Raw genomic sequence first — 144,179 nt, forward strand, 5'->3', positions numbered from 1 at the left:
GGGAACAGAGCTTCCCTAAAGCTACATTATTTATGATTCTCACGTGAAATCTCTTTCAAGAAGAAATACACTACAGAACAATAAACTACTTCAGCCTCTGTTTTGTTGACTACGACTTATTTTTACAACTGCTATCAGGTAAATTTCGTCGTAGTTAGGCTATTTACATATTAAGTAAAATTACTAATATTGTCACAAACATTTATTAAAAATAGACAGGTATTTTACAAAATATATATGACTGTATTCAAATTTTACACCTACTGTGAATTATAAAATTCTAACGTTATGATGTGCTTATGATGTTTTGTCAAATTGTATTTAAAATAGTTAGATGGATTAATATAAATAAGATTAAAAATGTTTAAAATAATGCTCTTATGAGGTGGGGTTTAAAAGGTATAGAAATAAAATATGCCCTCACAGGTTTTGTTTCTTGGTTGTCTAAGAAGGAATCATTTTTATTGATTTCCACACATCGTAATATTTTACTATTATGACAAAATCCCTAGATCAATTGAACATTTTGTTGCTCTATTTTCATAGTCCGCTTCCGTTAAATTTATTGTAAATACTTTGAAAAGTAATCCTGAACTGTGATTTGATAGGCACTAGTTATTTAAGTATTACAACTCTTTGAAGAAAAATGTTGAGATCAAGATGTTCACTTACGAATTAATAATCTCAACAAAAAATTAGTTAGAATTATATTAAAAAATTAGTTTAAAGTGTTAGAATATTATTGTGATGGCACAAACTGAACATCAAAGACAAAGTTCACTCGACAAAAAAATTGTAACTCCTTAAATTGTTCTTTTAAGTGAAACACCTGATAAAAATGTTACATTATAAGAACATGTTATGTTATTTAAAACTAAATTTTGTTAAATTTCATCGCTTTAAAGAACCGTCTAGTATACAGTGTCCAAAAAAAAGATTTCAGGACTTTGAAATATAATTTTTCATACAAAAATAATGCATCGTATATTGAACTCATGTATTAAATTGCAATTTATCCAAAAATCAGCCATATAATTGTTTTCAATAACATTTTAATCTTTTAATCTTAGTAACAAATTTGTATAAAACTTTATATGTATATTTTATAGGATAGACTTATGGTAGAAAAAATCAATTAAGTTGGTCCAATTTGATATTTTAAAATGGCGCACATTTTAGTCACTAAAACTTAAATTAATGTAAAATGTCGCACACACATTTATTTAGCATTTTCAATATTTAATTTACGTCTATTATGAAAGTGTGGAAGGAAGATATAGTAGAAATTTCATTTATTTTCTCAATCATAAAAAAAATGGAACCTCGAGGATTTTTTATTAATAAAAAGAGCCAAACCCGGCTGCAAGCAATTATTTCTTATTAAATTACTCTCTAGTTTGGATTGTGCATATCATTTTTTGTATTTAGCTACATCATTAATTATAAAGCCATTACGCAGAGAGATATAACTACTAATTACCCAGATTTAGAAATGTATGGTCAAAGCAACCTTTGTGATTGAGTATAGAAAGGTTCCGACGAAGTCAAATATTTATTCTTGCAATCCCTTCTGCTTGTGGCCTTCTTTGGGGGTTTTGTGTGTCAATTTTAAGAAACTCTTTCGTTTCAGCATTTAAGGGAAAAAATTATATATCAAACGAAATCAATAACGATTGGTTAATAGTCTTTGTATTATGCCAAAATTTCAATAACAACTGTGTTTGATTTTTGTACTCTTGTGGTATTTCTTAGTGTAGTGTATTGTTCGTGCAAAATCAGTTTATGATGCAGTAAAGAAAATACTATAGTACTACAGTAAGGTCTGTTAAGTAAATAAAGCAGTGTGCTAGGTATTAAGTTAATCAGCCAGTCTTAGATATGAGGGCTTACGTCAATGTTATTCCCACAGGAGCCATCTAACTCTGAAACTTGTTGGCTCCAAGATGTCATTAATTTTCATATTGAAGACCTGATATCTTGAGACTCCTATAACGTATTATCACCTAATTTTAATGGTTAATGCTAACATATTAGAGGTGCGTTGTATTGTATTGAATCTTTTCCATTCAGATAATCTTAAATATACAACCTTAAAATTTGTAACCGTTGTGTTTATATACTATAGTCACTTATAGTTATTGGTACCTATATAATATTCAACCAACAATCCTATACATACGTTGATTTCGGATGTAATTATTTTGGAGTTCCTTATATAAATTTTGAAAGTTAAAAAACGAAAACTTCATAATACACATACAAAATCAATTATCTGTTTAGAATTTAATCATTTTAAATTATTTAGACAAGTAAATTTAACAACCAACATTTTTTATGTTAACACCCCATTTATTTTCATATTTGTGATCCAATGTATATTTCAATAAATGCAAACACTTTAATTTTATTGTTTTCGGGTTACTTCAAAGCTTTAAAATGTCTAGGTATGACATATAAGAATGATTGTTTTAATTTAATATTAATGAAGGAAGGAACATTACACTTTTTTATTAATTAGTGGCTCTTATTTACATGGGAAAGCTGATGTTTTTGTCAAGGTCTTATAAAATAAGTAAATATTGATCAAAATGTCTTCATTCTTAAACTAATCCACCCATCTTAATTTTTTTTATGAGTCTAAGCTGAAGACAAGTTTGTATACTTATAACAGATGCAACCTGATCATCTAATTAGAAGTCTGTGAGAAGACTTTCTAGGTAAGTCTTGGAATAATGAAGCTGAAGCTTTCAAAGTTAAATGAGGTGTTGGGTGTTCTTGGCTTCTATGAAAAAACACTATACTAGAACCATAATAAAACCATTACCAGTTAAACATAAGTTAATGTTATTTTACCAACTACAAAACTACCAAAATCACTTTCAGGTGTCAGTGAACTAAACTAGAGGAGTGTGACGGGGTTGGTAGCGTACCTGTACAGTCCACTTTTCACAGATCTTACAATTGACTACAGCAATATGTACAATATTAGATCTTAGCAGTTGTTATACCCAAAGGATTACGTTTTATGACAAATGCTAAGACGTATCACGTCAGTCATTTAAACCAAATTAGATCAGTTTCAACGTTTCCGAGACAATTTATTTGCTAAGGATATTGTAATGCTTTCATCCATCTAAATCACATTGCGTTTACGGAGTTTCATTTGTCTACGTTGGGTAAAACCCCGCTAAATACGTCTTGATATCGCACGGTTGTTATCTTGTAGTGAAACTAATTATGTATCTGTTTGCAGTTTTTCATAAATGGAAATATTGCAGTTATATTCAATTTACAATATTTTAGTACGTTTTGCGTAGTTCCTGTTCCATGAAAAGTATAAAAAAAATTACCTTAAACTGTTTTGTACAATAATGACTAAGTGTTCACCATAAAACAAAATAATCTTACTAATATTATAAATCTGAAAGTTTGTGAGTTTGTGTGTGTGTTTGTGTGTGTGTGTGTTAATCAATCACGCATAAACTACTGGACGGATTGGGCTAAAATTTGGCATGATGATAGCTCACATTCCCGATTAACATTAAAGCATATTCTTATCTCAAAAATTCTTTCGGGCTCCGCCCCAGTGGCTCTGTAGTTCCCCATGTTAACCTTAAGATTTTTCATATTTAAAAGGAATTAATGAATCTTAAAAGCTGTTTCAATTAAACAAGTTGGTTCTGTTCTATGATGTTCAATAGCATAAAAGTTACAAGGATCACCAACATGGTACAGCACTATTATTTTTTTTTAATTTATGACAACAGCTAATTTCCAACCAAAAGGTGAGTGAGCGTAGCGAACGAACTTCAACCTGGAGGCGAGTTAGCGTAGCGAACGAGCTAACCTGAAGGCAAGTGAGCGCAGCGAACGAGCTCCAACCTAAAGGTGAGTGAGCGTAGCGAACGAACTTCAACCAGGACGTGAATGAGCCATGCGAATACTTATGAAGTTAAACGGGGCAAAGCCCGCGGGTACAGCTAGTCAATACATAAAGTCAAAGCGTAAGATAACAAGGTTATAGGAACAAAATTCTCTTCATCTGCTAAACACATTTAACCATTAAAATCACTATAATGCGATAGATTAATATCTCAGGTCGCTGACAATGCTGAATAAACAAATCATAAAATATACAACAGGGTTTTTTTTACAGAAATTTTATATTTTAATTGTATATTATTCTACGAACAGTCTTTCGTTTTTAAATACCTTTCCGGAAACAGCTGAGATCATTTTAGTTCGAATTAAACATGATTTTAAGATCTTATAACAATTTACAATTTTCATTTTATAATTCCATGCTTTAATAATAACAGAGGATGGTAGGCCTACTTTTTTTCTTCCTCATTTATAATTCAAAGCCCAACCCCAGATAAGCTGATAAGCTTCTTTGTAAAAAAAAAATCGTCGTAGTCAATTAATTAAAATATATAATAAAAAGTTGTCAAGATGCATCAAGCATGTTGAATTAAAAATCATTGTAATTTTGTTGTGTAATTCAATAACGTTGAAAAGACAGCCGAATATATGACGTATTTAATAAACTGCTTTAACCGACTTGTTTCTTTTATGTGCATCAACTATCTGGTTTGTATATTACCATATTATTTCATAAACATGTTGCCTATCTTATGAATGCTTAATATATAGGCTATAATAACAATAAGAATTCTAAGAATACAGACTTGCAGGTTTTCATAAGAGTTTATAATATATTTTAATATCATATTTAAAATAAAAGTTAAAGTTGTTTGTTCTATATTTAAATGATAATGGTTTTAATATAAACATTTTGAGGACATGGAATTATCTAAGTGCAATTTATGACTGGTAGGCGTTTTAAAATTACTGGTAGATAAACAAGGTTCATAATTATTCCGAAATTAAAGTAAATTAATGATATTGATATATTTAATATTGCTTATATTAATATCCTGATTTAGCCATGCTCCATTAGTGCGCTGGACTGTTTAGCTATTGGAATAGTTCCTCTCATCACAGCATACTATAGAGTTAATACATTCTCGTTTTGGGATACAACATAACACAGGTCTTATAGACAAACAAAACATTAAAATTAAGATATTACAGACCACGAATAATAAAACAGGAACGTAATGGACAATTACATAAATAACTTCTTGATCGGCATTGTACGTGTTATTAAATTTACGGAAAGTAAATAAAGATACGTCTTATAACACTTAAAACATATATTTACGCTTATACTGTTACTCACAAGACGGTAAATATACAAAAGATGGTAAGTGGTGATCGATTTCGATTGGACACTCCAATCATCATCAGACCCAATAGGCGAATGACCAATAGGAGTCTGATGATGATTGGAGTGCCCAATCGAAATCGATCACCACTTACCATCTTTTGTATATTTACAGTCTTGTGGGTAACAGTATAAGCGTAAATATATGTTTTAAGTGTTATAAGACTATCTTTATTAACTTTCCGTAATAACATAAACAAATGACGTCGCTGTCCGGAATAGCTGTAATAGTAGGTTTGGACGTTCATAACAGGTGTATTTAAATATTATGAATACAAAATATCGTAGCTCGAGAAAAATATCTATTACTGGAAGTTGTGACTGAAGTTAAATTTTTCAATATGTGAGAAAGAATCCCACTTGTAGAATTAAAGAGCTTAAACAGATGTTTGGCTTCTCGATTCATTTAATTTAATTTACCTCACAATTACAATTCATTGGTCGTAATGAAGGATTATCCAGGTAGCTAAGAGCCTTATATGATATATTGACAAATTTAAGCCGTTAATTTAAAAAGTTAATTTTCATAACACCAAATCCAATTGGAAACATTAGTGTTAAAATTCTTCTTCTTCTTGTTTTAAATTATATTTTATAGCTGGCAACTTCTCGGTTATAGAAATAGACAAACTATATTTATCCTAAATGATTTACGATGTTTTAAAGTTAACCAATAAATTTCTTATACAATCCAATGGGTATGAAGATTATGATCAATATGGTTTGAAACCAAAAATTGCTCTTTGTTCCAAAGTTATTGATAAAGACCTAAAATTCAGTAGTATACATGAATAATAGTTTTTCCTGAAACTGGATTCTTAGTGATATAAAAAGTATGTACTGTTATAAAATAACGGGCATTTCTATGTGGTAAATAAATTCCATATATTTATAATACAAATTCCTTGAAGATAAATTATTAAACACCTTTAACATATGAGTAATATTCAAGAATTACTGGAATGTTAATCAAAGTTATTTCATTCACCTGCCACTTAAGCTTTTATAATACGACGAAATACCAACCTATGATGTTATTTAAGGTTATGAAATTTGTAAAAAAAATTAAGATGTGACAAGATCAATCATTCTAAAACAGTGTTCGTTTTTACGGTAATACTTACAAAATTTTCATTCTATTTGTGTATTTACATTATTTTATTATTTTTCTTTGTTATCTTTCTTGTGGTTTTTTGAAGATAACGACACAGGTTTAACTCTGCATGCTCACTCATGGTAGATTATTATTTTAGTTAAATTTGAGTAGTTGATAGTAAATTTGTAAAATGATTTTAAATTTCACATAGAAGTTGTATTGAGCTTCACTGTCAAATGTAAAACTGAAACGTTATTTGTTTATACATATAGCTGAACTTAAAGTACAAAAAATATTTCCGACCACACTTATAACATATATATAGGCTACACTTATAATGTTGACTCAAAAGACGGTGAATACATATAAAAGATGGTAATTGGACTCGCCTATTGGGTTTGGAGTCTTCAATCGAAATCGATCACCACTCATTATTGTATACATCCTTACCCTCTTGTGTAAAAATTTTAAGTGTAAATATATATTATTAAAGACGTATTTTATGACTTAAAATAAATTTAATAACACATATAATGCTTTTAAGATGCTATTAATATCTCTATAAATATCTTGAAAAAGGTGGACATGTATTACATTATGTTAGTCATTCCTATTTTAACAAAGCTGTCCGTGAGTAGGCATTGCATTTGAGATTCCCCAAGTAATGTTCTGTGGATATCGATGTGGATTGGCGTTTGAGTAAACATCGTTGGTAAATTGACTCTATAACGTTTGTGTCCTTTGAAGTCTTGCAAGAGCAACTCAAACCTCATTTTGAAGTTAGATGGGTGCAAAGTTTGATTTTGAGAGCCTACTAAACTGCATTTCGTTAAGTAAATATATTTTTTTCCAGAAAAATACATTTTTAAACACCTTCTGACTAATTTTGAATAATTTGTTATACTAATGAACGATGCAAATAATGTAATCATATACAAAAATGAGTAAATTTTACACTAGCTCAAATTATTATACGCTCATTTGTATGCAATGTATCTTTATTAAATTAAGTTTTTAATTCAAACGTTACTCTCAAAAACAATTATTGTATAATATCTAAAGTGCCTGTGCTATACACGTGTATACGTAACATATAGGTAAAAAAAATTGACAAACAATACAATATATGAACAACCTTAATGAGATTTCAGAAAGTTGTATTTTAATTTATAAACATTTGTTCTAAAGTTAATTTGACGATATAAGCTTAGCCAAAATAATTACAGTATATTTAAACATATACAACTCAATGTTGTGTCTCAGTAAACGTTTGACTGAAAAGTCTCTAAGCTAATTTATTAAAGCCATAAAGTCGAAATACAGTATGATAAAATGTACAGTTTTTCTTTACGAATAGGCTTGGTGACATTTGGTTGAATAAATGTGTTTCTGTTTCAATTAAATACAGAGTTTTTTTTATGGAAACTGTTTATTAGGAGCTCTATTTATTTTGGAAGTCGATCTATATTTTTATATTCTAAAACAAAAATGACTGTTTACTGTAGAGAAGTAGAGACTATACGTAGCTCGAATGGTGAATATTGCTGAGTGAAGTACCACCGGGGGGGGGGGGGGGGGGTTGGGCGATGAATATTTCAATATTGAAATTCTATTTTTCTTTTGGCTTTGGAAGAATAGAAAAAATTGAAATGTTATTTAATGTCCATCATATTTATTTCACACAATCTTCAGTGATATAAATCTATTTAAGTAAATATCATAGAGAATCTTCTAACACAAATAAAACAATGTTATCACAAAATACAAGTAAGATGGCTGCAATATTTGAACACGTCATGTATCTAAGTTCTATCAATACATACATGTTGTTTTCGTAAGAGTAAATAAACATGTAGATAATAAACGGCTGTTTAGTAAATTCCATATTGCAGGCAACCCTCTAACAAATTAATTTTATGTGTTGTATAGCTTGGCTGCTATAAAATCATTTTATGTTACGTACATTTTATTCATGTCGCATTTTGTTAAGTACTAAAGGCTTATGCGCAAATACATTTTAATGTGATTCAAAACATGTCTCAGACGTATAACTAATAAAGCAGCCCTTTTATCGCTGGGAAAGTTTTATCGTTGAAAAATACATTTAAGAAAAAATTATCACACTAAAAATTAAAATAATATGAATCTACTTTTACATACGAATGCTTGCAACTGAAGGTAATAAAACTCAGTTTCGTTATGATTTACGTTTAAACCCGTTATCTGCGATGGGTTATAAGATTTAAAATTACACTGCAATCGTTAACGAAGGCATGCTGTATGGGCAAGGCCCATATAGCATATAAAAGTATCAATAATTAGGTGCATTATGGGCGTTAACGGTGGAGTAAATCTCTGCGAAATCCCCGTTGGGGTTTGCGTGTTTGATGCAACAACTTATTTTTCGTGAGAATGTAAGAGTTGCTAAAATGCCTAAGTTGCCTAATGTTAGTTCGTATTCGCAACAAATAATAAAAAAAAAATACAAAGCCGTTTTATAAAATAAATATTTTGACTATTTATTTGCGAACCACACCACGTAATGTGGAAGATAATGAATTGCCTTTGACAAACATAGGTGTGTATCCAGTATGTGTACGTCACTACTAATATTACCCAATTAAACTGGCCTTTGAACTCCTTTATTGTGCAATCTTAACTGGGTTTTTTGTTATTGTATTCAATGATTATAATTGCTTTTGTATTCTTGATATAATTACGAGGTAGTTTTGGTGACTGATATTTATTATTCGGGACTAGCGTTTGTCCAACGGAATTTAATAATAACTAGAGATTTCTTTTTTATATTGTAAATTAGGAACACGAACCTTGAAATAAATAGCAAGCTCACATGTAGAGATGTAGAGAGTTCTATTGCCGTGCTCAAATCAATGGTCATAAAGAGAAATGTCTAGGATAAAAATATATAATAAATAAAAAAATAAAAAAATAAAAATTTTTCTATGAACCCTCTCCTAAAGACATGCAATTTAATCAAATGATTATATTAAAAAAACATAATATTGAATAGTAAATAAATGCGTCAGTTGTTACATGTTATTTACTAACAATTAATTGTTGTGTAACCTATTGGAAAAACGCAGCAATGCATTTTTTTGTTTATAATTTTGTTTGGTTATTTATTTATTACATAATTTGATTCCCACTTATTATTAACCATAAATACCTGAAAGCCGTAAAACTGTATACATGAGAAAACTTATAACAGTGTTGCATGTTTCATTTCTACGCATTTCCTCGAGGATAGCGTGTGTGACGCAATACAATTCCTCCACGCGAAGGGCTGTGTAAAAGTCACTTTAATTTACAGCAGTAAGGTGTCCTTGGAGTATAACACACGTCATAACCTCCAATACAAGGCCGCGGTGAGACGAAGTGGCAACATCGCAGACGCGGCCTTACGAAACAGCTGTTGCACTAATTTATAATGGAGTGTCTTCACAATGTTTACTTTTACACGTTTGTTACTGGTGTTTTTGCCATAGCTATAGGCCATGGGGAGTGAGCTGGTTTAGTGATGGAGCACAGGGATTCGGTACCTGAGTTCCCGGGTTCAAATCCCACCAATCACCAATGGATTTTATCCACTTGATAATGCTGCAACCCTCTAGGATTAGCCTGAAGTAATGTGTAAAACAATTTCTGCCTAGAACTTAGCGTCCTAGGATATGAAGGTGGGACATATAAAAAGAGGCAATAGGCCAGTCCGTGCGATGTTGCCACATACCAAATAAACTGCTACCACGTTTCCAGAAGGCTATGCGTATGTACACATTTAACTTAAAAAGCTTTATAATATCGTAGATCGAAGAAATATTATAACTATTATAAAAATAAAACAAACTATGAAATACTTAGATACATATTATATGCCACCCAATTTTGTTATTGCAATCAGGTCTCTAGCTTTAAGTCGTAATTATTGGTGTAAGAATTTTTGATTTTTACAAAAAATATTTTTAATTACCAGTCTAAATTATATATGCTAATAATGATGATACACAATTTTCTCTTTTTTGTAAGAAAATAATTTAAAACTTTGGTCTTGTGCCATTCAACGTCAATCATTTGTAAGATTGCATATAATCTATCTATAAAAGGATTTCTTGACAAATCTATGAAAGTAAAAACTAACTATGATTAATTTAAACAAATTATCCGCACTTGAAATTTCCGACGTCATCGCACTTCAAATATGTATACGAAGACAACAATTGAAAAGATGCAGTAAAACAATTGCAGTAAAAACATTTTGGGACCATAATTAAAACCACAATTTTATCAAATAGGATTTATAAACACATCAATAATAGTAACGACAATTCATTTATCATACCAAAACCATGAGCCAAATTTAAGTTATCAGCACTTAATCAATTAAGTACTGCAATCAATTAATAAGTTAGCAAATACTTAATCAATAAAACGTTTCGATAAAAAATACAATTAATTGTGAGTTCTGTTTATTTTTATAGTATTCCGTGTTTCCTAAGAGCTAATTATTATCACTCAGTGCAAGTTTGTGAATTTCATATACGTTTTTAACAGTACAAATGCATTAATGATAAGTTTAACCTTTTCAAAATCTATTCACACAGTGTACTGTTTCTAATTGCAACCAATTTACTTTGACAGGCTCCAATGTAAAGACACATTGTGTGTAAGGTACACCTAATTTAGGGCAATCACACTTACCTTTGAACAACATCCAATTAATTATTATCAATTATCTTTACCGAAGAGTAGGTGGCGTCAATATACTATTAAATTGATTTTACCTTTGTAATAAGTCATCGATAAAGGTTAATGTCTATACAAATTCTTATTAATTATAATTTCTTATAATAAGATTACAAATGTGAATAACAAATTTTGTTTATTTATTAGTTGTTGCTACGCAGGAAGATTGTTTTGAATTAGTTAAGTCTTGTGGTATAAATATTAAGAAATCTTAGGAACTTAATAACTAAGAAGAAACTCAACAACCAAAACGCTTTTTAGAGGCGAAGAAATACTTACAAGAAGTCACTGGAAAGTTTTCTATCACTTCAAACACTTCAGTGATTTTTGCCTCTCAGCTAAGCATATTCTTATCTTGGCCTTAAAAGTATTAAAAGAAATTTTCTTATGCTAAGAAGTTCGTTTTGGGAAACAATATTATAAAATTAATATTTTTTACCTCATTGCTACATGACAATATTTATTATAGTTGAATTTAAGGTACTGGAAAGATATTACCAGTAGATAGATAGTATCAGTAGTTTTTCAACGATAAATGTACATAATATTTTTGATATATAAACAAAATATGCCCACGAAACAGTATTGTATTGTATTGGAAAACACCATTCATATCTTATATATTTTTCTGAATATCACTTGGAGAATTGAAGAAATAACAATTTTTGAAAGATTTGCTGGGACTGGGGTGTCTATCATCATTGTGATACAGACATATGGAATATTTTTGTCATTATTAATAATACCAATTAATTATATACGCCGATAGCTTATTATACAAATATAATAAATTATAACACCATTTCAGCAATTTAACAAAATTTTTACCTTTGTTATAAATAAAAAAACAAACTGTCTTCCAAATAATTGTCTAGAATTTATGTTTTGTATGCAAAGAATGCATTGAACCCCCAGAATTGTTTTATATACTTATCAATGATGACATTCAAATGGTTAACAAAACTCTATTTATATTTGTTTTTATTTTCTTACATTTAAATAAAATATAATTTTCATATTTATTGTAACTACCAGCAGATTTGGTAATTATATGTCATTCATGAGAAAGCCAAAGGAAAATCAAGTGAAATGGAGGCTTTTGGAGCAAGCAGTCTTTTCATTATTCATCAATTAGTTATTCCAAAGAATTTCTTCCTGAATGGAAGAACTCATCTAGCTTACAGCTTGAGATATAAATGAATTTCCGGCAAAGGTAGGTAGATTCGTCTCTTTAAACCGAAATAATTACACAGCAGTGCTTCGTCAAACTGACTGATCAATGATTTTAATTTATTAAAATTAAGATGAATTTTCAAATTAAAAATTTACTAAGCTAATAATTGTTCTTCTTATGTCTAATAGTTCTAATAATTACTTAAATTAATTTGGACTAAATAATTCACCCAAACTAGCTTCTATGGTCGTATTAAAATAGATTTTATTACTTTTCTATAGTCGAAGACATGGTCTAAGAACAAAATCACATCGAATAAAATGTTTATGAAGCCTTGCGAAAAACATAAGAAATTTTAAATACACAACTACTGGAAAAACTGGCATATTAGACGAACATAGGGTAGCGTAATTTTTGATTGAGATTTTATATTTTTTTTTACTTATAAAATATAAACTCTTAATTGTTTCACTGAATTTTTTTCTTGTAAAATTTTGGTAGCTGACCATTTAATTTAAATTTACTACGAATAGCTAAATTATTGAAGTGTTAGCTTTATAAGAGATCATGAAACTAATATTTAACTTTAAAAGCTATACGATTTATTTTGCTTTATTTTATTTGGATAAACTTCTATGATGTACAGGAGAGCAAATGAAAGATATTAAAAAGGGAAAAATAATTATACGACTAAATTTATTTATATTTAAACGTGGTATTATCTTCAAACTGCTTTATTCCTTGTCATAGAAATAAATGAAAATAATGTTAATATTATAGAATTTAACAATGTAAAAAGAATTTTCATATACAACCCATTTAGATTAACTTACCTGACGCATAAAAAGTAAGCATTTACTCCACATCCATCTATACATTGGTTATTATTCCTTAACCGATTAATTACAGTGTATTAAAAATACATTTATTGCTGAAAAATAATCAAACAATATATTTCAAGTCTCATTCAGCATTTTATCTCATTAAAAAAATTAAAGCAGCCTCGAAATCAAACAAATACTTGATAAATTATACACATTTTTCAACTAGGAAAGGGTCAAGATGTTCATTCCAAAAATCGTCTTTTTTTGATTAATCAGCGAGATTCGATATAAAAAAAACTATTCAGCACAATAACAAAAACATTTTTGCGTAGTGATTATGTGTTTTCAATTTGAATAACGGGGTAAAATTAAACGTATAAGAGAATGAAATGTTTTATGGCCGCAGGAACACTTATGAAATTGCTCTTTGGTACACAAGATCCTTGGACGTAATGTAGGGGTATTTGTTGGGGTACTTGTCTTCAATTACTTTCACCATTTTACCCAACTGGTAATGAGTATACTGCTCAAAGATGTCCACCAGAAACGGCTCTCTCATACGAGTGTAGTGAGTAACCATCCTGAAAAAATAAAAGTCTAATCATAAAACAATCAGTTGGTTTATAGAATCAGTCTAATCAGTGAATAATTTTGCTCATATAGTGTATGGGTTTTCATAAGTGTTTGAAATCCATGGTTTAAAACATGACCTCTTCTAACACAAGGCAACGGCACGACAAAAGTGGCAACGTCGCAGATCCGGCCTACCGACACAGCTGATGCACCAGTTCATATTGGAGTGTCTGCTTAAGTTTAGGATATTAGTGACAATAGGAAGGACGGCGCGACGTTGCCAAATTGCGCTGCGGCCGTGTATTAGGGATGTTGTTTCAAACATAAAATGATTGACTTGAAAGAACATACATCTATGACTTAGTGTACCACTGTGATTTAGATTTAGTTTAATATGCATGTGGTTACTGAAACAATGAGGATTGTTTCATTAAATGTTATAGTTAAAGGTGGTAAAGGTTCATGGCGATGTCTTTAGGAAAGCGAACCAGACTAAACATCAACCCAGACAATTGGCTTATAACTTTCCTTAAAAACAACTAATACATTTTAGTGAACTCAGCCTAATGTTACCGAAACAATTTAGAATTGTGGAGCTAAAAAGTCGTTTGTGTTGGCGATAAATAATCTAAAATTTTAATTTTTCAGAACTATTATGACCTTCAACTTTATGTATAAATGTGAAAAATATAAAAATGTATGCTTTAATAGGACTTATGTTTATAAAACTTCTAAATTGACTACGATCTATGTAAGCCAAGAATGACAAATGTTGCACAAGTGAACTTCTGATAAAGTACAAAATTGGCAATATAAATGTACAATATTTTGGTTATAGGTCACGTACTCAGATACTCAATCCTTTAAAATAAAGATTACTCAGATACTCAGATTACCAAGTTAACTTATTAACCTTTTTGGAACACAATAATCTCATACTCGCAGAGTGTTAGGGTGATAAAAGATTGATAGAGCAAACTCAATCAATTACAAGTGTCAAAAAGCTTAAACATGATGACGAAGCGACCTAAGCTCATCAATTATATTTTCTGTGTGACGTTTCATATCAAAATTTTAAATCGATAAAAATATATTACAGAAATTTGCTACAAATATAGAACTTAATCTTCAAGCTAAAAATATATTATCAGCCAACCATAACTTTGCCTCCTTTACTGGATTTGTTTACTTTGCCATCCTGCTGCTATAGATACATATTTTAATATTGGATTCAAACTATTAACAAAGCTATTAAAAGAATAATCCATGCAAATACAAGGTTTTTTTAAACTTGCATCTTTATTTATGTAAAAACCGCAATAGATAGAAATATGCAGCTGGCGGGAATCATCTATTGACATAGGGGGCACATTTTTTTTAATTCACCGTTACATTCACATCCCCCCCCTTTCACCCCTGCCACCACCTTAATTTTTTTTAAAAGCAAGGTACCCCTTGTGACATATCAAATCAAAGAGCATGAAAAAAGAAAATGTTTAATGAAAAAAAATTTAAAATCGGTTCATAAATTTGTGAGATATTACCCCCTCCCCCCCAGAACTTATTTTTTTAAAAGCAAGGTACCCCTTGTGACATATCAAATGAAAGAGCATGAAAAAAAGAAAATTTTTGGTAAAAAAAATTTTAAATCGGCTCATGAATTTGTGAGGTAATCCCCCCCCCTTTTCCCTTGCTCATAACTTGTTTTTTAATAGCAATGTACCCGCCCTTGTGACATATCAAATGAAAAATAAATTTCACCAAATATTTTCTTTTTTCATGCTCTTTCATTTGATATGTCACAAGGGGTACCTTTCTATTAAAAAAAAAGTTTCGGGAAGGGGGGGAATATCTCGCAAATTTATGAACCGATTTTAAATTTTTATTCGTCAAACATTTTCCTTTTTAATGCTCTTTCATTTGATATGTCACAAGGGGTACCTTGCTATTTCAAAAAATTAAGTTGGGGGCAGGGAGGGAAAGGGGGGGAATGTGAATGTAACGTAGAATTCAAACAATTGGGCCCTCTACGTCAATAGATGATTCCCGTAAATGACATATTTCTATCTATTGCGGTTTTTACATAAATAAACATGCAAGTTTAAAAAAAAAAAACAAGATAAGATTTCAACTATATTTAGGTTAAAAGTATAAGATTTCACAAAGAATTTGAACAAAGTATTTTAGAAATATATTGGGTAGTAGAGTACATCAATCAACATAAAAAACTAAAGTCGTTTATTTAAGAACTTAATGTACAAACAAGTAGAAATATCAATTTAAAATGCAGGGAGTTTGAAGTAAAAAAATTCAAAAAAAGGAGAGCAGTCATAAAAATTAGACTAATAAACTATGATTTGATCATAATTGATTACTATTGAACATACGTTTTTGTTAATGTTTTCCACCAATAGAAGCATAATAGCTTGGGAATGTTTTGCTTATTATCATTGTAATTTTAGAGACTTCTTCGAAAATGTGATGTTCTAGGACTCTTATACTGTCGCTAAATCTCATATACTGGTTGCCCATCCTAGAACAGAAAAATATTGTCAAAATTGTGCAAATGGAGTATTTTAAATCATCAAATTTTTTTTGTTTTTTTGTTTTTTTTTTTGTTTTAAAGGATTTTGTTCACTTGCCAGGCATTTTTTAGAACCATAACCACGTGTTTAATTTTTCATATTTATTGGAATAATATATTTCAATATATATTTCCACAAGTATTAATAATAGAATGATTGTCGTATGAACTAATATGACTTGAAATTTGATTGATGTACTCTATTTTTCTTTTGTTGAGAAAATTCCTTACCTTAACATTATTTGCAGATTTTAAATGTCAAACTCGTATTGATATTTGAGTAATCCAATTTTGGAAAAAATATAATACATTTGGATTTTTATAGTACTGTACGTAAATAAACTGTTCCTTTAATCATGGACTATTTATTTTGTGGTATCGGTTATTTTTTACATTTAATTACAGGCTAAATTTGTTACTCCATGACCAAGAATAGAAAAAACTCTCTGTAAGAGACCTTTTTTAACCTAGTGACATACTTAGCCATACTGTGTCCAGAGGGTTGTTCATTGTTTTATTTGGAGCTATTCATAGCAATGAGTGTATATTTTTCTGAGTTAGTGGTTGGTGTTAAAACCGGTAGAAAGAGTGTGTTGTAATGACTATATATATAATGACCTATTGGATTGGTATAACATGAACCCCTTTTGCGTTAATTTAACCTACTTCCATTGAGTGTAGTTTTATTTTTTACAGCTAATACCAAAATTTTAAAACAGTGACATAAATTATTCTAATGTTGCCTGTTGCTACATCAAGAACAGTGATGGGCGTCTAACCTTGACATCAAGCTTCTTTTCATCAAGTACTTCAAGACTAGCCTTGACATCAAGCTACTTTACAAAAAGAACTTCAAGACTAGCATTGCCTTTAAGCTACTTTACATCAATTACTTTAAGACTAGGTTTTACATCAACCAACGTTACATGAAATACTTCAAGAACAGCCTTGCCATACTTTACATCAAAGATTCTTTTCATAAAGTACCTCTAGCTAGCCTTGACATCATGCTACTTTAGATCATGTACTCAACACTAGCATTGACATCAAGCTACTTTACATCAAGTAATTCAAGACTTGCCTTGACAACAAGCTACTTTTCATCAAATACTTCAAGAAGTGTCTTGACATCAAGGTACAAACGAACATTGTAAGATATTTCCTTTAAAAACTTCCATCATAACGTACCTGTCCCTGAATCTCCTGGAGATACTTCTCTGGATATTCGGCTTCTTCGGCCCCCGGAGGTTCTTCCCGTGGGAGTACTGCAAGTAGAATGCCAAGTCTGGCTTCAGCAGATCGTCTGGCCACTTGTATAAGACCGAGTCTGGAGGAAGATGCATGTTTTCGCTCAGTTCAGCAACAGCCAGGCCGAAGGCTGCTTGGCTGTGCCAGTACCTGTGGATACATCGTTTTTTGTTTCGTTATCATTATCATCAAATTACAACCTAAGTCTCACGCATCAATCGCATCATCCTCTTGCAGCTAAACACACAATTTATTCACTTAAACATGCAAAATGTGGTAAGGACATGTTTTATAACACCAATGGAATGACTATATTGTCTATTGACACACAACAATATGATAAATGTTAACTCAACGTTTATATGTCATGGTTGTATTTGGTAGAGTCGTAAAACTCTTCGTACACCAGAACATGTCGAAAGAATGAGTTCCATTAACTCGAAGTCCAATCGTAAAGTCGAATGAGTCAAGGTCATCTCCTAAGGTACCTGTGGAGTCTAGAACCTTTATCGGTAGCACATTAATGGACCTTTTTGGGAATTAAACTTTTGGGACCTTTTCCGCCGCGCCGGTCTTTTCTACCTCACCGACTATCATAGATGGTTCACAACCATGTATCTCTGATGGACCAACCTTCTTGACTAGTTGGATGAAACTGGATCATAATACGGTCAGAAAACCAATTTGAGGTTAGATGTTGGCCATTGATCAGGTGAGATCAACTGTTGAGCACAACAGTTGATGGTTGAGCACAACAAATTTTAGAACTCCTGCAGCAGCAGGAGTTCTAAAATTTGCACCTATTTGTGACAAACTATTACACCGTGGCAAAATCGTAAACCAAACACGCAACCAACTAATGTTGCTGGTATATACAGAGAAACGTACGTGCCGTGTGCAAATGGCCGGACAGAGATCAATGTGGTTTTCCATGTTCGTAGTGTACATACTTAGTTGCTAAATAGGAGTGCAAAATAACTTTATCAATTTTTCGTTAGGTCAAGTACTTTACCTGTTTGCGACGACGGACCTCGTCCTCAGCCTTTTCATGGCCTGGTTGGCGAGGGCGTACATGGACAGTGAGTAGTACAGACTACGGAGAGTGCAGTTGTACGCATCAAAGGCAGGTCTGAGGTGAAACAGACAATCTGGAGGAGTTGTCAGGAAGTCTGCCTGAAGGATCTCAGTCACCCGTCGACTAACTGTCAGCTTACCTGCAATAGAGGGTTGGGTACAGACAAGAATCAAGTATATGTGGACAATTTCAAGTATGACTGAGGACTTGCCTGAAGAATCTCAGTCACCCGTCAATTGACTGTCAGCTTATCTGCAATAGAGGGTTTGGTACAGTCAAGGATCAAGTATATGTGGACAATTTCAAGTATGACTGAGGACTTGCCTGAAGAATCTCAGTCACCCGTCAATTGACTGTCAGCTTATCTGCAATAGAGGGTTTGGTACAGTCAAGGATCAAGTATATGTGGACAATTTCAAGTATGACTGAGGACTTGCCTGAAGAATCTCAGTCACCCGTCAATTGACTGTCAGCTTATCTGCAATAGAGGGTTTGGTACAGTCAAGGATCAAGTATATGTGGACAATTTCAAGTATGACTGAGGACTTGCCTGAAGAATCTCAGTCACCCGTCAATTGACTGTCAGCTTATCTGCAATAGAGGGTTTGGTACAGTCAAGGATCAAGTATATGTGGACAATTTCAAGTATGACTGAGGACTTGCCTGAAGAATCTCAGTCACCCGTCAATTGACTGTCAGCTTATCTGCAGCAAAGTTTGGTACAGAAAAGAATCAAGTATTCGTGGAAGATTTCAAGTATGAACGAGGTTAATTTTATAAAGGTTTCGTATGTGAAAAATGTATAACTTTTATTAAATTTAGTGGGGGTTCGCCGTTAGTGTGACACCATTCATAACATATATGCAATGTTTGAACTATCGTAATAAAACAAATTTAATATTAGTAAGAAAATGTTTTTTGTTAGTAACAATAAAATAAAGGTTTTCTTATCCAACAAAATTCAATTGAAACACTATTGAGTAAGAATGTTACCTGAAGTTTGTACTCCTTCTATGACGATGAAAGGCCACAGACCAGTTTTGTTGTATACTGGAGGAACCTCAATCTTGCCGTCAGAACAGTCGTTTTGATACGAGTTTATGAGTTGCCGTACTTCTATCTTGTCCCTGTACTGAAAAATAAGTGTCAATGTGGCTGTGATGAAAAATGCATTTGTTGACAAGGTTTTGAGTGGGATTCGTAAAGTGAACACTCCTAAAGACCCTCGTTGCGGAATGAACATTTTATTTGGACATTCGCTGTAGCGAAACACCTGTAACGCGTTATAAATCCACGTTAAAGGCATCTGCTTTATTACCAAAATAATAAGCGGTATTAGCAATCTGGTACATAATTTCTCCATTAGCTTTTCAACAAACTTTATCCTGGGTAAGCGGTGGCAGTAACTATGATATTGGGATTTTTTGCCACATTTCTTCAAGTCAAACCATCTCGTGACCTAGGCCCTAGGGCTCACACCATTTCTGGCAATCAGTTATTTTAAACCTACAACGCTTTGCTGTATTATGATGAACAGAAATATTTTAAAGTAAGAATATAGGTGTGATATACTTGAATAAGATGGGCCTTTAGATCATGTCATAATAAATGTTCACTCAGCATATTGATAAATTGATTAATTATTGCTTTGGTTTAGCTTCTTTGGGGAAGTGTTACATGCAAAGTATGAATTCAATTTAGAATAGAAGATTGAGATGTAGCTAATCGTATTACCTCTTCCTTGTCCAAAGCTTCCAGGATGGACTGTAGAGAATGGTAGATACCGTGGTCCTGGATACGTCTCAGAAACTGCTCTCGCTCAGGGGTCTTTGGGGCTTCTAAAAATTGAATTAAATATTTTTATCCTTAGCTAAAATTAAAACTATATAAAAATGCGTTATTCAGAATGCTAAACCAGGTGAGTTGCTGGTAAAAATGTAGGTTTATCTACAACAGACAGAGCTGTAGGTAGTAAATCATTGGATTAACTGTTGTAATCTCTGGTTTTGGTGTACAAAGTGATTGATTTGATAAAACATGATATAGAATGGACTAAAATGTACCAGGTAAAGTATTAAATAATGCTCGTTATATCTATTGTCTAGTAATTCTATAGAATACCCATTGGCATAACAGCTACACTATAAAATAAGCTGTTGTGGGAATTTCTTCAAACTTTTGTTTGTTTTGTTTTGTTTGGCCTAAACTAATCTTATCAAAAACAAACTAACCTAAACTAACTTAACCTAATCATATACAAAATATTTCATTATTTTAAAGTAAAGTGTTTACCTCATTGTTTATAATACAATATCTATAATTTATACTTTGCCTGACACACCTATAAGATTTGTATAGAACGTTTAGGCATTACACTTATAGTAAATGGCTTGTCAAAGAGTATAGAATCCTATTGCTAAGATTCTATTTTATACTTTTCCTATCTTCTGGCAATGTATAGAATGCCTAGTCATACTTATTTACCAGTAACATAGGCTATATATTTCCCTCCTTAGGTTTGGATTTATGTAGGCAAGATGCATTTTTTTCGTCCTTTTTTATTTTTAGGAATGTCTAGTAGAGCGATTCAAATTGTATTTACAGAATTAAATACATAAGTAAATTAGCTATCTTTGGCAACTTAAAAGTTTTGAATAAACCAATTAGAATTTACTCACCAGTATTGTCATCCTCATGGTACAGAATCGGTTCATCATCATCTTCGTCGGATTTTTCATTACTGTCTGGATCCTCGTCGTCAGGGTCGTCGTCGTATTCTTCAGACGTCGTCAAACCCGAGCACAAAACTAGTCCGTAGCTCACTGCCACCAAAAATACCAAATGGGATCTTTTCATTTTTTAAATATTGTCCTATGTTACACTAAACTACCGGGCCATGTCGGAAACTGATGTAATTGTGATATCTCATAATTGATCTAGATGTGTTAATCTACTACAATTACTCTATCTCTCTCACCCATCAATGTAGAACATTATAAGCTCCACATTTGGTTGGCGATAAGCTCAGTTTGGGTCCAAATTGGATCTGTCCGTTTGAGATAAAGCGTGGTCAACCATCGTGCAATATACGACCAACATGCAGTGGATATTGTTGATGATGGTCATGTATTGTACTGTATACCCGTCAATATTACGATTAGTTTTCACTACAAAGTGTGAATTGGAAATTGTACAGTGAATAAAAAATAGTTGGTCTTTTAACTTTATTAATATACATTGTACCATCGAGTACTAAGTCTTGGGTATTCTGCGATTTTGTTATATAAGAACTTCATGGAATATGTACAGTTCTAAATTGGGTGCGATGACTTCTTTTTGAGTAGGAAAACTAAGGCTGTACTCTTTAGTAATATTTGTGACACATTTCTACATATTTAGCTCGAGAATAATTACTCCAGCTGGATATCTGAGTGAATATACATATTGCTTTTACCACCAGGTTCGATCCTGAGAAAAGCCAAAATCTTTTAGAGTTTTTAAAACTGGAAAAGCTCTTGACCATTGGGGTTTTATTAAAGTAGTATGGCTAAAATAATCTTATCTTCGTCAAAGAAAGCTGTCGCATAAAAAACTCACACTGATTGTTGGTGTCGTCAACTTATTTATAGTTTATAAAACTATTAATTTTTATTTCTAAGGCAAGAATTTTTTATTTGAACTATTGTTATGCTTCTTTCTTAAACGGAAAACGTCCCTCATTAAATAAATTACGACTAACACATTAAAACAATGTATTTATTGCAAAAGGCTCATGCCTTCTTTTATATATTAAAACTCATTGAAATATTTCATTGTGCTATAAAAAACCCATATTTAGTGTTGGAATAAATCTAGTTGTTGTATACACCTGATACTGCTCAAGCCTATCTTAGATTGTCCAATAGATTGGCTACAATGAAATGTTTGGTGAAATGTGCTGGAAGTGTTGTTATATCTCATAACCAACAAGTCGACTATGTGACTAAATACTTCTTTTACGTGTTAGTGAACACTAAAGTTTGTTATGATAAATCAGCTGTTGTTTGTTTTCATAACAAGCTATGTGACAGGTATGTTGCTAATTAATGATCAAATACAATAAATCATGTGTTTAAGTTAATTATCAAAATATGTTGATTAAATTAGGCTATTGATATATATATTTTTTATTAATAGTTTTTTTTCTAAAGGGATAAGCAAGTCAAAATATGGTTGTAATGGAAGATTTCGTCTTCAGACTTCTTATTGTAAATGATTTACCTTTGATTACTCTTAGTTGTTTGTAGATTTCCTAGTTTTCTCAGTATGTATGATGCTAATTCATTGAATATAACTTCGTGAAAGGGAAAAAACTTTTAAAATGTTTATAATAAAGACTATTAACATAATTAGTAGTTCAGCTTCTGGACAAGTTACCTATGATTTAAATAAATTTGGTAACTGGCCATACGATTTAAATAAAACATAAATATAAAATAAAATAAAAATTTTAAAACCAAATATTTTGAAGTATATAACCGTTACTTTTCTTCCTATACATTCTGACTATATTTAATATTAAGTTCGTGACACTATAACACGATTTCATTGGGAGAACAATACGGATAATTATTAGAATTGTGTCCAAGCACAGAATATATATTTTTGTTAGTCCAAAATATATATTTAGAAAAGAACCAGAAAACAGCCAGTCCTTATATATATTAATAAATTAAACATATCGACCATACAAATTACAAATCTAGACTTAGCTCACTTGAAAATATCTTTTGTGCTAGGTGAAAATTATCACTATTAATGGCTAAAAGATATTATTAAATTCATTCTAAAATAATATAATATATAAATAATGTTATGTTACAGAATCGGTTTTAGGAATCAGAATGGAAAATGCCTCAGAGCCAATTGACTACAAAAGTGGCGTTTTCCACTCTCTCGACGAGGTTTTCAACGTCTTTAACATGCCACAGGTAAAGCTTATGAGCAAACATTGCATTTAATCTTGAAATAGTTATTCCTGCTAGTAAATGATAGTCAGTTTTTAGAGTACTATGGTCAGTTTAAGTATATAAAACCATGAAATATAAGGAGAGAAAAGAAAAAAATTGTGCATTCTATTCAATTGATTTTGTCTGCGTTTCATAATTTATAATACACCTTTAGCGACAAAACCATAAAGAATGTTATATTACTATTAGCTGTTGAACAAAATATAAAGATTATTTTAACTAACAATAAAGTAAAGGATTTCAAACTAACAGGGTTCGTAACTTGCATATTTACTTACCATTATTTAATCAACGCTGATAATTTTGCCTCTAATTTAAACATACAGTTTGGTATGAGTTCTAATTAAAATGCATTATAAATTTAGGAAATTCCTAGAATTACCTGCAATTTTTGCGGAAAATAGTGCCTTCTGGGGTTTACTAGAAGAATGTAGTATACATATTAGGTTTAATTTGAAAAAAAGTTACGTCGCGAATATATTCTTAGTATCAAATTTCGGTGCTATTCTTATTTATTAGACCATTGCTTGAATACTTGGCCCTACTTCTCTGCACATACATAAAAAGCCTCTGTTTTAGTATCTAGACACTTAATAGTGATTGATTATGTTCAGTACAGGAACATCTCCGAAGTCAAGAGTCTTCTGGACATGTTTGACAAACAATGTCAGTTCCAGTCTGGGAAGAAGTACATGAGGAATAGGCACAGAAATGTGTTCGTAGTCATCGAAGGAACCCCAGGCTCTGGTAGGTTATAATCAATGTTATATGTACGTGGATGCAGTATAAACTTTTGTCACTTTAAACATGTTAAAAATAATATCTAATACACTCCGTTCAAATATAAGAACAAAATCTCCCTGTCCATTTTCAGATGGAATGGCTAAATGGCTGTAAAGTATTTTAAAAGGGTTTTGAATCATGGGTCGTGAAGAATACTTTAATTGCTATATCCCAGCAAATATTTGCTGAACAGTTTTCTTTTTCAATTATGCATGCGTAAACAAACACTCCAAACTGCAAAGTCTTAACTATTCACCACGCAAAAATTAAGTTTTTTTGGTGATCAAAACCATTATATAGTTTATTACAACTAGCTGTTACCCACGGGCTTTTTTCCGTTCGACTTCATAAGCTAAAACTATTTATTGGTTAAGTTAAGCTGAAATAAAAAAAAACAAAATACATTAATTCAAACAAATAATCACACCTGATTTTCAAAAGGTAATAAGTTGAAAGAATGACATACGAATAAGTACATCTGAGGTATTTAAAACATTAGGTATATGGAAATTTCCCTTTTGGAAAGCAATTACGACCTTAAAGGGCAATTTATGAAATAATGGATAGTTTTGCGCAAGGTTTCTCGTCATGACGAACATTTGAAGTATATGGTTTATGAGAGTGTGACTTGTATTTTTCTCAAAAGTTCATGGGTACTTTTGGCTTTATATATAGATATTTATGTTAAGGTTATGATTCACATAATTTATCAATAAGTACATAAGATATTTTGTAAGGTTCAAATGAAGCACTTTCCATTTTATAGGGTCCAGATATTTCAGCATGAAACTGATGAAGAGTTTAGGAGGAACCTACATTATGTCACCTCCCAACTGTTTTGCGGTGTTTCGCCTGTTTTTCGACACACAAGACTTTTTGCTTCGTTCTGCCTTCTACGCCTTGGGAAACTACATTGTGGCTGAACTTGTCAAAAGGAACTACTTCTTTAAGCCCGTCGTAGTTAACAGGTACTTTGTGGATTTCTTTATTTGTTTAACAAATTTGTAATGGTTTAGACGGTAAAGTATTGTTTTGTAAGATTTGCCTACTTGAATGAGCCAAAAAACTGAAATGGCTATACATTTGACACTGACTGTTGTATTATTTAGAATTCTTGCAATGTTACAATTGAGTGACCAACTTAATGAATAAACAACTTAATAAGTCATCTTACAACATAAATAGACGTAGTCGCTATTGAGCAACTAGATTCTAATTGTTTACAACTCTTTGAAAGAATTATATGACCAAGGTGGTTCGAAGGATGTTGTTTACTACGAATTTCAGATGTAAGTGGATGGGAGGGCCAAGTTAGGTGCAGCAGATTGCTAATAGAACTAAAAATTTTAACTACTAAGAAAATAAAAAGTTTTGTAAATAAATACAGGGTAAGAAATCATCTTCCTCCTCACTTTGATGTATATGCTAACAAGTTAAACTCCAAGCTACTACAGTGAAATTCCTGAACACTGGTAACCGAAGACATGCATGACAGAATCACAACTCCTTAGAGTTGTCAAAACTCAGAACCAATGAAGATGATATAAATATCTTTGAGCATAAAAAACAAAAACCATGTCTTCAGGTATTGGCAAAGCCACGCTTCCATGTCCCTGACCAAGGAGGCCATGCAAGGAAGGCCTCTTCCTCCACGGGACTCTCCGCTGTACCGTTGGCCCCGGGATCTCCTGGTTCCAGACATCATCTTCTTCCTGACCAAGGCCCAGATTGTACACAACCCCATCGTGGCCGGGTCCAGAGGGGCGATGAACAAACATTTTGTTGATTTGTAAGTATGGAACGATAAAGAATAAGCTGTATGTTAACAGATGTTCATGTGGAAGAAGTATTAATGAAGACATTTTCTAATCGTGTAAGATTTTTTTGAGTGAATACTCAAAAGCCGTAGTTTACCAAAATTCAAGAGAAATGTTTCAAATGGGGTACCTGATTAAATATATAATTATACTGTGTAAAAATAACTTTGAACCTACTAGAACCCTTTTCAGATGATTACAACGGAAATTGCAAGGGATTACGTTATTAAAATCTAAGGAAACAAACACAAGTGCCTTAGCAGTTTAGGTTATTTATAAACCTAATTTTCACCAACAGTTCACTAAAAATGAGTATATTTTAAGCAACGTAAATTTTATCTCCTGTAACTTGAACAATACAGCATAGGGGTTTTTAACACCCATATTAAACTTGTACGTCTTCATGACTAGCCCGTTTATAAAATTTAGAGGGTTTAAGGGGAAGGTTTTTTAGTTCCCCATTACTGTTTTTTTGTGCTTAATTTATATGTCAGCTTTTGTCGGCGTATGTGTTGTATCTGTCGGCTGTTGTTTTATAGATAGTGTGAATCTCGAAAACTTAAACAGAACTTCAAGTATTCGTGTAGTTAAAAAAAGGGATGGAATATTTTCCTTATTTTATAACAGAGTCTAAAAAAGTAAATGGACAAATTACTTTTGCACTTGGTTTATGTAAATCTACAACCTTTATTAATAGTTTGAGGAAATTATATGATGCTACAGCCCTATATTTGTGTTTGTAGGATGGTGGAGAGCTACATCCGTATGAGGGATCCTCCAGTCATTGACGTTGACGGTGGAGCTTTCAAGACGAAAACCTACACGACCTTAGTGACACTGACCAATCTGACGCAACAACATTTGAGAGACACATATGACGCAATGGGGTACTACAGACCAGCTGATAAGGTGGTGGCCGCAGCTGCGGCATGAAGTGGCCATAGTGTCTACCGTGTCTTTAACTCCTAACGTCAAGAATTGCGGAAAAACTATGAAAATACATTTCCAGATTTGATAATTGAAGAATAGATCATAAAAAGATTTCATACAGTAAAATATTTGAATTACTATTAAAATAGCAATCTTACTACATGCCTATACGTTGCAGTTTTATTTAAGTACCTGGGGACCAAGCTTTGCTCGGGGAAAATCATTACTACACTCTATACCCTGAGAGCAATCTTTGCTCAATGTCATTCTTCCAAGTATAATGATCAACATTATTTTATTTCATACCACTATTTATGGAAATACATGAAGGTCCGTTGGTTGATACTGCATATGCTTTACTTGTCTTGAATACTAAACCATAATGTAAAATTAAAGTGCTTTATTGAAGAATTAAATTTGTCAGAAAGCCTGATTCAAAATTCAACCATATGAGATACAGTTTACAGCCAAGAGACATTTTTATCATTATCTTACGGCGAAGTTGGGTTCTCAGTTCACCTAACCTTTTTTCTTGAGCTTTACAAAGAAACTCCCATAAATATGCTTTTCAACCAACTAAGGCGCATTCCAGATTGCAAATTTTTTTAAAAGATGGTTATAGAAGTCCAACGGTAGGCAAGGTTTTGTTGTGAAACATCTGCTACTATGGTAAAGAATAGAAGATTCCACCTACCAGTCTTTGTTTTCTACCGCAATTATTTTCTTAATCAGATACCCATTACACTTGGTAAGCTAGAATATCATTATGAAGGATCCTAGATCAATTAATTCATACCAGGGTTTAAAACTAACCTAGCTGTCCAAGAAACAAATTAAATCGATTAAAATGAAATATATTTTAAATTCCTATCAGAAACCTTACACTGTGATACACATAGTACACCATCATGTGAATAGCTGGGTAACTGAGACATTATAATGCTCGTCTAATAATTAATATGTCGCCGGTTCTATCCTGAGAAAAGTCAGTAGCTTTTTGATGGTTCAAAACTGGACCTAGTTGTCCTTGATCATTGGGCTTTTTAATGATCTTGGGTAAATCAGCTGACCTAAAAGCTAGCCAAGGCGTCTAACTTCATTCTAAACTCATTCCTTAATTCAAATTAGGATTAAAACACGAAAGTAGGTTTTTTATCTTAGGCCTATACAATTTGTAGAGATAGCTTGGTTTATGCCTATGTGATTTTCAAAATGTATTCGTGTAAAGGCATACCTTGCCCATTGCCACGGTTATAGACCCTATGTCGTCCACTAACCTTCAAAATGGTTTCACTTATGACCCAAGTTATGAGTAAATTACATCACTAAAATATATTTATACACATCAAATCAACATTTTTGTCAGAAATAGAACTAACATCGCAGAATCAGTTGATAAGATCTCTAACTGCGTTTCAGACCGAACGATAGGCATCTCGACAAATGTAAGTATATATAGCTCTAGTTTAAACGTTTAGTTAGTCAGAAGCTAGGCGAGTTTTAGTCAACATGAAGCAGCTCATTGGAGACAGAGATGAGAAGAAGAAGGTCCTTATTTGGCACGTAAGACAGAACTGAGGTGTGCTATGTCTTGAGAGGTTATATTTCCTACAATTGGGTACGTAAAATATTAGTAAGCTTATTGAAGTCAACAGTATTCAAGTGCACGCATACACACTCACACACACACACATTAGGATAACGTACTGTTGATCAAAATATTTTAATTGGTATTGTTAACTCCTACGTAAATAAATGTATTTAAAAAAAAACATATAAGATACGGTCAAATTCTTTTTCTACTTGTCCTGTATTTCTAAATCCTGTATTTCTAAATATATTCATTTTAAAATAATATTTTAGGTAATTTTACTTTTTTTTTACAAAACTTCTTTTTAAATTAAAATTGTACATTAAAATATATTTTATGATTAGTGGTTATTTGGATTCTTTTAAAATCTTATGTACACGTACTAAGTAATAATGATATAATACCCCCACCACAGCGAACATGCAAACTGAACGACTTTATATTTACTCGGCTGGATTTATATTAAAATATTTCCTGGAAATAATATTTATTTCCTGATAAAAATAATAAAAAATAACATTAATTTTAATGCTGCTACAGGTAAGGTAATGAGGTGTGCTTTTAAAAATTTTTATGTCGATAGATGTTTTTTTTAGTATATAATAAACTTGTAAACTACTAAATTTACAAATCTTTGAACTACCTCCGTAACTGTTAGGCACACAACAACGCTTCAATATGCTAAACATTTTTTTTCTTCAGGTCTACAAAATTGTTTTGAAAGATGTGGTAAAGTTTTATGTTTTTTTGTAAAAAAAATGGGAAACCCAATAATATTTTTCTTTAGTAAGACACATATATTTGGGTAATGGACTTACCCAAAACTCTCTCCGTAACTCCCCCCCTAAACTTTCTTTAAACCCCCGTTACCATGCTGCTACCGTACGACCATGCTCATTATGTGTTATAATATTATGTAGTGCTAATAACCTCCCTTTATCAGGAAACCTAGGTACTCGCTAAAACTATTGCTTTTTAAATAGATTTAACAGAATCAGGCAAATGGAAATTCGCTTAGTCTGCAGGTCTTGCTTCGGGGGTTTTAAATAATAATTGGCTTAAGCTGGTCTATAGATATTAGATGTCCACTTCAGTATAAAAAGTCCATAGCACTCCCCAAATTGTGTCCTACTAAGGAAAAATATTATTTAATGTGCTCGTTGCTTGGAATAATTGAATCCAGCTTTTATTCTTAGTAATAGGTCACTCATATTTTGTGAAATTTTTCTCAATAATTCAGCAAAAAAACTAAGAACAAACACTATTTTTTAAATTGAAGGAAATACAAAAAAACCGTCTAGTCAAGTAGTATATAGGTACTTTGTTTACTGTTTAATGATAACTGTTGAACTCAAGTAGTACTTATTTTACTTTTTTTTTTTTAATAGTAACACTGTAGCAACTCACCAAGCACGGTTTCAATGCATTACTTTTGCATCTCATTTTAACGCAAATAATAGTTTTACATAATATAAGAATGTTATTTACATCCTTCTTTAACTTTTCATTGGTTACAGCAAAATGAAGAACTGCATAACGGTTTGTGAGCGGTTCAAGAAGAACAATCCCGATGGTAAAAAGGTTTCCAACAACAACAAATCAAACTATCACAAAAGCAAGAATATAACATTCAAAGTTAACTGAACATTGAGTAAACATGAGGAAATACTTGTAGTGTGTTTTAGTAGATATTTATAAAAATAAATAAATGCATTGTTAAATTAAATTGTTGTCTTTGACATTTATTTTCTATGTAAAAATAAATAAACTTATTAATTAATTGTGGTGTTATATTGTTATGAAACAGGTAAAAAATTCTTCATATTTCCATATTGAAAATCCATGTACATTAGGTCGAAAGGGTTAGATCATTTTAAAGTTCATAATAACCTCATTTTGTAAATGTTCTTTTATGATAAGTATTTTTGTGGCAAGAATTTCGTTACCCTAAATAAGAACTCTCTCTCAACATTGGGGAAAAAATAAAAATAGTATACAATCTTGCTAAAAGAATTCTATTTAGTTAGAGCAATATTTTGTTCTTTGCCAATCTGCTTTAACGACAGGCCAGTACTTGGTTTTGTCATCGTGAGAGTAGTTCTATAACTTGCCGCAAGGTAGCAGCACACAGTGCCGTTGTATGTGGTGCAGTCTGGGGTGGATTGGTGAAACTATCATGAATAGGAAATTATTCAACCAACAGAGTTTAAAATTTAAACTAAGGCAATATTTATGAAAAAGTGGGAGGTATTTTTTCATTATTTACGGAAGAAATTTACTTAAAGGTAGGCCTACTACTTTCTACAAAATTAAATTAATCACGGAAATGATTTAAATGAACATATTTCTACATCTTTATACAACAATATTTCCAAGAGTACTTCCTGTGTTGGCTTTTGGATCTGCAAGGATTTTTTAAGGATTACCATATAAAAACGAAGGTTATCATCAATTAACAATTATTTAACATGGGGAATTATTTAATATGTACTATGTGCATATTTTAACCCAAATATGAGTGAAGGATGAGTGTAGGATGAGTGGCGTGATCTTATTATAGTCTTGTTAGTGACTTAGACCGTCATATTCCTTAGACACAGCTGTTTTTAGGTGTTTTCTGGATTACGTTATAACCACCTGGATTTGTTTAATCGTAACACAACCTGCAATTGGAAAAATTACTAATACAAATACTAATGGAGTATGGTTAATAACAAAGTAAAAATGGAAACCTATGCCTATTTCTGATGTCGACTTCAAACCTTTTCATAATTATGAGATTTTTATGATACATTATTTAAGATAATTAAGTTTTCCTTACACCAATTCTTGATTCAATTTAATATGCTATATTTATTTTTATGTTCAAATAATTTAATAAAATACTACATTATGTATGGTCTGGTATAAAGGAAAAGAAATCCTAAAAAGAATGGTTTATTCTTTGCGCCATTATTGCATTTATTTATTAATTTTACCAACGATCAGCACAATTTAATTTAATGATTACATAATATATATTGAAGGGGTAATATAGGTTAGCCTATAACTATGATAGCACTCATAATTAACTACAATATAACTACAAGCAAAAATAAAATTAAAACATATGCTAAACTAATAACATTATTTGTATATCGATAAAACAACAAATTGACAAAACAAAATAAAATGTGAATATATGCAGCAAATATATTCACGATAAACATACTAATAAAATTATTTATAATGAATTTCTTTTATTATAATTTTATTACAAAGTAATAAATTATAATTTATAAAATTATGCATTAACAAACTAAATCATACTCAATCACATTTTCAGTAGTTTTAAAATTAATAAAAACTAGCAAACAGTTCTTTCTAAGTATTCAAACTTATGGTAAAAAATAGATTTATAGTAGCACTGTTTCCTAAATGATGTAGCTTTGGCATCGAGCTGTCGTAGGCATATCAGCATATTGTAGTTAACAAAAATCACTAATCAATTTTAAATACAACAGTACATTAAATCGTTTTTTCAAACAGTATTTATCATAAGTTAAGAAAAGCTTTTATATGAGGACTTTGTTTCATTTATTACATGCAGGCCTGCATGTAAACATCTTTATAAGAAACAAATACAAAAGTATCTATATTGGCAATTTAATAAGTGTGTCAGTCATTGAATTGGAAATTTAACTTCAAAACTTCTGCGTGGAAAACTCGTTAAGATAATGCTTAATTGGCTGAAACAAAAGCGTGCTTGACGTCTTTAATTAAGATAAAATCGCTTAGTCATACATGGAACCTTATCTTGCAACTCATCTAATCTTCAAAGAGTGCATTATTAGCTCAACAACCCCAACGAAATGGTTATATTTCCTTAAGAAACAACAGTTCGTAACAATTTAAATACTGTTTATTACTTTTGATTATTGGACTAACTATGTTAAACTCACAAATTATCTTATGTTTATTTGTGACACTTTTAGTTTTCATTTCGACAGTGGATTCGTTGTGTGACATAGCAATACAAAATCTGGCCAAAGGTAAATAGTTGTTAAAATAAAAGATCCAGGAAATAATAAACGCTTTTTATTAGTTACAAACTGTAGATTTCCAATTAAAATATATTTTTTGAAATATAATTTTGAAGCCAAGCTTAAATATCTTGTACCTGGATATCTTGAATACTTGTATTGTATCGAAACCATTTTTGTTTCAGCTAAAGGCAACCATTCGTACTGTGTTTACCATAGCATTGAAGAAGTACTCAACATTTTAGTTCCAGCTTTGGTAAGGATTATAAATACCAATTTATTGGTTTTAGTTTATACTATAAGATAACTATAGTTATATTGACAATGTTATTGCCTAAAACTACTTAATGATTCAGCTATAACTCAAATAAAAATTTTATTTTGTGATTGCTGTATGTATTCCCTATGTTAATTACTTAATTAAATAAAAAAGAATACTCAATTATTTTATAATAGGTATTGCTTATATTTTGTGTATCTTTGTTCTTGACAAACAGATATATAGTGTAGTAAAGTAAACGTGTTAAAAAAATTGGAATTTTAAATCTGAGTAACCAAATGGTTAAGGTTCTTGACTTCAGATGATAAAATTGCTGATCCAATGTAAGGCTCGATTCTTAGAATGTTCCATATGCCAAAGAGGTTGTAATAGTTTATACGTTCTGTACTTACGTGTTCACCTACGATGGACTCAAGACCTGGGTTTGGACCGTTTAACGTAAACAAAAAATACATATAATACACCAAAAACTCAGCTTTAAACTATCCTGTTTATGTTAATTAAACATATGTTTTAGAAACAACAACCTCCTCTACCAGAGGTGATGCAGGTTTACCACAAAGATCCGATGGTGATGAAAGCAGTGTTGCCATTACACAACCGAAAACCATTCATAGTCTTGGAAGGAGTGCAAGGCTCTAGTAAGTGTTCTATCATTATATACTTTACTAAATTAACTTATGATAAAGTATTAGTGATTAACTTTAGTTAAGACTGTTAATGGACAAAAAATTTGCAAAAAAGTCTTTAGAAGTGAATATCAGGAAAACTACAAATTTCTTCCTCATGTTCCATTGCGCTTCCATTTAAAGTTTGCACATAAGTTTAAATCGAAATCATACATTATTGTTTTAAAAGTATTTGTTAGTTTCAATCATTAGGTATCGCCTAAACTCAAAGAATGGTTTAATTGTTGACTTACATCAAACTCAGAGATTTAAGTTCAACCCAGGAGTGACTTGGGGCTGCACTTTACTTTAGGTCCTACACTCATTCGAATGAAAATATCGATCGACATATCGATTATTCGATTATTTCATTCGATTTATCGTTTGGCAAGTTAGGTAAGGTTAACCTAACCTAACTAACCAAACGATATATCGAATGAAACAATCGATTAATCGATATTTTCATTCGAATGAGTGTAGGACCTAAAGTAAAGTGCAGCCTGACTTGGTTTCTAAAGTGATTCCAGGCTCTGTTGACAGATATTATCAGGTTATTTTTGAAGTTAAGTATCGTTTTAACAGAAGGTATAAAATCATCATCATACTAAACTATGTTTTTTTATCATAAATAATTTCGGAAATACATTTGGGTTGGATTCACAAACAATTATATTTAATTTTAAATATTAATTAATTTTAATTACCTAATTCAATATTTTTCATGAACTAAGTAATCACACAGAGGAGTAAGGTACAGAAAGAACATTTCAAGTGGTGTCTACCAATAGTGCTGGTGTCTAAGGCAAAGTCCACCACCACCCCCTAATATGTACTACAACGCTCGCGGTGGAGGAAAACCCTGTGTCCTGCGTTATAGGAATTTCACACAGTACTTGCCTGCCACTCGGGCTTTTCCTTCCCCCAGCCACAAGTATATTTCTCGCACAACATACAGTACTATAGCTAAAAGCACTGTTGGTCATCACATAAACATCTCTGTACCTTACTTCTCTGTGGTTATTACTATAAATGTCACTGCCTCGTTAAATACTTTGCGGAAGTCCTCTGTATCAACAATCAACATAATAACGCTCTGCCTGCTTAAGTTCTCTAATTATGTGCATAATCAGGGAAGAACCTGCTGGCCAAGCGGCTTGCAGAGGCCATCAACGGTACTTACCTGAAGAACCCGCCTAGGGTGATGGAGAGGCTGTATGCCTACCTGGACGATCACTGCCCCCAGGTCAGCAGTGCCTTCATGGCCATAGGCAACTACATTGTGGCGGAACAGGCGAAGAAACTGCTGCCTTACATGCCTGTCGTGCTGGACAAGTAAGTGGACGATAAAAGTTAGTTGGCACTTGAGGTAACTGGAAGTTTCTATCTTTCTGTACTACCTAATGCCTCGTTATTTTTTTTTCAGTGAATTTATTTTGGCTTTCGTGTGGTTACTTTACTCTATTGCGTGTCTAGGTATATAAAACTGTTAAAATAGAGGAGGACTAGAATCCCATTCATTAATAGGAGTTAGAGAATGGTTGTTTTCCATACACTTACAGGAGTGCACACATGCACTTAATTTCCTGGGCTACTTGAGAAGTTGGGTTGTCAAACATGTTTTCCCTCTATATAAAATTAAAGAGTACTGTAGATGAATTTAGTATTGGTTAAACTTTATTTTTGCTTAAGATATTGAAAACACACATCTTAGCTTTGTCACTCCTTCTGGGGACAAAATTTTCTCAGCCAACAATAACATTTCCAACAACCAACATTTTACGTTAATGATTTTGAATATTCAAAGTCCTAGAATGCAAACACATTCAAAAAGAGGTTATAGAAAAGTAAGCTCTATGAGCTATATGAGTTTTAAAATAAAATCCAAGTAAATGATCTTAAATCTCTACGGCTAGGAACAAATTTAGTTTCGTATGTATATTCTCAAGGTACTGGCACGGAGTGACCGCCTTCAACCTGGCCAAGGCAGCTCAAGACAAGGGGTTGGATCTTCCCCCAGCTTCCTCCCTGGTTTACTATTGGCCCGAGGACCTGCTTATGCCTGACATGGCCTTCTACATCATAGTCAGTGAGGATATCTTGAGATTCAGATTCCACCAGGCCCCCAAGAGAGTGTACCCGAAAGACTTTAGAGACAGGTGGGTAAAACTAATAATTAGTGGAGAGAAAAAACCTATTTTGTTGTTAAGTGTTGAAAAATAGTATGTAGCTACAGTAGTTAATTTATTTCACAGCTTATTAAAATATTTCAATAAGTTGCTTTTGAAAATAATTTAACTGAGGATAGGGTCTTTAAATTCAATTTATTCCCTTAAATTTTAATTAGAATAACAAATAATATGTTTTAATTCATTTTGAAATAATTAATAAAAACTGGACTAGGCAAACCCTTGTAAATGTCAAATGTTTTTAATATTAAATTTAGTTGGGGAGCGAGCTGGTCTAGTGGTTAGAGCGCGGGACTCCGGTTCCTGGGATCCCGGGTTCAAACCCCGCCAAATCACCAATGGATTTTATCCAAGTGATATTGCCAGGACCCCTAGGTCTAGCCTGAAGTAATGTAAAAAACGATTCCAGGCTCGTCCCTAGCGTCCTAGGACAAAAAAAATATTAACTTTTGTTAGGTACACTTATATTGATCTTTAAAGTATCACGTTTCTAATTCAGATATTTTCTATCCAGTGACATAATTTTACAGATCTCCTAACTAGCCGAATTTTACTTGTTTGGGCATTGATCCTTCTCAGGTTGACTATCTTCGATTCGATCCACAAGTGGTCAAAAATTTCAAAAATGTTTGAGTGGTCAAAGACAATCATTGGTCCTTCTTGAGAATTTAAATTATTATTTGGATTGGTGTTTGAGAGTAAAAAGATTATGAGTTAACCTAAAATTATTTACCAACTTACAACAATCGGACCTTAAAACCTTTCCTGACCCCTTTGACGGTGAGAATTTTGAGCTTTGAACAGTAGTACCCTAAAAGATCTCCATATAAGCTTCATGTAATATCTTCATGTTTTTATTTAAGCAAATCAAGGTCACTTTTTCTCAAACTAATTATACATTTTCAGCATCCACAAGGCGCTGATGAGAATGAGGTACCCAAAGCTGTGGCGAGTCAACGGCAATGTGAACGTTATGAACGTTGAGAACCAGATAGCTTTGAGAGTTTACAAGGAGTTCGCTTCACCTATCTACGGGGATGAGAAACTGGCACTGACTGCTTGAGAGAGCAAAGACTGCTTCATTTGTACTTTTTTACTTTTATACAGAAATAAAAGTTATTTCACAACTTTGACTTATGCCTACTAGTTTTAAGTTACTAAACTTTGTCCAAACTATTTTTTCAACGCTTTAAAATATTTTGCAAAACAAAAACATTACTATGGAATACTTACCTCCTAGTCCGTTCATCTATGAATATTTACACACCCTATAAAGGTACACATCATATCTCTATTAGTGAGTGCTAGGTGTAAACGTTAACACATCCACATTTTTATGATTAGATAGCAAGATTAAATGCTCGGATAGCACTGATATATAAGTCTACATACCTCCCATCGCATACTGTAAGTAGACTTCTTTCAACTGTTTAGTCAAATTAGGGTCGTAAGGAATATAATAATTTTAGTAAAAATTATACTAACAATGTTTGGGACTCTTGTTAGTGCAATCTTACTGAGCTGCTTCCAATGTTGTTACGATTATTTTTCTGTACATCTATCAGGATATAAAACTATGACAGTGATAATAATCTGCATGCTTGGCCATGTTAACAAAATAAAAAAGTATCTCTATTATGATGAGTTAATGTAAACTTACAATTTATTCTTCTATATGGTGTACAACAGGATTGGAAAATCATATGCAGTTATAAAGGACGAGTTAAATGTGTTTGCAACATTCTTTAGACAGTTTTATTTATATATAAACAAACTTATTTTGGATTATTGAAATGTGCAAATATCCAAATTGATTTTGAAATAGATTTGGTTATAAATTTAGTTAACCATTTACAATAATAAATACTCTGCCAGTTGAATCTTCATTTAAATCTTGTAAGTAAAATAATCTCATTATATTACAATACATGTTTATAATATCGACCAGTTGTGTAGCTGAGTGGTTGTGCTCGCCTAACAATCAGAATGTCGCCGGTTTAAACCTGAAATAAGTCAGTAGCTTTTTGATGGTTCGAGCTGGACCCAGCTGTCCCTGATTGTTGGACTTAAAATAAATTATCCTGACGAATGAAACAGCTGATCTTAGTCAGCAACAATGATACACAGATCATCTCACACCATTCTACACTCATCCTTCACCCATATTTGGGTTAAAATACGCACCTAGGTGGCGTCCCCACATCTATTGATAATGATATTACAAGAGGTTTTATATTATTATTTGTGTTCTTAAATAAATACTTCGTAACAAATATTGTTTAAAATTTTATTGCATTTCCAGAAAATGGCAAGATTCTATGAAGCTGTCCTATCTATTATTGTTTTTGTATCTATGAGGCCGATTGCTGCTTACGTTCCAGGATATTCTAAACAAGGTTTGGAATCATTTTTATACATATATGTTTGCTATTCAAACAAATATTGTTTGGGTAATTAAAAATTGTATTGACCATATATGAGGATAATCAGTATAAATTGGAAGATATTATTTGGATATGCAAACTGTGTGCTTTATTAATGTTCAGCATCATAGCTTCATCCATTCACTTTTAAATTGTTCATATTAGTGCAAAAAAATAACATTGTGAAAAAAGTACTGTTAAATCATACTGAAAAATAGTTCGTCTGGCAAAAACTGTTATTAAGCATAAGTGTATGTAGAAAAACATTGACTTTCAAACATCACACAACCACATAGGCATTTCTGTAAAAAAAAAAAAAAACTGTGCCTGCTGCTGGATAATCCATTTTTTTAGGACTAGATATAATAACTGTGCACCATATCTTCGTACGTCGATAAGTTTTTTTATTTTATTTATAAAATAAATAATAGATACTTCATGCATGAAGAAACTAGCCTTTGTGCTAATTTCTATAAAAGATTGATTCTGTAAAATACCTATTTTTTATTGTGACAATTGCATTTCAGACCAAACATACCACTCTATTCCTCCGTCGTCGTTCGGGATATTTCACAATTTATGGGATATACACCATGTCGTCAAAGACATCGTAAGTAAAAACATGACATTCTAATCCTAAATAGTTACGAAGTCATCTACTAGATTAAACAAAAATATAGAATACATTAATGCTGTTTTAATTTATTGATAAATAAATAAACATGCATGTTAATCACAATATTATTGGATTTACCAGTACTAAACCGATTCGAAAAATTCTGTTGAAACAGCCTAAAATGGCTCTAAAAATAACACCACGTACACATGTTTTCTGTTTAAAGCTATCAACTTCTACATTACTATGGTACTATTGGTGTTTCTTTCTTTGTAGGCATTCAAAATAAGCACACTTCATATTTTAAATATTTTCCTAAATCCAGAATTCTTCTCTTGCAAGACAAATTTAATGGATGTATATAATTATTCATTTATTTGCATACTATTAAAAAAAATAACAATCCTTTTGATCAGAGACATTGCCACATTTTTTTTCAGCCAGAAATCATGAACGTTCCACAAGTTTTTGAACTTTTTGAGAAAATGAGACAAAACCAAATAGTCCAGTTACCCCGGGGACCGAGAAAACCTTTCATTGTCATTGAAGGAGTTAAAGGATCAGGTAATATGTAAACACCATAAAGATAAATAATTTACCTTAATTATTTTATTACTATTTTTAATATTTATCATAACTATAATGGTGTTTTAGCCGAAAGCATTTAAATGTTATTGTTATTAGAAACTAGGACAGTCTTTGTGAAGTAAAAACCTCTTTGTATATTTATCACTTTTGTTAAAATATTTTTTTTTATTAATTGATGCTACATAGCTTATCAACGAGAACAACAAGAAAAAGATAATATGTGTGTAAAATATTTAATGAATATTTTGGCAAACAATTTTAATAAAACCCTAAACACTTAAGATGATAATGTTCCTTTTTGGGATTTCTGATTAAATAAAATGATGGGCTATTATCCACCTTAAACACGATCTGTGGCCATGAAGCATGGTTACCTGTATTTATTTCAACCCTTTGAAAGTGTATGCTAATGTTAAAATGAATAACTTTGTAATAATTAGCCTCCTGCCAATTTCTTAATAGAACTTAAAAATATTCTACCACTGAGTATCGATCCGTTCTACTTGTGCCTAGGCTTTTTAAATGATAATTCATTGTGAGAATAATTAAAATTAGACTATTACTGATGTCTAAATTTAATAATTTTATTTCTATGTTTCAATTTAATTTAGTTAGCTCATTTTCTTTGGTATTTGTATTGTTATTTATTAAGATAAATATTTTAATATTGTGTTGTTGCCTGCAAGATGAAATTTGACTCCCGAACAGAGAGCACAGATTAAAAACAAAGAAGAAGTAATGTGAATTTATGTTATGCTGAAGTGTAATTGGACGTCTTCATTATAACATTTAACTAAAAAATTTTTATATAATGCTATAGTATAAATTAATATACCATACATAAATAATGCCAGAATGAGTAACCTTTTTAAAACCTAAGTGTCTCAACAGGAAAATCATCACTGGCACTGAAGTTTGCTCAAAGTTTCAACGGAACCTACCTGAGGGCACCACCAGAGTATTTCGCTCCGTTCAAAGGATGGGTGCAGACGAGGAACAAACTAGAAAGGAACGCTTTCCACGCCCTCTCCAACTATCTGATGGCCGAAGAAGCTAAGAGACTCATGCAGACGAGGATGGTCGTCATGGACCTGTAGGTGATAAGTAAAGTCCGAAGAAGAAGGGCAGATAAGTAAGATCAGTCCTTAGTCTATGGTAAGATACAGAGGAAACATGCTTCTAGAATGACCTTGTGCTTTTAGCTCCAGTATGTGTGGTAAATTTACTTGCGAGGAAGAGCCCAAACTGTGAGCACCGTACGGAATTTCCTATTGCACAGGGCACAGGGTCTTCCTTATCTAAGAGCGCTGTAGAACATTTTGGAAGGAGGGTGGTGTTGGACTTTGCCCTAGGTATCAACTACTATTACTTGACACCAATTAATTTTACCATTTAATGTTTCCTGTGTACTTTACTTCTCTGTGTATGAAGTTAGGAATTTAAGCAATGAACTAGCTAAAAATTTGTCACATTTAAATAATTAAAATTTTATAGATATAACCTCAAATACAGAAATATAATTTTATAATAACAAGTTCAAAACTTACCTAGCAACTAATCACACAGATGTGTTAAGAAATAATGGACTAATCTTTGGCTCCCTAACTGTTTACTTTCGTGACCATGTAGGATTTTGGACAAATTTGGGATACATTATTGTTATTTTATGAAAAACGATATTTTAAGCAAAACCCACTTTCAAGACATTGTCTACCTTACTTTTGTTAAAGATTCGTACAAATTGTATGAACTTTCAAATAGCGTTTAAGCTTTTACTTATAGGAAGCCTCTGAGAACGTTCAAAAATGTTTATGAAATCAAATTTGGATCGATTCAAGACTTTATATTATGCCTTTTTAAACTTTTATCTACGTCAATGAATCTTAGAGAGCTAATGCACAAAAAGCTCACAAACCATCAATAATGTTTTGGCATTGACCGACGTGCATTGCTCCAAATTATGTATGTATTCTTAACCAGCTCCACAATTTTTCCTCCATTTATTATTTTGCCAAAACCTCTCATTAAAATTTTTTCCAAGGTCTTATAGTCTGAAAATGTTTCCCCACATTACTTAAGGATATACCTAGAGGGTTGCGGCATTGCTATACATTAGGGTTGGTATTATCAATTGGTGGTTTGCGGGATTTGAACACAGTACCTCAGGGACGAAGCCTTGCACTCCATCCACTAGACCAGCTTGCTCCTCTCATCACCACAAAGCACTCATACTATTGTTATTGTCTCAGCTATTGGCATGGGCTGGTGGCCTACGAGCTAAGTCGTCTCTCCGGAGCCACTGGTATTCTCCCTGTCACATCTTCCCCTGTGTACAAGTTCCCAGAGGATCTCCTGGTACCAGACATCTCCTTCTACCTGCTGGTCCTTGAGGACAAGAGGTATTATCGGGAGAAGGAGACTGGCAAACCGGCTGTCAGTAAGAAGATAAGAGAAATGTAAGTATTGTATATATAACCGACTCACTTACACTATCACTTTCAAAAATAGTTGTACTGTTTTTATTTTATGTATGATCTTATTTTATAGTTTTCATTATATACATAAAAAAAAAACATGAAAACAATATTCGTTAGAAATCGTTGTTAAAATCCTACTCCTAGTACTACTATTTGCGGAGTTGTATTTAATAATCTATAAAGATAAATGTAATTACGTTTATTTACCAAATTATATTATAAACCTACACAAAATGACAAGGTGGTAAAAGGTGTGTTGAAAAGTGCAACTATGATATTTTATAATTAATTGGAAGTCACTCTGAAAATTTACCTTCTTTTTCCTTAGTACCACTAACGTTGCATAGGGGTTAAATAAAAAGAGATCGTATGCAAACAATTGCACCGATTTCTTTTTGTAAAAACTGTAACAATATTTTATGTTTTAAAAAACAAATAGTTAGTTACAATCGAATATTAACCTTTTTATATAATTATTTTGTGCTAATTAGTTAATAATAAATTATATTCCTTGAAACCTAGGGAAATGTGGTCATAAATGAATAGCTAAGAAAAGAAAAAAAAAACTTTACTAATGGATTAGTTGTTGTTCCACAGCATGTTCCGAGCATACAGCAAGTTTTTCAAGCCCAGGATGGTTCCAATATTTGCAGACCGAGAACAGGAAGAAGTAGGGGACGAAATGAAGAACATGACTTGCAGAATATTACAGGGTTTGATTTAAAACATTGTTTTTATTCCCTTTTCCACTAAAGTTCAGATATTTTAAGACCTAGTAGTAATATATAGAAAATGAATAATGCAGCGAAATCAGAGGTCATAACCAGGAATATTACAGCTGAGGAAGGATAAGGCCAAGTTTTATTTATATTTTATGAATTCATATCCAGTATTTTATTTAAAACAAATAGTAATATGGGCCATTGTAGTATAAATTAAATAAAAAATATACAGGTATTTCAACGGCTCTAGCAAAAAAATGTTATCAAGAGGACTTAGATGTAAACGAACTTCTTTTCTCCACTTTTATGATATTTAGGTTGCTTTTTGTTTTTGTATTTCATTCAAACCATTAATAAAACACGTTACTTTTAAGTTTAGTTCACAATCCTCATTTTGATATCAATGAATTCAGTAATATAAAACGAATCCAAAAACTAACCAGAACCCAAAATTAGCCATCAAAAAGTTTTTTATTTGGATTTTATATCCTGGTTTGTGGAATACCCTCCCCCCCCATATATTACAATCATTTTAATGAACGTCTTTATAAAGGCATGCATGACTTAAACCCTTTTTATCATGCTTTATTTATTTGTCTAACGTGACCAGAGATAATTAAGCATAAACGGTAAGTAATATACTCTTTTATGAAAAGGGGTAACGTTATCAAGGTGCAATTTTAAAAGAGAGTAAGGAAATAAACATATATTCAGGAAGGTTTTGTAAACGGTTGAAACAATAGTGTAGTCTAATAGCTAGAAATTTTGGAAATAAACTGTATCAGCAATGTGACAATTACTTTATCCCATTAGCTTGTCAAAAACTTGTATCATGGGTAAGTGGTGAGAGTAGGCATACCTAAGCAATTTTATTTGTAATTTTCAAACGAGAATTTTTACAGAATTGGGAGTTTTATTACTTTGTTTTGAGTTAACCACAGCACTCTAAATTTTAATCAAAATCATTCAAAGCCGTTTAAAAGAAAATTAGAACATTAACTTAATGTACCATGTACCATGATTTACCATTCACACACAGAATCACTTCGGAAACCACTTCTGCGTTCAGGGGGTCCCGAAAAGGGTATTTCCATCCAAACACTACAGTTTTGACAAAACAGTACTTTCTCAATATATTATACTATGTAGAAAGGGAGAAAGTAAAAGTTCTTTACATGTCAAACTAACATGTACTCAAAGTTTAACGTGATAAACAAATTATATTTTGTTAATACATGTTCTGTTCACCCGAAACCCTAATGGGGCTTATCACAACTTATTTAATAGCTGAATATAGTCGCACTTCTTACAAGTTTTACCCCCATTAAACCATTGGTTTGCTTGTAATTGTTCATATTTAATGTGGGCGTATAGCAGTTATGTAATTCAGTAATGTGTCGACTGATAAGAGAGATAGTAGATTATTTAAGTCCCATTGTGCGTCAGAAGTCACAGTAAGTAGCCATATTTACAATAGCAATGTTACCAGATATGTAAAAAACGTTTATTATACTGCACACACATAATGCATAATGTGAATAAAAGTTAAACTTTAGGAAAACTCTTTGTTTTGTAGCTTTTACTACTAACTTGGATAAGGTCCATGTAAAGTAAAATGCATAAAAATAAATGTATGGTTTTACAATAGATTTATAGATGACTTTAGAGATGATCAGGGTTGTAAACCTGAAATATATTTGCGTTTGTGCTTAAGGCAAAATAATGTTCATTAATTGTTTTCAGATGATTTCAAAGACAATTGATTTTAGATTGAAGATGTCAACCATATTTAAACCAAGTAATAATATAGATAATATATTACTAATTTACGTTAGTGATTTAATAAGATTTGTCTACAGGGGAAGATAGTTAAACTAGTTAAATCTAGTTTTGATCCTGTATCTAAAAAGGAACATGATCACACACTGCCAATAAATTTATTTACAAAATCTTTTGTAATTCAACTTCCGTAAAAGATGCTGACTATAACGTTTCGGAAATACATATAATTGTTAGGTCGTGTAAATGAATATGGAAAGTATGCAGGCAACTTACTGCAGATGACAATATTATAAGGGTTAAAGCGTGGACACGCGTAGTACAATCAGAAATGTTTTCCTGATCAGACAATAGAACGGGAAACAAAAACCTTTCAAAAATTTGTTATTCGCAGACTTCTAGTTCTAATCAAGTAAATAAAAGTTGTGTTCAAATCATGACTAAATTAGTTTCTAATCAATTATAATTTTATGATTATCATTATTAAACTTTTTTTGTTAAGGTATACAAAATATAAAACACCAACTAAATAAAGGTTATTATACATGTGACATTCCTATGGACCTATTAAAACTTATTTACTTATAATATATTTTTACATACTTTAAATTTATTGATTATCACTATTTTTATCATTTTCACCCATAAAACACAGAAATTATAAGTTTTCATTACAGCCATCGTGCTGAGCTTAAAAAACAAACAGTTTTGTCCAATGAAGCATCGTTTTACGATAAAACGTTACGGAGAAAGTAAAAAAATAAACAATACATTTAAGATTCTTGTTGGAGCTATAGTAAACTATTGTAGTTTGCTTGCATGTGGATATATTTAGATAAAATTCGACAAATTTTATTATTATTTCATCCTATACAGCACTAGTAAAATTTGATCTTATAAATACCTTTCCTTTACCCTGTAGCAGCAAACCTGAGTATTCAAATCAATTTAAATGTATTTAAAGAAGGAATAAATACTAATAGTTTATGAAAATCTTGGATTGGCACAGAGGGGGTATTATTTATCTATGTTTAAGTTAAAAAATTTTGACATTTTTATTAATTGTAGTTAATTTATTTGACATGTTTTCATTAATTTACTTCTGTATCATTTTTACTGTTAGTTATGACTCTGCTGGGACTGGTGCGGTTTGCATGTCTGCTAGTATTGGTAGCCTCCCAGGATCTGGATGATGGTTCAACCAATGAAACCTTCCAGTCACAACCAGAACCGTCCTACGACCAGGCGCACTATTCCGAGGGCCCTGGAGGATATTCACCTCCAGAGGGACAAAAAGGTGTAGGTAAGGTGATCAACCAAGTACTTTAATAAAAAAGTTATACTATGAACAAGATAAAAACATTTTTTCAAATGTTTTAGATTTTTTCTTGTTTTATTTAAAAGTATATTTCCAAACATTAACTAACTTACTTTTAAGACAATTTTACTTTTGTTTCCCAAGGATCGAAGGATATATTACAGTAGTGATTAATGCAACAGCACAGTTTTGGAAAATACCACTGTACATCCACTGGTAAACAGAAACAATAATGCTCTTGGTGCTGGTAATAATTATGAGCAATGTGACAAATTTAATGGAATCATAAACCACAACCCATAATGGTGTGAAAATACTTAGCAAATTCCACCAGACAAAGAATAAAACTTTCAAAGGCTTAATGGCGAACTACAAATGAGAATCGATCATGAACTTTTTTGCGATTGACTTAGTTATTATTATTATTACCTCCTTTTAGAGTAGGCTTGTTTCATGAACTGAAGTGCAAATTTCACACTTGAAAACATTATTTAACTAAATTAATGTACTTATATACTAACACTTATATTATAAAATCTACCATAATTAGCAATAGAATCACTTAGCTAATTCATGCCATTTTTTACAGGAGTGCAGCATTTTGACCCTTCACAAGTTTCTACTTTTGGGATCTTCCACAATCTTCCAGAAATATTCAATGTTCTGAAGGACATCGTAAGTGAATCATTGTGTGATAGCTAGTATACATATAACTGACATTTCTAATTGTAATTCTTTTATAGTAAAACGTAGGACAGAAGACAAGAGAGTACAGTAGAATGGTAATTGCAAATATTAGTGATGAGTTTACAATTGACTTGCCACTAACAACTTAAGTCTTAATGTGTCCTGTTACACAAACATTTCATGTAACACCAAACAAATAAAGCAATGCTATTTAGTGTATAGCAAATTTGGTACTGAGCTGTATGAATGTTTATTAATAATTATGCTTGTTTTATTAAAGAGAAAGCTATTTAAGTACCAATAACTACCAAAACAGATAATGAGCATGGAAATTATTAAGTCGTTTCTAAAATCCTATAATATTAATCCAAAGTAGACAATCCTGTCCGTGTATACCCTGAATATCACGTTATTATGGAAGTCTAAATTTTTATGAAACGTCAATGGGATGTACTAAACCAGCGGTTAGATATATTTAAGCAACATTGTAATTACATTTTTAAATTTGGATGCCTACTGGAGAGAATATTATACGTTAAATTTGGTTTTCCTTTCACCTTCACCTAGTAGACCAAATTACATATATAACAATAAGTTTTACTTACAATTTTACTGTACTTAACTAGATGGATACAAATGATAGTTCAACATTGATACAAGAAGCAAACTACATCACTAATATGATAGGGAGGGAGATGGTTTAGTATTTGTGCACTGGAGGTCACGGGTTCAAATCCTGGACGGCCAATAATTAATGGATTTCCTGACTAAAAATGCCACAACAACTAGGCCTAGCCTGAAATAGTTTTTAAGAAAAAATACCAAGCTATAGTTCTAGAACAAGAAAAACGTCATATGGTCAATGATTGAAGCTCATTCATTTTTATGAGGTTGCCAGTATAATTTCGACCTAAGAAATGTTCCTTGCTAAATGTACCTTACTAGATAATTGGTATTGTTACAGAGAGAGCTGATGTCCATCCCGCAGGTGCAAGACCTGTACCAGAAGATGCTCAACAACCAGCTGTCCCAGTGGCCAAGGGAGAAGCCCGATGGCACTCCTGACCGTAGACCATTCATAGTCATAGAGGGTATCAAAGGATCAGGTCAGTAAAACCGTAAGAAACAGATGTTTTCAGTCTTAATAGATTGTCTTCTACGGCCATACACTGTAGATTAGACTTCTTCAGGCAAAGACGGTGTCAAATAGACAAAACACGTATACAGAGGGTTCTTTTACTCCAATATACAGAGAATCACTGTTTAGGGACAAAGCAAGCCCACAAGTTGGCAACCCTGCTTCCTATAGTACATTAGAAATCAGCGATATGTATTCCTACATTGTCTGTAAAGTTTAGGGCTTAAAAATGTATTGTAAATAAATCAATATTGTGTTTGCGAAGCAGAAATATTATGTATTGCAGAAGATAACATTACAAGTAAATCACTAGTTTTGTGTCAGGGAATGGTTGTACCTAACTTACCAGTTGAGATTCCAGTAACTATTAAAACGACTACAGGTAATAAACATTGTAAAGATTAATAAAGAACATTCATTTTTCTATTATTGTGCGTTACTCAATCCTTAATACGGGTTGTGTTTTAGAGAAGACCAAGTTGAGATTTTTTCATAACACATCTATTTTCACTAAACGATGTTGAAACAATGAAAATAATTCATATCAGCTGATCGATGTTGAAATGAATCAAGCAGGTTTACCAACTTATGGTCTTGATTTGTCCATAAACGGTGGTTCTTACGCATGGTAGGCAACGGGGGAAAATTCTAAAAAATATACAAATTGATCTAGGTATTTATATTTATCTACACTAGGGGCCACAAGAGTCTGCAGTTGCCGGCAGCCAATAGCAAGACGTTGCAACATACATTATGCCGTAAAAAATTCTTAAGGATGCGAAATTAGCAGCGTTGCAACATTACCCGTGCACTAATTTTCAACACTAGCTAAAATGTACTAAACAATATTTTCAAATCAGCTGGTAATATTATTAGGATTGGCAACAATGCGCCTCATCGGCTACTTTGAAGTCACGTGGTACAAATAGGCTCCTCCCTCAACTGCAGACTCTTGTGGACCGTACTTAGTATTAAACCAATGTTGATAAAACATCTTTCTCCAGGCAAATCCGCCACGGCACGCCTGTACACCCAGCGCCTCAACGGCACCTATCTCCGCAGTCCTCCAGACTACCTAGCCAACATCCGCGGCATGATGTCCATGAAGCCTAGACTGGTTCGCAGCGCCTACCACGCCCTCAACAACTACCTCATGGCAGAACTGGTCAAATCCATCCTCAAAACGAGACTAGTCGTCATGGATCAGTAGGTTTGACACTACTATGTTTTAGTACTCAATATACTTAGATTAATTGAAAAAAAAAACATGTTTCAGTTCTTAGATTAGTTTGGGAACAAGGCCAAAATCAAACAACAAATCAATCAATTTAGATAAATGTTTTAACCACAAAAGATAGTATTGCACCCGTATGAATATAGCATGAAATGTTGACCTAAACACATGCGAAGTATATATAATGGAAATGATAGTATTTTTCAAAGGAGTTGAGTTTTATTTTATTATGTAAAAAATGTACAACTTATTATCAATGCCTTATCCAAAAGCTACGTATCTGCAGATTTTACGTCTCTTTCCAATTTGAGCTAGAAGGGGGTGAGATTTGAAAGTGTTACAATAACAATTTCCAAACGCCTATGCCTACACTATCATCCTAGTTTTATATTTAATTATTCCGTTCAAATAAACTGGGCTAGGAAAATTGGTTATTTTAATGCCAATACTGATTCTTTTAATTTTTTTTATTCTAGACCAGTCTGCCACATCATATACGTCCCCGAACATTTTACTTTGTAATTAATTGACCAAAAGTATGTGTACGTTTTGATGTATGATTGTATTTAGTGTTGTGTTACAAAAAACTTACGTGTTTTATACCGTTAAAAATTGACACCTTTTGACCTGATGAAGACTCCCTTTGAGAGTCCAAAACAATTATAGACAGACTACAAGAATAACTTCGGCAGTAAAGGCGTTTAAACAAAGATTATTTTAACTACAAAGTAATTCTGAGGCTAACACTATGAACCCTACTCATTTCCCTTTCGATACAATTTTTTAGCTTCTACATCTTTTTTGCTTTTACTCAGCACATGTTCTCCAGGTACTGGCACGGGTTGACGGCCTTTGCCCTAGCCAAGCTGGCCGGCATAAGACAGAACCTACCGGTGCCAGGGTCTCCCATCTACAATTTCCCCCAAGACCTGCTCATCCCTGACATCAGCTTCTTCATCGCCGCCAATGATGAGAGAAGACTCTTCAAGCTGCCGGACACTGGCAAACCAGCAACCTCCAAAGTCTTCAGAGAATCGTTAGTATCAATTGTAAATTGGGAATAATAGTGCAGTAGATACCTAAGAGTTTCTCTATATTTATAGCAATAAGTTTTGTATCATAACATTTGAGTTAAAATGGAATTTGGTGATGGAATATTTAAGTAGGTAGAGGTTTTACCAAAAAACGAGATTCTATCACTTTCTACTTGTTGTTGCAGAACATACGAGGCCTACAGCTTGATGGATCTGCCCAGGATGGTTCCCATCAACGGGGACAGACTCAGGGAGGAAGTTGAGGCCGAGATGGTGAAGATAACGTACGAACAGCTACAGGGATTTGTATAAATGTTCATATATGTGCTAGACTTTTATTCGCCCCTTCCCCAAATTACCAATCAATTATGAATTGATCACCAATCGTGATCGACACTAAAATAAATAGTTTTTTTTAATTATAATCGTATATGTTATGTTATCATGATGACATGTTTATGTTGACCTTAAATGTTACACATACGGTTAAATATTCCATGATTATCCTAATCAATGAACAGACGTTAACTCATGGTTTGTATTCTTGTTTTAAGTCATGAAAAAAATGTAAATATTATGTTTTATAGCGTTAATACCCTTAAACTATAAATCACGGGTTAAAATTTGAATTTATGAACCAAGAGATGATTGGAGCATTGTATCTAATTTCATAAAATTCTGACTATTAATATAATCTCAATCTGTATACAATCATCCATTTTCTCACATAGCCCAACACAAATACACCCTCAAATACACAATTCTAAAACGAACGAAAATACGTGTTTCCTGGTAGATCAGGCAAAAAATGTTACATGACAATTATAAAACGTCCCGGAAATACACATATAGCATATATTTTTTAAATATAATGTAAATGTCATCTGTATTGGTCAGTGTCAACTGATTCTCAACTTGTTGAAAACCCCGAGGATTAAGCACTATTATAAAAGTTTATAAAGATCAAGTAAGTTGATGTTAGTTTAAAGTTTAATTTCATCTATCAAAATTGTATAAAACTGTAATTTCATACACGGGTAAACTAGATGTAATCATTGGTGTATTATTGTTGTCCGTACTACTGTAGTTCAATTGCTTTGCATTTGTAATACTAATAAAAAAGTCATGTACTAATGTTAATGATATCAGTTATCAAATTAAAATTACTTTCATCCGAGAAAGGTAAGTGTATCTGGCGAGTCTCCTGAAAGTAAAATCTATGTTCTCATAGCCAGGGCAGGGGAGCGAGCTGGTCTAATGGTAGAAAGTGGGATTTTAGTGGCCGAGGTCCTGGGTTCAAATCACCATGAGTTTTATCCAAATGACAATCCCTGGGGTTGTATGGAAAACGTCTCCGGGCTAGAAACTAAACTTAAAAAAAATATTTAAATAGATAAGCTGTTAGTTAAATGGTTTATCATAATTTGTCATACTTTAACTAAATAAGATCAATATTATTTGCCGATTTCAATGAGCGAGAATCAATTTTACCTAAATACTAATTCTTTGAAAAACTTAATCATTGTCATAATGCAAAACAGCATAAGATCACATATTTGATCCTCCGGTACACAGTAGACTAACCTGTGCACGGTAGCGGTGTACCGACATGAGGCAGGTCTCGGTGGGAGGACGCGCTTGGCGGTGGCGGTGGCGGTGGCGGTACCGCACCGATCACAGACTTTAATTGGACCAATCTCCCGCTAAACTGGTGACACACAGGACGTGGTCCGCATTACTACATACTCACAACCAAATAACCTAAACCGCCTCTAACAAGCGCGGTGCTTTCTACCCGCGCCATTTAAGGCGGATTTGGAAATGTGGCGGCTTTTGTGTACGCCCGCGCACTGCGCTAGTTTTGAATTAATTTTGCTTGTGAATGTATGAGGCAGTTCAATGATAATATTGGATACGCAATATACTCGGTTCTGATTCCAGCCTTCTTTAGTGATAGTTCGGGAAATTGATCTAAACCTAGTGGAAATCTTTATAATATTAATAGTTCGCACTAGTTTTACTTATCACCCAAATACGTTTGGGTTTGAGAGTCGTATATGTAAGAAGTTTCCCAAACAACAAATACTTGGAAGAGAAACGATATTATATTGAAATTACATCAAAACTATACGGATGCCACATTGAAAGTCACGTTAGTGAACCATTTGAAGATTGGAGCTGCGGAGAGCTTCACTAAAAAGTATGACAGTTCAGCTGCTGTTGTGGTTAATCCGTTAAAAACAAAGCAATTTACCTCTTCTTGATATTACGCCTAACACCTTTCTTCTTTCTTTTCTTTCTTTTTTACTTTTCTTTCTTTTCTTTCTTTTCCTCCTTTTCTTTAATTTCTTTCTTTTCTTTCTTTTCTTTTTTTATCTTATCTTCTTTCTTCACTAACATATATGAACGCTGACAGCTACGGGATTAAAGGTTTTTCACTAAATAAATAATATTTTCTAAACTATTATATTTATATTTCTTTGAGCTGATATGTTTTATCGTAGTTTTGTTCATAGATTCACGGATCACGGATTCAATATCACATGTCATTCTAACTTTGTAAGGATCTGGTTATGGAGGAGAAACGACTAGCTTTTCATTAAGTAAAGCCATCCATATGCTCTATATGCTATCTATATGCTCTTGTGATTTTCATATTTACCGTAGATGAATGACTCTTGACCCTTTATTTTCAACAGAACATTCAAACGTAATATCAGATCATTTTTGTCTAGTCAATGATTTTAGGCTTATGTTTTAAAGTTATTTATTTTTTATTTATAAGTTGTTGAAAAATAAACAGTAACTTTACTCCTTATCTAACATCAACTTATTAATAAACAATACTGATACAAGACACGGAAGACTCGTTTAATGGGATGGGCTAACACTATTACCCACAGTTCACAGTAAAAAATCATAGAAGTAAAGCAATTTGATAAAAAAAAACCTTGCAGCTTGTATCCTCACTTGCATTATATTTCTTTTTAATCCAAAGTAATAATTTTTAGATTCCAAAAGTAATAAAAAATAATTAAATAAACAAAAAAGCACAGTCAAGAAGGTTGAAGTACAATAATATATATATATTTAAAACAGCTGAGTTTCATATTATTAGTCCACAAGATTATCATGACTTTAAAAAACACTGAGGCGAAGCCCTTAGAATACATTGATTTCATTTTAAGGGAAACACAATTACAGAGTGATCCCTTTAGAATGACTTAAAAAACATCCAAATCGGTTCAAAACTATAGGAGAGGTGTCATTACCCCTTCCAAGTTAATCAGGTATAGATGTTCAATAAAAAATATCCATTGCCTTTAAACAACCTCAAAATGTAATTCAATCAACTCTACAACACCCCCCTGCAATAGTCTGCAATACTAGTTCTGGTTTTGCGTACATTACACTCAAATGCAATCCGATTTCACAGTGTAAATTTCAAGGATCGTTCGTATGAATACGAACCAGATCAGTATTGCTTAATAAACAGTCCGTACAATGGCCTCTCATATGCGCCGGATTAGTTATTCGCCCATACAATCACGTGAGTCGGCAGGGGGCCGCGTACTCTTGTGTGAATGGCACTGCGCAGGACTTGGAGCACTGCGCCGGCCGAGAACAATGCACCGCGCATGCGTACTGTCAGGCGGCTAATAACCATAAATTGGCGCGAACACGGTCCCCGGGAATTCCGAGATCATCCCCATATTGTAATTGGGAGAATCCAGCGCCTTATTTGCGTGCTAATTTGTCCCGCACGCTTTGTACCTTTGTGGGATTTAAATAGAAAGGATAATTAAACGGAGTCGACGATCTCTTTTGTTTAGGGTAACCACTATAAGGTTTTATTGTTTTGCGTACAAGACAGAGGGATCACGAGGAAGCTTCCCGTTTTGTAGATTTTTGTAAACATATTGAGTTTAACAATATAACATAGAGACTGATATTTGACCGTGAAAAGTAAAAAACCATCATTATATTTACTACTTAAAATTTTAAATCGACCAAGAACAATATAAATTATATATTAATACATTGTTGTATTAAAATGTTTATTTTAAATTATTATTCCAAGCATAAAAATATGAAAAATATTAAAAAGCGATGGCAAGCTTACAGTTCGTCAACATTATTCATAATGTTACATTAAGTTTTAAATTATACCTGGTAGAGTATTCACTTACTGACTCCTTTGCATGGATACATACATGGATAATTTTTATTACAGTTCATTAAAGCAGGTCTGTTGTTAAACTGTTTTGTCGCACACTTAGTTTCAATAAAAAGGTATAAAAAAACAAAGTAAACAAAATTGTAAAAACCACTATAAATCCAAACAGCAAATTTAAGTAAACATTTCGACCGAGAGTAAACTACACATTAGTATGATTCTAGGGTCGAAATAAAAACCGACAGCAAAGTCACGAATGCAATTGACCTTCTGTTTGTCCAAATCAACTCGGAATTACTCAAAACGAGAATACCACTCTGGGAGATCTACAGCAATCAAAATAAGGATACCGCACACATTTGGGACGGGAGACGGCGCCGGCCGAATTCGCTCGACAATTCACTGCCAAAACCACAGCTAAGATGACGGAAGGAAATAGCCCTAAGCACTAGTATGTTTTTCCTGCTACAGTGTAGTCCTATAGTCCGTCTAATGTGGAGGCAATCTTGTGCATTACTAGAATTTGTACCATTTTGCATTTGCGGCATTTGTGGTCTCTCACCTGAACCTGAGGGAATTTGTCAAATTGTCCAGTTATTCTGTCACACTGTTCCGACTCTATAGAGAGACTTGGCTAAGGTAATTCGTATTTAAAGTACATGAAAATTCATACACTAAACACATAAGATCCAGAATATCTCACACATATTAAACGTATCAAGGAAAATTGGAAAGTCCTTAAACCTTTTATAAACTAATGTCATTAATTTATCTTGAAGTAGGTTGTGTTGCTAGCCTAGTGGTTAGCGTCTCGGACTTCGGTGCGGGAGGGACGGGTTCAATCCCCGGCACATCCACTAAACTTTGATCTGTCGTAACTTCTCGTGTGAAATGCCACTGGCGTAGAAAAAAAAAAGTAAAGTTTTCTGTTGGACAATCAAAATCAATCAAATAACTGTAACCCCCACAACCAACAACAGTAGCACCAACAAGGTACACTCATGCAATAAACCCTGCTCACATTTCTCACAACCGGTTATTTCGAAATTACTAAATTCCTAGCTAAAGACAAGAGCGGGTCCAATCGTAAATTATCCGCAGCATTGTCCGTATTGCTTCTAATTGTCACTAATAGCTGAAAATAACCTCCGACTGGGGTAAACGGGCCATGGGAACCCGGCCGAGCCCCGTGGCCGGGATTTGCATATAGATGAAAGATACACACGTCCGATCACACCTGTATCGGGAAGTGTCGCCGAGTTATGCTGTGTTGCTCGCCCAATGAATCACTAATGACCGCTTATAAGATGGCCGTGGGGTAATTAGCCGGTTAGCCAATGACATCGGGGGGAGGGAAAGTCCCGGTGGGGGGAGTGGGAGGGAGACGGAAGGTGCTGCCACCTCGCGGAGCGTCGCGGAACTCGCGAAGATGAGCCGCAACACTTATCCATCGACATCGTCTCCAACCGCGGACACGTGCGGACAGCCACTTCCGCATCACGTGACTAGGGGTGGGAAAACCGCGGGAAAATTCGTCCTCAGTAAATACAGTGCAGTGGGTGTCGACAACGTGTAACCCTTACGAAAACGTTGTGAGACCATATTCAAGTCTATTTAATTACGTTGCTAAAAAAATAATAAATTATATCGAGTGATAAGATTTGCGGCTGTGTGGGGTAGCGCGAGTTGTACTGGAGACTTGAGCGCGCGGTTTGACCGGTGGCGGACGCGGGTGATACCAGTGATAAGAGTGATATGGAGCACAGGTGATGGCGTCACCCCCTCAGACAGCCCAGGGCAGGTGGTGGGGACCATCCAGCGTGGCCGCGCCCTCACCTTCGTCAGACGTGGTCAGTCTACCCTAGTTACTATAACCTTTGATTTAGTATGCATCCAATTCTTACGTTGGCCCTACTGATGGTTAAAATAAAAATCATTGTAGTCATTTTGAGCCACTGATAAAATAATATATCCTTAGAATACGTGAATGTTTTAACCAAACAAAACTGAAAAGACGATAACTTTTTGTGTAAGCCATAGCATTGAGATTTTCTACTACTAAAGGATAAATTGGAATGTAAACCGCAGCAACCTTTCGTGTGGCTCATTGGACTGTGTTCTATTTCAATACAAATTGACTACATTAGTCTATTTAAGTGCAATGTCTAATTTAGTATTCAAAAACTATTGCAATAACTAATTCACTGCATGAATAATATCCAATAAGAAAAAATACACAAATTTTTACAATAACAAATGCACGGAGAAAAACATCTGATAAATTAAACATAATGCATGTATTAGCTTTAACAACGATCAAGTATAAGAATTAGGTGTAAAAGGTCTTACATTTTTTTTATTCAATGCCATTTTCATCAACAAATTTAAAAAAATTTATAGTATTTCATGAGCAAATACAGTTTACAATCAGCTCGTCAACTCTAGGTATTGGATAAAATCTAATAAGACGTAGATTGTGAAATAAAAATTAATTAATTGGGTTTGTTTTGAAGAATTTTTAACATATATTATCATAAGTTAATGTAACAGGCCTAAGTGTAATTCAACTGCCTTAATTGAAGTACAGTATCATGGTTTTTCTGGGATACAATAAAAGTAAATATTGAATGATAAAAAATATATTAACCATAACGTGTGTGTGCTGAATCCAAAAGATTAGTTGGAACAATCAAGTTATTTATTGAACAAAAATGGATAAATGCATGTTTACAACAGGTGCAAAACCATACAAAGTTTATCTGCACCAAATGGACACTAAATGCGCATTTATGATATGAACAAAAGAATCTTTTAACCCTTACATGCAGAGGCTAATTAAGCTTACAATATAGAGCAGAAATTGTAAATTAAATCGTCGCGTTGACAATGTATGACTTTAAATCAATCCTGTTCAATATGAAAATCATTCTAATAGTTTGCCTTGTTAGAAATTGGTGGTATGACTTGGTATTTAGTTTTACAGTATTTTTTGAGAAGCTCTCATCGTAAGATTCACAGTGGAATTTACTTTCATCTTTTTACCAATTTATATATAAAGTTACAAATCCGTTTCAGGTTAAATTAAAAGTAACTTATTTCTTTTTAGTTTACTTGTATATATTCAAGTTTGTATAAGCTTGAAAATTAAAGTACTATAATTATTAACAATTGAGGTGAGAAATTGAAAAATGAATTAGATGTAGTTGTGTCAATTATCAATACCAGCTTTTTTCAGGTAGGACCTAATCCATATCGAAGATACACGAAATTTTAACACACACACGTTTAAAAACTGTTAGTGTAAAGTATAATTTGTCAAAACCAACATTTTATCGTCTGTAATTATCTTCTTTTCGTCACTGTAGTTAAGTCTTAGTATGTTTGGTTATTATACCAAAAATAATAACTGCCTACTCAAACGGTGTTGCATGGCTTCTTACCCATAAAGTGAGTGTTTTCAAAATATGCAAGCCCAAAATTGACTTTTACAATTAATCTATGATAAGTATTCAGTATAACATGTTAAAAGCAATAGTAGATGGAAAATACAATGCTCTGTTTATTAATTAAATGGAGAACTTGTTGTCAAAAATTTAATTTGAAAAATACATTTTCAGGTTGATTTAAAAATCATATTACACTACTATATTTTTCTTTGAAATTCTTTGTTTTGGCAATACTTCTTATTTTTACTATATTCAAAAGGAGCATTTAGTTCCTACTGTTCCTGTAAAATGGCTTATTTGATTCCTTTTCAACTTAACACTTTTATTAGTTAGTTAAGTTAATATATTTTATGATTTGTAAAACCGTCATTGATGCGCTAGATATTTAAGTCTTAATAAGCTATAACACGTTTCTTTTATTTACTTTCCGTAAATTTAATAACACGTACAATACTGTTTAAGAAGTTATTTAGATAAATAACCAATGTTTTAGGCTATGTCCAATGCCACTTGCCTTATCATATTGGCTGTCATAGGATATAATAATTGCATCTGCTAATATATGTGTCAATAATACTTAAAATAATTACAGTAGTAAAGTGTGGGATAATATATAGAAATGCTCGGTTTGAAAAGTCCTCCTTGATCTGTCATCCAATGATAGTGGGTGATAGGTTAATGTCCTATTTTATTCCAAAAGAGAAACTTTCTAAATTTTTATGTTCAAGTTGAAAACATTATTAATATGCAGTATAATGTATTCTTTAGTGCTTGGCAGAATTATGCAAAGGTCGCAAGGATTTTTGAGGTAGAAGAAAATGCGGTTCTTAAAAGACTTACTTTTCAACGAGGAGTTCCCAACTACATGGTTTTATCACTACCTTTTATGATGGACTTTACTTTATACTTAGTTTGAAATTGGGTTGACTCATTTACCACTCAAGCACGAAAGCATTTGTAAATAGGTTAAAAATACATTTCCAGAATGTAATACAAAATATAAAACATAACTCCTCTTGAGAATTGAGAAGTTGTTGTTAACTCTTCCTATTGTGACTTTTACAGTTTTTATTTATTGTAAAGCTGTATCGTATGATTGCTTGACACTTTTGTTATGTGTATATTGTCAAGTTTCCATTGGGAAACAAGTAAATCATAAGATAAATAAACGAGAAGGAATATTCAATTTAAATCATCTAAGTTAAATTTCCTACCTAAATATTTTTAGTTAGAGGAAAATTTGTTAAAAATTATATAAATATCGCTTTGAACACAGTTGTATTTAAGAAGTGATACTTTTAGTGACTCTGATAAGAGTCGATTCGGTATTAAAATATACTTAAACTACCGTAATATTTACTACAAGTGATTCGGAATTTAACATGGGATTTTTATTCCAAATTTCTTTTCTATAACGACTACTGTATCTACAGTAATTAAATCCGCTATTTATAATTGGTTTACAGTGACATGGTACATTAAATCTTATTTACAACATAATACAGTATGTCAAATATAACTGGAGTTAAAAAAGTTTTTTTATTTCAGTGGAGAAAACTTTTCGACTAAGCAAATGGTTATTTATAAATATAACAGATTAAGTGTGAAAAATAGGTGGTAAAATAGTACCAATTACTAGTTTCATTGAATGATTAAAAAAAACCTTAGCTTTTTCTAAAATTTGGATTTTATATTACCTATCAAAGAAACTTGGCGAAAATACAAGAAATATGTGTATGGGTATACAAATAAATATAGCCCTTAGAGGTATATTGGTGATCATAGAATTTAATTAAAGATAATACTTAATTAAAAACTCTAGTTTTTAACTACAAAACTAAATTAATTCCATTGAATAAAAATGGGATGCTAAATAATAAAAACATACAATTTAATTTGGGTAAATCAATAATGATGAAATAAAAAGGTTTCATAGAAAATTCAATGTTAAGAAAATTGAATTAAAGAATAGTCAACAGTAACTAACCAATATATTCAGAATATTCAATATTAGAAGTTAGAGATGTAACATATGAACTAAATAGGTTGACAACCATTTACCAACTTATAACTTAAAATACAAAGATTCATTTGCATTACATATATATATATATATATATATATATATATATATATATAATACGTATTTAATTATACAAAACATGACATTTAACAAACCAGAACAGCTACACAAACTTGGTCTAGATCTATTTAAACATACAAGTCCTAACAATCAAGAATGTTCTACATTAAGATATAAAAAATACTAATACAAGACTTTTCAATTACAAAATTCAATTACTTTAATAAATTTTTCAACCATAGAACTACCCGAATCTTCCATACAAACATTATGTCAATTAAATATTTGTTTATATGCAGCTCTTATAATAAACTATGAGATGATAAATTACGCTAAGTAAAATAAAATACTTGTTTGTATAAAATGACCATTCCTAATTTGTTTCTCACCTTTTTCCATAACACATACTCTCACTTTTTCCTCTATTACCAGTATTATTCTTTCAGTATATCCTTCTCTAACATTAGTAATTTTTCAACCCAACTGTCTCTATCCATTATAAAATTATATTTTAAATTTTTCAAAAAAATTAATCATTTTACATATAAACACATTTTAAAAAATACCCTTAACATTTCTGATTTTTAGTCACATTTAATTTCTCTTTCTCTAGAGTTATTTTCACGTATAAAAACAGGTATACATTAACAATTCAGCTATCGATAAGACCATAAACCTTTAAATTTTATTAATACTTAAATCTTTATTCAAATACGTTAGTGGGAATTTAGTACTAGGCTTTAAAATATCGAAGAGTACAAAGCATTATGAATATTATCTAACCCAGGAAAATGCACATGTAATAGTTTGTATGCATCCGCATCAAAAAAGCGCCGTGGAAACCAGCTATAGATTTCTTAGCAACTCTGAAAATCTCTGGAAGCTAGTTAGAGACACTCTATTACCTGGCAAAGAAGATGGCAAAGTTGCTTTAAAAGATCGAATCAAAGGCCCATCAGAGGCAAGGTCACAATCCCATTAACATTTACCAAAGCACGTCTCCTTGCAGTAACCTATCCGAAGCTTACACAGTCCAAGGGATTGTCAAGGTCAGATAACACTTATCCATGGATACCAAGAGAAGAAGGTGATGTTGACGAAATACACTTTGATATATTTTTATATTATATCGTGCATGGGGCTCTTCCCACCCCTGGCTTAAGTCTGGGACTTATTTGTCATATCGCTTTCCGAGAAAATCTTTTTCTTCTCAGGCTTTTATTTTACATTATAAATAGGTTAACATACTTTACGTTACCAATCCCAAAATTAGTCTATGGCGACTAGTTTTGAAACATCAACAGTTTCATTGTCGAGCATGTTGCCTCTTAAAATTATTGGGACATATCATCGTCATCAATAAACAATAGTACATTCAACATACACAAACACTGTGATGAACTTTATTTGACCTTTTAGTTTAAAACTATTGTAGGTGTATGATTTCATTTCTAAAATACAAAAAAGACGGGTATATTTGACGAGAAAAACTCGTTTTACCTAAAGATTCTTGCCCACTAGGTTTTACGTGGATGAAAGAAATAAGAAAAGACAACAAACTGAAACATCCGAAATATTGACAAATGAAACAGGCACTTTTTTAACGGTCTACAAACTCAAAACTTTTTCCAACACTATTTAGCTATCTCTTAATTACATTTACTAGACTTTTAGTGATATTTTACCTTCTTGGTTAACCTATTTCTCTTAAATGTTTCAAGTAAATTACACCCAGTAAAACTACACAATTTTATAAATTGCCTCCTATATTTCAATTCCCGATCCAATACTAACCTACACTAGCTAGTAACGTATCGACAGTTTTGACGTACCCCCCCTTGAACCCCATAAAACTATCACCGGTCCGATCAGAAAGCTACCGTACGACCTAGGAAGTCCGTAACTCTATGTGATAGTGCTCTGCCCATCTGATACACCGAGGTTTAGCGTGAGCTATTGTATACTCTGTGGTAAGATAAGTGGTACAACCTCACAGTGTATTATATGTACTCGCGTGTATATAAACCCGACTAATATCTGAGATTGGCAGTGTAACTCAGAGCTGTTCAAGATGGAATCTGACATGGCCAAATGTTTATTGTTGGAGAGGACTTAAAGGTTTCCTGTTGTTTATACAAAGGTAGATGGTTAGGTAGAGCTTTGGACAATCCAAATGTATTTACAAGTGAAAATTGCATCAACATATTTCATCGGCTTGTAAAATATAATTTATTATTTAGTGATATCTTTCTTCGCAATTAATTAGAGCATTTCATAGAATATCCAGAGTTTCTAGAAGTAGGCCTATAGTTAGAGCAAAGAAAACCAATATAATTTAAAATATTTAAAACAAAGAATAATGCAATTTCTTATACAAATTTATTCCTAGTTGGTTCATAGTGTTTATAATATGAGCTTTTTTAAAAAAAATCTTAGTATTTGGATGTAACTGATGATATTATTGGGGGAAAAACTAAACTAAGAATTTAATGTTTTAGAAAAAACTTTTATGTAGCGCTTTTGTAAAAAAATGTACAAGCTGTAAAAAACTGCTCTATTCAACGTTAAAATGCCTGTACAGCTGATGTTTTCCAAAATTTTGATTAGGTTTATGTTAACCAGATGCCACATTATTTGTAGCACAGTTTATAGTTCTAAGTAAAAAAACAAACCTCTAAACCTTAGTAAAAATAGTTTCTAAGGCCATTTTTTTTTAAGAAACCAAAATTATTTTGATGTAGCTTGGCAGTAGACTCAATTTCATGCACGAAAAATACAGCACCTTTGTTACTTTTTCTGGCAGTACTTTTATATTTGAAAGAAACGATACTGGTTTTAACTTAATTTTAATAAATCTTCAACCAAAAGAGGTGGCGACAATTCATACGTTCATAATATAACCAACCAGTTTTCGCATATACATTAAGAAAAGACTAAAATTGTAACATCCGTATTACAGACACTATACAGAACAATCTGCAAGTCCATTAGATACCCTTTTATGTAGAGTGTGTATAATTACTAGATCGTGTTTGAATGTCGTTTGCGCTCGGAGAAGTACTTATAAACATTGAAAACCACAAGTCATGGTTGGTGTTTGGTACTCAGGTCCCCACGAAAGATTCAAAGACAAAAGGCATCCGGTAGAAAAATTGGAGCAATTACAGTACAATCTAGTTCTACTCTTTGAGAGCATTGTTTTGTAGACTAGATCAGAAATAAACGCTTATTATCTTCGAGTTTTCGAGTGCAGTAGCAATTTGACTGTTGCATACTTATCCATAAGCCAAAGTATTTGGAATATTAAGTTTACTACAAACATTTTTAAAAATTGTAATGAAAAAATAGCAAACATTAATTTGATTAGGTAGACTTAATAATCCTTTTTCGTTGAACAGCTATTACAATTTATTCTTTTACGTTGCATTAGGCTCGTAAAGTTTAAATAATGAACTCTCAAATTATTAATTTACTGATCATGACACTTTAATCAGCTGATTTTGTTACAGTTAACACAGTTTCAGCAACAATTGAAATACCATCTGATCACAGTTATAACTTTCCTATTGAACACATGGAACAGTTACACACCAATGAGAATTATGTCGAGCAAAAACAATAACCCAGAAAACTTTGCACAGTTGTGCAAAGAACGAGTGACTAACTGGATTATTTTTTGTCTATTGTTACTTATCGAAGTTTACAACTCGTTCATTTCTTCAGCTGTTCATGATACTTAGCAGGTTAGTCATATATCTTAGGAATAATTTTGAAATTGTTAATGTTACGAGTAACTATAACTTAGGTAATTTGAAACAACTTTTTTAAATTTCAAATTTTCACGACTTCATGTTATGATGCATTTATATTTATATTTCCTATGGAAAGGTAATAGTTCACATATGGACAGCTATATCGAGATGAGTTAGTTTTAAAGTGTATTAAATGTCAAAAATATAACAGTAAACAAAATAAACTTTTTTATTTTAAAGACAGAGTAACCTCCACTTGTCTTTAGCTGATCCATAAGGACAATACATTTATTTATACAGGAGTATCTTTAGGGATTATGATAAAATTAAATGCTTAATTTAACTCAAAGAAAGACTTATTTTAGTACAAAAGAAACAAACCACACTCCTTGCTTACATAAAGTCGCGTTTTGATAGGAAACTTTCTGAATTAATAGCTTGGGAATAAAAAAAAAATTATTTACAGCGTTATTAACACATTCCAAATTAATTATTTATATAGGGATATTTTAATTGGAACAAAAATATTATTCCGAAACCTAATGAAAGAGCAGAAGGTCAATAATGTCTTTAGAAGTAGTACTACAAGATCTAAAAATCTTTGTCCTCAAATATAGCGACATAACATGAAAACTTTGGTTGTCAAGGTACATTTTGAGACCCATTTTGAAACTTAGATGATTTTGTTTATTTTATATTTTTCCATGAGCTGTAGAATAATTGCGTTTAGCTAATGAAAAATTAGGAGAGAAAATGAATCCAGTAATTGTGAAGAACCAGAAAGGAATAATGTTTATTTTTACAATATTATGAATGTATTAACAATGATCAGCTTTTGTTATCAATTTTAAACAGGCTAAATAAAACTGTAGCTAAAACTAAGAGAATTGAAGCTTAAAACATGAACAACCATATTCAATGACTAGTGGAGAGAAAAATGCTGCACATGAAGCACTTTAAAGTTACAGTAGTCGAAATATTTTTATCTCAATTTCTTATTTTAACGGATCTACGTTGCAGAGTTATTTTTTCCAGCGATTGAATGTTTATGATTTATAATAAAAAACATGTTTCGCATATTGTAAAACGAGACTATTTCATAATGTTTTCCTCAGCACATTCACTCCATAGTGAGCATTGTTCGGTCCGTGGTACGATAGTACTAAAAGTTTAAACAAATCGTAGCAAAACCAAGACGACATTTTGCTAAAAGAAGCCTCGTAAATCAATGCCAGTTAGGGAAAGATGTTTTCTCTTGTCTACAAGCATCCCCGTCGCGAAACGCATCACTACAAGTCTACAAGCAACGTCCCGTGGCTGGCCAGCTTACAAGTCTACAAGCTTACAAGCTTACAAGCTTACAAGTCTACAAGCTACAAGGACATGTTGGTTTAGGAAACAGATTATAGGACTTGTAAAAGAACGAGGCCAAGGCCTGACAAACATTGTCTTTAACTCATTGTGGTCCATAAGGTCGCAAGATTACCGGAGATTTAGTCTAAAGGGTTTTTTTCAGTTTGTATACGATATGCATTCTTTCTAATCCCAAAATTACCTGATATTAAATTGAATCTTCAGCGTCTGGAACTCGTAGGGGTGAAATTATTATTAGTAGAGAGTGCTCTTAATCTACGTATTATTATTACAATAAATTCTTATTTTGTTACTAGGTGTGCGCCTTCATTTATGATGTTCCAAACGAAATTTGACATTTTATTAGTAAGAACCTCTTAACAGATAGGGTCATGGATCTCATCACCGGCATACTAGTAAAAATTTGTAAATTTTTAATCAATTTGCTTTTAATATAACAAGCTGTAAAATATACTATTGGATAATTGCCAAAAATAATTTTGTATCAAATTTTTAATCAATAATATGCACTCATCGTAGGTTTGGGATATGTAAATTCAATCTGCTTTATACAAAGTGCTAATTGACTATAGGCCAGAATCAAAAGTGGGTTTTGACTATTGAATGGACGTATATCTTCTTTCATTAAGTATAGGTTAACACTAACAACCATTTAGGCCTTTTTGTGTTTTTTTCATTAGACACTATGCTCTAGTCGGGGGTTGATTTTTACGTTACTTCAGATTAGGCCCATGGGTTGTGGCATTATCAATTAGACAAAATCCATTGGTGATTGGCAGGATTTGAACCAGGGTACAATATAAGAGATTGAAGTCCCAAGCACTACCACTAAACCAGTTCGCTCCCAACATTTTAGGAGGTGGTGATAGGGAGTTGTAATTTAAAGGTTTTAACCACTGGTTTTTCTTTCGTTTAGCTCAAGGGTTTTACACATTTTATTACGTGTATAACAAACACTGACTGTATAACGTAGATAACATAGAACTTATCTTAAATTTCGTTTACATCAATGGATATCCGATGAATATATTCGCTGTAGACCAATAGCGTAGCGCCATCTCCAGCACTTACTACGCTATGCAGTTACATTTACTGCGGACGTGCGTTGCTGGATGACGTAACCTTCAAACAGAGCCAAGTAGAGATTCCTTAAGACCACTTCTACAAAACAATATGCATTTCTACTCAATAATATTGAAGTATGTTGTTTTGTGTACTATGTCTACGTATGTGTAAAAGAGTCATGAAAAACATTTCTTCTGATGATAACCTCGTTTTTCCCTACGACCATTTGTAAAAATGAATTGTAATCGTCACTTGAACTAGCTATGTTTTTGGGGAACATTTATTGACAAAGATTACAAACATTTCAGATGATTACCCCGTTTTTCCTACAACCTTTTGTAAAATAGGGCTTTTGACCGTCACTTAAACCAAGTTTGGGAAGGTGTACCGTCAAAAGAAAATTTAACATAGATTACAACCACTAAGCGATTCCATATGTTACAGATGATTATTTTATCTAAAGCGTATGTAAATACCCAAACAACCTTACACTGGGGACCTTTAGGAATATTAACTGTAAAAATTATCTAAAAATGTATTATTTCATTTACAGCTTCTGTGCATGTAAACAAACATGATGGTTAAGTTGGTACCACTATGTCAAAGTGCTCAGTGTAATTCTGAAGAGTTTATTTAAAAGAATATTCTCTTGGCCAGTAAAAAATTGAATCCGGGATGGTTCAAGCAAAAAAAATTAAGAAAGGGTTAAACAGTTTGCTCACTAAAATAATTACGAAAATGTCTTCATCGTTGTTAAACACGTAGAGATATTTTATAAATTCAACCTAGCGTGTACAATTCTCATGAAAGGATGGCGATTTCCCATCAGCCCCAGAGGCAACTACAGCAGACTAGCACCCACAACACCCAGGCACACCCACACCCAGTCTGCAGTCCTGTCCCAGACAGTAGCACGTTTGGTATCAGGTTACCCGACGGGATATATGCTCACTGTTCACGACCTTTTTATTGCCATTGAAATGCTCAGGCCTTTGTTTTACACTATCAATAAACAAAGTGATAAGTATCTCCTTCATTGAAAGTAGGGAAGTGTGGGCGGAAAAGTAAGCTGGAGCCAAAGAAAATTTGGTTTAAGTAGTGGAGTTTCAGTGTGGGAACTATTCGTAAGATTTGTGAATATGTTCTCAATGACCTTGGTATTCACTTTATTTAATTGCTCTGATGATGATTATATGTGGTTATTGGTTGATAAGTAAAGTGTTAACTGTATTGTTCCCCTATATAAATTATAGTTTGGTATTTTTTCAGCACCATTAGAATTTTAACTTCTTTACTGTCTCCACAATACACAGGATATGAATAAATGTTGTTTTCATCAAACTTTTGAGTTTGAATATAGGGTATCCAAATTGGGTCCCAATTACTGTAAATATTACGGTTCAAAAGTTATTACAACTTTTGTGATTTTCCACATAAAATGGTATAGCTAATTCCACCGCTTACCTATGAAAGGGTATGTTGAACGGCTATTGGAAGAAGTATGTGTCAGATTGCTGATACAGTTTATTTTGTACAAGAATAGTTTAAACCCTTTTAGATAGTGCCATTAATTTATATACATTTTATCACAAAATTTTATTTGGGTCCATAATGATTTCCGATCAATATCCATCCAGTGACCTTTCAATTTGAATGCATTCTTTGTAAACACTGGGATATCTGAGCTATAGTGTGTGAAAGAACATTTCGTAAGAGAAAAAAACAAATATAATGACATCGGCAGGCACTTCATGATACTGCATACGTAAATCAAACAGTATTTCATATATCTAAAGTAAAAAAAAAAAAATATTTAGCATTGGATTTTCAATTGTTGAAAGAGACAATATTATGCAATAAGAAAGAACATATGCGTTATGAGTAGGGACAGTTCTTCCCCATAGGACTCTAGGCACGAGCCCGGAATTGTTTTTCACATTACTTCAGGCTAGAGACCTAGGGGTTACGTCAATATCACTTAGATAAAATCCATTGGTGATTTGGCGGGGTTTGAACCCAGGACCCCAGGAACCGGAGACCCGTGCTCTATCCACTAGACCAGCTCGTTTCCCATGAGTAGGGACAGTTACCCCCACTATATTTAAAAAAATATTTTCGCAGCATCAACTATGTGAACAAAATTAACCCTCTTCGTTAATCAATACCTTGCAAAATATCATCGAGAATTTTCTCATTAAACATTGTCACACTAGACAAGACAGCTATGCAAGAAACAGTGCATCGTGTGGTGCGGGTGGATAGGTGGGAGGACAGTAGACGACACTAGTGTGTGTAGGAGTACGTAGGCCGGCTGCAGCAGGGGGAGCATCCTCGCAGCCCAGTAGGTCACGCTTCCAGCCTACGTAGCAGACCAGGTCGTGATGAAAAGGATCGCGTGCTAAATGGAATAATTACCGTCAATCAGTCTTGGAGTTTATGTGGAGAGAGGTTTTATGGAAAAATCTATGAGTTTATTCAGTACAAGATTACAAGTACAGTGCAGTTAGATCAGTACAAGTATTTTTAGTACGAGATTTTTAAGATTGAGGTGTCATTTTAAAGCTGATGTAGCAGAGTAATGAATTGTAACTAAAAAGTCAACTCGACCTAAACGTTTCACTGCTTGCGTTTTAAATTGGTATTTGTATTCACCAGATAATTGTCTACGTACAATTGATCAAAAACTTCCCAAACATTCTAAATTGATCTATTTAAAAAGTGGAAATAACCTTAAACATTAGTTTTAATGTAAAAACCATTATATTCATGTTTGTTATAACTAGGGGTAAGCCTTGCAAATATACACAGAATTTGGAAAGAACTGAAACTGCGGAAATTAAACTATTTTAAGTTTTATTATGTTTATATAGTTGACATATATCGTAGACAGATATCTAAAATTGGCTTTTAGACGTCTGTCAAATTATTTTCTGATCCAAGTTAATTAATATATATTGATATATATCATCTTTCTGATAAGTTCTAGTGCTAAAAGTTAGGTAATTAGACTTGGAGCCAATCATTTGATGAAGAATGTATTTCATTGTTGTGCTTAATTTATAATTTAAATTGACAATTAATCAATAAAAAAATAAGATCAAAAGCAAATGCACCATAGCTGTACTACACCATGTATTAAAACCTTTTGAATGCTAATGTGATGTTATGATTCATGGTAAGATAGAGCTACAAAGAAGTATACCTTACTCATCTGTGGTATAGCTTTAAAATATAAACTCAACTCTTATTTTAAACACACTAGACAAATGCGTATGACACAGTTAAGAATTATATCTAAAATATTAATCGTAAATAAAAAAGTGTTCTACTTTACAAAGATTTTTAACGTATTTCTTTGCTCGGTACACTTAGTGCAACCGAATTCAAAATTTTAAGTTTTATGTGGTGTAATGTCAGAAACATATCTTTAATTAGTGTTTCTATGTTATTAAGTCAATTTAAGGAAACCATTAACAAAGTAAAAGTTACATATTAAATTCCAAGCTTATCTGTATATCGTCCAGAAAGAAAATGTTATTTGGTGAGTAATACATGGAAAGTAAATACAAAAATACGTCTAATAACACTTGAAACATATATTTATACTAATACCAAAAAAGACGGAAAATATAAACGACTAATAGTAATTATGAACGATTTCAATTGGGTACTCCAATTAGGAGTAATTTAGGAGCTTTCAGAATACTATTGGGTCAGATGATAATTGGAGTGCCCACTCGAAATCGTTGTTTTAAAGACAGTTAGTAAAAATACATTTTTCAAGTTTTATTATATACATTTTTATTTACATACCATACAACGAATAACACGTAATCAGCTGATTAAGAAGCTACTGCGCCATTACATTTCCTACCAAGCCAATTTGGTTGAATTTCCCTCCAAAACCCAACAAACCCATCTCCATGACCATATCCAAGCCAACCAAACTCACTTAACCTTGGCTCCATACCTAGAACCTGCTTGTTATTCTCTAAATGTAGAACGGCCCACACTTTGTATTCTACCGATGCATGTCTTTCTGAACTTGAATTTTGATACCGGAGTTTAGATCGAATCTATACGCGGCATCGACTCCGCGTCCCATATAGTCCTAATCAGGCTGTATTTATGTGCCAATTTGTTTCAATTTATGCAAATGTAGCCAGCCACTGTCTCATGGCTACTGTGTGCCTTTGTTATGTGCCAATATGCGTATGCAGCCAATATCAGAGTACGAATCTGCGGATGGGAAAATGGCTCTGTATGCGTGCGAAGGGAGTAGTCCCATCGGTTTCATAGTAAATCGCATCTCAGTTTATTGTTTCTGGGTGATATCAGTTTGGAGTATTGGACTACTTGTTTACCATAAACTAACCAACACAAGACTATTCATCCTATTGTGTAATGTTAAGCTAGTTTTTTGTCACTAGTTCTTGTTGGCAACACTGGATGCTAGTGTCGACGAAGTTTTGTTTCTATTTTAGGGCTAGTGTCATGATGTGTGCTTTACTTTTTGGTTATATGACTCGGGGACGAGTTATTGTTTATGATTAAATCGTTTTATTTGGTTAAGCAAGGTTAAAATGTTTTGTAAACAAAAACACGATCCTAGCGACACCGGACGGAATTATCAATCAAATTGGCTTCAGCTGATCCATAGGGATGACAAATCTACTGAGGGAGTACGCTATGTTATCTATTCAGGGATGACTTGTAACTACGATAACTATGCAAAATAAGATGGAAGTGGGTAGTGGGTAGTTTGACACAATACGTCTAGAGACTTTTATCTTTTTTGAGCTATGCCTGTCCTTAAAAAAATATGTATCAACCCAAATAAATCATTTAAAGCCTAATTTATTCGCAACAGTATACATTTACATATTTTAAGTATACGTGTTACTGTGCTTAGTAAGGATTAGGATTCCATTACATGTAATTGGTTTTGGAAAATAATTTAATTGCCATCAATTCAAAATATGTAGCAGTCATGGATATAATTTGTAATGAGATATTTTACCAATAAATCTTACCAATGAACATTCTTTCTATTTCGTACATTTTTGTGGAATAGCAGTAATATACAGTAAACTGGTGGAGTTTTAAAGATCTTTAGTGAGTAGCAAACTTGTCATGAAGCCAATGAATTTGCATCATTTAGCATAAAAACTAAGATACGAGAAAATTAAACACATTCAAAATGTAACGTATGCTAAATAAATGTTAATTATACAGGGGAAGAGCTGTTGGAAATCAATTGTTGAGACAGTAATTCTACATCCAAATCCTACTAATCACTATGACTAAGTTCAAACCCAAAACTGTTACACAACTACAAAAATCTCTTTCATCCACACAGCCAAATGAGTCATGCGAACTGAATGACGCCGTTCTTCTTGCAAAAACCGTCAACATTGACAAACCAGACGCTAACACCTACTCTAAAAGCCGAGCAAACAAGCAGAAGAGGTTGACCCGTAGGTGCACCCATTCTGGCGGGAGAAACTATTAGCATACGTGAACGATGGCTTCACAGCACATGACTTACTTAGCGTTGTTTACGGTTAGCAAACGGGTCGATGAAAAGGGAAAATCTGCGACGATCGCCGTTACATTAGAATACAAAGTCTTATAAACAAGTGTAAATCAGGGGCGACTAGAGAGGCTTTATGGGACATAAAGAAGAGCATTTGTGGCAAGTAGTCAAGCCTCCTACTAGATGTAGGTCTGAAGTTGGCCTTGTACATGTCTTGAGAAAGAGGTTTGTTTTGAAACAGTAATATAGTGGCTTTGGTGTATTTTTATGTGTAAGATAGGTCAAGATGTTTGTAGCTGTTAACTGGAAGAGTAGAGGTAAAGTTTTACATGAAATGACGTTATGATTAAGATTTATGCTAATGAGGCCTAATGATGTTAATCCTTCACATAGGCAGAACTTATTATTACTAAGTTGTGCAACTAACGAAATTGCAGTTTTTACTTTCTTTCTACCCTGACCTATATATTATTTATACCACTAGAAAATTTAGTCAGGCATGCAAGAACTATTGGATGAGAGTGATTAAGTCATAGATGGTTAATATGTGTTATAATGACCAGCATAGCTTGAATGAAGTACACAACAAGTAAAAATCCTTCGTCTGAACCTATCCAAAACCTTATCACAACACTTACACTATCTCATCATAAGCATATACTATACAAGATTTTACCTCTTAAACCGCAAACATTGTAACGAGCAGCCCAGGATTCCTCGGTAGCTCCCGAGTTCCACCCTACAAAGGAGAATTCCCCGTTGACTGTGATATACAACTCCGTCACCCGGACGCATATCCTGCCCCAGAACAGATTCCAGCGGTTGAGCACGACACACTATATCCTGGCGACAGGACACAGCCATACAAATCAATCGCTCTAAGTGGCTGCGGCAATACGGATATTTAAAACTTAATTAATCATTATACGGAATGCGGCCAATTGTTTCCATGCAAATGGGAGAGCATCTGCCGGCAAGAATGCCGCCTCATTAGGCTCTGTAAACGCGAGATTAGTGTCTTAATCAATAATCAGGAAGGATGAATGGTGATTGGCCGCGGTCGCTGACCAGCACGACTGGGCTACCGCAAGGTGCCGTTGTGGGACCGATCTTGTTTAAGTTACATCACATTGGTTGGGAGTCAGATGATCTGTGTGGATTTGTAGTAAAGATCGCTTCTTACAAGTCCAATGAACAAAGACAGTTGCGTACAGTCGAGTATACTAAATTTTTACTCACGCACTCAGAATTGAACCTGTGACCTGATGGTGTAAGGCGATCATTATAACCTCTAACCTAATCAGCTCCGTTTAGGCTTTCCAGCACTGACAAAGTTGTACTTTCGACGTCTCAGTATTTCGGAAGGGGCTTTTAGGACAGTAAGATATCCTTTTGTTGAAATTATTAAGATAACTTTAAAATTCCCCAGAAGATATAAAGTGAGAAGAAATCACAACGAGTGTTCTAATTTATTTCAAGAGGAAATATTGTTATTTTACTTAAATGTTTGTATTATAATATTCTTTTTCCAGTACAAGGGAACTTAAAATATTTTAACATAAAACACGTGTGTTAAACAATATCTTTAATGTAAAGAACATTTGTTTCTTTTTTGTTTCGTCTCATCATAGTAAAATATGCAGACTTGATTAATATGAGAATCATGTCGTCTTTCTTACGGAACACAAGTTACAGCCAAGCTGTTTATACAGCACATTTCCATCACCATGTTGTTTAAATAAATAAAATGTATTATATATCTTGCTAAAGACTTAATTAACAATTACTGTGTGCTTGAAATACCCGTAGAATAGACACACGTCTGAAATAATATTATTTATTATTTTTATTTATATCGTGTTTGGTACCTGCAATGATTTCGTAGTGAAAGTATACGACCTTTGTGAATAAATTTCGCATACAGATGAGTAAGAAAATATGTTAAATATAAGGCTGCAAGGATTAGGGTGAGTATTTTCTTGCTATAATATTCGTTTGTGCAGATTTTACTGACAATATTATGTGCAAACATGAATAGAGTGTGATCATTTAGGCCTATTGTTAACCTTGGCACATGCTTTTCAACAATATCCATAAAAAACACACTTGCGGATTTGATAGTTAAAAAAGAATTTTTAAATGATCAATAACCTCCGACATCAGACGTTTCATAACTGTAACAGAACTTATTTGCTAGCACATCAAATTCAACAAAGGCTTTCAAGGTTGTTTTTGAATACACTAAACTGCTGGAGAGTGATCATCCGTTGCTTTTCCTCATCACGAAAATTGTTTGAATTACAGCTAGACTATAGTCTGTATAATAGAACCTATCCCCTGAAACCTGGGCCATAAACCATCGGTCAGTCCACAGGTATACCTTCATCAGACAGGTTCCATCATACAGAGTATAAATCTCCTAAAGTACTTTTCAACGTACGACCCTAATGACGCCAAGCAACGATTTGGAGATCCGAATCTCCTTACATGCGCTATGACATCCTCCCAGTACCGCGCCTATGTGACTAATGCGCCTGTAAGCCTGCGCAGTGTTGGTGTAATGATAGCCTGCACTCTGCCGATAGAGCGCATAACAATAATCGTTGCGCAGATATATTGGTCGGTGTGATGCGCATGTCCGAGCATCGCGCACCAGCGTGATAGTGTCAACAGCTAGGCACTCGCCCTCCCACATTACCAGATTAGATCTGAATGTGACTGGTGAGGCTGGTGGCTGGTCAGGGTCACGCTTCTCATAGTTGCTGCGAGTTGCTTTGGTTTCAACGCCAGTGGCATTTTGTCATAAAGAATTTTGAACTATTTCGAAGGAAAGTGGTCTGAACCCAATTAGTTTTTGTGAGTCTACCAGGGATTGAACTCGTGTACCTCTCGCACTGAAGTCTAAGATTCTTACCATCAAGATAGCAAGAAAATTTCTTTTAGTTTTATGATAAAAGACCAGGAAGAATGTTGTAACCAATCAAGTCCCACAAAACCAATAGATTAATCCTCCAAAACTGTTAAACACCAACTACAATTCCAGATTTTAGACAGTTGGCTCTCTTGAGTCAACAAGGGTCCATATATCTTGGGAAATATATCTTAGCCTCTGCTTGCTCCCAAAGCAATAACACTCTCAAATCTGAAGTAGAAAAATGTAATCTAGTTTACGCCAGATATTAACCTGCAGTGAAGACCTTAGAGGTTTTACGCAGTTGAATAGTTTTTTTTATCAAGAACAATTATGCTGAACAATGAAAAAAAAACACACACAAAAACATTTTCCTACAGTTACCTAATAATGTACTTGTTCTCTCACTGATTTGAGAAAGCAAAGTGGCCAATTCGCTCATCAGTGAGACAATGTTAACATTGTCTCACTCTAATTACTTTGTCTCACTCCAGATTTGCAACGTGAAGGCACGAAACAGTGAGCGCGTAACATGCAGGCAACGTCGTATGCGCGCGAAATACGTTGGCAGCACTGGCTGTAAATCAGCTGGTCAGCTGTTGTACTGTTGTATTTGTCACTTCACGTTAAATTTTATATTACAAGTTCAATTCTGTGTAAAAATAGGTTATGTTTAATCACCAATTTATTTGTTTTATGGTAACTGTAGGAAAAGAATAATGTGCAACTCGAGTTCAAAGTGCAATTGCCTCACTCGAGAAACCATTCCTCACTCGCCTACGGCTCGTGGGTAAGGATTTCTCTCGAGTGAGTCAATTGCTCACTTTTCTCACTAGTTGCACAAATAACTATATCCCTCACTAATAATTTCCCGTGATTTTCTTTGATATTGTAACACAAAAAAGTGTTGCAATTCTTTTAAGAACGATATTTAACACAAACAAAGACTAAACAGCTGGCCAAACAAAGTAGCTTGAAACACCTAAAACCAGCTGATACGCACAAATCAGCTGATAGAAGATTATTTGTTGCAGATGAACCAGCTGTGCCGAGTGTGCGGCGAGCCGGCGGCGGGCTTCCACTTCGGGGCGTTCACTTGCGAGGGATGTAAGGTGAGTGTGGGGTAATTAGACAATCACTCTGCAATGCAGCTATGCAGCCTGAAGACTTGTACCATTGTATCCCAGAGAATACCAGACCGTTCTCGGATACCGTGAGATTCAAATGAGGCTAAAGAACGTAAGGGAGATCGAGGATTTGTGGGATCAGAGTACAATTTGATAGAGCAGTACGGTTAATTTAGCTTGCAAATTAAGTCTTTGGTTTGTGTTAAAATTGAAACTGTAATTTCTATGAGTATTTTGGTTTTGCATCGATAAAGAAGTTATGAGTAGCATATGATTGAATTTAAATAGTGCATTCTCTTAAAATATAAAAAAAATTAAATTTTGTTGGTAATCAGAATGTTTGTTAGATAAGAAATTCAAGAATAAACTGTTTTCTTTCCAATTTTCCTGTTGTACAAACATTGCATTGAATTGTATAGTAAACGTTAGAAAAAGTTTAAACTTACTATCACATGCTTATCATTTTAAATTCTTTACTCTGTAACACCTTACGTTTTGGGTGTATTCAATGCTGTAACAAGATGTAAGTTAAATTTTAAAGACAACAAACTACAAAAGTCACAAAGCAGCTTGTTTAAAGTAGTTTATATATAAACTTTCCTCCTTAAAAAAGTATCAATTCTATTTTTATCGGTGTCTACTACGGTGGCATTTTACCAGAAGAGATGTTGGAAAGAGTGTAGACAAACGCTTTTTGGAAAAGCGATCTAAACCCATATGTTTTCAATTTAATTTGTAAACTGAAAATGACATTCTAGCCTATTAAAATTTTGTTTCAAGTATTGTATATTATAAACCCATAAACAATGTATTATCTCTTCTGTTACAGTCTTTCTTCGGGAGGACCTACAATAACCTGGGATCCATCTCCGAGTGCAAGAACAACGGGAAATGCGTCATCACCAAGAAGAACCGAACGTCGTGCAAGGCGTGTCGACTGAGGAAATGTCTAGTGGTGGGAATGTCCAAGAGCGGCTCACGCTACGGACGGAGATCCAACTGGTTCAAGATCCACTGTCTTCTTCAAGAGCAACAGCAGAGTCAGATGCCGATGCTTCCACCCAAGGAGAAGATGTGGGATGGACTTCCGTTCCAGGGGAAGCAGGTGGACGCTGACAACAACAATTTGACGAAGGACAAGCAGGAGAGACCTTTGTCACCAATGATGCTTCCTCCTGGTTACGGGTCACCTGAGGCTGCTGCCGCGTTCTGGGCTGCAAGGAGTTCACTGCTTCCGGTGCACCCTCATCACTCTGGTCTTCCTTTCTTCCCACCGTCATTTCTTCAGCCACCCTACCATCAACCTCCTCCACCCAATTTCTCTTTATTACCTTTCTTGCCTCTGAGGCATTCTCTTCCGAACGCCCCCACCGTTCTTTCCGAGTCTTCAAATTCCTCTTCTCCATCACCGTCACCCTCGTTGACTGACGAACAGTCTAAACCTCCTAGAGAAATCTCTCCGGCTGAATCAACCCATAAATCTTTAGAAGTGTTGCGGTCTTTGGGTCCCGTGCAGGAGTCACCGATGGATCTGTCGTGTAGGAACCAAAAGGGACCTTGTGAAAAGGTCGAAGTTGAAATACAAGACCAAAACAGTAACATTATAGGAGTTAGTGAAGAAAGTAGTTCGAAAGAAAGCGAGGAAGGTCTTAAAAAGACTCCTTTGGACTTGACGTTTTCAAAGTCTTGATGAACTTGAATATTAGTGTTACCAGAGACTGATTTAGACGTATAGTTCAACTAGTTTTGGATTTAATTCAAACGCGTTTCTCTAGGTATAAAACGATATTTGACTCGGATAATGCCATCCTACAGTTTTTTAATAGATTAATTATATTGTATATATTTGAGAATGTAATATATGACTATAAATATATTTATTTGTTCGTCTGATAATGAATCAGTTTGACGTGTGATATGGGATTTCAAAGGCCAGTTATAGTATGTATTTTGTAAATAAACAATTTCAAGAATTCTTCCTGTTATGCTTATTTTCCTGACCCTCACAAACTTCCAATAAAGAGGTAATTTGGGTAAAGTGATAATAATTTATTAGATTAATTTTCTTGTTGTAGCCTCAAGTTCTTGAGTAGGTATCCTGTATCTTCTTGAGTACAGGCCACAACAAAAACGATAATTAAATATAATTCAAGTACTTGAAACTGGGATAGAAAAATCTATAATAATAGAATTCATTTTTATACCCTTGACATCTCATAATTTACAGCTTTAACGTTAAAAAAGCGTATTAGATAATTAACATATATTCATCTGCTTATGAGGGTTGTTGCGGTACTTTTTTCTTACACAGGACAATATAATTTGCAGAAAAATACCTGGTTCATAATTTTAAACGTAATATTCAGACTATTTTACAGAAGGAAACATCATATGAAAAAAACAGTGTTAATGATTTCATAACATTCAAGGTCAGTACTTATTAGTACCACTAAACAGCTATTATAGTCCAGGGATAGAAAGCTATTATGAATTCATTTCTAGAGAATATACCTGTGTTTCTGGTTAAATGGTATTTATTAAGAGAATATTGGTGAGTTGTTCGAAGAAAACATTAAATGAACACAAAGAAATACTAAGTATGGTATTGTTCCCAACAGTTTGTATAATAATTTAAATTTTATAATACCTTTATTGTTCAACAAATAGAGTTTCCTTATACATTGGTTAAGTAGAACACTATATTGTCAAAAGAGTTGTTAAAAATCTAACGAAATGTCCATCTCATACTGAATTCCAAAATATACAATAAAAACAATACATTATAAATATACTCAAATTTTAATTTTTTATTAGGTTGTTGTAATCGATTCCTAAGTCTGGCCTTAAAATATAACGTTAATTTCACCCCTGTATACAGGGCTAAATGAGCCTATAATTTTAAATTTAAGATATAGGCCTATGTATTTCGCCTTAAATATGATAAATCAGCATATTCTACATTAATGCCACCACGAGACCTCGGTTGCAGGACATATTGGATGTATTGGCATACACAAATTTCGCCGTCACCACCAACAGTGTATGGCTTCCGGTGGAGCTTAGTCTCATTATCTGATCCTGCGACTCACGGCGTCTCCCCCATTCAAGTCTCCAAGTACAGCGGGGGCGATCACTGTTACTGTTGCTGTTGTTGTTTTGTAGTTGTTGTGACTACGATTGAGCCTAGCCACTGTTTGTTACGGTTGTCTGGATAGGTTTTATACGTTTTCTCCAATAAGAGGTATTCAGGTTTTATGAAATTCGAGTACTGAAGTGAATTTTATTTTCTAGATTAAATTTTATATGATAGCTTTTTCCCATGTAAAAAATCGATAGTTTGAAGAGAAACTTATTTATGTCATGAAGATCTAGTCTTCTAACAAAATTAAATCCTAATAAATATGCATAGCCTACCTATACATTACACCTAACAAAATATTGTTATTAAGTTTCTTTGCAATTTTTCTTATATATAACCCTGCTAACTAGGTGAGAAAAACCCTTAATTTAATTTGATATATTAGTTTATGATCTACGGAATCATTTTAGTAAGGTTGTGTTTGCTCAACAACAGTAGAACAAATGGTATTTTGGAGCTAAATGGGTTATCTTAGTGAAATATGTATCATTAATTGTATGTTTCGTCATTTTAGATTCACAAACTTACTTAAGAAATACAGCAAATGGTTCTGAAGTTATCAATAGGTTATATGAATAGTTTAGTAATTTTCTCTTTTAAATCAAACAAAAAGACATACTGTAAGTATCGGTCTTTCTTTGTCTTATTGGCACCAGTTTGGGAAAAAAATTTTAAAGTTTACAGATGGGTTTTAGTTCTAAAATCCTCTCTTCTTAAATTTATATTAAAATCCATTTGATGTTCTTTTTCAAGACTTTTCCTTTAATTGCTTATGCTGGAACCTGCTCCGCACATGTCCACAATAATACACAATAATAATCACAATAATTTAATTTCCTCCTGTTATACTCTGTGTGGTGGAACCTGTCAACTTACCATCCACTTTGAGACTTTACAATCTTTTAAGGTCCGGGCCAGAGGGTTAGGGCACAGGTTTCATCATACAGACTTTAGTGTAAGTAAATTTGAAAACTAAGTAAAAACAACACTAATATTTTTATAAACATAATTTTGCTGTGATCATACTACCACATAAGTAATTGAGGGGAATATTTTGAACAAAGAAAGAGTGGTCGCACCAAAACACTTGGCAAAACAAAGATCCATTGACCCGTCCACAGTCCACATCTCCACACCCAGTACAGAGTGCTAACAACTGAACCACGCAACTCAAAGACAGAGCTGACAAACATACTGAGTGCCAATCTGGATTGTGGGTAAATACCATTAGAACTTCACAGCTTTGCTTTGCTGTGCAAACATTTTAGACGTAAGACTCGAGACTCAAACTACATGTTTGTGGACGTTATAGATTTCTAAGAGCGAGCAAAAAGAAAAAAAAACATAAGGAAAATAGTTGTTTGAGTAGGGGTAAACAAGTTAAAATTTCAGAGCTAACTTAATTGTTCAAATAAGTAATCGAAGTTCGAATTGCTTTTCATCTAGAACACTGAAAATACACTTAGGGTGTACTTAGGGCACCACTGAATCACCATTTCGTAAAAAAACATTTTATTAATCTATCTTATTATTTTGCCTAGCCTATCACAAACGGACCTAAAATGTAACTTTTGACCCGGATTGAAATTTGCTCCGGCACTGGAACAACAATGTTTGTGCTCATGCTTTTGGCTGACTTGTTTGAGCTAACTAGTTTTGATCTTACCACATGTCCACAGATATTAATTTATACACGATATCCTAAGCATGAGTTATCTCCCTTGTTTTTAATCAATTTATTAAAACTTTGTATCGTTAGAGTTGTAAGAAAATTTTCCTTATAAAACATTTCATCTGAGTGGGTTTTTTTTGCCTACATAGCTTTTATGTTATTTTCATTGAAAGATTGTTAATGGTCACCATTTTTAAATTGCACAAGATAAGAATTATATATATTTTTTAAATAGGTGTTATTGATCCATGCACTAAATTTAAATTAACTACATGTCTTTATAAAATAAAAATAAACAGTTTAGGAGAAAAGAAATGGCATCGGGTTATTTTTAATAACAAAATTTAACGTGATACTTTAGTTTGTCCTTGGTCCAGAAATGATACAAGGTCAGTTGAGAGTTCAGGGACATTCTGTATCCTACACTCATTTTAGTTGTTAATGTAAATACAAATACTTTTACCTATATCATTACAGTGATTGATTATGCTGTTTAAACCCTGCCTTTTAAACAATTTTATGCCACTCTTTTATAATAACATGTGCTTGAGATACAATTAATAAAGGTTAAAATAATAACAGAATTTTACAACCCTCCCTAATTTGACAAGGTATCAATGGAAACGTTCACCAATAGAGTAAGGGAGGACAGTGAACACATAATTACTTTATATTTAGTTAAGCATATTATATTTAGTATAAGAAAACTGAATATAATATGCTCTAGTCATCTTTGCTACTATGCTACTTTCATTATGCCTTTACTATGCTTTTTTTATTCATTATAAAAAAATATTTAACGAAAAACGTACATAATTTGTCAACTTTACTATTTAGGGAGTTGCTAAAAGCGTACCATTTTAACCCAAGATTTTGGCTGACCCTGGTTTTATATAAGCCTGAAATGAACATTTTAATTAACAGCCTCAATAAGCTCAAATGTTCATCCATTAGATGAACTGATGTTTTTATAAATCACAACAAAAGTTTTACTTTTACTTTTTATTTTTTGTCATAAAAAAAATCGTAGACCTCTTCTAAGGGTACGGAGACGGATCTAAACATTTTTCTAGTAGTGTGTAAAATGTTTCTTCTGGCGAGAGGTGGAGACGATACTATTATTTGAGGCTTTAACTGCATTCAGGACAAAGTGAAGCTTTCGCCTAAAACGAGGTATCATTAAACGTTTAAAAGCATAACGAATCTTTCCGAGCAAACAAAAAATAACAATCACCAAATACAGTGTTAGATGACACAGTGACATCTTTGCTGTATTTCACCATTGTATCCCTGTAAATTTTATCATCATAGTATTTTATCATAGTTCCAATAGACATCTTTGCTGTTTTATTAATTCACACATGTTTAATCTCCATATAATAATAGGATTTCCAAATGAGAACCGGAAAGAGACCTTAAGGAAGAAGGTTTTGCTTGAGCACCTAGCTAAAACATGTGGAAGCAATAACCCTTGAGGCCAATAACATTACCTGAAGAAGAAATGTTCAAAAATGAATTTCCTTGTCAAATGTTTACAATATTTACAAAGATGATTTCTATTTGAATAAATATATTTCCAAATGAGAGGTTAATAGGAGACTTTTGTTTTGCAGTAACCATTTAGGTGTTGTAATTAGATTCCAGAAATGTTTTAAGCAATTTGATTTTAACCTATTTGTTAACCTTATAACCTATTGTTGTCTGGGAATGCAATTGACATCTCGAAGTGCCCTTACAGCCGACAAACGACATCTCAAAACTGTAAAATCAATTTGCAAACCGTGTAATGCATCTGGTTTTATTACAAGTCAACGGTCCCGCGTCACCGCCAGTGACAGACAGACAGACAGACGCTATTGCAGTGTGCCCCTCTTTATCACTTGCAGGCAATAAATATCTGCAAGCTTGAATTACTGTAGATTGTTCCGACCCCATTTGCATTGCTGGACGATAAATCTTCGGATGCTTGATCTACGACCGTGTCGTCTTTGTAATTGTTTCCTATGTTTGATACTGAAGGTGTTGTACAAGACGAAGGTAAATGGGTGGGAAAAGCTGGAAATGTCTGATTATTTTACTGTTATGAAGAAGTCTTTTCTGGAGTAAGTTTTTTTTACGAGATGATCTAGATGATGGCTTCCACGGTGACTGTAGATTGTCGACTCTAGGTCTACATGTTTGATACTGAAGGTGTTGTACAAGAAGTGCATGGTAAATGGGTGGGAAACGTTGGAAATGTATGATTATTTTACTGTTTTGAAGAAGACTTTCCTGGAGTAAGATTTTTTTAACGAGATGATCCAGATGATGGCTTCCACGGTAACTGTAGATTGTCGACTCTAGGTCTACATGTTTGATATAGAAGGTGTTGTACAAGAGGAAGTGCATGGTAAATGGGTGGGAAACGTAGGAAAAGTGTCTGATTATTTTACTGTTTTGAAGAAGACTTTCCTGGACTAAGTTTGTGTTTTAAGAGATAATTTAAATCATGGCTTCCACGGTGACTGTAGATTGTCGACTCTAGGTCTACATGTTTGATACTGAAGGTGTTGTACAAGTAGTGCATGGTAAATGGGTGGGAAACGTATGAAATGTCTGATTATTTTACTGTTTTGAAGAAGACTTTCCTGGGCTAAGTTTTTTTACGAGATGATCTAGATGATGGCTTCCACCGTGACAGTAGATTGTCGACTCTAGATCTACATGTTTGATACTGAAGGTGTTGTACAAGAGGAATCGTGTGGTAAATGGGTGGGAAACGTTGGAAATGTCTGATTATTTTACTGTTTTGAAGAAGACTTTCCTGGAGTAAGTTTTTTTAACGAGATGATCCAGATGATGGCTTTCACGGTGACAGTAGATTGTCGCCTCTAGGTCTTCGGCTGATGACAGCGTCTTTGAATAAACTAGAGGCCAACGTTTCGGACGTGTAACACTGTAAGAGCTCCATCTTCAGGGCAAACAACTGTTTAACTAAATTAGGATTTTCCTAATTGTATTGTGCATGCACGATTGAATTAATAACATAAGTTCACACTTGAAAAAAATCTTTTAAATGTTGGTGGTCTATATATTTAGTACAGGGTTTTCTCTGATCCATTCATTTGTTGCAGGTTCTACTAAACAAATTTTTACAATTTACTTGTGGTTGGATTGACGAATGTCAAGTAGAAAGGTAATTTCCTTTCCATCTTTGCCTCCCTAGCGTTTTATTTATTTTTTATTTTTACAGTTTGCTGTCAATGATCCAGTGATGATGACCAACTGTCTTTATAACGGGTTTAATATGAATTTTAATTTAACACGTGATGTTTGACCGCAGTCAGATAGTAAACGAGATTCTTTACTTTCTAATAGGTTTTTGAACAAACCTTCTGAGAAATAGCTTACAAAGTAGCGCTTTTAAGATAAGATTAGAACTTTCTTTAATTAGATTTTTAAATTGTATTCTTGATTATTTCAGCCTTAAAGAACCAAGTTAATAACCAAGTATAAAAACTATAGTCCAATTGATGAGCTGTAGGGAGTCTTGATGAGAATTAAAAGAATGATCTAGATAAACTTTACAATGACTGGAATTATATAAATTGGAAAAGTATATTAACATAACTTTCTCGTAATTGTTGAAATCCATGGTAAAAGATACTTTGTGACCAATAACAGGTTAAGGCAGAAAAGTTTTAGGTCAGAAAAGTTCTTTAGAAAATATGTTTAAAATATTTGTTTTCTCTAACAATTATTTTTAAGTGTACAATATTTTCCAACCATTGTTAAATCGAAGATATGTACACCGATGTTGGTTACCAATTATTTATAAAAAAGAATGCTTTCACTAGTTTGATTTGCTTTCACTAGTAGATGGTAAGATTTTTTCCAACATTAAAATAACTTTGGTGTCGAAAAATCATAAGAATAAAAAAATTGTCCACAAAAGCGAGGTTTTGAGTGAAACTCAGAAAGATCTAGGTAATCTAGCCATACAATTACCATTAAACTTGAGGGAAACCTACCAACTCCATGTACTGGATCTATTTAGATCCAGACAATGGTTTACCATTTGATCCCAACATTACCTACGATAGCCAAACTAAAAACAAACCCATAAACACTATTAGATAAACATAACATGAAACCTATGGATTAGAAAGTGGAGGAAACCTCATAAAATAAAACTCCTAGTAAATAATGTCTTGCGAAACATTAAAGAGCAAAATGTACTCTCATAAAACCCACACTGTGATACGGAAAAAGCATTACATTCCCGTGTAATAGGCAATATAGGAATAGGCAATATACCGATAACAGTGGTATACGGTATATGCTCACATATGAAGACGTGTTGAACAAATCTATTGGCTGTTGTATGATACCAGTATGGTAATAAGGTTATTGAGACCCACGAACAGCCAAGTTTATTCTGTTGGAAAACCAATTTACCCGCTAAAGGTTGGCTATTACCCTAAATATGAGGCTATTATTTTGTTGTGTAAACCATGCAACTGTATTTTCGATTTTCCTATTAGCTTACTGACAGTTTTAACTATATATATCCCTAAACTAGTAAAAGGAGAAAGTGCTGTTTTCGTGGAAAATTTTGAGTTTGATATTTGGGTGGAATAATCAATTTTGGGTATTAATTTGAAATTTTGATTTGTAATTGTTATTTTCATATAAACCTACATAAAATTACGTAAAGACCTGATTTTCACAAAAAGGTCTTGAACGGTTTTGATAAAATTTGAGTATGTTATAGCCCTTGCAACTTGAAACAACAGAACACTATTATTAAAAAAAATTCTGTTCAAAATCAATTGTGGATTTGAGTAATGTAATTGGTAGTACAAAAATATACATTTTACTATAAATAATACTTAAAACACATAAAGGTTACTTACTTTTCAATGAAAGTTGAATAGCTAAAGAAGCTAGTTTGATCAATAATCACGCAGTTAATTAATAATAACGCAAATATAAGTGCGGGCTTAAAATTAAGACTATAAAATCATCTATCAAACTAAAAAACATTTTTTTTTCTATACTCACGAATAAACACTACTTAGCCTACTATTATCATGTTTCAGAAAAAAATATATTTATCCAAAAAAACTTTGAAGCAAAATAAATATTCTTGGATATTTATAACCAACAATGATTTGAAAATACCATCTAAACAATAAGCATTTAGAATTGAATGTTGTATCTGCTAGAGTTGCTACGGTAGTGCACCATCACAGTCTAGCTTTTATCGTTTTATTTGCCAACCCATTTCGCGCCAATACAGCTGCTAATGTACGCTTAACATGGCGGTCAAACGTCGGAAATTCCTGCATTAACGTCTTAAACGGCCCATGTGAGAAGTAAGAAGTTTGCCAAAGAGAATGGCTTCTTTGTTCCTATTTTGCATTTTGTGAAAACATTGTACACTTTGCCATTAAATTTGATTGAAATGTATGCTAAATTATCATGGGCCTAGGAGAAGTGTGGATATTCAAGTTAATTTATTCTAAATTCAATTTTAAGTAGTACGTTTGTTAAAATTGCTTTCATAGCAGTAAAAGCCAGTTGAGAGGAATGATAATGGTATTTTGTTCTTTATTACACTTTGGCCTATTCAAATTTGATTTCAATTCATGTTTAATAATTATCATGGGACCAGGAGAGGTCTTGTATGGATATTCAGAAGTAATTTTTCACAGAATTAACTTAGAAGTATCTGTTTTGTCAACTAGGGTTACTTTCAGAGCAGTTAAAGCCATTTGGGAGGAGCGAGGATGGTATTTTATTATTTATGACTTATTCCTCATTTAATTCCTAAACTTAAAGCTTTACCAAATGCACTTAACTTTTATATTTAGAAAACTTTTAAGGGAAAATACGTGTTTTTCTCAGGTAGAGGCATTTATCCAAATTGCATTAAATACTTAATCTAAAATTCGGTTTTTTGTTTCTCTAAACTTAAACTGTTTCAAACTTTGTTGTGGTTTTTTCACTAACACGGCACTCATTTGGCTAATGTTGACAAAACAATACATATGCCATTACATTTCATATGATAGTGATCAACAGATTCAATTGATCATTCCTACGACATGTTGAATCAGATTTCTGTAGATTGTAAGCAAAAATCAGTTCCTCAAATGGAATATTCTGTTGAAGAATCAACACATTCCAGCACTTCCAATTCCAATGCAGAATTCACGTTGGCCGTATCCTCGATTTAGTACACTATCTGCACTGGCTCTGTAAAACTAAATGAACCACATAACCTAGTGTAGGACATTGAAGTCGTCCCCGCACGGATATTATCTACCGTAACCTATTAAGGTAATCCAAACTGCTCATTACCACCTATATTCAATTAGCTGGTGCGATTTCTTCCACTATCTAGAAACATTAGTGAGCGAAAAGTAGAAAATGTCCATTGGAGCTAGAAGTGTTATTGTGTGTTTAATTATGTCGAGATTTGCATTTGCTTACACGTGTCACACGCACGCACACTCACACACTAATGGGACTTGCGGTAGTGGTTATCACTGTGTTATGTGAGGTCTAAACATATCAGTGAGCTCTGCATAATAGGCAATTACCGCATAGGTAAAGTCATGATGCAGAGATGAACATTTGTCTATGTAGCATTTCAGGCAGTTTTACATTGTAAATAAATTAAGTTTCAATGTCACAACATTTATATACTATTTTGAATGTTGTATTTAAATATATTCACGCAGTAACATTTGCGTCATGGTGTAGGTTATAGTCTATATGATTGAGTGCCTTTTGACACTCTACCTAGGGACTGGCCAATGGTTTAAGGTCCGGGCAAGCCATAGACGATGGGTCAGGACTCAGGAGACAGGTTCCATCAAACAAACTACAAACCATACGGAACTGTTACGAGAACGCAATTCACCGGCTGAAGAAATCCCTAAAGAGCTTAGAGTTTTTATGGGGCGAAATTTCAGTCTTGGACACCAGTTGCAAGTATAACCAATCAAATCAAAAGGAAAAAACTAAAAAAATCAAAATTCCCACCGTAGAAATGTCAAAGGCTCTTAACATTTTGATGATGCAGTAAACAATTATTTCAAAACCAAAACCTAGGCCTATGTTTTTTTATTACGAATGTATCTCTGCAACATAAACAAAATGTATCATTATGTATCGCTTTCTCCACTATTCCCGCAGAATCCTCGCAGGAATGCGGTGAAGATTTGCCTACAGTCGGGCTCTCACGTCCCGTTGCCGCGCTTCCTGGAAACGGACTGACCCTTGGTCCAGGAGGTCATCAGCTGGCCGGTGACAGCGGCGCATGCGCACAGCTGATAGACCCGTCAGCTGATCTTACCACCAGCTGATTGTCACCAACAGCTGATTTGTTTATATACCCGCAATAGACTGGTGGATTGGAGAAATCCATGGCGGGCAGTGAAGAATGAATAGCCAGTTGCCAACTGCAAAGGAATAGTCTTAGAATGTTTGGGTGGGCAATTTTCTGGGAAATGCGTGTTATCATGAGGCACAGGATATGGTATTGGAGTTATAATAAGGAATGGTAGATTGAGCTATGTATGAGTTTTGCCCTCAATTTTTCCCAACTCTTGCCATTGAAAGATATCGTGATAAACGGCACTTAATATTTTTAAAGAAAAAATCCGAATAACTATTCACACTATGGCAAGCACTTAGACCGTTTAAGGCCTGGAAATAACTAACGCATACTACCCGAGAATTCAAAATACATACGACGACCATATTTCTCGAACGTTAGCATCATCTTTGCATGCGTTGACACTTGTATTTTCATACTAACAAGCATGATGAACAATTGCTGTGTTCCTGAACCTATCATGTTATTTAAATCGGTTCATCCCACTATGATGGTGATTGGATGTATTTGAAAGCCTACTGAAGATTTCCGGCACTTCCACGAAACTTAATAGGGCTCGGACCGCGTTCCAAATGTGCCTTTGAATCGACCTAGAAGCCTTGATCAAAATCCACTGGCGTAGACACAAGGAAAAGATCACCAATGATTTCTTTAACAGGAAAAGACGCCGTTTGACATGGCACACTCTAGGATCTAGGATGATTTATATTGCATTGTGGGTAGAGCATTGTTGGTTTCACTACCTTGACGAATCAAAGCGTGACACACAAGTCTCAGACCAATAGGAGTCCTCGGAGTAGACTCTTCGTGATTGGCTGCTTCTCGGTACCTGAGGACCATGAGTCTCCCTGTATCACGTCCTGAAGGAGCTTCTAGGAACTCTAGCAATAGTCTTTGAGGGCTCTGAAAACTAGCTGAGGGGTCGAGATCAAAGGTCGTTCAGTCCATAATTTCTGGTAAACATTTGTTAATCATCTTTGCAAAGCAGTAAATATGAATGGTTTTTGTCTCGGTACTTTTTAAAATAAATTAAACTTCCACTATGGTATCTTGTGTGATTTTAAAATAGTTGATGAACACTTGATAGATAATCTTACGATGAAATGTACAATTGTACATGAAATGTACAATGTGATACAATAAAATGTTCAAACAGTCTGGTAAGTTTATGTTAAAAATGTGCCACTAGAACCAATCTGACCACTCTAGTTAGGTAAATCAATATGTATCCTTAATCATTTCCAGAAAGTGAAAATGTCCTAGCGGAGTAGATTGAAGATTTATTTTGTTGGCGGAAGAAACCCTCTACTGGTCAAAATTTACCGAAAATTATAAATAGTCAATTACATTTATTTGGATTTATTTTCAATTTGTTGTTATAGGCTTAGTATGATGTCAAACACGATTTTCATCTCCCTCCAAAAGGTTCAAGGTATGACCCAGAATTTACTCTGAAACATCACTATTCAGTCCAAATTATTTAAATCGTAACATTTTGGTCTTAAAGCACACACTTGCATGTTTATAATCTTAGAAAGCTTTTCACACGAAACGAAAGTCAAGACATGTCTAATCCTCACAACAAATACAAGCTATATATATTCAGGTGGATCGACTTGATATATCTGTGGTTATGACAAATACATTGAGTTACGCCGGCAGAAGTACAGAAGCCGCATTTAAATATGGAAACCCGTGCAGTACCGGCTTGATAAATGTGATGGTGTTCGGGCTAATGTGCTTGCCCATAGCTTATACCATGGGATCACCCCATAGCTCACACCATAATAGGCTGTACATCATACTGTGGGAACCATGTGTACTAGCCGTGTACACATGTCTTGGATGTGTACGGAATGTGGACCCTAGATGTTGAATTAAATAAAAAAATGTAATTATGTTGTTGGCTTAATTGTTTTTACTTTCTCTTAATATATATGGATGAGGCATTGTGAATCATGAAAAGTAGTTTTCGTAGTAATGTCTGTGTGTTTGGATGTGTACAAAGCAACTACAGTCAACACCTGTGGTTTGATTTTAATGAAATTTTTTATGTGGATACTAGTCTATGGTATCTCCAGCGTTTTTTTTTTATAATTTTGTTTTTAATGTGACATTCCATAAAATCATGCTAAAATTTGATTTTAATTTATTTTATTTATTACGTGTATTTTAATAGTAAATTTTCTTCAAGTGGATGTTTGATTTGATAGGGTCATATGCGCTGAAGATTCCAATTATTTTAATATCATAAAGTATTGGAATTTTTAGTCTTGGTGGCAGGAGTTTAAAAAATCTTTTATAACACTCTTGATCATGAATGTATTTGATTTTTATAGATCTACTTGTGCTTTCCTACCTCTAATAAAAAAGTATGTAAATTGAAGGCACTACAACGCATACAATTAGTTAAAGCATTTCGCAATTAAATACACAAAGTCGTTAAAAATTACAAAACCCATAAAATAATGTGCCACTTGACATATGTTGCTATTTGAAAATTTTGAACGATTTTCAAAACATAGAGTATTAAAAACATATTGATTTTCCCCCCAAAAAAACTGCCACCACTTTGAAACAGAAAAAGATAATTTATTACTTTTTACTCCAGAAAGTTTGTTTGGTAATTCCTTTAAAATTATGTATAATATGACATATGAACATTTGGAAATTCCGAGAATCGAACTAGTGACCCTCTTTTTTGCCACACCCTGTATTGAAAAAAAGTTAACAATATTTTTACGTTATTCCTTGGGATCCACTTAGCGGAAACTAATTTTATTTCATCCTTGTACGTTAAACCGTTTTCCCCAGTTTGAGACACCTTACGTGGGACACCCTGTATGTATATAAAATCTTTTATACATAAATATGTTACGATTTTGACTGGGAAAAAGTAGTAAAGAACTTTTTAGGCTTTGTTTCAATTTGTTTTCCACAAAATAAATACAGTGACAAACTGTGAATCTCATTGCTTTAACACGGTACATAGCAACCGACATCACTAGTGAGTGCTACGGTCATACGGGTCTGTTATAGAGCCTGGGTATGACTGATTTTACTATTGTAACCGACAGACGGTCATAACCTTTAGAATTGTGGTGAGAAACAGCTATGTCACATGGCATATTACCGGTGTGTTTATGATTTATAAATCCAATGATATTACATAGAACAACACACAACAAGTTTCAAAATAAACGGTACAAGCAAACTGACACATACTTTCTCCCAGTTGTCAACAAGAACAATAATGAATACACGCGGGGAGTAACTATGCTATTTTATGAGTGGATCACAGAAATTGAAATACATTTTGAATGGAAATGTTTATATCAATGGGGGTGTAAAATTTTGTTTAGAATTTAAAGAGCCATAAGGTGCTTTTGGTCAAAATCACTCGTATTCGAAACATTTCGTGAAAAACATATTTCCCATTGTTTTATGGGATTTATTAGGTTTATGACCAAATGCCCACTAAAAATAAAATGTCAAAAATTAAAAAATCACACACATTTACAGACATCACATCGAGGACAACATTTTGGGTTCAGGGGACCCAAAACAGATATTTCGACCCGAAACACATGCTAGAAAATGTTCACAAAAATTATACTTTTACTATATACTATGTGAAAGGGGAGAAAGTAAAAACAAAGCAACGTGTGTATGGTCGAAAAGATTGAACTAGCATGCTGTGCAAGAAGCTATTCCAAACAAAAGTAAAACACAGCTTCCCAACACGAACCTAAGAGCCTGTGTAGTTTTATTAGACGTGATAAAACAGGGAATAATTCAGAAATAAAGAATATATACCTAGTTGTCATAAGGAACAACACTCTTATGCCAGCGCCAGTTAAGATACAATGTCGTGGTCGCCTTCTGAACTGCGTAGGCAACTCTTACAACAAGCGAGAGTAGTGGATTGCTTGCTTGTCTGCTCTAGATCCGATTAATATTTTTTATTATACAAATTTATAATGCACCTTTTATTCAAATTTACAAAATACCTACTATTAAATTATGGATTTATTTTTCGTAATATTTCCCAGGTAATAGTAATTTTACTGGTAATGAAAATTTTACCGGATGTTTCTCTCCAATAAAATTTAACATTACAAAATGATATACGATAATTTAAATAATAAAATTTATACGTTCAAATAATTATGTAAAAATACTAAATACTATAAATGTATTTTAAAAAATCGTTATATTTTTCATTAATTTAACGGAATCGTCGCAATGCAGTTTTTTCTTCCAACGTTACTTATTTGGTTTTATATAAGAGAGTATTGCACCAATATTTTGGATGTAAGCTAGGAATGTTTTTCAATATACAAATTTGTTATTCTCCTGCCTATTTATAAAGACTTCCTGCAATAATTGTTTATTTGGGGACTATATACACGATATTCGGTATACACCTATCAAAAATCCCCTGAACCATCTCCTACCAGAACCCTCATTAATTGGTAAAACAATATAACCTACTATAACGTTCTTATAAAGATAGATTTTTTCTATCAAACGATTCACTTAAAAAGTTTACATTCTGACAAAATCTTCTAACCCATTAAACGAGACAATCCTTAATACATATAGCTGCAAACTTCACAAACCTAACCCTACCTACCGCAGCTTATAATGTAAACATAATTTTAATTGCTATCATAATCAAGTTAAAATTATAGTTGTGTTACAAGTCCAACTTGATGTTCATGTAAGTGATATTCCTGGACCTCCCGAGTTGAGGACGCAGGCTGCTGCAAGAGGTGGACATTACGTTGCATTCTCGTTGTATGTAATTGCAGAGTTACACGGAAATTGTGTCTCATTTGTCACAGGTCGCGGTGCCCCCTGCGCATGCGCGGCTACTTAGTATAGTACGCATGCGCTCATGGCTCTCCACTCGGCGCTTAGTATAGTACGCATGCGCGCATGGCTCTGCACACAGTGCTTAGTGGGTGATTAATTAATTATTGGTTGAGTCTTCGCTTGCAAGACTGTGTAAGACGTTATAAAGGGTGATTATTTTTTAAACGCAACTCAAATCGCATGTTCCGTGAGATTCTGTTTAACGATAAAAAAGAGTATACGTTGGCATCACTGTTTACTTAACTTCATTGCCGATCAGCTGATGCATTGTTGGATAGGTATCTATGAGTAGTGTTATTGGGAATTACGTTGTAAATAAAACTTAAGATTGTGTTTTCGCAAGTTCAAACAGTATGTATTGTAGAAGAATATTTTAAAAGTAAATCATTGAATTTATTCTAGAAAAGTTTTAAAATTAAGTTTCCAGGTGCAAATCTAGTAGCTAATAAATTAACCTAATATATACTCTATTTGAGATTGTTTTCCTAATACTGTTAATACTGTTCAATGAAATGGCAACCATACATAGTAGGTATTTTAAGCCAAGTATGATTGGAAATGAGTGTAGGATGAGTGGCGCGATCTTTTAGTCTTGCTAGTGACTAAGGCCGACATTCCTTAGACACAGCTGTTAATTAATAATTTTCGAATACTGACTCTCCTACGTTCGTTTATAATTTAGTCTTTTATTGAAAAATAATACAGAAAATCTTACTACAAACTCACCCATCCATTCTTATAACTATAGGCAAAGAGACCACAGAGCCAAATATTAATTTAATAATAATAATTACTAAGATATTGTAGTGTACAACAAACTGTATATTAATATGAACATGTTAAGAGATTCTTCACCATTGTTTGTATTATTGTTGTTGTTTTTTTTTTCACAATAGAATGTGTTGACGATTCAAATTGTGGCTCTCCTTTTTGGTGACTAAATATCTTGATTCTTGAAGACTGCATGTATAACAACCACGTTACACTGTCGCCGAAGATCACCATGGCAACATAAGTGATGACCCGAGTACCCTTAAACTGCTCTGACGTCGATAAATCAGCTGTAGACATCACCGTCACCCGAGGTCAAGGAGACACGGGATATCTTCTGTGATTTATGTTTAGGCCGAAGCAACGCTCATTTGTTGTTGCACAATCCTAGGACTGATATACCTACCGCATGGTATAGTACATAGCAGTGAGATATCTTGGTGGTAGTACCAGATGGCTTAGTACTGTTAATACTGTTCAATGAAATGGCGACCATACATAGTAGGTATTTTAAGCCGAGTATGAATGGAGATGAGTGTAGGATGAGTGAGGCGATCTTGTAGTCTTGTTCGTGACTAAGGCCGACATTCCTTAGACACAGCTGTTAATTAATAGCCCATACAGCTAATGGCAACTAAGGGACCTACCTATAGTGGAATCCGAACCACATTTTTGCCTTGGTACATACGAATTGGTCTAATTGTCAGGATAGTACGTCGGATAGTCGTAGTACTCACTCGTGCGGACGTTAATCCACACCAGGGAGTATCGCATCCACAGTGCATGTCTATAAATATCCACAATTCGTGACCTCCTAGTAGCTGGATTACAGGACGACGCCACCCGTCCCAGTACTGCTGAGGGGGTTGCACTGTAGTACTATTTAGTCTTAGGACGCTTGACGCTTGGATTTAGCCCAAATGTTTCCTATAATTAAGTAAGAAAGAACTTTTCAGTTTGGTTGGAGTCTTATGTGTTCCAATTAGTAAAAACAATTAACCTGTAGAGTATTTTCCAATATGACATGGACATTGATAAAATTAATTTACATCAAAACGACCTCACGACTAAGTAGCAGTTTGCATTGGACGAGGCAGTCAAAAACCACATTATCTTTCCTGGGTTCTATCCCCTACGAGCAGAACAACTAGTTACGATAAAATTGCAGCCTGCATTCTGTGAAAGGTGTATTAATATAAAATAATAAAAATAGGCCACAAAAAATTAAATAACCAGTATGACTACAATTGTACAAGGAAACAATGTTTAATTATACATATAATTCCAACGGTCATAACTAATACACTGTGTACTTTCATGCTCTAAATATTCGATTCCATGAGTATACAGGGTTTTATAAATGGACTCATTATGCAGCCTAAAAACTTCATTCTTTAGTAATATGCCGTCGGTTCTTGACAAGAAATTACTACGGTTGACAAAATTTAACATACTAATCAAAACAACATTACTTAATACTTCCTTGAGTATAAAGCAAACAAAAATATTTTATTCCTAAGTCACAAAAGTATTTTATTCTTAAGTCACAAAACATGGAGCAAACATATGAATAGTTTTTTTAGAACACACTAATTAAGATCAAACATTCATTTCACCCACCAAACTCTTAAGCCTTTGACTACAATGTATTATTTTTTAACTTTCTCACACACATAATGAAATTTCCCACTATTAATATGCAATAAATAACCCAGGTCTGAACCTCATTACTAGCACGAGCCCCACACAATAATGCCTATATTTCGGCCACACCAAGACCCGACCTTTGACCCTCACTTATCTATAAATCTCGCAGGCACCTCGCCTCAGCTCGCTCAGCTCGCTCATGCGCGCTCCGCGCCACACCGTGCATAATTGAAAATAAATGCCAAACTGCAAAGCGCATGAGAACGTTCAGATTTATGGAATATTTAAAACTACAAGAGGATCATCAGGTTTTTAAGGTTATTTTTTATAATTTTGAAACAGAGAAAGTTTGATTTTTAAGAAGTTGAGTTGACTGAAAATATTGACCAAGAGGGATCACAACGCTAAGACAAAGAAAGCTTAATTATTTCTAAAGCAAGGATCATGTGGTATTAGTGAGCTATGATGTATTTGATTAGTTTGTATATTATTTTAATAAATTATAATATAATTTTTATTGCACAACACAATTTACCATATTTTATATGGTAAATTTTTTGCTTCATTTATGCAATAAAATCTTGACGAAATTATAAATTAAATTATGGTTTTTGCTTTAATTAAATGTGTTTAGCCTGTGGAGTGTGGATAGCATTTATTGACTGTGTAATGTCGAGTAAATTTGTACTTTTTGGAAGGTCGGTTTTGACCTATAGCTTCATTTTTAGGTCGGATATTAATTTATTGAGAACCCCCCCCCCCTCTTCATCACTGGTGTTGATAAAAACCACCATAAACACATTTGACTTTCTTATGTGTAGGGTTAAACCAAAGCCAGTGAAAAATTACGCTGAAATAAAAAGTCTTAGTTTTGAAGATCATTAACACTTAAGGTGGTTTGACAAACACTTTTTAGTAGAGCCACCTCTTGCTATAAGAACTACAAAAAAGTGCAAAAAATAATGTTATACCGTCAACAACATCGGAGCTTATAATACCCATTTCAAGGTTGTTTACTGATATTTTGGACGGTTCATGATCAAACTATTATACCGCAGCATTAAAAAAATGACTATACAAATTAAATGAGTTAGAAAACCTTCTAGAACAAAAAGTAAGGAAATATTTTTGCGTAACCTAATAACTAGGCTATCACACTAGTGGACACTTAGTGGAGTAATACGAGCGCAATATGACGGGCGGTTGTACGTGCTGCCACGGGGGCACGTGTGGACCTGTTTTGAGGGGCTCCGCCCCCCTGGCTGATCTGGGTATCACGTACGAACTAACGTGACCACACCATTTAGCCACGTGACACGGGTAATCAGCTGATCAAAAGACGGACACATTGCGGACAATGTTGACAAGAAATTGTGGTACTGGATGACAGAAAAGATTAAGACATTTAAATGTCAATGTTTTGGTAGTTGGCTTTAGGAATATAACCTTTCCCAGTAAAAGAATTACTAATTGTGTTGTAGTAATAGTGTTTCTGCCTATGTCCGTTATACTATGTACCAATTTCTGTTCATGGAAAACCATTGTATTACGAAACCTCCAAGTTCTATATCACCAAGAGGACCATATTTCAATTATTGCTGTCTTGTATAAACCAAGGGAACAAGACAATAATGTTAATGCAAAACGTTATGAGTGGAAATATTTTAAATTCTTAAACATTTTGTATTCATATAGATTTGTTTAGTATTTCCAATAAAAATTTGGCACTCTAAAAAACATAATAACAACAAAAAGTCAAAAATATATTATTTAGTGAATTCAAATTTTTCTTGAAATACTATACAACTGTAGTAAAGCAACTACACAACTCGCAGAAAATAAAATAAATTACCTAAATAACCTCTGTTGTCCTCAGAACTACTCTTCCTTCGTGTTGCCAATCTGCATAAGATATTACGTTAATTTAAGCGATACGCTAGGACCTTATTAATCGCCCTCCAGCCTGTAGAGGGGTGGGAGGGGGGGTCTGACCTGTTGAGGTCAGAGGTCGCTTTGACCAGTCGCCTCACAGAATCTGGCACAGGTCGCGACTACACTCTACAGGTGTGGAAGAGAGGTTGTGGTGTTGTATGGATAAACCACTGTGGTAATTTGAAATCCACAGTGCACTTTTAGATGGATTAAGTACTGTATGTACAGGATGAGTTTTTATAAGGTGTCCACTGTTTTAGACAAACAATTGGCACTAAAACGAAGAAATTAAGTTTTCCCGTTAACCAATCTCAAGGTATAACGTAAAAATAATTCAAATGATTTTAGATGCAGGATGTACCAAATCCAGAAGTTCAAATCTCACAGTTTCCAGATAGAAAAATATGTCTTACTATACACAGTTTTAATTTAGCAACATCAAAAAGTTATGAAAGTAATACCTAAAATGAGCTCAGAATATCAGAATATTTTCATAAACGAGCAAAAACTATAACAGTTTACTTATTCTTCATAAGAATAACATGGGAAATTTAAATTTATAGTGTTATAGAATTGTCTCCTTATTCGTTAAACTTAAAACAACGCTTCGGTATAACTAATTACTAGTTTATTGCACTACAAATCGTTTGGAAAGAAATTGTAAAATTGTATGTTTTGAATTTGATGAATTGGGAAACCCTAATTTTACCCCATAAAGCCCGTTCCTATATTTTTATCATGCTGGTTCACGCATTCATTCAAATAAACGTAGCTTTTACATTCATGCATCAAATTTGATCGAAATTGGATCATCTTTGCTAGGTATGAATTTTATGGTCTTTTTGGCCTCTGAAGCCATCAAGAAAAGAATCGATTCCGGGTCCAGGTCTAACCATGAGACCTACAAGCTTATTCCCTACATGGAAAATCCACCAAAAACATACAGTATTTCAAGCTATTCTGCTTGGGTTCACAACGGTTATTAATTCCAAAGTCTTCTAAACAGTAATCTAGTACAGCCACGATGAGTTACGATATTACTCTATGGTGTAGTTTAATTATGATTTGCAACAGCCGCCGCACCGTCAAACAAAGGCTATACTCATTTAACATAAACTGTTGTAAATGCACTAAGTGATTTACACTAGCTGGTCATGACTGTAGCCCACGGTGGTCTGGTACATTGGTACACTTCCCGGCGGCACACCTCCTATAACTGAAGATTCAGTGCTATTAGCAGACATTTGTTAGTGCTTTGGACATACAATAAGGTAATTAGGTTAATTGTAGAACTTGGAAAGAATTTGATAGCTTTTTCTTCTTCGTGACGTTCAAATCCAGTGAGTTGAAACCCTACTGGACTGCTGTTTTAGGACTTCGTCCCCTTCAGCCGAATTTGTTAGCTTTTGTGTAGATTTGGTAGTTTTTTGGCATGTACTGTACATGATATGTTCAGAAGAGCGAGCTGGTCTAGAGATAGAGCACGGGACTTCGGTCCCTGAGGTACCGAGTTCAAGTTCTACGAAATCACCAACGGGTTTCATTCCTGTAATGCCGCAAACCCTAGGTCTAGGTCATGAAATAATGTGAAAAGGTTTTTGAAGCAGATGAGATTAAACTCAAAACTTACAATATTCGGTTCCATTGAATTAGTGGACATGCTAAACGTCTAAGGAAATCTCTTAAATTGTGAACAAAAAAGTTTTTCAAACGTTTAACATATTTGCACAGTCTGTACGATGGATCTTGTCTCCTGGCTCTTCGTCTACAAGGTGACTGGCCAAGGTTGAAGGGTCTTAATACATACTGTAGTAATCAGTGTTAACAGTCATATGATAAAGTTCTGACATTCTTTTTAGACGGATAAACATTAGTCAACCATATTCTACGCACGAAAAACTAGATTGCATAAGAAAGGATCGTTCCCACATTTTCAGTATTTTTCTTGTTAGAATCAACATGAGTTTTGTGTTTTAAAATTTTTTACAGCTTAATTTTTTCATCCTATTTATTTGCTCGTTAACTTCTTTGCAAACTCATTAATTTTGTAAGAATAAAATATTTCGATAGTTCACTAAGATGTGACCAAAAATACACCCTTAGAATTCAAATATTTGTGATACACCCGGAATGCTATGTTACGTTTTACCTACTCTTTGAGTCCTAGCGCTGTCTGCAAGGTGGCATGTTACCAACCTGTATTAAATATGAACAGCACTCTTCCTGCATTTGTAACACATCCAATTGTAAATCACCGTTACAAAACATGTCAAGCTAGCAAGCATACGCGAAGCTAACATATGACCACAATATTTTCATAATACGGGATTACCTTCGTATTTTCCCGCCAGATATCTCTCACGGGTGATATACGCGGTTAAAAATATATTACAGGCTGTGAATGAAAGATAGAAATAAACTACCGAAATTGGTTACGGCCGGGGATCCACGGAGAATACAAAGCAGCCTAGCCGCTCGCTTGCCGAGACGTTATTAATTCTGTCATAATTTACGTCTTTGAATGTTTAGCCGCTATATTTACGGATAATTACAATGTTCGCAATAAATTGTGGAGGTCCGACGGGTTTAAATCACGCAACGGTGTTATGTGTCATTTTTGGGATGTTGGAGTTCGTGTTTGAGAAAGCCTTAAAGGGGATTTGAGTATACATGCCTTTTAGCAGTGGTATGGCTGGATGTAGAAAGGTAGAGTTTTATATTTTGATCCATTTACACGCGTAATTCAAAGGTAATGCTACATACAGTTAAAAAAATATACGGAAGTCCAAAAAGAACATCAAATTTTGCATTTGAACGTATTTTGATAGCATGCAATCATTGTATACTTTGCCGCTGACACATCTGATAATTCATGAATATTAGGTGCCTCAATTAAAGTTTGAAGTCCATGATGCTTTGGATTAAAACGCTGGACGTTTCGATTTAAAGTCTTAAGTTGCATGGCTGATAGGTATTATCATTTGTTCTTCTTTGCTTTAGTAACTATTATCAGTCATCATTGAGGACGCCATCTATGTGCGTATTTTAACCCTAATATGAATAGAGGATGAGTGTAGAATGTTGTGAGATCTTCGTATCTTTTTTACTGACTAAGATCAGCTGTTTCATTGGTCATGGTAATTTATATAAAGCCCAATGATCTGGAAAAGCTGGGTCCATTGAATAATCATGACTTTTTCCCAGGATTGAACTGGTGACCTTGATATATGATCCAAAAATTGTGTGGTAAAAATTGTTTGAAAGAGTAGTTTCGTTCATAAGCTTAAAAATAATACTTAACACATGTTTTTAAATGAGCGTTTACAAAAATCTCTAAATTACAGTAGAATCAACCAATTGAAATGTTGGAATGAATATTATACAGCGAGAAATATTTCAAACTACAGAGTCATTTAATGTGATTACACAATTTAATTTCACGCATGGCAATCGCTCCATCAGGTTCAAAGACTTCAACATCACGAGTCTAAAATCCTTTCCAGTAGTGGGTGGGCAGAAGGAGGGGTACTTTCCCTCTACTAGTAATGCTCCCTAATATTCGATCGTTTTCTAATTCGAAACAAAATCAGGTGAAAGGTGCGGCCAGAACACGTACAACCCAAATCCAATTGCCTCAGCTACGCGATAGTTATGGGCAAAACGTGAGTGTCGTACGTGGACGAAGCTGGTCTGCAACTTACTTTAAAGTTTTGCAAAATATGTCTTGCAGAGTTGTTACTGTTTATACATCACTGAATTTTGAGGGAACTATTCATATATGTAATAACAATCTTCTTCTATTAAGGTCTGTAATCTTTACGTGATTCATGATTAGTTTGGTTCGTGATATTGGAAATTGCCTCAAAGAACGTGGTATTTGAGTTAAACATGTCTTTTTCAACTGTATGTTTTGGGAATATTAAATATTATTTGTTGATTGCAATCAACAGTCTATCATGAAAAACAGTGGGTAGGTACACAATTGGATCATCTCTAGGATACCTGTAAAATGTAAAAAATAGCTTTGTGTTACAAATGTGGTTAGTAGTGTTCTTAGAAACAGTTAAAACGGTTTTTGGTACTACTCCCATCAAAAAATCCGTATGAAGGTAATTAACTTCTCGTTTATATCACTAAAAGAAACACACAGAAACATATTCTACATAGTAACATATTGACAAACCAGTAAAAATTCACCCAATCAATAAGTGAAACTAATATTGCACACCTAACAAGTACGATTTGAATTTCTAACCTGAAAACAACACCGGACCTAAAACACACCCTTGTGGCACACCGCACTCATTATGCCATGCCCAGTAGCGTTCGCCGGGCCACGGTAGCAAACTCCACCACGTGCTAAAACATTTCACTTCGCACCCACCTCCTAATTCTTCTCTCAATCATTTTACAGCCGCTTCGGGTGCCTGAGGCAGTTCGCCGCATCAGTGTGGGGCGGCTTTTAGACAACCAGTGGCAGATTGTACGGTGATTGGCGTGAGGTATTTAAAGTGCAGACCAATACCTGCGGATAAGTGGTTCTAGCATTTTAGTTGGCTGTAAAAATGTTGAAAAATGTTTCTACTTCAGAACGTTTAGGATCTAGGTGAACACACGGATCGTACGTATATTTCAGTTATAGCTTCAGATTGCGTTTAGACAGCAGAAAATGTGGATCCATAAGAATTGAGTTTCTTGTAAACGATAGGTCCTGGGTGACACAAGGATTTTAATAAGTAAGTTTAAGTTTTTCAGATTGGGTTTAGACAAAAAGAAGCGGGTTTAAATGAGTTTTTAGAGAACGGTACACGACCTTGGGTTTACATAAAGATATTTACATTTTTGTCCATATACCTTCAAATTCGGGTTGTATAGTAAATATTCAGTTCCAAGTAAATCTATATAAACATGTTTCAGTTAACTAACTTCTTACTAAAGAGTGTAAATACTAAATTCTTTTCATTTAGTCAACATAATTATAACACAAGTGCATTTGAATAGTTGTAGCGGTTTTAGTGTGCATAGTTAGTTTTGGAATGTATTTCAAAATTAGATATTATTTTAATTGTTCTGAATAGTTTCCAACGGTCACTGATTGTATATTCTCAGTCTTCTGGGATCGACAGTGTCAAAAACGATTTTATACTACCGACCACCTACTCTCGATCCATCGGGTGTACAGTGTAGTTCTAATATAATATCAAGTGTATACTAGTTGTTTAACTTTCACTTATACATTTTTTGTTGATATAAATATCATATTCCCACGTTTAAAGTCTTAGCCAGCTTTAAAACCGATTTTGGTTTTATAAACACAGTTTTTACCAAACCAAGCTGAACAGGCAACGTGTAAAATATAGTATATTTCAAGTCACATAAACTCCCTTATACAAAACTAAAGGGGAATAGTGCTTTCACAATAACATACCATGTAAGGAATTCATTAAACTAAGTTTTATTTTAACGCAAAATTGGGTACAGCTGAATTTAAAATCTCTAAACAACAACGGACCTAAAACGTGCCATTGTGGCTCACCGAAACCTCATTATGCCTTGCCTATTAGTGTGAAAGTAATTGAATACTTGAATGTGGCCAGTAATAATTTTTAAAACACTCCCTTACGTATAGATGACATACGGTATGTAGTATATGAACGCAGTGTGATTAAAATGTATGTTAGCAACAGCTGAAATGTTGAATCCATAAATATTTTTTTTAAAGGATAGGGATACCTCGGATGATAAAAAACCAAACTTAATTATTGGTAATGGAAAATTAATTCAAATAAAATTACGTTGCGATACATTCATCAAAAAACGTTCACCTTTAAAATACCTTCTAATAAAAATGATTAAAAATGATGAAAGAAATTCATCACCAATAAAGGAAGGTGTGAACATCTAACTAGAAGACGCTTATCGTTTGACCAAAATCTAAATGTGTTTTATATGCAGATCAGATAAGTTATCGAGTGTACACTAATGAAAGGCACAGTAACCACATGGTACAAACGTGATTCCAGGATTAGGTCATACTAACAGCTAGTTTGCCTTTAATTACAAAACTGGCACCGTTAGGCATTGCAACACTAACTCTTTGTAGCCACAGCAGAAGGTGAAAACAGGACTTGTTTCACGATTGAACTTTAGTGTGAAAAAATCGAAGATAAATCGTTAGTAAGAAAAATCATTGCAGCATTTTGTTTAACATCATAACTTGTTGTTTACTTCAATATCATGACATCGTATGCAATTTGCGCCTTTTAACTGTAATAAAAGAACGTGCTAGGCTTTGAAATATAATATTTTTTTATAAGGCCACCAGTTTAAATCCTACGTCATATTAGGTTTTTTCCAGGAACCTTATTTTTCTAATAACAGGTATATAAAGATAAATCAGAGTTTAAAACGTGTCCTAGAGCAAAAGTGTAATGGGTTTTCAATAAGATAAGCCTTATTAAAACACAAAGATTATTCGCAGGCAGATCATTCCCAGGCAGATAACCCCCAGACAGATCATTCCCAGGTAGTTTAATCACAGGGAGATCATTCTTAGACAGAAAATTCCCAGAAGAATAACTCCAAGTTAGATTACTGCCAGACAGATCATTCCCAGACAGATCATTCCCAGACAGATCATTCTTAGACAGACAATTCCCAGAAAGATAACTTCGAGGTAGATAACTGCCAGACAGATCATTCTCAGACAGATAATTCCCAGAAATATAACTCCAAGACAGATCATTCCCAGGTGGTTTTCTCACAGGCAGATCATTCTTAGACGGATATTTCCCAGAAATAGAGGGCTCATTCCCTGGCAGAGCATTACCAGACGGATCATTGTAAGGTTGATCACTCCTTGGCAGACCATTCTTAGACGGATTATTCCCAGAAAGATAACTCCTAGAAAGACAATTCCCAGGTAGTTTATTCCCAAGAAGATCATTCTCAGACAGATAATTACCTGATAGATCACTTCCAGGCAGATCATTCCCATGCAGATAACTCCCAGACAGATCATTCCCAAGCAGATAACTCCCAGACAGATAATTCCCAGACAGATCATCCAGACATATGATTCCTAGGCAGATCATTCCCAGACAGATCGTTTCTAGCATCATACTGCCAGGTCACAGCTGCCACATAAGTCTTGTACGTCAACTGTGGTCACAAATCTCTCAGTTTATAGCGTCAGAACTCTTGATATGCCGACATTGTAGTGTTGCCATTACAAGTAGTTCACGCCATTCAGCTGAGGTTATGTTGTACGCTGAGTTATCGTGTTGTATCGCAACTTATTAGTGGGTTATTTCTTTCATATTGATGAAGTATTGCTATTAATTTGCTATTGCGTCACTATTTCCACGTCAATATGTTGCTATAAGTAAGGGTTACAGGTAGAACAGCGGAATTAGACATGACGAACCTTATTTCAAGTCAATAGCACCTTTCTTAAAATTGTACATATTCTAGGGGTTCTCCGCATTTTTTTAAATTTGCTCCCAGCACAGTTTTAGTTACCCTGAATTTGATCACAATTATCCTGGAAAACAATCAGAAAGTTGAAATTGAATCTTTAGTTTAAAACGAAAAGGGTATGTGAAGGTGCATATAGAAAAAACACATTTATCACTTTAAACCTTAGGCTCGGGAAGTTTCAAAGGTTAAGTTACACGGAAGACTAATGCCGTGTTTGCCATTAAAGTGAGATCTTACCGCTGACCTTTGCCCCTTTTAATGCAAGTTTCATATAGGTTATGAATCCAATATATAAATCCACATCTCTGACATTCCATTAAGTTATAATTTACGCTGATATCTTGGTTATTGATAAAAGATTATGCTAAAAGAATATTACTAAGATTTATGTTTCTATTTTACGTGTAGGAAGGGATAAAGCGTACTGCGCAGTGTTAAGTACATATTTATATTAAATAAATTATATATAACTGACTTTGCTTGACAAAATTGCACAGTTAGTGTGTAAAACCACAGTATTGTGCATTCTTTAGTGCTGAATAAAATCGTCCATGACCAGCAAGTATTTAAGTGGTCATAAAACATTCTTTGATTACACATTGGTTTAGAATTTTGTATATATTTATATTTATAAAACATACAGCACCTATTCATAATGATATCTAAAATGTATTTTGTTAGATCTAATTCCGATTTCCAACCCTTTTACGTTTTTACGTGAATAATTTAAAGATAAACAAATAACCTTTTTTATACTTCAAAATTAAATTTAATGTGTAACTGGTTTTATTTTCATTTAGATAACATTTAAAATTAATATGTAGTGATGGATACATTAAAATATGTTTCCCGAACCTGCAAGATAGAATTTAGAAAACTTATTCATTACATCTACTACAATTAACATTTTTATAAATAGAAACTTTTTCCTTCCCCGTTGCATCAAAACCAATTAATTTTAATTTTTTTATTCAAAATAAATACATGACTTGTCTAGGGAAACATTATTGAGTTTAAATCCGTTTAGCCAAATTTAAATTTGCTTCGTCTGTAGGTATGCTGAGGTGGGGGTATTTTATTATAACATGTCTTCAGAGTGTCAATATACTAAAGCTCCCGCTATACATAACACTATGAAGTAACTTTGACAGTTCTTTACGTAACACAGTTCTTATCCCTCTCTCCCATAGCACCTCCTCTCGCCCTCCACACCAGCTGTTAACTCCTCCTCCTCATCTCTTATGTTAACTCCTTCCCTGTTTACATATGTTTAACTTGTAACCTTTCCCTCCATTCTCTGTGTTAAACCATGCTGGATATAGATATAAATGGATATAAATCTGGATATAAATGTTAAGCTAAAACAATGTAATGTAGGACGGTAGCTTTTGAGCACAAATTGGGGAAAATTTTGCCTGCTTCGTCAGTAATCCAATCAAGACTATTTCAACCTTGCATTTTCCTGTCCACAAATGTCTTGGGCCTGTGCGTGGAACTTAAACATTTTATTAAATCAAGGTGGGACTCCAGTACAAGAGTGAATGAACAAATATTAACTTATAAGGTTCATAAGGATTCATCAAATAGTGACATTGCTGAAATTGATTTGATGTCCCTCACGTAACCAATTCAGATGCTGGCCCACCATTGGTCATTTTGTAGCCCGCATAGAAACTACTTTACCAAAAAAGAAAACGAATTGTTTTTCTTGAGAACTCTTGATTTATTTACTTGATGTAAGTGGAGTCTATGGATAAAGCTCAAAACATTTGATGTACATATTCAAAAGTCCTTTGATTCCATGGATAGTCATACAGCTGTGCCTATGGAACTCTGAAAACAGAACTAGTATATCAAGGATTGAAGAACAAAATCTACATAATCTTTGTAACCCAAAAAACAACACTAAGTAACATTTTGATCCGAATCAGTATTTTCTTAGAGCAAACATCTTGAAAGATTCCAACCCGGAATTCCCACGATAACCAAATTTCCACCTTTTCGCCAACAATAACACAAACAATCGTCTCAGGGAAGACCTAATAGGCGACTTCGTATGCAACGCACGTAGGCTTACAGGTCTGCGAACGCCGCCTCTTTTTAATAATACTCGCCACTCTCTAATTATAAATTAAATACACCTCACGCAGGGATAATGAGCCGAGCGGACTCACGGATATGAGACAGGGGAGGGAGAGAGAGAGAGGGGGGGGGGGAGATGTGGAAAATCTGGATAGTAAAGGAAGAAAGAGGATCGAAGAAGATAGTGATAGACGTAGTTACTACAGCATAAACACTGGATTTAAATTCAAAATACGCCTGCCCCAGTAAATTTGCAGAAAAAGAAAATTTTTCTTAATCTGGTTGGATTCACAATAAAATATTAATTTGTTTTATTATTAAATAGCATTATATTTAACAATTGCTTGGATTTGCTACAACAGGGAAGGTCATCAAGGGTGTGTTTTATTAGCAATGTGGAAAGCTTTGTATGAAATAAAACAAATTTGTCGAATTTGATATTTATTTCAAGAAGCAAACTACAGCAATTCATAGGAATCGTAAATGTTTTATCAATTTTCTTTGTAACCATTAGCTGTACAAAATGACTACTTCAGGATCAACATGAATGTTCTTAATGATGTAATTATACACAACAAATATTGTTCTGCAGAATTTACAGTCGAGCACAAAAAAGGTACGATTAGTCAAATAATTACACAGGAAACCAAGATTTATCAACACCATAAGCGCTCATCCTACTCCTTTGTATCATTTCACTTTTCCATAAAAAAAACATTGTTTGTATTATTTCTTGATTTAAAGGCCTGTAATTTACTAAATACAAATCTACTGGAACAAAAGTTTTCAGTCAATTTAGAGACCGTTACAACCTCATACAAGACGGAGTATATATTGCAGGTTTCTCTGGAGTCGCTACCGAGGAGTTTCGGACGTTAGAGGCCATTATCTGCATAATTAACGCGTAAGAATCTCTAGACGACCCCTACACAAGGACATGAGCCTCATTAAACATTATTATTGTAATTTACATTTATCTAGCGTGGAGATCGCCACAAAACTTTCCCGGCAGAAAGCAAAATCTAAAAAGGTGATAAGTTTGGGAAAATGGTCGTTAGAAATCGGTGGACCATAAAAAAACGTTTATGAACTCAATCCAAGTGATGGAGTGATGGATGGCAGCTGCCAATGCTATAAGTACATGTAATAATATATGTCCAGGTTTAGCACTTATTATTATAAGGTTTTCATTGAGACGTAATACTAGAATAAAGAGAAATTTGCATCTTCAAATTCCTTAATGGACATATCGTAGATTTAAATATGTTCAAACCAATGGAATAAATTGTATCACATAATAAAAATTAATTTTTGATTGGCATATTTTGAATTCAAGAATCCAGCGCATGAAAAACTCTCGGTTTGAACAAGCTGTCAATTTGAGAGTAAGTTAGGAAATTTGTTGACAAGTTTTGTATTAAATAGTAAGGACTTGTATATTATCAACGGAACACTTATAGACCTATAATGATTACCGTACAAATGTAACAACGTAAAATCACTGTATTATCTTCGTAAGTATATTGTATATTCAATAATACATTACTTGTGTTGATGTGAACTTAAATGGAATACAGACGATGATTAGTTATGTATTGTTTCTGCTAAGAGTTGAATGTAATTATACATACATATCAAACGTTCGGAAGTTATTACTTTCGAAACAGTACTTCACTTCACAAGCTTGCAAACATAAAAAATTACAAACAAAATTTTGTTAATTTGTTAAATATAATTGTCTGTATTTATATTCAACAAAATATTGGTTTTGATTTTGCTTCTAACATTAATTCAAATATTTTACATAAAAAAGCTTGCAATACAACGGTGATTATGGGGCTATTGGCTTTAGAAAATAAAGAGTTTAGTGAACAGTTGGTGGGCTACTATATTTTTTTTATAGTAAATAGCTATAGCATATCCTTAAAACTGTAAGTACTATACCTTTTACATTTTTATATTAAGGTCGTATTTGGCATCTAAAATGTGATTAAAAACGACCAAATGCATGAAGCTAAGATCCCAGTACAAAATAAACTCAAACGTCCCATCTAACCACACATTGACCTCTTTATCCGTTCCAACAGTGTCGAAAGGCGTAACGTTACGGCAGTTTACGTATTTAGACATTTAATATGGATCATTAGTTCTGATGCAGGGTGAAATTTGCGTAGCTCGAAATATTTATTTTCCCTCACCTCCCATTAAATTCCCGGCAGTTTCAAAGTTGGCGGGACACCGCTTTCTTGCCATTTGCGGTAATTCGATAATAAATTGCATAATTTAGGGGCGTGCTCCGCTCATGCGCCGGGGTCAAGTCATCTTGGAAATTAGTGCTATTACTTTATCGCTGCTTCGCGTTTAGGCGAACGACCCAGAGATTATTATAATGTTTGTAGTAAAGACGCAATTAATGGTTGGAAGAGACATAGTGGCGTTGACTGTACGGTGATTGGCGCGAATATGTTTTGGGTTAAATGTTCGTAATGATGACTGCCTTTGATATAGGAAGTAGAGTTTAATTTCTGAGCGGAAAGCCGAAGGGAATTCATCAAAACTTACTATTTTATTATCTGATACGTCGTTCAAAAGTATAAGCATAAACAAAAGTCTTATTTCTTAGGCATGAGCCCGGGATTGATTTGTACATTACTTCAGGATAGATCACGGGGTTGTGGCACTATCACTTGGATATACCAAGTGGTGGTTTGGTCCATTGGTTATATGACAGGATTTGAACCCGAGACCTCAGAGACCAAAGGCTCTACCACTAGACCAGCTAGCTCCTCATCAATAGCTAGTTAAGAATGTAAATATTTTCAAAATTACATTTACAAAATTTCTGAATACCGGTGTACTTCTTAAAATAAAGCTACACAGTTAGTCCAGTCAATAAAGGGGTTGTAGAGGACATGGAGAGGGGGAAATTTTTTTTCTGCGGGAATGTGTTCGGGGTAGTTAGAAGATAAAAATAACAAAAGTCCCCGCCCCTGACCCTGCTGCTTCAGCGGGGGGAGGGGGGGAAAGACCCCATTTTTTAGTTTTTTACTTCTACACTGAAAACCGTGCATCGTACGGAAAAAATGTAAATTATAAAAAGAAAGATGATGAAATTCTCTACACGAATGGTCATATTCATTTCTTCCGTATATGCATTGGTTTAAAAGATATTCTCAAAATAATATAAAAAAGCTTAAATAAATTGATTTTTCACACGTTTTTTGTAAAATAAGTTTATATAATCCATTAACCTGTCGTTGTTTTACATCAATCAGGATAGAAAACAGGTTTTTGAACACTAACCTTTATAATATAATATATCAATCGTATATATTGTGTTAAAAATAGTTTATATAAATTTAAATAAGTTATGTATATTTTGTCATGGAAACAAGTAATTTTGGCATAATTATTACACTAAAAATTTAAAAGATTATATTTGTAGCTATATTTTTCCAGGTTCATTTATAACAATTACCGAAACCAAGACTTGAGACTATTTATTGTTCATGGTCTCTCCATAATCCAATTCTTGTTCATTAGACTCAATATCTGCTTTCGATGTGAGAGTGCAGTGTATTTATATTCTTCATCATCATCATTTATCAGAATTGGCATTCTATTTAAACGGTCCCCTTACTGGCATAACAGCCAACGAGGAACATTTAATGGTCATTTTATTGCATGTACATCTTTCATTGCTACAATCTTTAGTATATTTGCAAAAAACAAACCCAACATTTCTCGTGGGTTAGGTGGTTCATTGGTTAAAACTGGGAATAGATTACATTTTTTGCGCTCCCAATCCCACATTTCTGAGGGTAGTTGGTTTTCCAAACAGAATTGTCCTTGATTAAATGATACAAATGATGAAATGTCATATATTTCTAAACTGACAGCAATGTTTGAAAATCGACCCACTCTTCCCTGAAAGACATCATGTCAATAGCATATGGGGTTGTAGGAGATGAATCCGTTAACTGTTACGACGCTGTATTACGTAGTCTGCGAGTAATAAATCAAATTGTAATCATTTGCAGACAACAAGCTGTCACGGGAAAATATGGCTCTCCCTTTGTCCTCTGTGAGTTCAACCATCAATATCAATGATTAAAACGTTGCAGCAAAACCTTTAATTCTGTTTCAAAGGATTTGTATAAGTTAAAAAAAAAGTTATCAAGATTTAAAGGATTGTTAACGATTTGAACTTGCTCCATTTCCCTTTATTTAATGAGAGTGGTATGAGTAAAGACCAAAAATGCCTGCACCGTTCAAGTTCTTTGGAACCAACCAACAACAGTTTTAACGACTTTTAATTTGGTTATCGATGGGGTATTTCTCACGCACAAGGTTATATGGCAAAGGGGATCTTTAGTGTCTGCGATATGTGATGGATACGTGAGGTACGTGGATACCTATTGTTGTTTTTGACGGATATAGCAATTCAGAAAACAGCACGAAGATGGCAGACCAAGAAAGACGCTACAGATTGAAAAAGTCAGTACCGTAGCAGTGGCGGTCCCAGGATTTAATTTCCGGGGGGGAGGCCTCCGGTGGTTAACCCCCCCCCCGGAAAAAATGTGGAATTTAAAGCACAATAACGTATTTTTATATGCATATGAGCTTTAAAATATCTTCAAGCTAATAGTATTTATGTTAGCTTATAAAATATTTCAGAGAGAATATATACCTCCCCCCCCCAAGGGACCGCCACTGGTCAGTAGATATTCATTTACTATATTATACTTATATTCATCACCGAAATTATAGTAACCAGGAACAGTTAATCCCTTAACCAAGTTTTTTACAAATGTACCAAAGATTATAACAGTGCCAGATGTATAATTTGTGCATGCAAGAAAATGTCCAATAATTGTCCTCGTTATGCCAGAACTGCTAAGGGAACTTTTTACATGAATTGCCCATTCTGATGAATGAGGAAGATGAAGAATATACAGGCCTACACCGAATTCTCACTTCGATAGCCAATATTGAGTCTAATCAACAAGAAATGAATGATGGAGATGTCCTAGATGGTGGTTTTCAGTTCCAGATGGCACCAGTTTTTGGGACAGAAGTCGGACCCTCTCGTCCCAAGTGAGCCAGACCATGAACAATAATATTAAGTCTTGGTTTCGGTTATTGTTATAAATAAACCTGGACAAATATAGCTACAAACATAATCTTTTAAATTTTCGGTGTAATAATTTTGCCAAAATTACTTGTTTCCATGACAAAATATACATAACTTATTTAAATTTATATAAACTATTTTTAACACAATATATACGATTGATATACTATATTATATAGGTTAGTGTTCAAAAAACTTTTTTTCTATCCTGATTGATGTAAAACAACAACAGGCTAATGGATTATATAAACTTATTTTACAAAAAACGTGTGAAAAATCAATTTATTTGAGAATTTTTATATTCTTTTGAGAATATCTTTTAAACCAATGCATATACGGAAGAAATGAATAAAAACCATTCTTGTAGAGAATTTTACCATCTTTCTTTTTATAATTTACATTTTTTCTGTACGATGCACGGTTTTCAGTGTAGAAGTAAAAAACTAAAAAATGGGGTCTTTCCCCCCCTCCCCCCGCTGAAGCAGCAGGGTCAGGGGCGGGGACTTTTGGTATTTTTATCTTCTAACTACCCCGAACACATTCCTGCAGAAAAAAAATTTCCCCCTCTCCATGTCCTCTACACCCCCCTTTTGAGCATTCATTGACTGGACTAAGTATAGTTTTACTGAGATTAAATCTCAATCGTAATATATGATGTTTTAGTGTAATGATCTTAATAGACGTATCGAAGCTTGTTTATATGTCTATTACCACGAGTAGAGTGATTCATGAAAACAAGAAACTATATCGAAACAGATAGGGGCTTAACTATTTTATACTGAGTGCCCTTCAGTATGCAATTTAAGCTCTGGTGCTCCTATCGAGTGCCCTTCAGTATGCAATTTAAGCTCTGGTGCTCCAATTGAGTGCCCTTTACTATGCAATTTAAGCTCTGGTGATCCAATTGAGTGCCCTTCAGTATGCAATTCAAGCTCTGGTGCTCCAATTGAGTGCCCTTCAGTATGCAATTCAAGCTCTGGTGCTCCAATTGAGTGCCCTTTACTATGCAATTTAAGCTCTGGTGATCCAATTGAGTGCCCTTCAGTATGCAATTCAAGCTCTGGTGCTCCAATTGAGTGCCCTTCAGTATGCAATTCAAGCTCTGGTGCTCCAATTTAGTGCCCTTCAGTATGCAATTCAAGCTCTGGTGCTCCAATCGAGTGCCCTTCAGTATGCAATGTAAGCTCTGGTGCTCCAATTGAGTGCTCTTCAGTATGATATCCAAGCTCTGGTGCTCCAATTGAGTGCCCTTCAGTATGCAATTCAAGCTCTGGTGCTTCAATTTAGTGCCCTTCAGTATGCAATTTAAGCTCTGGTGCTCCAATTCAGTGCCCTACAGTATGCAATTCAAGCTCTGGTGCTCCAATCGAGTGCCCTTCAGTATGCAATTCAAGCTCTGGTGCTCCAATTGAGTGCCCTTCAGTATGCAATTCAAGCTCTGATGCTCCAATTTAGTGCCCTTCAGTATGCAATTTAAGCTCTGGTGCTCCAATTCAGTGCCCTACAGTATGCAATTCAAGCTCTGGTGCTCCAATCGAGTGCCCTTCAGTATGCAATGTAAGCTCTGGTGCTCCAATTGAGTGCCCTTCAGTATGCAATGTAAGCTCTGGTGCTCCAATTGAGTGCTCTTCAGTATGATATCCAAGCTCTGGTGCTCCAATTGAGTGCCCTTCAGTATGCAATTCAAGCTCTGGTGCTCCAATTTAGTGCCCTTCAGTATGCAATTCAAGCTCTGGTGCTCCAATCGAGTGCCCTTCAGTATGCAATGTAAGCTCTGGTGCTCCAATTGAGTGCTCTTCAGTATGATATCCAAGCTCTGGTGCTCCAATTGAGTGCCCTTCAGTATGCAATTCAAGCTCTGGTGCTCCAATTTAGTGCCCTTCAGTATGCAATTTAAGCTCTGGTGCTCCAATTCAGTGCCCTACAGTATGCTATTCAAGCTCTGGTGCTCCAATCAAGTGCCCTTCAGTATGCAATTTAAGCTCTGGTGCTCCAATTGAGTGTCCTTCAGTATGCAGTTTAAGCTCTGGTGCTCCAATTGAGTGCCCTTCAGTATGCAATTCAAGCTCTGGTGCTCCAATTGAGTGCCCTTCAGTATGCAATTCAAGCTCTGGTGCTCCAATTTAGTGCCCTTCAGTATGCAATTTAAGCTCTGGTGCTCCAATTCAGTGCCCTACAGTATGCAATTCAAGCTCTGGTGCTCCAATCGAGTGCCCTTCAGTATGCAATGTAAGCTCTGGTGCTCCAATTTAGTGCCCTTCAGTATGCAATTTAAGCTCTGGTGCTCCAATCGAGTGCCCTTCAGTATGCAATGTAAGCTCTGGTGCTCCAATTGAGTGCTCTTCAGTATGATATCCAAGCTCTGGTGCTCCAATTGAGTGCCCTTCAGTATGCAATTCAAGCTCTGGTGCTCCAATTTAGTGCCCTTCAGTATGCAATTTAAGCTCTGGTGCTCCAATCGAGTGCCCTTCAGTATGCAATGTAAGCTCTGGTGCTCCAATTGAGTGTTCTTCAGTATGATATCCAAGCTCTGGTGCTCCAATTGAGTGCCCTTCAGTATGCAATTCAAGCTCTGGTGCTCCAATTTAGTGCCCTTCAGTATGCAATTCAAGCTCTGGTGCTCCAATCGAGTGCCCTTCAGTATGCAATGTAAGCTCTGGTGCTCCAATTGAGTGCTCTTCAGTATGATATGCAAGCTCTGGTGCTCCAATTGAGTGCCCTTCAGTATGCAATTCAAGCTCTGGTGCTTCAATTTAGTGCCCTTCAGTATGCAATTTAAGCTCTGGTGCTCCAATTCAGTGCCCTACAGTATGCAATTCAAGCTCTGGTGCTCCAATCGAGTGCCCTTCAGTATGCAATTTAAGCTCTGGTGCTCCAATTGAGTGCCCTTCAGTATGCAGTTTAAGCTCTGGTGCTCTAATTGAGTGCTCTTCAGTATGCAATTTGGGCTCTGGTGCTCCAATTGAGTGACCTTCAGTCTTAAATTTAAGCTCTGGTGCTCCAATTGAGTGCCTTTCAGTATGCAGTTTAAGCTCTGGTGCTCCAATTGAGTGTCCTTCAGTATGCAGTTTAAGCTCTGGTGCTCCAATTGAGTGCCCTTCAGTATGCAATTTAAGCTCTGGTGCTCCAATTGAGTGCCCTTCAGTATGCAATTTAAGCACTGGTGTTCCAATTGAGTGCCCTTCAGTATGCAATTTAAGCTCTGGTGCTCCAATTGAGTGCCCTTCAGTATGCAATTTAAGCTCTGGTGCTCCAATTGAGTGCCCTTCAGTATGCAATTTAAGCTCTGGTGCTCCAATTGAGTGCCCTTCAATATGCAATTTAAGCGCTGGTGCTCCAATTGAGTGCCTTTTAGTATGCAATTTAAGCGCTGGTGCTCCAATTGAGTGCCCTTTAGTATGCAATTTAAGCTCTGGTGTTCCAATTGAGTGCCCTTCAGTATGCAATTTAAGCTCTGATGCTCCAATTTAAGTGCCCTTCAGTATGCAATTTAAGCTCTGGTGCTCCAATTGAGTGCCCTTCAGTATGCAGTTTAAGCTCTGGTGCTCCAATTGAGTGCCCTTCAGTATGCAATTTAAGCTCTGGTTCTCCAATTGAGTGCCCTTCAGTATGCAGTTTAAGCTCTGGTGCTCCAATTGAGTGCCTTTCAGGATGTAATTTAAGCTCTGGTGCTTTAATTGAGTGCTCTCTAGTATGCAATTTAAGCTCTGGTGCTCCAATTGAGTACCTTTCAGTATGCAATTTAAGCTCTGGTGCTCCAATTGAGTGCCCTTCAGTATGCAGTATAAGCTCTGGTGCTCCAATTGAGTGTCCTTCAGTATGCAGTTTAAGCTCTGGTGCTCCAATTGAGTGCCCTTCAGTATGCAATTTAAGCTCTGGTTCTCCAATTGAGTGCCCTTCAGTATGCAATTAAAGCTCTGGTTCTCCAATTGAGTGCCCTTCAGTATGCAGTTTAAGCTCTGGTGCTCCAATTGAGTGCCCTTCAGTATGCAATTTAAGCTCTGGTGCTCCAATTGAGTGCCCTTCATTATGCAATTTAAGCTCTGTTGCTCCAAGTGAGTGCCCTTCAGTATGCAATTTAAGCTCTGTTGCTCCAAATGAGTGCCCTTCAGTATGCAATTTAAGCTCTGGTGCTCCAATTAAGTGCCCTTCAGTATACAATTTAAGCTCTGGTGCTCCAATTGAGTGCCCTTCAGTATGCAGTTTAAGCTCTGGTGCTCCAATTGAGTGCCCTTCAGTATGCAATTTAAGCTCTGGTGCTCCAATTGAGTGCCCTTCAGTATATATTTAAGCTCTGGTGCTCCAATTGAGTGCCCTTCAGTATGCAATTTAAGCTCTGGTGCTCCAATTGAGTGCCCTTCAGTATGCAGTTTAAGCTCTGGTGCTCCAATTGAGTGCCCTTCAGTATGCAATTTAAGCTCTGGTGCTCCAATTGATTGCCCTTCAGTATGCAATTTAAGCTCTTGTGCTCCAGTTGAGTGCCCTTCAGTATGCAATTTAAGCTCTGTTGCTCCAAATGAGTGCCCTTCAGTATGCAATTTAAGCTCTGGTGCTCCAACTAAGTGTCCTTCAGTATGCAATTTAAGCTCTGGTGCTCCAAATGAGTGCCCTTCAGTATGCAGTTTAAGCTCTGGTTCTCCAATTGAGTGCCCTTCAGTATGAAATTTAAGCTCTGGTGCTCCAATTGAGTGCCCTTCAGTATGCAATTTAAGCTCTGGTGCTCCAATTGAGTGCCCTTCAGTATGCAATTTAAGCTCTGGTGCTCCAATTGAGTGCCCTTCAGTATGCAATTTAAGCTCTGTTGCTCCAAATGAGTGCCCTTCAGTATGCAGTTTAAGCTCTGGTGCTCCAATTGAGTGCCATCAGTATGCAATTTAAGCTCTGGTGCTCCAATTGAGTGCCCTTCAGTATGCAATTTAAGCTATGGTGCTCCAATTGAGTGCTCTCATTATGCAATTTAAGCTCTGGTGCTCCAATTGAGTGCCTTTCAGTATGCAATTTAAGCTCTGGTGCTCCAATTGAGTGCCATTCATAATGCAGTTTAAGCTCTGGTGCTCCAATTGAGTGCTCTTCAGTATGCAATTTAAGCTCTGGTGCTCCAATTGAGTGCCCACACGGTCTGTCGTGGGAGAGGCTACTCTACCTGACCTTTCAATAGAGTCATTTTCCGCCCGGCCCATGATTATAATAATTATGGAGTAATCCCTTCGGCATAACTCATCTGCTTCTCACATTGTCAACTCTTCCCCCTCTTGTTCTTTTACTCTCTCCTTCCTCCCCCACCTTGATTGGTTATGGTTACCATCCCACCATACAATGGGAGAAAAAAACGAAGGTTGTCATAAAAATACATTGAAAATAAATCTCGCCCTTTTTATAATTTTTTTAAGGCAGTTCTATAACCATTAATTTTATAAGGATCATTTACGGGGAACCAAATAGTATTATATTTGTAATATATATAATTTTTTCTTTCAATTAAGATAAATTACAGATTTTAACAGACAAATATATATAGTTTTACTGTTATTTATCAAGGAATTCTTCCAGTTAATTATTTGTAACTAAACAGTTTTAGCAATCTGACACATACTTTCTCCCGTTAGCTTGTCAACAAACCTTATCATGGCACATAGGTACCGCCGTGAGAGTTTATTGTACAGTTTACAGCAGTAGGGGTTATACCATCTTGTTAAAAGTTAAATGGAGTGTAACATACTCAATTTTAATCAAAATCCTCTTAGTAAACTTTGAGAAAATTTTTTTTTTCACTATTTTATATATTTGTATAGGAAAATCACCTTTAGAAATTAATTGTCAAATAAAGGAAAACCAACACAGACATCACTTTGTAAACCACTTTTTGGTCGAGGTGGGCCTAAAACGGATATATCCACCAAAAACTCCAACTTGAAAGTTTTGTCGAAAAATATACTTTCTCCATATACTACGGTATAGGGGGAGAAAGTAAAAAAGTGAATTCCTCCTAGAATTTAGTTAAAAATGTCCTAAAATAGCCCTGGCAATTGATGTGTCCTGGATACTTATTTCTTTGTAAGTAGGTTTTCATTATTATTAACATTTTTATCTGTCCCGTTCTAATCTCCATCCAGTACATATTAAAGTTTAGGGTAATATAAAGTTTTCTTGGATAGTTTAGTTTTTAGTTTTTAACCATGACTTAATGATTTATTTGGTGTAACCCTTATACGTTCTCTATACATCCATATGTAATTCTACTAAAAAAGTTAAATAAAGAAAAATTATGAGGTTTTGAAAATAAATTTTAGTCGTGCACACTGTTGAAGCAACAACGCACCCAACGTTTTTTTACACCCTCTTGTTCCAACATTATCTACTCATCAGTTGTTGATGGCAAGGCCAAATTAATCTAATCGTTTCTAAATACCAACCAGACAAAGGTCACTAGTCCACCCACTAACAGAACGATCACCAAGACCGATTACATTGAATGTTCCTTAAATTTGTAATTATAGAGGGGCAATCTCGGGGCCAATCTGTATTTGGCCCAGACGATTGAAAGGAGAGCAGATTGTACTAAGAGCCGATGCCCGATAAGATTTTGTGGGAACTCCTTATTGTCTCTAACTAGGGGCACGTGAGCGCCTGCGAGAGTCAATGATGGTCTTTACTTCAAGAGGTTGGCACATTTGGGCAAACGTGAGTCAAATTTCACCTTTATGACTCTTTCTACTAAAGTTCGGGTTATGTCTTAATTTTACGTAAAATTCCACCAAGTAATTTGCCGTTTAGTTTTATAGGTTGTTGGAAAGTGCGAATGCACGTCGTTTAGGGTCGAAAATGTTCTCCCTTTATCGACTATCATGAATGTTTCTTATTAAATGTGAGGAATCAAAATGTATTTTACTGCAATAAGTCATGTAGGATAGCTTCAACCATATATACACTTACTTAATTGCTATTGCAATGAACCCATTAGTCCACATGAATTACTATTGCTGTTAGATCTGTTCAGGTTATAGTTGAAGTTATAGCAAGCGAGGTCGAATATTATGTTTCTGTCCTAATTATCCGACAAGACCACCTCCCGACTTGTGGCTACCTCGAAAGTTACGCACTCTTCTTGATATAGTGACTTGGGCCCGGGATGAAATATGCTCCGTGTATCCCTTACAAACTGGTCTCGCTAACCGGAGCAAACCAAATTATGTTTTCCAGTTTCTATAACTCTCCAGAAAACCAGCTAGAAGATAATTTAGTGAAATTCGGATCAGATGGATTTCACTCTAGACCTAATTTATCACACGACCAACATGTTAGCCGTCATAGTCATATTTCTTAGCTAATTGAAACACATATCTGGCAGTTTGAGTGCATTTTTATGCTTAAGTATATACGCAATAATTTTAAAACATATAACATTATTTTGACACGAAAAGCAATATACAATATATAGTAATCAATAAAGGCCAACCAATAAAAAAAATTGATGCACTCTACCAACTACATACAGGATTACCTCCAGAACTAACTAACTGCAGAACTCCAGAATTAACTGTTACTGCTTCAGGATAACTCCACACACATCAAAAATAACTCAGCACGCTTCAGTATTGTCTTGGCGAACTCTCTTGGCGAAGTATGAGCTCCTTCCATTCCAGAAATATCTTAGCTTGCTACAGGACCATGACGGTCAACTCCAGAATGAACCCTTCCCATCTCAGGAATAACTCAGCTTGCTGCAGGACCATCACTGTGAACTCCAGAATTAACAGTTCCCATTCGAGGAATAACTGAGCTTGCTACAGGATCATCACGGTCAACTCCAGAATGAACGCTCACCATTCGAGGAATAACTGAGCTTGCTGCAGGACCATCACGGTCAACTCCAGAATGAACGCTTCCCATTCCAGGAATATATTAGCTAGCTACAGGATCATCATGAGTAGATATAATATACGGGTTTAAAGTCACTTGGGGCACGTTTTCCCATAAGAAATAACATGGGATCATTTTTTGGCCACTAAAACCAAAAATCCTGATCTTTTGCCTAAATATCCCTATAAAATTGTCAAACCTTATTTCTTACTTATTCCCCATAAATATATTCGATATTAAGCTAAAAAAGCTATTTCTTATATTTATTGACCCTTACAAGTGTAAATGTAGAGTAGAGGCAATATGATGGTTTAACATCACTTTAGGCACGTTTTCCCCATAAGAATAACATGGTGAGCTTTTTTTGACCACTTTTTTAAAAATCCAGCTCTCGGCCTATACAAGCCTATATAAATGTTCAATACCATTGTATAACACTATTACTATTTCAAATCCACATCCATTCACAAAATCATCAACTTGACAGTGCGAGGTTTGTACGCGAACTCGGGCGCGCTCCCGGCTCATGGCGCACCTATGGTCAGGCTTCTTGCTCCTGACTCATGGTCAGTCTTCTCGTCTCTAGTGGCAAATACTGATTAAGTCTTGAGTGGGTGACCTCCCGTTGAAGTAATTTCTAATTAAAAATTTTGAAATTTATGTAAAAACTTCTTAATTTTTAGTTAAAAAATTTGAAAATTTCACAATTCCTGGTTAAAAATTTTTGAAAATTTCACAATTTCTGGTTAAAATTTTTGAAATTTTCGGAAAATCTATAAATAGAGGTGACATCAGCCCAAGTCCTCATTCCTAAACATGAAGCCGTCATGTCAACACTGCTCCGTGTCGCTCTCCACCAAAAGTAACCTGATTCGCCACTACAAGGTAATTCATCAAATGAATGTGAAACTGTGCAAGGTTTGTGATTTAATCTGTGATAATAATGTGGCTTTAAAATCACATATATTACAAAGTCACAAGACTTGTAATTTTTGTAAGAAAGATGTTGTTGGCCATTTTAGAAGACATATCAATTCTTGCAACAATTGTCCATACACAATGATAAAATTTGTTGGTGAATCAATTAGAGCTGAACTTGAAAATGCTCTCAAGTCTTGTCCTCTGCCAATAAAATGGACTTTAGTTAGGAGAGTTAAATTTATAAAATATTCAATGGATAAAAATGGAAAATTAGTTAATGAAAAAGAATGTATAGCGGATTTTAGAAGTCTAACTACCTTAATTATTGAGAAAAGACATTTAAAGCCTCAAATTAAAAATGCACTTTTAAAGATTGATGCATCCATTCACAAATATCAAGCCCAAGGCAGTGGTTGGATATATGACCATACTAAGTATTGGCAGCTGCATGTTTACAAGTATAAACCCCTAACTCCAAAGTCATATATCCCCACACCAGAGAGTATTCAATCAAAACATGCAGTTCTAAATATAAGAAATTTTGACAATAAATGTTTCCTTTGGTCGATATTAGCAGCTTTATATCCAAGGAATTGTATCAATGAAAATGCTAATAGAGTCTCTAATTATGTACCCTATGAAAGTCAGTTAAATATGACAAATATAAAATATCCCGTAAAAATATCTGATATTGATAAATTTGAAACACAAAATAATATAAGTGTTAATGTATTTGGAGTTGAAGACCAGAAATGTGTATATCCATTAAGAACAACCAAACTGAATAGTAATACCCATGTAGATTTATTATTATTACAAGAAGGTCGTAAATCACATTATTGTTTAATTCGTAATTTTGATAAGTTAATGTTCCATTGTACAAAAGATAAAAATAAGAAGCATTTTTGCAAGCTGTGTTTGCAACATTTTTACACCAATGATAAATTAGAACGTCATATAACATATTGTAAGAATTTTGATGCGCAAAGAGTGGAAATGTCTAAACTAGATATATTACAATTTAAAAATTATAAATATCAAATTAAAGCTCCATATGTAATTTATGCTGATTTTGAATGCTTTATAAACTCCAATATACATATTCCATCGGGTTTTGCATTTGTCATAGTAAAAGATTCAAAAATTATTTCTGAAGAGTTGTACAGTGGTATAAATGTTATGGATGTGTTTTTCGAAAGGCTATTTGAGACTTATGATTATATTAAAAATCAAATGGCAATATACATTCCCCTAGTAATGACTCCTGAGCAAGAGGTATCTTTCCAAAACTCAACACACTGTCACATTTGTGAAAAGCCCCTATATTTTGATAGGGTGAGAGATCATTGCCATTCCTCTGGGCAATACCGTGGAGCTGCCCACAATGATTGTAATTTAAACTATAAAGTAACAAAGAAAATCCCAATATTCTTCCATAACTTGAAAAATTACGATGGACATTTAATAATGCAACACTTGGGAAAGTTTAATAAACATAAATTAAATTGTATAGCTAAAGATATGGAAAAATATATATCATTCTCTGTTGATGATTTGATATTTTTAGATTCCTATAACTTTCTGTCCCTTCCATTATACAAATTAGCTTCCAATTTAAATACATTTAGATTCATAGACAATCCACTACTACAACGTAAAGGCGTATTTCCATATGAATATATGACGGGACCAGATAAGTTCGCAGAGTCTCTACCTCCAATTGAAAAATTTTACAGTACTTTAACTAAAGAACATATCTCTCCCATTGAATATGAACATGCTAAAAATGTCTGGACCCATTTTAATATAAATAATTTACAAGAATATCATGATTTATATCTTAAAACAGATGTATTGCTACTGGCTGATGTGTTTGAGACATTTAGAGACCTGTGTTTAAAGGATTACAAACTGGACCCCGTACATATGTATTCACTTCCTGGATTAACATGGGAGGCCTGTCTTAAAATGACTGGTATAAAATTACAACTATTTCAAGATATTGACATGCATTTGTTCATAGAAAGTGCGATTAGAGGAGGAGTCAGTATGATTTCCACACGTTACGCTAAAGCCAATAATAGATATATGGGTGAACACTATGACCCCAATCAAGAGAGTGTGTATTTAATATATTTAGACTGTAACTCGCTATACTCTACAGCAATGTGTGAGCCACTGCCCGTGGATGGATTTCGTTGGACAAATGAGATAGACTACAAATATAATCAAAATGATGAGTTTGGATACATTTTAGAAGTTGATTTAAAATATGATAAAAGCTTACATGATTTACATAACGACTATCCATTAGCACCAGAGAAAATGAATGGCAAATTAATACCTAATTTAAATGACAAAACTAAATATATTTTACATTACAAAGCATTACAAAAATATGAGGAATTGGGTTTGATTGTTACAAAATACCACAGAATTTTAAAATTTAGACAGTATAAATGGCTTGCGCCCTATATTAATTTTAATATTGAAAAACGAAAATGGGCTAAAAATGATTTCGAAAAAGACTTTTACAAATTGTTAAATAATAGTCTCTTTGGTCGAACAATTATGAATCAACGAAAGTTTCGTGACATTTATCTCAAGGATGAGTCACTATTAACAAAATATGTCACTAATCCAAGGTTTGACTGTAGCAAAAAGTTCGATAACAATTTACATGCTATACATTTAAATAAATTAGTTGTAAAGTTTAATAAACCTATATATTTAGGAATGACAATTTTGGATATAAGTAAAGTAATAATGTATGATTTCCACTATAATTATATGTCAAAATTTAAGAACAAAAGATTTCTTATGACAGATACAGATTCTTTAATGTATTCTATAGTTACTCAGGACTTTTACAAGGAAATAGAATGTGACTTGCACTTTTTTGATACCTCTGGATATAGTAAAGACCATTTCTTATACTCTGATAAAAATAAAAAAGTCACTGCAAGTTTAAAGACGAATTAGATGGTCATATTATGTATGAATATTGTGGTTTAAGACCAAAGTTATATTCTTATATTCCTCTAAAATGGTTATATGAAGAAGACAAGCAAGCTTTAGAGGTGAAGAAAGCTAAAGGAGCTGATGGTGCTACAGTTAAACATCTCCTTAGACATCAACATTATTTGAACTGTCTTGCAACTGGGCAAGATTACTATGAGAATGTGACAAGAATTAAATCTACAAATCATCATCTTCAAACCTTGACCATGAACAAGAAAGTACTATCCTTTGACGATGACAAGAGGTTTATTCTTGAAGATGGCATTAATACTCTTGCGCTTGGTCATTATAAAATTGATCAAACATGAATTGTATGTGTAGATATAAAATAAATGCAAATGTTAAAAAACTCCAGTCTTTTATTTATTTACCCTTACCATCCTCTTGATAGAATTGGTCAAACATAAATCTATATTTACCATTATTCTTTGACCTTTCTTTGTCTATTACGAAAAAGCCATATTTAGTTTTATCCCAACATTGATGACAGAGATTTTTAAATTGGTCAAATGAAAAGTCATTACCAACATGATTGTGATATACATGTTTTAAATTTAAATCATCTTGTTTGAATAATATTAGGAAATTTACATTATCACGTAAATGTTTGTGTACTTTGCTGTAAGATTGACACAAGTAAAAACAGTTAATATTTTTATGTCGACCCATTGAGAAAAATTGTGTAATATTTGGACTATTTATGTCATCAAATACAACAACTGACTGTGATTTTACATCATTTGGTGTGATTTCACAGTCAGTAAACGTGTGTAATTTCACTTCATCACACAAACTAAATATGTCAATTATTTTTTTATATTTTTCTTGTTCTAAAGATTTAGATATTAAATATAAGTTTGTAAATTTTAATCCTTCCTTTCTTACAATTAAGTTATAAATTACAACCGTCTTCCCACTTCCACTTGGACCGCAAATAACACATCGAATATTGGTAGGAAATAGACCCAACTTCTTTGGTATATTTTCCTTAGTATGTACTATTTTAAATTTATGTTTTTGTTGAATAAAAGACATTTTTTATATAATAAAAATGGTAAAAAATGATAATAAGAAAACATGTAAAAAGGGCAAAGGTTTATTCCTAAAGCCATACAGGGGTCGAGGGTTATTGAATACTCTTATAAATAACCTTCCATTCCCACTTCACATACCATCATATCGGTACTGTGGACCTGGAACGAATATACGTGAGAATCTAGCTAAAAATGTACCTCCAAAAAATAAACTAGACTCTTATTGTAAAGAGCATGACATATTCTACATGAATAATCCCGATACCGCTTCTCGGAACAAAGCAGACATGAGATTAGCAGACTTAGCTTGGACTAGAGTTACGGCCAATGATGCAAATCTCGCTGAAAAAGCTGCTGCTTATGCCGTAACAAATTTGATGAAGGCAAAAGCAAAAATGGGAATGGGATTAAAATTTAATAAAAAAGATGGACAACTACCAGCTGTTAGAGGCCGCAAAAGACGTGCCTCACTTCAGGGGGGTGTACCTAAAAAACGAGCTAAAAAATCTAAAACCAAGAGTAAAAGAGTGCGGAATAGTTAATTTAGACAGTTCATCTGGCACACATTGGACAGCATATCGTAAAAATAAAGATATTGTAATTTATTTTGACCCATTTGGAATCCAACCTCCAAAAGAAGTAATTAAATATTTTGAGGGATATAAAATCTTCTATACAACCGATCAAATACAAGATTTAAATAGTTCTATTTGTGGAATTTTATGTTTATCATTCATAAAAAATTTTTGTTTATAAAAATGGATTCATTTACTATAACATTTTCGGGTACAGAGCCAGAGCTTAAGTCAGTGTTCTTTCCTCCCATAGAATTAAATGATGATTATGTAATTGGATTAGTAGATTTTCAAAGTTATAATTCTATATTTAATGTTAAAAAACCTCTAAATACTTTAACATATTATAAAGTAGAGAAAATGACATTACCAAAAGGAGATATCTCAGTTGATGATTTAAACCAGTTATTAGATGGTAAACATAAAGTTATAATAGATAAAAATGGAGAAGCATTAATTAATACCAAATCCAAACTTTTATTTAAAGGGCTTATTCCAAAATTAAATCAACTTAAGGGCAACAAATTAACCATTAGAGAAGGTGATGATGTTTTCTATTATGACCACAAAGCTCCAGTTACAATAGAAATTTCTGAAGGAACATATGAGGTGGTTGAGCTTACAAAGGAAATTCAAAAGCAAATCCCAGACTTTTTCCTTACAGCTAATAATAAAACTATGAAAGCAACATTACTTTCTAACCACGTGTTTGATTTTACAAAAACATGTTTAGGGTCTGTTTTATTGGGATTTAAAGGTGTTTCTACTCCTGGTGTTCAGTTTGAATCTACAAATAAAATAAACATTAATAATGTAAATGTGATTAGAGTAAAATGTAATATTGCAAACGGGTCCTATTTAAACGGAAACAAATCACACACCATACATAGCTTTTATCCAGAAGCTCCTCCTGGCTACAAAATTATCGAAGTTCCAAGAAATATTATATATTTTCCTGTAAATAAGAGAAGTTTAGATGTTGTCAGTATTACATTTGCCGATCAACACGACAAGGCAATTGACTTTAACGGAGAAGAAACTACAATTACTTGTCATATAAAAAAGATATGAGAATTTATAAGAATTTATCCATAAGTGTACAAAATGCTAGGTTCCTAAAGTCAATAGGACTAAAGTTAAAATTTTCTATTAATAAAAATGGAAGATTTTCTAGATATTACAGGGAAATCCCAATTCGACGATAGTGTGGTTAAAATTACAAATCACTCCTATGTTCCCCACAACACTTTGGCAATAAATAATTCTGATGAAATTCGAATATGTATTAATAATCAAGATTTGCTAACTCTCCCATGTAGGAGTTATCTGTATATTAAGGGAGAAATTGAAAATCATGATAAAGGTCATTTTATAAATAATGCATTTGCATTCTTATTTGATGAAATTAGATACGAAGTTGCAGGTAAAGAAATAGACATTGTAAGAAACCCAGGAATTTCTAGTCTTATGAAAATATTGAGCTCTTACAATAAAACTACTAAATTGTCAAATGTAGCATTTGATTCTGACACGAATTTAAAAGAGTTCCATAAAGGTGGCAAGTTCAGTACTTGTTTGCCATTAGAGTTGTTAATGGGTGTATTCGAGGATTTTAATAAGGTTTTAGTAAATGTCAAACAAGAATTGGTGTTGAAAAGATCCAAAAATGATTTGAATTGTATATTAACAACCACTAGTGCTCCAGCCAGTGGCACTGCTGATACAATTCCCAAAATTACACTTAACTCTATTCAATGGGTCATGCCACATGTGATACCATCAGATGAGGAGAAGTTACAATTACAAAAGATGTTATTGCAAAATAAAAATTTGCAAATTGCATTTAGAAGTTTAGAGTTGCATGAACTTCCATCATATCCCAATACCACAAGACATACATGGTCAGTAAAGACATCTTCAAGTTTGGAGAAGCCTAGGTATATTATATTTGGTTTCCAAACAGCTAGGGATAATAGTGCACGAAAAAGAACTGATGAATTTGATCACTGTAAATTAAAAAATCTCAAAGTATTTCTAAACTCTGAATATTATCCTTATAGTGATTTAAATCTTGACTTTGAAAATGGAGATGTCTCTAAAGCTTATGAGATGTTTATGAGGTTTAGAGAGACTTACTATAATACTATCCCAGATCCTATGATTAGTAGGGCTGAGTTTATGAAGAAATATCCACTAATTATAATAGACTGTTCTAGACAGAATGAAACAGTGAAGGAAGGAATTGTTGATATTAAATTAGAGATTAAAACTGCAGACAATGTACCAGCAAATACATCTGCATATTGTTTGATAATACATGATAAAGTGTTTGAGTACAATCCTTTGTCAAATGAGATAAATAAAATGTAAATAAAAGATGAAAAACATTCAACAAGAATTGGTTGACTCTGCAAATCAAATACGAGAGAAATATAGAGCTTTAAAACGTGGCAAGTTTCTAGAGGCTGAAGAGAGGTTCCAAACATTCCAACCTTTAATAGAGCCATTACAAGAATTAAAAAAAATCACAGCTATTGGCAAAACAGAGAGGCCTCAAATGGAGATACTCCCAATGACTCCATCTAGAATATCAATGATACCAAGATTACAACCATTACAACCATTACAGCAATCCACTCCACAGAAATTAGATTTTGGTCTTTTAGCATCAGACTATTTAGGAAATTACCTCAGTAAAAGTAGTATGACAGACACTACATATGGTATTAGACGAGAAGCAAATAAATTTTTTATTGGAAATAAGGAAGTTGATATTGCCAATGATGATGTCACAGTTGCAAATAAAACCTACAAGGGGACAAAAGGCTTGTGGCAGTTGTTAACTTTAAAAGAACCTGAGGATTATACTCAGGTTGATTTGCAAAATTATAAAGAGATTTTGGAAGCCACAAATGGACATTTAAAGAGTTACAAAGATGGTGCACCAATTTCAAGTAATAGACATACTAAATATCTTAATATAATTAAACCTCTTTTTAAATCTGTCGGTGAAGGTTTGAGACAAGTGACTGGTAATAAAATAGACTATATTTATTGGGATGATCCTAATGAGCTTGTAGATAGGTTAAGACTTCTTTGGCTAAGTCGCCAAGCCGGTAACTCAGGAGTGGATAATGAAATAGATTCCATTATTGAGGAATTAAGAGAAAGTGGAATTATTTATTAAATAAAAATATGTTTATAGATAAATTTTATCGTTTATATAATCCATATAATAAGCCTACAGAACCCAGGGCTAGTCATGAACCTACTTTAAATTTAAAAGACGATAGTTGGAATTGTTTAAACCGTAAAATTGGTAATGTTAAAGATGGGGAGTTTGTAGATGATGTATCAACTTTGGGTCAGACATTAACTAGAAAAGGTGATGTATTTTTACAAGGTAAAACTAAATATGAGTTTTTAGAATCTAAGAATAAAAATTGGAATGCTAAAAAACAGAAAATTACTAATGTGGAAAAGGGTGAAAGTTTAGATGATGTGCCCACTTTACAACAGACTTTAATACGTAAAGACGGTGGTACATTTGTACAAGACAATAATAATTTTGAATTTTTAGAATCAGAAAATGGTGTTTGGAATGCTAAAAAACGGAAAATTACTAATGTGGAAAAGGGTGAAAGTTTAGATGATGTGCCCACTTTACAACAGACTTTAATACGAAAAGAAGATGGTAAATTTATACAAGATGATAATAATTATGAATTTTTAGAATCAGAGAATGGTGTTTGGAATGCTAAGAAACAGAAACTTAGCAATTTGATAGAAGGTACAGATAGTAAGGATGCTGTGAATGTTTCACAAGTTCCAAAAATGGAAGCAGGCTATTGGGATTTTAATAATAAAAGGTTAGTACGTGTAAAACCCGCCGTTGATGACACTGACTGTGTTACAAAAGAACAGACTATAACTTATGATAAAAAAGAAAAATGTTGGGATGCCAAAAAACAATTTATAAGGAATCTGCCAAAGGGGGAATATTTAGATGATATTTGTTTAATGTCACAAGCTATGTATTATGATGGATCAAAATTTGTATATGCAGGAAGAAAATTTAATTTGATGGAATACAATCCTGATTTATTAGTTGCCGACCCCACATCTTTGAGTGGATTTAAGTATATAGATAATAGACCATATATACCAGAAAACTATGTATTTAAAAGAATGGAAGATAATCTATTGATTGGGGCTAATGGTAATATATTTACAGTACAAGGAAAGAGTGATGTTATAAAAAATGAATGAAATTGCATACGAACTTCATAAGCCTGCAAGAAAGAATTTCATTAGAAGGTCTTTTAAAGTATTAGGTATAAACGAAACTGTACAAATAGATTTAATTGATATGCAAAACTATGCTAGAGAGAATTCTGGCAATAAATATATTTTAACTTTAATAGATACATTTTCTAAAAAAGCTTATGCTGCTCCACTAAAGAATAAGACGGGTTTGGTGGTTACAGAAGCCATTAAAACCATTCTACCAAAGGGGGTTAAAAACATTCAATCTGACAATGGAAAAGAATTTTTTAATCAATATTTTAGCAAACTAATGAAAAAATTAAATATTAATCACTATCACACTTTTTCTACAACTAAGGCTGCAATTGTGGAGAGGTTTCAGAGAACTTTAAAGAATTGGTTATATAGGGAATTTAGTGCTCAGGGAAGTTATAAATGGTTGGATTTACTTCCAAAGTTAATTCGAAAATATAATAATAAGGTGCATAGATCTATAGGAATGAAGCCTAACCAAGTGAATATTAAGAACAGTAAATATGTGCATGAGAGGTTGACTTCTAAAGTAGTGCAAGTTAAAAAGCCAAGATATAAGGTAGGTGATAGTGTAAGGATTTCCAAGTATAAACATGTTTTTAGTAAAGGTTATACTCCGAATTGGACAGGGGAACTATTTACAATAGCAGAAGTAAAGAATACAAAGCCTGTGACTTATACCTTGAAAGATGAAAATGGTAATATAATCAGGGGAGGCTTCTATACAGAGGAATTGTTAAAGACCAAATATAAAGACATGTATTTGATAGAAAAGGTTATTAGGAGAAAAGGTGATTTATTATATGTCAAATGGCTTGGGTTCCCAAGTAGCCAGAATTCATGGATTTCCACTAAGGATATCCAAGGGAGCACGCCATGAGCCGGGAGCGCGCCCGAGTTCGCGTACAAACCTCGCACTGTCAAGTTGATGATTTTGAGAATATACATGTGAATGGATGTGGATTTGAAATAGTAATAGTGTTATACAATGGTATTGAACATTTATATAGGCTTGTATAGGCCGAGAGCTGGATTTTTAAAAAAGTGGTCAAAAAAAGCTCACCATGTTATTCTTATGGGGAAAACGTGCCTAAAGTGATGTTAAACCATCATATTGCCTCTACTCTACATTTACACTTGTAAGGGTCAATAAATATAAGAAATAGCTTTTTTAGCTTAATATCGAATATATTTATGGGGAATAAGTAAGAAATAAGGTTTGACAATTTTATAGGGATATTTAGGCAAAAGATCAGGATTTTTGGTTTTAGTGGCCAAAAAATGATCCCATGTTATTTCTTATGGGAAAACGTGCCCCAAGTGACTTTAAACCCGTATATTATATCTACTATCATGGTCAACTCCAGAATGAACAGTTCCCATTCGAGGATTAACTCAGCTTGCTGCAGGACCACCACGGTCAAGTCAAGAATGAACGCTTCCCATTCCAGGAATAACCTAGGACAAATCCCATCCAACATGGTACAGGACCATATCGGCCAACTCCAGAACCAATTCTTCCCATTTCTGGAATAACTCAATCTGCTTCAGGATTACCTCTATAAAATACAATATAACCTAACGGACTTAGTCTTCCTCCTCTAGGATTACTCTGACTGTTTCAGGGTTGTCTCTGAGAGCTTCAGGAATACGTATAACAGCTTCAGGTTTACTTTTGCTCACTTCGTTATTAAATCTGGCCACCACAGAATTGCATCCACCATCTTTAGTATTACCTCAACCCTATAAAGGTTCCACTCTACCCATTCCAGTATTATTTTTACCTGTCAAATCAACTCGTTCAGTTTCAGTATCATCTCAACCGCTCCAGGATTAACTATCGTGTTATCCGTGAAGTGAGACATCCCGGATAACGGAATGGATAAATAACCGGAACAATAAATATGCGTGTTATTAATTCACTGTGAGCGAGTGAGCCGGACGAGTCTACATTGACTGATAGGCGGCGTTCGTTTCAACAGGTGAAAAATCAGCTGTGCGCATGCGCCGATTACAAAGGGGATTTATGATTGGCTCATTACCATCTGAGAACAACTCTCCGCGTATGTAAATAGCTCTGCGGCTGCGCGTGGGCGCGTTCTCACAGACCCAGACATACTTGTAGACTATGTTGGCGATGATTGGCTCATATCGGCTTAGTTTGTGTCTTAATATTTTGATTTGGGTTTGTGCGAAGTTTTTTCTCAATGCATTACTCGGACCCCAATAATTTATTATCAAATTATGTTTTGTACCTAAGCAAAATATGGTTCTAAACTTAATTGACTTTTAGAGAAATTCTTTTTTAATTATTTCCTTTTTTACGTATAGTTATTAAGACTTGAAATATATTTGGGACTGACTTCAAAATTATCCATTGTTGTCAACAAAATTTGGGTTTTTGAAATTCATAACAATAAAGAGCAATGAGGTCAAAAAACATAAAAAGCATTTAACAAATTAATGAGGGATTAGTCTTGTCTTATAGTCTTGGAGTAGATAGGTCATCTTCACTGATCAAGTGGAAGCGAGCTGATCAATCTGATGAAACTTGTGGTGCTACAGTTGAAGAAATCAATTTCAGGTGGCAGAGAGTTTCCCAGGGCTTGCATGCGAGCGATGGCGCTGTTCTGTTTGTAGAGCGTAGCATGGTAAGACCTAGCAAACTCCCTCGATCTGGTACCCCCTCCTGGGACGTGGAAACTAATCCGCTCAAGCAACTCCGGGCGGAGTATCTCTTATCATATCGTAGTATCATATCGTAGTATCATAACGTAGAGTGATACTAAAGTGCTAAGGCCTAAAAGTAAAATACCTAGTTAGTTAAGCCTATCCAATTAAACAAATAAAACTCAACTTATTTGTTTTTGCTGTGCCAATGATAATGCATTAAGCAAAACTATTAAGCAAATTCCACTTTCCTAATTTAAAATATTTATTTGCTTTTTTACATATAGTTGAATCAACACATCGATTCATCATGACACGGATACAACTGTTTGAAGCCAGAAGACAAAATATTACTACATCTATGGTGGCAGTGGAAAACAATAACAAACACCAATTAAAGATGACAATAGCTAGCCCACAAAACGAAAACATCCTAACGTAAAAGCAGAATTCCCAGCAATGTACACTGCACAGTTTATAGTATCGTACCTTTCGTACCGCATATTCTCCGTGGCTATAGCCTGAGTATAAATTTAATTAAACTATTTCCCTCTCCAGCAAGGCCGTAACTTGCGCGCTCGTGAGTTCCAAGTACCTTATGTAAACAAGTATATTCCGCAGACTCTTTGAGCGTATTAGTTATGGGCGGATATATCACGTTCGTTTATATAGGATCGCTAAAGGGATTGTAGTTGTTGCAGGTTTACACTTATGGGGATTGTGGATTGACTTGTAACTTCATAGTCTCAGTTAGTTCAATAAAATTAGTTTCAATCAAATTAGATTACATTTTGTCCAAAAAGTTGACTGAGTACATTGTTCTTAGAGTAGAAGGTTCTTGTTATTGAATTGTTGGTTAAAATAGTTTTTTTATTAGAATGTTTGGCAATTTGCTTTAATCATATTTAATAACAAATCTTGTAAGTAGAGTTGAGGCACAAAATGGTTAATACTAGGTTAATAAACTCAGTTATTTTTATCTAGTATTTTTATTTTTATTTTTGTTCGTGGGTATTATAAATTAGTAGTCAATGTGTATAGGGTGTTCTTTCCTTCCATAATTGAACAATATGAGACACTGGGTTGTTTTAAAATAAACGAATGGCACTCTACCATGGAAGGCCACAATGTACAATTTTCGTAACGTAAATAATAAAGCTTACTTCAACTTACTACAAGAAACTCTCTTGTCAAAGATGGTTGGAGAGCAAAATAATTGGTTAAAAACTTATGGTCAGCATTGGACAAAATCTATAACATAATGTGTACATGTAATATCTCATCCCTCAAGTAGGTTAATTTTCGTTTTGGGAATATTCTAGAAAACCATAGTTAATCTGTAGAAGCTACCAAATACCCAGTTGTTGCAAGGTAGAGTTTTCTCAATTTTTAACATCTTATTTAGTACAGTATGTTGATAATTTTAAAAGCCTTAAAAACCAATGGGGATACTTGTCTGATGGTATTAACTAGCTGAAAGGAAAATACAACTTATTTCTTAATGTACCCGTAAAGTATTGCATACTTTTATAGGAAGCCTTATGTTTCCAATCAAATTAATTCCACTATGACAATAATTATACGAAATAAATAAAGTTTTTTGTGTATATATACAATCAAATTGGTAAGCAAAATAATAAAAACGTTGTATTGTTAAGTTTATCTAAAAGAACGACTTATAAGGTAGCTGTACAACAATAACTCCTCAAATGAAACCTTCTCTCATTTCATTATAACAAACTCGGCCAACATAATCAACCAGCTGGTCGGACAATTGTGATCTGTTACAAAGGAGCCGAGTCATATCTGGCCGAACATCTAGAAAATAAAGCAGAAATGTGATTTACCGTGGAGACTTTAACGCCTGGACGGGACCAATGGCGCTCAATGGGCCCAAATTGCCCAACGCGACGCCCCGCTGTCCTGCACAAATCCACTTATAATCATAACGATTTATTGTCCGCTATACAAATTGTAGGAAAGATGTTAATCTATTGTGGTGTGGATCCTTCTGATTAGTCTTGATGTTCGATTTATCAGTTATCCGATGACTCGATAGGAATCAGTCATTCGTCACGGGAATAGCTGTGACTCACAGCCACAGCTGTTAGTCTCTGGTTGTTTAGGTGTGATGGTTTCATTAATTGATGTCTTGTTGAATTTGTGAGAAATTGAGAATGTTTGTACTAATGATTATGGATTTTTTCGATTGAAGGTGGAAAACAATTCGAATGAGTTTGCGAACCATTCGAATTCAACAATGAGAAGGTTGTTTGAGAGGTTTAAGTATTTTATGTATTCATATTCTAATTTACAATTTCATTCGGCTTAAAAAGACAAACATATAATTAATAAATGTATTTGTTTTCTTAACTACTAAAATTACAAAAATTCAGTGGTTCTTAGGGATTATACAATTATTGGAAAAAAAGTTGTTTATTTATTTATTTTTCCTTATGTATTAATTTATTTACCATACAAAGCAAATTTTCTTCTTTATTTTTGTTTTACCAACAAAACACATAGTTGGGGTCCTCTTAGTAGCTAACGAAAAATCACTCGTTAAGAATCATGCATTAAAATATATTTAGTTAGCCTATTCAAGTAGGCTACTAATTTCCATTTCTTGTGATCTTGTTTGGTCAGGGTAGCTTTTTTCTTTGTGTGCTGAAAGTTGTTCTAAGGTAAAACTGAAACGGGGTAGCGGATTTTTATCCCCCTGGAATTTTACCCCCTGGGCAAACGTGACGTCACAAACCAGGGGGTAAAATTCCGGCCGCGAACTTTTGAGTTTCGCGACATCAGCTCGATGGATTAAACGCGGAATTAAACATATATTTTCACGGTTGAATGTACGGCCCGGATTTTTACCCCCCGGAATTTTACCCCCGGAATTTTACCCCCCGGATTTTTACCCCCGGAATTTTATCCCCTGACCAGATATAAATTAGTGAGAATGATAAATTATCGTCATTCAGTTTTAATTTAATGGTAAAAATTTTATTATTAAGTAGCCTATCTTAATTTATATGTAACATTAACTAATCGAACAGGGTTTTAATACTAATTTTGAGATTCGAGTGTCAGGATTCGATCTTTGAAGCCAACTGTTGGTTAATATGATCAAAATAAAACAGCGAATTCTGTTTACTTAGTTGAGATTACAAAATAAATAAATAAAGATAGGCTACTAAATAATGAAATGTTTGCAATTAATAAAAAAAAAAGAAATAAAAAAATCAATCATTCAATTTCTAAAATCAGCCACGGGGTAAAATTCCGGGGGGTAAAATTCCGGGGGGTAAAATTCCGGGGGTAAAATTCCGGGGGGTAAAATTCCGGGGGTAAAAATCCGGCCCGTACATCTTCAGTTGCCTAAACGCTAGTTATATGGACAGGGGGTAAAATTCCGGTTTTTATCGCTAATCTAATTAATCACGCTCTGACTATTTTTATTAGACTTCCAAATCCGCGGGGGTAAAATTCCGGCCGCGAACAAACTTTTGGCCACTCAGGTTACTACGTCATAGTGACGTCAGCTTTGCCCAGGGGGTAAAATTCCAGGGGGATAAAATTCCGGCGACCCACTGAAACATCGTCATAGAAAATATATTATGGCTACTTCCAAACGGACTATTAAAAAAAAGTCTTCTCACATCCCTAATTAATTAATGCATGATTAATACTAATAATGTATTGTTTATCAAGTTACTAAACACAGAAGGATGTAAAATATCATGGTAGTAAGCAGTTAGTTTGAAGAACCTGCAAAACATAGGCTACATAAAACGCATACAGTTCTGGGCAAAAATGTTCTCACAAGTTGGGTTTCTTAGTTCTCACACAATCTTTCTCATAACCAACATAGTTTGCTAGCTGTAACACCTGTTTACACGGAAAAGCTGGTGTTTCGTCAGCAGTCGTTCCGCGACAAATACAGCAATACTCGTATACACGCAGAGGAGTCAACGTTAAGTGCAACGTGTATAGCAACAGGTAATGGAGGACAAGCATGCGACACTAGCCTATACTCTGTAATATGGTGCCTGTCTCCTGACCCACTATATACATGGGGGCCAAGAAGGACTGGGACAGTCCTAGACAAAAGGACAGGAGACAGGTTCCATCATACAGACTATAATATAAGGCATTGCGGACATTGCAGTATGTAATCTTGATATAAGTTGCCATATAGACCAAGAGACCACACTTTGATTGAACGTGAAGAACCCAAGAAAACTTGTTAAATACATTGTGTACATTGTGGTAGATATGTATAATGCATTTAATTTATATATTCTCACAAAACTTACCGATTTATCTGAGTTATAGAAAACCGCAAGGTTTGATCGAACTAAACTAAAAAAATAACACCTTCCATTAAATGTATGCATACACTTCTGGCAGACAGAACTATAATATTCATTATCAATCAATACAAAACTAACTTAATTTTAATGTGAGCAATTATTGTTGATTTTTAACCACCATATTAAGTAAAACATGAAAAATTAGCAAACATCTTCTCTCTATCCTCTTCATCTTCTCCCAAATACATTGGTCCTGGTCTTGCTCTAGCATAAGAAAACTCACCCTCATCTCTTGGTGGAAGACTATGGTAGACTGAGAATTTTGCTTTTTGAGAGTCATAACTCTCTGGCCCATAAATTTGTTTTGTGTCGATTTCTTCATTTTTCGGATCATGTTTTGGGAAATCGTGCGTACCTGTAGAGTCCGAGGGTTCCCCTGGGGTTTTTGATGGGTTTTTGGGGCCCTCCTCAGTTTTGAACCTCTTGTGCACTTTGTATGCTAAGAACATAGCAGCATAGGCTCCCAACCAAAACTTGGCTGCATTTGCCCTGCCCCGTTGAGTGGTGCCGTTGAACACTCTACGCAAGCCTTTCAAATTTGGATCGTCATAAGGGCCATCGTCCGCCCCCATTGTGAAAATAAACAATTAACACTCAATACAATTTTGTTGTCAATTTTTAAAATATGCAATTTAGTAGCCATGGATACTTACAATATATTCTGCTGGAAGATTGAAACATAAACTCACAAATGGAGTGATTCAATAGATTCTTAGATTTGCACGACAGAAATTTTGTTTCAGATTAGTTTTGAATCCTCGTACGACTTCCCATATATATATTTTCCTTCAATTGGGAACCAAACAATTAAAATATAAATAACCCTTTAAAGTATTAGAAAACTTACATTATTTTAAATTGACGAGGGTAAAAAGATTTGCCTAACACTTGCCTAAAACAGATTGTTACATATATGGCATAGCAAAACACCACCTAACTAATGTCTAAATATGCAACTTGTCTATGCTCTTTCTGCAAAAAATGTCATACTTATCTTTAGACTGGCCTTAAACGAATTACTGCACAGCTTAGTGTACCATGAAATAAAACTTTAAAAACATTTAACGCCATAGAAATGATATTTTCTCCTTAGACCTATGCTTTAGAAATTTGATGCAATAAATATACAGATAAATTATATGTGAAGTGATTGATAAGCTGCGTGTTGTACGAGGCTATCTTTAAACGTATCCATGGAAACAATTTTTCATGATTTAAATTTATTGTAGTTTGAAAAAAGATAGCCCAATGATCGGTGACAATTGCAGACGAATCAGGCTGATGCTAAGGAGGACCTTTAGCCCAGAGTCTTACAGAGGAAGGGGAAATATAGCAGCTGTTTGTTTGGCTGTCAACGTAGGTCTGGTATACATATTGTGGAACAGGTACAAAAGAAAATAAGAGGAAGAAATCTTAAACTGCTATGTTATAAAATATATGATTAATAAAGACTTCAAAGAGAATCTCAATTGCATTTCGACGGTTAAATACGTTCTACGCTGATTAGATTTCATCATAGTGATACTGAAAAAAATTTAATATTTTTTAGGATACGGTAGATTTTGAAATAATACCAACTTAAGCCTACTACAAGACGTCCCTTTAACGTGAAGTATAATACTTTTAGAATTACCTAACGATTAAAGAATTATGATAGTTTGGTTCAGAAAAAAAACTATCGTGTGGTTGGAAGCAGTTTAAATAAAAACTTAATGAATTCAAAACAAAGTCAGTTGTAGAATAATGTAATTAGTGTGTGAATGCATTTTCATACTTTAATAAAAAAAAATGGCAGCCTCTTTTACTTTGCATGTCTCCCCATAGGCCACAGAGTGCATGGAACATATCCAGCAAAGAAAGGGATGAGCAGGTAAAGTACAAGGATGAACTGTACTGATGCTAATTCGGGTCGCCGGAAGACTGTCCCCCGGAAAACTACCCCCCCCATTGAGGTTCCTACGTCATATTGACGTGAGAGACCGGGGGGGCAGTTTTCCAGTCACGGACACTCAAATTTAGTTGTCAAACAGTTCTAATCTAACCTAACCTAACCAACCAAACTTGCTGTAACATTTCGAAAATCTGTTTTTTAATCACCACACGCCTTTTCTATTATCCAACTGAATTACTCTAATTAAAATTAAAATTACATAGCATGATTTGTCTAGGGGGGTAGTATTCCAGTCGTGGACACGGCTTCCATATTGGTTAGTTAGCAGATTTTGTGACGTCACGTTTCATCTGGGGGGGTAGTTTTCCGGGGGATAGTATTCCGCATCCCCGCTAATTCTTAGTACGCTTAATATACGTCTTATAGTGATATGTAAGAAAATAAGGAATAATTTAAAATACTGTAAAGCAGATAGCATGCTCGCTAATGCGACAGTTCAGGTTCATATAGTATATTGTACTGGTTAAGCCTTGCATGCAGAAGGACTGTATCACACCAACTTTACGGTATGTAGCTCAGAGAGCGTGGGAAAAGGCTGCATGTAGAATACAAGCTAGAAATAAGAAGTGTTTAGCTAAAGTTTCAGCACTGAAATATGTAAGCTTTGTACACTATTAAATTCTTGTAATTAGTTTTTTAGTTTAATTAATTTATTGCTAAAAAATTTACCATCATCAATAGGTACGTCTTATTAGGTTTTAAGGGTTTTAAATCTCTAAATTTTGGGTGTTTGCACTAAAATAGCATTTAGTACTTTATGTTAACTAAAGATGTAATTTTAAGTGTATATGTGGTTGTTAATCATATAGTTTTCAACTATTCTTTACCTCTTAAATATATTTTAGGGAGGGTACGGCAACTGTGTCATATTTAAACATTGCTGTACATTAAAATCTTGTTATGATAATGCTTGTTATTCTTAATGTTTTTACCTTGTTGGTCATAAAGCTTTTAAAGTATACATAGAAAAAGACATGGAAATTTTCATTTTATTCGAGAAAAAAGTGCATAAACAATGCACACTTTAATCGTTAATGATAATAGGGTAGTCATGTAATCTTTTTAAAAGCATACAATTTTACTAGCTAGCCTATTTTTACTATAAAAAACATAAATAACAATGCTATGCTTAAAGAAATAAAGTAGTCATTGTATTCCTATTTACTACAAGAATTCCTTTCCATGAGATATTGTTTTACCTTTTTCCTAAGCGTTTTGCATCCAAACTTGAACTTTACTGCTTTTTTAGGAAGACTATTACAGAAGAGGGGCCAGAAAAGTTTGCATCCTACCAGAGAACGTCAGACGATGACATGGAGTACGAAGATCTCCTCCATGCCTAGTGAGATATATGACATTGACCAACCCATAGAATATATTTCGGTGGTTCACTGCCGACAATTTGTAATCCCATTTGATTATGAATTATAGTAGAAAGAGATTGATTTTAAATCATATTCTAAATACCCCAATGGCATCTCATATAATTTATTGTATATGAAAAAGATGACATTCACATACAATATTTGAAGACTATCTATACTGCAGCCACAATCTTAATCACCACCAATTATAACTTGCTAACTATCACATCTCTAAAGTATCAAATTCACTTCCAGCAAAACCACCTCCCATATGACAAGTATAAGTTCCCGGCGGTGGCGCGGTGCCACACAGAGTAACAACATAACATATCCAGCTGTATTACTGCCTTACTCTATGGCGGGCTACTTGCTGTACATGCTTACACTTAATTACACGGATAGCTCGTAAGTCGCTGACGATTACATATTTTCACTCCATCCACCGTCCGTGAGTTTCGCATGTTATGATGGCAGTCGCCGCGTATGAGGAGCGCGTAGTAAACAAGGTTAAGTAGCTCATACGTTGTTGAGACGTACTAAATATGTTTAGGATATGTATTATATACGTTGCGAGCTCGCGTACTATGAGTGTAATATCAGCAATGTTGTAGTAATGTGTTATTTGTGTTATTATGTTTTAACCGTGCTCTACAATAGAATACGAGCAGCTGTGGGTTGGATACTCTTAAGTTGATACAACGCAGCTAGTAAGCTTATGGTTATTGGATTTTACTCTTTTGTGGCATAATTATTGAATAAATAAACTTATATGAAACTTAAGCAAATATTCTTTAAAATATGCTAATACTTACGCTTGATTTGTGGCAACCATTTTTGTGCCAGCTTACAGTAAAACGCGTAACAATAAAACAAGTATAAACATAGGCTAGTAATTAATATATAATTTTATTGTAATTAAAAATATAATTAATTTTTACAACTTAATGATGTAACTGTGTAAAAGACTGAAAAAAAGCCACACGTAAGAAGATTTTTTCTGAGGACGATAGGCTCTAGCCAGAGATCGTTGTCACCATTACTTCAGGCTAGGCCTTGAGGGGCATTATCACTTAGATAAAATCCATATGTGATTGGTAGGATTTGAACCAGGGACCCCAGGGGCTGAAGTCCTACGCATGACCACTATACCAGCTCACTCCCCGGAATAGAAGGTAGACCACTAAGGGGATTTTAAGTAGAGAACAAGATGTAATCCATTCAATATACATGATTTATTTTATCACAAAAATGATCCCATGGATTGTGGACTAAATGCATATTATAAAGGACTCGCCAAAAAGAATTAAATATGCTGTACTTTGATGTTGTGTCAATGAGTTTAATCTACCTAAAACACTTTTATATTGCTAGCTCTTGCTAGAGTGTAACAGTATGTAACCAGTGTAGATATTATAAAAAATAAAAATTTATATTTTAAGAGGACACGCATTTTGGCGTTCCTAATTTAAGACTAACTTATATCATTGACATTTAAATAATTTGTTTATTATTTCTAGCGTGGAATGAATGTTTTTTTTTAACCCCATGAAAACTTTAAAACTTTTATAATTATTTAATGTGATATTATAGCCTATTCTAAACGAATATTTTTAATTATTTGTAAACTAAGGAAAGATTAGATAATATACCATAAAAATACGGTCAAACTAAAATTAAGAAATTAGTCTCTCAAGAAATATCTCCTACTATCCGTGTGATTCAAGGAAGCAAACTTTTTACTATATTTATTTGGATGTTTTTGAACCAGTTCCACTTGACGTGCACACATCAACAGACTAGACATATGGTAACTGGTTTGGCGTTTGAGTGAGTTAAACTCCTCTTGGTTGATATAAGACACGTCCTGCTACATAAGCTAGTTCCTACACCCCCTGAGGTTATGAGATATACCCAGTACCAGGCTACTATGAGGATGTACGATGTTGAACGGAATGACGTCAGGGCTCATCTTTTGACAAGATTCTAAACAGCTGTTTGAGACATATCATTTGCTAGTGCATATTGGACCAAACCTCAACAACCAAATTTAATGCTATTTTGACTCGATATTGTTCAGTGCAGTCCCCCTAATTTACGGAAAAAGAAACAGAATTTTTGGGGAGTGGTTAGGGATGGGGAAGGGGGATTTAAAGTTTTGGTAGTTTTTATGAGTTATATTGTTCAACCGCAAAAAGAACTAACAAAATTAATTTATGATACATTACAAAAAAGAATCGTGTTCTTCAATCTACTAAAGTGAACGATTGCAGGGTTAAAAAAGGTTAATAAGTGGCATTTTCAAATGAGAGAAGACATATAAGGCTAGGACATGGTGTTAAGGTAAGTATTTCCAAAACATGCAAATTGAAAGTTGTTAACTAATTTCTTCTACTCATGTATAATCATCATTTGATTACTGTTAACGATGTGACTAAATATTATGAAAGTATTTATAATATTTTTATCTTACAATACACACCTCTAATTTTATTTTTAAGTTTCTTGATTAAAAAAAGAATATATTTTGTTACTCAAATTTCTACTTGAAATTTATTTTCTTTATTGTGCTTTTGATGGACTACATTAGCTAAATCTGGTCAAAACTAAGATTTTGACCTAAGTTAACTTCTAGGTTTTGATTTATTTGAAAAAAAAATTGTTAGTTTTTTTTATTTATTAGTTTAACTAATGAATTTTACGTTAGCAGTCGTAGAGCTCCACGAAAATAGATGTAATTATGGGCCCACGCACGAAAAATGAAGTTTTCCTGTATCCTTTTATTATTAAATAATCATACCTTTTATGCTGTTTTTTAGCCTATGGTTTCGTGCGTTGACTAACAAATTCATTTAGGAGGTAAAGAAAATATACAAAAATATTTTTTTCATATTCATTAGCCATTTCAAATTTGTAAAAAATAAAGTATAACCTATTATGTTAACATATTTAAAATAGTATAAAGGTAATTATGACATCATAAATCACGTGTAAGACACCGTTAAAAGACAAAAAGTAGGCTTTTGGCTGCAATAAGATATTTTATCTCTCCAAGGTAAAGAATGCCGGGCAGATTTGCACTCTATAAATTAACCGAGCTGCAATCTGACCTGGGATCTAGATCGGACGTCTGTAAGATTAGTGGGTTCGCACTTCACGCGCAGATAGCATCAGGTGATATTTAAATTTTAATTAGCTCAAAGCAAATGCAAGCCAGATGTATAATCTTTGCAGAGCGTTAGGACTAATTTTTCGTAAAATCTTATCTTTATAGAATTAACATTACAAAATAATACAATAATTACTTTATTTTTAAGCAAGAGCAAGAAGATGCTAGTACAGTATATTATAATTATTTTGTTAGATGCGTATCCCGTCTTTTCATAAATCCCTTAGATTAAATGAATTTAAAAAAATTATTTGAAATTGAAAATTAAGTAATAAATTAAATTGATTGCATATGTAAAAGGGTTTTCATAAAAATATGTTATAAATTGAAAAGCTTATTCCAAATTGAATAAGCTATATAGTTTTTGATTTATTTTTTAGTAAATTTTTTTTTAATAAAGATTCAGCAGGTTTTACCTAATTAGAAATATGTTCTTCCATTTAATCTATAATAATCATAGCATTTATAAAATTAGGCCTTTTGTGACGGCATCATAAAGAAAAAATTTAATTTAGCTATACAACTGTAAAGTTCTTAGCTGAAAAATACGTGGAAATTCCTCCATCTTGAATTCAATAAATTATTTAAATCATAAGAAAAAATTTAAAAAATTAACCATAAACTGATTTCAGTAAAGCCAACCTAAAATAACTGAACTGATTATTAACCTTCAAAATAGATCCGTGTAACGTTGTTTAATGATAGGTTGCCAAGCATTCTCAAAGATATGCTTAATGATCTACCAATAATCTATTTACAGTGTATTTTTGTTGTACTATATTCTACAAGACTGTTTAAAATTTACCTCGCATATTCATAGAGAACACCAGCAATATCACTAAGCCAAGTGAGGTAGCCCATTATGGCGAATACGCCCACTTTGGTTCCTGATGACTTTTGAGATACCCTCCTCCCCCTCCCCAGACACCACAAATTGTCAGATCTCGTGGTCCCGTAAACCTTCCCAACTGCCTTGTAAACAGTTCAGATTAAAATCCGAAAAGTGAAAAGAGCATGGCAACGTCAGAGCGATATCTGATCAACGGCGTACGTGGGTTGGAGTGGATCGCCGCTTTCTGGGGTTTGTAGTGGTTTTCTGGGGGCTTACAATGGTTTCTGGGGGGCTTACAATGGTTTCTGGGGGGTTTACAATGGTTTCTGGGGGGTTTACAATGGTTTTCTGGGGGTTTACAATGGTTTCAAAGTGATGCAAAATGATTGTGAGTAGCTAAACTACGGTAATGATGTGCAGTTTGTTTATAAATATTTTTACTTGCTCCCTATATACATTTTTTGGTACTTTGGTATTTTACCGACCACAACTAATAATTATAACCTAACCTAACCTAACCTAAGGATGGCCTATATTTAGGTTAGGTTAGGTTAGGAATATTTTGTTATTTAAACTAATAAAATCTTATTTGGAAGTCGA

At 33.8% G+C, this 144,179-nt stretch overlaps 6 protein-coding genes across 6 annotated transcripts; 5 read left to right on the forward strand and 1 right to left on the reverse strand.

Moving 5' to 3' along the window:
• Positions 1-13,502: 13,502 nt before the first annotated feature.
• Positions 13,503-21,536, reverse strand: LOC129003500 (UMP-CMP kinase 2, mitochondrial-like). The gene is made up of 6 exons (XM_054431795.1): positions 21,301-21,536; positions 20,357-20,460; positions 19,616-19,754; positions 18,560-18,761; positions 17,488-17,697; positions 13,503-13,723 (listed from the first exon to the last, which is right to left on the reverse strand). The coding sequence occupies exons 1-6, from the start codon at positions 21,476-21,478 to the stop codon at positions 13,555-13,557; spliced, it is 1,002 nt and encodes a 333-aa protein (XP_054287770.1). The 5' UTR covers positions 21,479-21,536; the 3' UTR covers positions 13,503-13,554.
• A 1,021-nt stretch (positions 21,537-22,557) lies between these two features.
• Positions 22,558-27,306, forward strand: LOC129004271 (UMP-CMP kinase 2, mitochondrial-like). Its single transcript, XM_054432787.1, has 6 exons — positions 22,558-22,692; positions 23,486-23,592; positions 24,246-24,378; positions 25,181-25,382; positions 26,000-26,203; positions 26,975-27,306. Exons 1-6 carry the CDS (start codon positions 22,647-22,649, stop codon positions 27,162-27,164), a joined length of 882 nt encoding a protein of 293 aa, XP_054288762.1. The 5' UTR covers positions 22,558-22,646; the 3' UTR covers positions 27,165-27,306.
• Positions 27,307-32,680: 5,374 nt separating this feature from the next.
• LOC129004267 (UMP-CMP kinase 2, mitochondrial-like) lies at positions 32,681-36,971 on the forward strand. Its single transcript, XM_054432782.1, has 6 exons — positions 32,681-32,783; positions 32,960-33,030; positions 33,572-33,695; positions 34,853-35,054; positions 35,669-35,878; positions 36,815-36,971. The coding sequence occupies exons 1-6, from the start codon at positions 32,681-32,683 to the stop codon at positions 36,969-36,971; spliced, it is 867 nt and encodes a 288-aa protein (XP_054288757.1).
• Positions 36,972-39,432: 2,461 nt separating this feature from the next.
• LOC129003501 (UMP-CMP kinase 2, mitochondrial-like) lies at positions 39,433-45,842 on the forward strand. The gene is made up of 5 exons (XM_054431797.1): positions 39,433-39,511; positions 40,427-40,628; positions 41,785-41,991; positions 42,610-42,725; positions 45,637-45,842. The coding sequence occupies exons 1-5, from the start codon at positions 39,433-39,435 to the stop codon at positions 45,840-45,842; spliced, it is 810 nt and encodes a 269-aa protein (XP_054287772.1).
• A 2,141-nt stretch (positions 45,843-47,983) lies between these two features.
• LOC129003502 (UMP-CMP kinase 2, mitochondrial-like) lies at positions 47,984-50,249 on the forward strand. Its single transcript, XM_054431798.1, has 4 exons — positions 47,984-48,038; positions 48,661-48,862; positions 49,720-49,926; positions 50,110-50,249. The coding sequence occupies exons 1-4, from the start codon at positions 47,984-47,986 to the stop codon at positions 50,234-50,236; spliced, it is 591 nt and encodes a 196-aa protein (XP_054287773.1). The 3' UTR covers positions 50,237-50,249.
• A 5,321-nt stretch (positions 50,250-55,570) lies between these two features.
• Positions 55,571-77,323, forward strand: LOC129004266 (zygotic gap protein knirps-like). The gene is made up of 3 exons (XM_054432781.1): positions 55,571-55,951; positions 75,303-75,380; positions 76,225-77,323. The coding sequence occupies exons 1-3, from the start codon at positions 55,871-55,873 to the stop codon at positions 77,083-77,085; spliced, it is 1,020 nt and encodes a 339-aa protein (XP_054288756.1). The 5' UTR covers positions 55,571-55,870; the 3' UTR covers positions 77,086-77,323.
• The last annotated feature ends 66,856 nt before the right edge of the window (positions 77,324-144,179 follow it).

The sequence above is a fragment of the Macrosteles quadrilineatus genome, unplaced genomic scaffold (assembly GCF_028750875.1).
Source record: "Macrosteles quadrilineatus isolate MER2022 unplaced genomic scaffold, UCM_ALF_1.0 Scaffold_9__3_contigs__length_116548681, whole genome shotgun sequence".
NCBI classification, from domain to species: domain Eukaryota; kingdom Metazoa; phylum Arthropoda; class Insecta; order Hemiptera; family Cicadellidae; genus Macrosteles; species Macrosteles quadrilineatus.

Coding starts and splice junctions, on each gene's coding strand:
- LOC129003500 (XM_054431795.1), bottom strand. CDS start 21,478: ATGAAAAGATCCCATTTGGTATTTTTGGTGGCAGTGAGCTACGGACTA. Junction 17,698..18,559: donor AGGTCCGTCGTCGCAAACAG/GTAAAGTACTTG, acceptor ATGTATCCACAG/GTACTGGCACAGCCAAGCAG. Junction 13,724..17,487: donor TCCAGGAGATTCAGGGACAG/GTACGTTATGAT, acceptor TTATTTTTTCAG/GATGGTTACTCACTACACTC.
- LOC129004271 (XM_054432787.1), top strand. CDS start 22,647: ATGATAAATCAGCTGTTGTTTGTTTTCATAACAAGCTATGTGACAG. Junction 23,593..24,245: donor ACGTCTTTAACATGCCACAG/GTAAAGCTTATG, acceptor GATTATGTTCAG/TACAGGAACATCTCCGAAGT. Junction 25,383..25,999: donor AAGCCCGTCGTAGTTAACAG/GTACTTTGTGGA, acceptor CCATGTCTTCAG/GTATTGGCAAAGCCACGCTT.
- LOC129004267 (XM_054432782.1), top strand. CDS start 32,681: ATGTTAAACTCACAAATTATCTTATGTTTATTTGTGACACTTTTAGTT. Junction 35,055..35,668: donor ATGCCTGTCGTGCTGGACAA/GTAAGTGGACGA, acceptor TATATTCTCAAG/GTACTGGCACGGAGTGACCG. Junction 35,879..36,814: donor CCGAAAGACTTTAGAGACAG/GTGGGTAAAACT, acceptor ATACATTTTCAG/CATCCACAAGGCGCTGATGA.
- LOC129003501 (XM_054431797.1), top strand. CDS start 39,433: ATGAGACAAAACCAAATAGTCCAGTTACCCCGGGGACCGAGAAAACCT. Junction 39,512..40,426: donor TGAAGGAGTTAAAGGATCAG/GTAATATGTAAA, acceptor GTGTCTCAACAG/GAAAATCATCACTGGCACTG. Junction 40,629..41,784: donor AGGATGGTCGTCATGGACCT/GTAGGTGATAAG, acceptor TTATTGTCTCAG/CTATTGGCATGGGCTGGTGG.
- LOC129003502 (XM_054431798.1), top strand. CDS start 47,984: ATGGTTGTACCTAACTTACCAGTTGAGATTCCAGTAACTATTAAAACG. Junction 48,039..48,660: donor AACTATTAAAACGACTACAG/GTAATAAACATT, acceptor ATCTTTCTCCAG/GCAAATCCGCCACGGCACGC. Junction 48,863..49,719: donor AGACTAGTCGTCATGGATCA/GTAGGTTTGACA, acceptor CATGTTCTCCAG/GTACTGGCACGGGTTGACGG.
- LOC129004266 (XM_054432781.1), top strand. CDS start 55,871: ATGGCGTCACCCCCTCAGACAGCCCAGGGCAGGTGGTGGGGACCATCC. Junction 55,952..75,302: donor CCTCACCTTCGTCAGACGTG/GTCAGTCTACCC, acceptor TATTTGTTGCAG/ATGAACCAGCTGTGCCGAGT. Junction 75,381..76,224: donor TCACTTGCGAGGGATGTAAG/GTGAGTGTGGGG, acceptor CTTCTGTTACAG/TCTTTCTTCGGGAGGACCTA.